This window comes from Cyprinus carpio, chromosome B13 (genome assembly GCF_018340385.1).
Source record: "Cyprinus carpio isolate SPL01 chromosome B13, ASM1834038v1, whole genome shotgun sequence".
NCBI classification, from domain to species: Eukaryota; Metazoa; Chordata; class Actinopteri; order Cypriniformes; family Cyprinidae; genus Cyprinus; species Cyprinus carpio.
The window spans coordinates 27,902,489-28,011,800 of NC_056609.1; the positions used below are offsets into that span (position 1 = coordinate 27,902,489).

The 109,312-nt window shown below is 35.3% G+C and overlaps 1 protein-coding gene and 2 pseudogenes across 1 annotated transcript; 2 read left to right on the forward strand and 1 right to left on the reverse strand.

Annotated features, from left to right (window-relative positions):
- Window positions 1-2,801: 2,801 nt before the first annotated feature.
- LOC109073392 lies at window positions 2,802-53,112 on the reverse strand (annotated as a pseudogene).
- A 2,695-nt stretch (window positions 53,113-55,807) lies between these two features.
- Window positions 55,808-77,402, forward strand: LOC109081464 (annotated as a pseudogene).
- Window positions 77,403-77,626: 224 nt separating this feature from the next.
- Window positions 77,627-107,183, forward strand: LOC109081465 (tyrosine-protein kinase Mer-like). The gene is made up of 19 exons (XM_042737548.1): window positions 77,627-77,883; window positions 79,811-80,165; window positions 80,884-80,984; window positions 81,070-81,240; window positions 87,981-88,067; window positions 89,570-89,685; window positions 89,981-90,161; window positions 91,750-91,895; window positions 98,821-98,956; window positions 100,328-100,469; window positions 102,261-102,349; window positions 102,447-102,539; window positions 102,644-102,724; window positions 103,917-104,009; window positions 104,149-104,267; window positions 104,351-104,460; window positions 104,833-104,992; window positions 105,338-105,474; window positions 106,388-107,183. Exons 1-19 carry the CDS (start codon window positions 77,796-77,798, stop codon window positions 106,827-106,829), a joined length of 2,847 nt encoding a protein of 948 aa, XP_042593482.1. The 5' UTR covers window positions 77,627-77,795; the 3' UTR covers window positions 106,830-107,183.
- The last annotated feature ends 2,129 nt before the right edge of the window (window positions 107,184-109,312 follow it).

The window sequence follows — 109,312 nt, forward strand, 5'->3', positions numbered from 1 at the left end:
ACCCCTTTTCACCAGTGACTGTGTGAAATGTCAACAAGTATGGGGCCACTGATGGGAGGTGGACTCCTCTACTACATCTCAACTTTTGTTGTCTTTGCGACATTGTTTGGCTGGACACTACGTAGTAAGCGAGCAGACAACGCGCATCTGAAGTTTCACTTTTTTTTCCCCCTCACCGCGGCGCGCAACTTTGTTTTTTGCACGTTATGCTTCGCTAGCTTAAAATATCAACACAAAAATAATCCAAGGTGATCTTGACAAATTTCCGATTTTACTAAACAGCTTCATTGCTTTTAAATCACGGCGAGCAAATGTTAAAACGCATAAAAATTATTAACATGCAATCCCTCCTGAAAGACAATGCTGTGCAAAGAATAAAAAATGCAAAAAAAAAAAGTTGTTCTAAATATAAATAAATAAATAAATATATTATATATATATATATATATATATATATATATATATATAATATATATATATATATATATATATATACATATACATATATATATATATATATACATATATATATATATATATATATATATATATATATATATATATATATACATATACACATATATATATAAATATATATATATATATATATATATATATATATATATATATATATATATATATATATACATACATACATACATACATACATACATACATATACAGTGCCACTTGAAAGTTTGTGAACCCCTTGCAGAATCTGTGAAAAAGTAATGTTTATCAAAATAAGAGAGATCATAAAAAATGCATGTTATTTTTTTATTTAGTACTATCCTGTATAAGATATTTTACATAATGTTTACATTTAGTCCAAAAGACAAAAAAAAGCTGAAATTATTAAAATAACCCCACTCAAAAGTTTGTGAACCCTTGGTTCTTCATACTGTGTGTGGTTACCTGATGATCCATGACTGTCTTTCTGTTTTGTGATGGTTTTTCATGAGTCCCTTGTTTGTTCTGAACTGTTAAACTGAGGACTGTTCTTCAGAAAAATCCTCCAGGTCCTGCAGTTTCTTCAGTTTTCCAGCATGTTTTGCATATTTAAACCCTTTTCACCAGTGACTGTGTGATCCATCTTTTCACACTGAGGACAACTGAGTGACTCGAACACAACTATTAAAAAAGGTTCAAACATTCACTGATGCTCCTGAAGGAAATATTATGCATTAAGAGCCGGGGGGTGAGAACTTTTTGAATTTGAAGATCAAGGTAAATTGTACTCAATTTGTTTTCTGGGAAACATGCAAGTATCTTCTGTTGCTTCCGAAGGGCAGTACTAAATGGGGAAAAAAAACTATATTTCTACAAAATAAGAACAATTTGGACATCTTCAGCCTGTTAAAAAAGTTTTCACCCCCGGCTCTTAATGCATCATGTTTCCTTCTGGAGCATCAGTAAATGTTTGAACCTTTTTTAATAGTTGTGTTTGAGTCCCTCAGTTGTACTCAGTGTGAAAAGATGGATATTAAAATCAAACAGTCACTGGTGAAAGGGGTTTAAATATGCAAAACATGCTGGAAAACTGAAGAAACTGCAGGACCTGGAGGATTTTTCTGAAGAACAGAGCTCAGTTTAACAGTTCAGAACAAACAAGGGACTCATGAACAACCATCACAAAACAAAAAACAGTCATGGATCATTAGGTAACCACACACAGTATTAAGAACCAAGGGTTTACAAACTTTTAAATGGGGTTATTTTAATTTCAGTTATTTATTTATTTTTTTGTCTTGTGGAACAAATGTAAACATCTTATGTAAAATATCTTACTCAGGGCAGTACTAAATAAAAATAACATGCATTTTGTATGATCCCTCTTATTTTGTTAAAATTACTCACATTTTCAGAGATTCTGCAAGGGGTTCACAAACTTTCACGCAGCACTGTATATATATATAATATTAAAACAGATAAGGACATTTTTCACGAAAACTTGAATAAGTTAATTGGTAGTTTGGTCCAAACTAAATGTATGACAAAAGCATAAATGGACATCCCTTTGAAGACCCAGACCGAGCAGATTGTACCTAAATTGTTTACCTTTATTTGCCTCAAATTGTAAATAAAGTTAATATATGGCAGTTGATAATGGCATTAAAATCTATAGCAGCAGTAATAAATTATTGTCTGTCCAGCATATTATTGTGGTTATTGTTACTCAATGTATGTGCAACTGCATAAATATTCAATATCGGTGTCATGTGATGACTAATTTTATCTGGGCTATCTCAACACAGTATTCAGGTAAAAAACTGCCTCTTGGCACTTCTTTATGCTGTTACAGCTGTAAGTGCAAGATGTTTAATGTGTATTTGAAATAATTTCACCTAAAATCACTGAAGAATTTAAGGGGGGGGGGGGGATAGAACCTGTATGACAGACATAATGTGCAACTCATATAACTGAAATTCCCTTCTTTACACACTCTTAAAAATAAAAGTTCTTAACTGGCACTGAAGAGCTCTTAACATCCATTGAACTTTTCCATTGGACAATAGTGTAATAAGGTTCTTTAGATGTTTTTCACGCTTAGGAAAAATAGTTCTTTTAAAAAAATGTTCAATGAAAGCTTCTTTATTGGCATCTTTGCTTCCATTAAGAATCTTTAACATCCATGGAACATTATTGGACAAAATGTTCTTTGAATGTTAATAAAGCAATAAGCCCCAAGAAGCTGTGGTTTACAGTGAATTTATAACAGCTAAGGGACGTTGTTAGCCTACATCCCCCTTAGCTGTTATAAATTCACTGTAAACCACGGCTTCAAGGGGCTTATTGCTTTTATAAAACGGTTATTCCATATACGTAGTAAGGTTTCACAAAATAAAACGGAGCAAATAAAGTGTAATGATATTAATAAAAACAGTATTCTTCTGCCAGACAAATGTAGTTCCTCAGAAACCGTTGTGGTTCTAACAAAGTGGTTACCGAGCAACACAAATGTAAACAAAGGTGTATGTTTGTAGAGTAATTTACAACAGCTTCGAACTTGGCTCAACCAATCAGAATCAAGGACCGGAATTATCCGAAAGGTTCTTTGTGGAACTCAAAATGGTTCTTCTGTGGCATTGTTGCAAACCCGTCCTTTTGGAACCTTTATTTTTAAGAGTGAACAAGAAGTAGTGTCATGCCTATAGTATATTTAATTTAAGGTCTCGGTCATTAGCAGCAAGTTCTACCATTCATGTTAGTCCCTCATCACTCCAACCCAATGTGAAAGAACATCCAGCAACCTGACATCACTCCATCGTTCTTCCACATCCTCATAAAGCCATGTTCATTCTCTCTTTCAGAGCTTAGACTGTGGTTGGGTGCTGCTGGGATATTGTGGCTGCAGATAGAAAGCCCATTCGGCCCTGGGTTTGGTGACTCCATCGATAGGAGCCTGGATGCAGCTGGACAGGATGCTGAAGTCATCAACCACCTTCAGCGCATCATCCTTCACCAATCTGCACATCTCCAAAAGCTTCAAAACAAGCAGACCACAGTCACATGAGCATTAATGCAGCGATTACACAACTACATCATTATACAACCTGATGTTTTGAAGAAAATGTGAGTACAGCTTGCCCAATGAGAAACCGCCAACAGTCACTCTTCATAATACGTTTCACAATTTTTCATTCATGTCTATAACCCAAACGCTGAGAGACATGTTGCATGCCAGAACATTTATACATGGGGTTAAGGATTTAACCCTTAAGTGTGATCAGTAGCAAACACCACTAATGATACATGACACTATTGGAAACCGAGACGGATAATTCTGAACTCACCTGAAGAAAGATTTCTCAATTACAACTACACTGGAAAAAAAAAATAGGCAGAAACAAATTTCACTCAGAATTTTCCAGTAAATTTTACAATTACAAAGGCACATAACAAGGAATATTGAAGTAGAAAAGCTGAATTAGGATTTTCTTGTAAAACACACGCCAACAATCTTTTATTTACAACTTTGAAAAATAATTTCTACAAGGTATTAGACAACAGTTTATCACAGTAAATATATAACCATAACCATTCCTCTTCCATAATAGCACCCTCTGGTGGATTTTAACAAAGCAACTTTCAACTTTCATTTCTTAAAGTTCCATTTCCCAATTTGCTCCATCGGATGACCTGTGTGTGCGGAGACATTGATGTGTGAGAATACAGTCAGGCGGTCATGTCAGGGTCAAGACAACAGGAATGAGATGTTACTGCTTTAGCTGAAACCACTGAAGATCACCGTAACGTGATATAAGACAGAAATGACTCACCATAGCCAATGTTTTGAGCAGAACCACAGCATGCTGGATCAGATGACATACTGACTGTATCAAAAGTTTGGCATTACTGTATTTACTGTAACATGATTGAGTTATTCAAATACTTTTTTAAATCTTGTGGTCCCAATGAGGACCGTTGATATAATTGTTTAGCACTGTGTCATCTGAAACATGTTTTATTGTAAAAATTGGCTGTTTAAATTTTTAGCCCTATAATATACTAATTAGACCAAAAATAGTGATAACATAGGGATAAATTCCACAGATATACATTATTGTGTAAGATTAAAAAAAAAAAAGTTTATGAAAAGTCTTTCTACTCACCAAGGCTGCATTTATTTGACGTAAAATACAGTAAAAACATTACATTGTGAAATATTACTAAAAATTAAAATAACTGTTTTCTATTCAATTTTATTTTAAAATGTAATTTATTCCTGTGATGCATAAGCTACATTTTTAGTCTTCAGTGTCACGTGATCCTCCAGAAATCATTCTAATATATGGATTTGCTGCACAAGAAACATTATTATTATTAATGTTGAAAACAGTCATGTTGTTAAATATCTTTTTGTGGAAACTGATTTTTTTTTCAGAATTATTTGATGAATAGAAAGTTCAAAAGAACAGCATTTATTTGGAATAGGATCTTTTGTAATATTATGCATCTTTACTGTTACATATGATCAATTTAATTCATCCTAGCCGAATAAAATTATTCATTTCTTTCTTTGAAAATAATTAAATAATCTTAATGACCTCAAACCTTTGAACAGTATTATCACACAGGCCCGGACTATTTAATGAAAGATCAAAAACGGTGAAAAAAGAAACTGAAAGTTACAACTTGAACACCTAAAAAACTAAACTTTTCCTCAGAGATAAATAAGCATATATACATTTAGATGATGAACAATAAAAAGTTCATGCTCATGTTATTTTCTAACCTGACGGCTACAGAACGCGGGCGTACTTGCTTAGAAATAAGACTAAAACTATTCAAACTGATTAAATGATCATAAAATTGGATTCAAAAAGGGGAAAATCACAATCATACTATTCATATCCCATCATTGCTTCATTCGTGAGGTGTCACACTGATTCCACAGACATCCTGCGTGAGTCACAGAACCTGCTCTTTTCTCCCACATCGCCTGACAAAGAGTTAATTTATCGTCCTGACACTTTGGCTCCTGCTCAAGTCCTCCAGAGCTCAAGATGAAAGACAAATGATCACAGGCTGTCAGTTTTCTGCAAAGCTCTGCTTGTGTATTTTGACTTTTATAACCCTGTACTATGAAACCCCCTCATTGTTCTGTTTGAGAAACACTTGCTTATCTGTGGCACATTAACGGTTGAAATATGTTTGGACACGTCTTGCTCAATAGCCGTCTGTCCAATGAGGAGTCTGAAATACGTCTGACCTTTCTCATTCTCTCTTTCCAGATTGGCTGAAAAGAAAGTAGCTTTATGTAGAGGTTACATGCGCCATGAAGCAACGCAGAGATAAGAAGAGTGGGTAAACAGAGCGAGAAAGAGATGGCATGAAACAAGAAAAAGGGAGACAGAATGGAAAATTTGGCCAGAGTTTGGTTACTCACACACTGTGTAAAGTTAAGTCAAATATACAGTGCCATCTGATCAGTTTTTATCAGTAAGATAAACAAAAAAAAAATATATATATATATATATATATATATATATATATATATATATATATATATAAATATAATATATATATATATATATATATATATTTTTTTTTTATAAGAGGGCAGCTTTACGTAAGGAATACCTGCAAAGTACTGTATGAACTTAATATTTTGAAGATATTAATACATTTGAATTTGGTATCAGATAGACTATCATTCAAAAGTTTGGGGTCGATAAGGTTTTTAAATATTTTTCAAATCTCTTCTAATGCTACATTTATTTGATCAAAAATACAGTAAAGCTGCAAATAATGTGAAATACAATGGAAAAGAAGTGTTTTACATTTGAATATATTGTAAAATGTAATTTATTCCTGTGATGCAAAGCTGAATTTTCAGCATCATTACTCCAGTCTTCAGTGTCACATGATCCTTCAGAAATCATTCTTCTATACAAATTTTTATGTTCAAGAATCATGTATTAATGTCATCAATATTGAGAACAGTTGTGCTGCTTCATATTTTGTTAAATATAAAGTTAAAAAAAAAAGCATTTATTTGAAATAGAAATCTTTTGTAACATTATAAATGTCTTTACAGTCACTTTTAATTAATTAAATGCATCCTTGCTGAACAGAAGTATTAATTTCTTTAAAAAAAAATTTAAGGAAAAGCATCCGAGACAAAATCGATACTTAAAACACAATTGAGAACTCTAGAAGTGAAAGAGCAGATTTATGGTCTTTTCATTGTTTTTTTCCCTCCACATCCACTAAAAATCCCCTCTAAACAGTTATCCATTACTCATAAGTCATCACATAAAGCTCACAATTAAATCTAAAAAACACTCTCCAACACTGCCTCTCTGTTTTGGGGTGAATGTGTGTGTGTTCAGTGAAGCATGTGAGTCTGGCTCTAATGTTGACACATGTAATGATAGGAGTGTGTGTACAATAGGACTCATTCTAAAGAGCTGGAGCCACACACAGAGAAATCACACGTACATGTGAGGATCTCATCCACAGATACTGTCCTCAGCACTCAGACCCCACACACACACTCAGTCTTACTCACTCAATAACATGCTCATGAACATTTCTTCTGCCTCACTCACTGCCACACACACAGTCACTAATAGTGTCAAGTCAAGTCAAGCACTATTGCTACTGCTCATACTTAGGTTAGTGACCTGAACAAACCCTTAACCTGAGTATTAAACTTCAGCATCATTTGCTGGAAATAAATAAACTGCATCAAGTGATCAGGAATCACAGAGATAGGATGTGAACTGGATTTAAGTTGCAAAAAATTTATTCGAGATTCATTTTGGATGAACAGTTGAATCTGGTCTACAAGAAGAAAAATTCCTCTCACTATTGTGTTAGATAAAAGCTCTTCATGCACTCTGTTATGAAAACAAAGATGATTTTCATATTGAGTGGCATTTGCATACACAACGTTCAAAAGTTTGGGGTCGGTAAGCCTTTTGAAAGAGGTGTCTTCTACTCACAAAGACTGCATTTATTTGATCAAAAATGCAGTAATATTATGAAATATTATTACAATTTCAAATAACTGTTTTCTGTTGTCATACATTTTAAAATTTAATTTATTCATATGATACAAAGCCGAATTTTCTGCATCATTACTCCAGTCTTCAGTGTCACGTGATCCGTCAGAAATCATTCTAATATGATGATTTGCTGTTGAAGAAACATTTATTATTATTATCAATGTTGAAAATAGCTGTGCTACTTCATATTTTGTGAAAACTGATTTTTTTTCCCCCAGTATTCTTTGAGGATAGTATGTTCAGATGGTATTTTTCCAGTATCCTTTGAAAGTTCAGAATAACCACATTTATTTATAATATATATATATATATATATATATATATATATATATATATATATATATATATATATATATATATATATATATATATATATATATATATATATATAATAATAATTTTTTTTTTTTACTTGCTTAATTTAATGCATCCTCTCAGAATAAAAGTATTAATTTCTTTTAAAAAAGCAAAAATGTGACCCTGGACCACAAAACCAGTCTTAAGTGTCTATTTTTCGAAATTGAGATTTATACATCATCTGAAATCTGAATAAATAAGCTTTCCATTGATGTATGGTTTATTAGAAGCAGACAATATTTGGCCAGGATGCAACTATTTGAAACTCTGTAATCTGAGGGTGCAAAAAAATCAAAGTACTGAGAAAATCACCTTTAAAAGTTGTCCAAATGAAGTCCTTAGCAATGCATATTACTAATCAAAAATTCAGTTTTGACATATTTACGGTAGGAAATTTAGAAAATATCTTCATGGAACATGATCTTTACTTAATATCCCAATGATTTTTTGCATAAAAGAAAAATCGGTAATTTTGACCCATACTATGGTTTTTTGGCTATTGCTACAAATATACCCCAGAGACTTAAGACTGCTTTTGTGCTCCAGGGTCACAAATCTTATTGACCTTAAACTTGTGAACAGTATCGTAAAGAGAAAAATCTTGCATAAAAGTTTGTTTTTCGCTTGCTAAATTAAAGATAAAATCTTGAATCTTTTGACTCAAGTACAAACCCATGTACAGTCATGTCTTTTAGAGAAGTATAATAAAGAAGAAGGAACTCCATTTAAACGATACGTTCTTAAAAATACATGAAATGAACTGTGCTGAAACTCACAACAAGTGGGAAACCGTTGAAAGTGATTTAGGATGAGAAATCTGTTCACTCAGTATTGTTTCTACAACACAGAGATGTTCTGGTTTGTCTTCAACAGACGCCGACTCTCACATCAATAACAAAACGTAATGCCAATCAAGGCTCTGTGAGCCTGACGTTATTTGCATGGCTTATTCCGTGGCATGGAAAACTAGATGATAGTCAAAGATGCTCACTCTTATCTGTCTAAAACATGTTTTCATCTTGTCCGTGGATGGCTCTTTCTTCAGCAACTCCCACTCAACCGAAAATAAGACAAATATAGTGAGTCCCAACATAAACATAAAAGTCCCAAAGGAAAATGGGTTGCTCTTGTACAACTTTACAAGCCATAATGGAGTTCTTAATTATGAGCATAAAAGTAGACACAAATAAGTCGATAGTTAACAAAAAGTAAGAGCATGAAGCTAAAAAATTAATGTGGGTATCCCACTAACAAAGTTCTGAAAAACGCTATTACAGTAAAGTTACTAGAATATTTATTCAGAGTTATCTGCTTTAATAATGTTTTAGAAAGATTAGCACAAAAATGTTATCCATACATTGTTCACGGAGTGTTTCTTTCTGAAACTATTAGTTGGATGTTCATGTAATGTTTTTTTTTAAACATTACAACTTGTCAAAAATAACATTTCCAAAATGCTTGCATGCTTATTTAACATTTATAAAACTAAGAAAAAAACATTTTTAAAATGTTTAAAAAAACGGGACGTTTTGAACGTTAGAATGTTATTCGAGAAATGTTTTCATAACTTAATGAAATGTTAGCAACAAGTTCTTAGAACATATTTTTGTTGTTATCCGGTTCTTCGTAATGTTCTCTAAACTTTTGCAATTAAAGTTATCTGGTCTTTTGTTATTGTATTGTTTTTTTTGTGTTAAGTTAATATTTTCTTTAATAATGCTGTATTTATTTTAGTTTAATAATGTTTTTTTTGTTTTGTAGATATCTGTACATGCAATATGTCAAAATAAAAAACACAGAGCCTCTACTTTTAAACAAAACAAACAAACAAACAAAAAAATTATTCTAGCTTTTTTATCAACACTTGAATGTGGGTAAGTTTCATGAAATAAGCATTGCACGGTCCTACACCACTTTCTGGAACATCATTTTATTCAGTAACATTAGGCAGTTATGATTTATACGCAGTTTAATGCTTGATGATCATGTTATTTTACATATGCATCTGCATACATACGCGATCGCTTGTTTCTGCTTCTTCACTGTTCTAGACGTTGATCTAGACGTTCAATACTCTTTCAGAAGATGCGTAATAGTGCCTCCTAACGTACACCAGTGAAAACACAGAAAATTTCGTTAATGCGGGAAAAGAGTTAATGGGAGCATTGGCAAAACATTCTCAAAACACAGCTCAGATCATTTGACCTGAGAAAGGTTTATATTGAAACTTTAAACTAATTTAATTGTACACTTTCAGCACGATGTGAGACATTATGATGTTTTGACACATTTGAGATCACGTCCCAAATTGCTCTCCATTTATTCTCAGTGCTGTCTAGAAAGAAGAGTCAAGATATTAGAGATTGCATTTGTGATTCTTATGTGCGTCCTTAAGTGTACAGCAGCTAATTATAAACAAGCGATCGGGTTATTTTCGCCACGTTACGAAGCCTGTCACATGATAAATTATCTTCAATAAGCCATTGAAAACATATAACAATAGCTCATATGAGCCCGCTGAAAGGAACCGTAAGCACATGCCTTCAGTCACGTGCGGCGGCCACTGCAGTCGCTCTGGGAGAACAGAGGGGGTTGTTTGCACAGAGACAGCGGCTGTGTTGGGTTTGTTCGAGTGGTAAACATGCAGTAAAGCACCTGCTGACCGCATACTGACAGACCGGTGTCAACCCCGCTGTCCTCTCAGCTTCTGTGTGGGAGAACCCCAGTGAGGCCACCTGGCTGTTTAATCACAGCTAATTGTGAACAACTGGTCACTTTATGTGTGTGTTCGAGGTGGACAGTGGTAATATTCACATTCTGCCACTCTCTGTCAACGCTGGCTAATGTGCGAAGGGTTAATGAGGAGGTCTAATCTGAAACAGCCTCAGATGGGCAGCAGAAAGGCTTTGCACCTCCTTAACTGCCTAAAGACTGATTGACAGCATGCTGATACCCTCCTGATGTAGCTGCTGGTCACATTCAAAGCATCCTCTCTCCCAAGGTGTGAAAAATTGAAGCATGGTCACTTATTAGGATGCTAAAAGTATTCCTAGGTGTCGACCAACTAGTAACTCCATTACATTCAATTGCTTGCCTAACGCTTTAGCTAAAGATGTATGTACCCAGCCAACAGGGAATGTTTTCACTAACTTTCACTAATGTTAAAATATATTAATGTTAGGACAAAACGTTCTTAAAGTAATTTTTATGGAATGCTCTTATAAATGCATTAATATTTGATATAAATTCTCAGAAATGTTCTTAGAACAACAATCTCAAATCATCCTAATGATGTTATCTGTTACTTTTTAAGAACCTTTAAATAATGTTCTCATCACAACAAGAGACATTCTTAGAATATTTAAAATCAAAGACCAGATAACATTCCATTTTGGGTGAAAAGATAGTAGAAAATTTTAGGAACATTTTTGTAACCTTAAAGTAACATTCTAATCTGGACATTTTAATGTTCTTAGAACATTAAAAATAAACATTCAAATACTGTTAAAAGTAATGTTAGCAAATTGTTGTTAAAAAAAAATTGTTGTAACTTTTAAATAAAATTCTAATCATGCAAGAAAACTGGACATATCAGTGGTTTAGAAACATTTCAAAACAATGTTCCCATAACGTTTTTTACAACTTAATGTGCTACTTGGGTTATTCTCTGAATGAATCTCTTTGTAAAAGTGGAGATGATTTTTGAGTGTTTAAACTTTCATAGATATTTTTAAGCACTTAACCCTACCTCTAGCCTTTATTGCAAAAGTAAACCAGAAAACTGTATAAATGTATTTCAAATGAGTCGTGTTGCATTCAAAGTGTTCTGAATGTGTACAATGTCTTTAATTAGAACAGATTGATGATGCATCATTGTGAATTATTGTGGCTGTTCAAATCATACCACAACATGCCAATGTTTTCTCATTTGAAAGCGAGTTCCTAGTTCATTGATATAGCGACACCTTTGGCGTCATAACAGTGACACTAAAGGTGCTTGACCATGCTTTAGTTTTTGATGTCTTGGGATTGAGAACGGTTGTCAAATGAGTGAATACCTGGCTGTGGATCTGTCGGCAGGTGTTGGGGGTCAGGTAGTGTGCTCCAGGTACCACGCTCTCTCCTGATACACCAGACTAGTGCCATGAAGAAGGCAGAACAGTAAGAGAAACGGGAAAATATGCAACAGAAAAGACACATTAGTAACACAAATTAACATAAAGGCCTGATTTGCACATCTTGCATCTGATTTAATATTAACAGGTTCTAATAGTTGCACTGCAATGCACACTAAATGGTCACACATGATAAAATGCATTGTGTACAGTGCCTACATTGCAGCATGCTACATGGTGAACTCTGTAGAAACTAGGGCTTGGAGTCAATTAAAAAAATTCAGAGACCTTGGGAATCGAGCACTGATTCAGTCAAAGGGAATCAGCTGCTTCATAATTGCCCTTTTTCAGTTCAATAGAGCTAATTATTTATTAATTAATGCCTCTTGGTTGTTTGCTAATAGTGATGTGAAGTCCAATTTGTTTCTCCAAAACAGTGAAAAAAAAAAAAGTTAGTGTTGGACTTGCAATCCAAGGGTTGTGAGTTCGAGTCTCGGGCCGGCAGGAATTGTAGGTGGGGGGAGTGAATGTACAGCGCTCTCTCCACCTTCAATACCATGACTGAGGTGCCCTTGAGCAAGGCACCAAACCCCCAACTGCTCCCCGGGCGCCGCAGCATAAATGGCTGCCCACTGCTCCGGGTGTGTGTTCACAGTGTGTGTGTGTGTTCACTGCTGTGTGAGTGCACTTTGGATGGGATAAAAGCAGAGCATGAATTCCGAGTATGGGTCACCATACTTGGCTGTATGTCACGTCACGTGACGTCACTTTTTTTTCCCCCGGAAAATATGAGTTGTAGTCTAAACGAGTCATTCACTGTAGTTTTTTAAAAGTGATTTCTGTTAAATAAAATATCTCCTTTTGAATTGGACTTTGAGCTTTGTAACTTTGCAGATCTTTTTTATGCTCAAACAGCAACATTACAGACTAACTAAAGTTGAAAAAGTGAAAAAGCATAATTAAGTTAATGCCCTTTAAGTTAATGAGGTTTGTTGCCACTATTTCATTCTGTGATCCTGCTTGTCGAATATAGCATACGACTGACAAATACTGATTAGCCTATGAGGTTTGTTGGTTTTATTTTGTTATTTTGGTATAGGTGTCTAAAGTATATATATTTAAAAAATAAACTCAATGGTTTAGATAAAAGGGTAAAACTACCTTGTTCTGTTGGTTTTGATTGCACTGTGGACTACATGATGAGATAATAGACACTGATTATAATAAAGAAATACTAAGGATGTTTAAAATGAGGTAAGCCTTCATATCATGTAGTCATGCAGATCTTTTAAAATATAGCTTTTATAAGTAAATTAATGGAGAGCACTATCAAACGCTGTCTGAAAAGTCTGCCGGGTCTGTTCCACATGCAAAAACAGACACACAAACAGCACTTTCAATTCAGCAAATCTGACTGGATCCAGACGATTTCAGCGGTTTGCAGCTACAGTTTGAGGTTTGGGTTCAACTGGGTGTAAATGCGACACCCCTCCTCGTGTAGATTTGATTTCATGAGAATCAAGTTGTAAAAGTTTGCAATCCCCCACCAGCAATTATTGTATTATTTATGATCGTTGTCAAAGGAGATATTTGATACAGTAACCCAGAAATGCAGTCAGTTTTATTTAAATGCTGCTTATGCAAAATGATTGAAACAGGCCTTAAGGGGCCAGACACACCAAAAATAATAACTGTAAGATTTAATATATTAGCATCCACACCAAAGCACAATAATGTTTTTTGTTTATTATAAGTGTGCGCTGCAGTTTTGTGTTCTGCGGCTTTAAATGTTTGAGCTATTAAAGTTAGGTAGATTCTGATTGGCTGTTGAGGTCAATGTTATTGTTATCATTAAAGGTGTAGTGTGGATTTCCCTCTCTTCATAAAATTAGAAAGATTATTAAAATTTTATAGATATTGTTACTTCCTGGTTGTAACATTGAAATTTTCTGTAAAGCTGTAAAACGATATGCATTGTGAAAAATGTGATATAAATAAACTTGAATTGAATTGAGTTGTTATCATCTTTGGTGTGAACAGAACAGCCCTTTCGTTTTGGCTAACAGCACTTTCAACTAAATGCGCATATGGACCATATTGCATTAATTTTGACAAAAAAACTACCTGAAATGACAGGAAGAGGCCATTTGAATGACATGAAACTACCATCCAACAATCATCTGATTTATTGGCATAAAAAGATGTGGTCATAGGTTTAATTCCCAAGGAAAGCATGAACTGATAATATGTATAGAAGCATCTTTAATGCATAAAAGTGTCTGCCAAAATGCATAAATGTAAATGCAAAAATTTTCATCTTTAGAGGTGAATATATAAATATATCTATCTATTTATCTATCTATCTGAAGAGTTTGGTTCTAAAACGCAATAAATGCCATTTTTAAAAAAAAATTGAGTTTCCAATCACAGCACACTATTCCACGGACTGTAAACGGTAACAACCAATCACAGCGCATCATTCCACACACTCTAGACAGTAATGGCAGCGCTTTGAATACACTCTGCATCTTAGTTTTACTCCTCTACTTTGTACTTTGTAATCAACAAACATGGGCTGCTAGATCGCATGTGATTGTCATCCGCATCTCGTCAGTAAAGCCGGTTCTGTGATTAATAGTACCGGTAAATCTCCAACACGTGCTTTCAGATGGAGTGACATTTAATACACAAAGCTGTAGATCACTGACAAGCTGCACTATATCGCATTCATTAGATGAATCGCATTAGATTATGAAAGCGGTATTGCGTAGCTTGTCAGTGTTTTTATTAATGCAATTTATGTTTTTGTTAATACAGCACATAGCACTAGTCAACTAAATGAATGTAACATGGCAAAGATGAATGCACTTTTGGAAGTAGAATGTAAGGGAAATATCATTTTGGGATTTCTGTGGTCTAATGTGATATTAATGTTAATGTTCTTGTTCATGATGAAATATTCTTTTATTGCTGTAATTAATTTATAGCATTAACAAGATAACCCGTTGAATAAATTTCGGAAGCAATGACTGATGGATGTATTTTTAGTCCAGTGCTTGTATATAAGTATTGATTATGATAATATATAATTAGTACTGACCAAGTTCAGAGGCTGTCTGTCATATGTGGATCAACTTACTATGTTGTGTATTTTCATCAGTTTCAATATGAAAAATAACTTTCATATTGATTTAATGGATTTATTGCATTTTGAGAAAAAGTATCATGGATTTATTGCATTTTGGGATTTTTTTTTTTACAATTTTATAATAAATCTTTGAAAATCAAAACCTGGATTTTAATTTTTAATGTTATTATAACCTAAAGATGCTATGTGAAAGTTTGAAACAGAAAATTGTGGGTTTCATCTTGCCACTGTAAAAAAAAAAAAACATTTTTACTCAAATTAATCAAAATGGATTTATTGCGGTTTGGAACCAAACTCTTCATACATATATATGAATATATATATATATATATTCTCAGCACAAGAATATACTGCAAATCTGTTCTCAACAAGATATTGTTTACATTCAACTAAAGGCTGTAATTCACCACATGACTACACAGATTTGTAGTCTGGATGAGTTGACTCTTTTAGCCAAAAGTCAGAGCCTGTCTGAAGATTTTGACTGAATTAACAGAAAATGCCTCTGCGTTTATTTGTTGTGTTCGGAAAGACTTGAAAGTTTAGTAGTGTGTGATCCTCAGTCGTGTATGTGTATGATGCCAAGTGTATGATGCCTAGCGTTTTAAAAGATTTTTAAAAGCGACGTAGTGTTTTCCAGCCTTAAGTGTGTCAAACTAAACCTATACACATTTCAAAGATTCAGCGACATGAACTTGACAAACTTTGGCAGATCAAACATACATTATTGCCCCCGGGAAACTCATAAACTTCACTTGTTTCCCAGTGGACTGATTAAAAACGTGCACCCCGACTCCTGTTTAAAAGCAATCAATTACAATTTCTTCCTACCATCTTCGTGTGCAGATCGTCTATGAATGGTGTGTCGCCGTCAAAGGCGGAGAGCATTCAGAATCAGCACAATGCATGGCCAAAAAAGGTAAGTGGAAAATACTTGCTGACCCTTGTGTGTTAAGTTATTTTCCATAACTGAAGGACCCTACACAAGCTGTAGGCCCCTTCGCATGCATCAACTTGAGTGAGTACAGGATGTTATACAGAAGATGAAGGGGATGGAAAAACAGTAGCGGTACGAGCTAATATCTCTTCTCCTCAGAGGTGAGGTAGCAACCAAACCACCTAGATACATCAAAGAGCTGGACAGGAAAAAACAGAGTATGCAAAGCAATCAGTTGTAAAGCATGGACACTAAGAGGAATAATATAACCTTTGACCCGTAGCAAAGCATGCACCGTATCCTCTTGTTTTTTAATTAAAGGGATAGTTCACCCAAAAATGAAAATTTGATGTTTATCTGCTTACCCCCAGAGCATCCAAGATGTAGGTGACTTTGTTTCTTCAGTAGAACACAAACGAAGACTTTTAACTCAAACAGTTGCAGTCTGTCAGTCATATAATGGAAGTGGATGGGAATCACAGCTTTGAGAGTCATAAAACATACACAAACAAAACCAAATTAAACACTGTGGCTTGTGACGATACATTGATGTGTAAAGACATGAAACGACCGGTCTGTGCAAGAAACTGAACAGTATTTATATCGTTTTTTTTACCTCTGATTTTCACCTCAATGGCCAAACTGTCCTGAGCGCATTCTCAACAGCTGGCGTGTGATGCATCTTCTTCTTCTTGCTTTACGGCGGCTCACAGACTTATAAGTGCATTATCGCCACCTATCTCTCAAATGGACCATTGACACTCTATCTACAATCATAATTAGGAGTGTCAATGGTGATTCCCATCCACTTCCATTATATGAGTGATAGACTGCCTACATCTTGGATGCTCTGTGGGTAAGCAGATAAACATCAAATTTTCACTTTTGGGTGAACTATCCCTTTAACACTGGATCAAAGCAATATAAACATATAGAGGCACATGATCTCTCAGGCTCTCATTCTTTGTGTACTGCTCTCTTCCTCATATGCAAAGCAGAGAATTGATGGCTTATCACAGAGCCATTAAGTTTCTTATCAGGCCATACCAAACGAGTGTTCGCCTGAAATGGAAGTCACCTTGTTGGTGTGTCAGCTTTGGGAACTGAAACCATGCGCATTACGCACAAGCATCAGAACAACTGAATAGTAATTATTAAAAGCTTAAAGACCCCAATAAATCTCTTGACAAGAGTAGTTTCCTTTCCTGTTTTGAAACAGGAAGTTTGGAACAATAAACAGCCAGTACACTTTAGTTACGTAAACACCATGATTTGCTACTTACCAGTCAGAAACAGTTGATAACAGAGGGATATTTTCTTCCTAGAATGAAATACTTTGCTTAAAGGTCAACTTAGTATGCATGTGTGTATATATAATACATTATTTATTTAACACACACACATACGTATGTGTGATTTTTTACTTCTGTAAACTGACTTTTGCACTCTATAAATTGAAAACAGTTAGTGTATACGGCACAATACTTATTAAGCAGTGAGTTAGTATTCCATTCCAAACAACCTTTCAAAAGTACTTCTAAAATCTGCACTTTTTACACTGATTCAACGCCAGGACAGATGCTATCGAGAAACATTCTGTTTGAAATGTCAAACTGATGTAACGCAGGTCCTATGACTGTGCGAATCGCAAGCGAGCTCCTCCGTGCCAATAACAACAACAGAATTTTGAAGAAACAGGTGGAAGTGAGGTTTTCCTGTTCCTCACTGGCGCGCCTTGTCTCTCGATCACAGGACTTGTGTGACAGCACACCTCATGACCTGCCAGGAACCAGGTCATTATTCTGTGATTTATTTATGCTAGGTGCTCTCCAGAGGACCTGACAGCTGCTGTCAGTGTGTCTGAGATCAGTCCAGTTCTGCTCCGGTGCTCAGCGGCTAATCTGATACTCATATGACTGCAGCACACATCCTGATACTGCTGCGTCACATCACTGCCAATGACAGTTGATGTGTAAATCCACCCATAAGCCACAAGGAATGACTGCTGAAATCAGTTTATCATAAAACTGAGCCACGAAGAGCTGAAACAAACAGTTCAGCTAAAAGTAACATTTCTGTCACCATCTACTCATCCTCATGTCATTGCAAACACAATTGTATGAGTTTCTTATTTTTCTGTAGCTCATACAGAGATATAGGCTGAATGTTTACTCTGCTTTTTTTTATACAAAGTACTAAGATATTCAGGCTCCTAAAAGTAGTTCAAACAATATATTTTTAATTTCCTTTCGGCTAGTCAGTGTATAAATGTGTGACGTATTTGAACACATTTCACTTCCATAATTTGAAATATTTTCTGCATATTAAGTAATAAAAAGTCCAAGGACCTTTCACCCGTTCGTTGTGCAACTGATCAAACTTTTGCAAGCAAAACCACTAACTTTTTTTTTTTTTTTTTTTTTTGTGGGGTTTCTTTAGAATTTTCTTCACTTGCATCAAAAAGTTAGCTTTTTTTAATTCTGAATGGTTGCACTGCATTTTTTTTTAGGCTTTCTATGGTGTTCTAGGTGGTTGTAAATGCATTGCTTTGTGGTTAACAGATTAAGGTGTTTTAGGTGTTTGCTAGAGTATTTTTAATGGTTGTAAGGGGATTGTTACTTGGTTTTTGAGTGTTGTAGTTGATTGATAGGGCATTGCTTTGTGGTTGCTAAGGTGGTAGTTGCTAGAATATTCTGAATGGATGCAAGGTAAAAAGCTATTTTTTTTTTTTTTTTTGAAGTAGACAATTTAAACTTTCTATAGATACATTTCTCATGTCTATGAGGGAAGTAGCCTATACATTGAGTTTCAGTTCATTTTTTTATGACTCATTCCTGTTCACAAAGACGTCAGAAAGCGCACACTGTTTGTTTTCTTTATTTTACAAAAGCACAATGTTTCGTTGTTATTGAGTGTACAAAAATAAAAGTAGACCCTTTACAGTTTTGAATGATGCATTACTCTCATCTGCATGATCAAAAATGACGGCATATTTTAAACGGTTCCCATATTTTAATCTGCTATCAGGAAAAACATGCTAGTGATCGTGCTGGCGCCTCCATGTCTTGGATGTTTTAATTTTAAATGGTAAGCCATTGTGGTGGGGGAGGCGTGGTTCAGCGATGGGAACGATGTGGTAAGTGGGGGCAAGTGAAAAAATTAAACACCTGGATCTCGTTGCAGTGATTGGCATGGGGAACCATGAGGACCGGCTTGGACTCGTGGGAGTGAGAAGCTGTTTAATAGGAAGACTTAGTGCGAAGTAGAGAAAAACTGTGAAAATGGCATGTGGCGCGATTGTTTATTTTGTTTTGTGTTAAAATAAAGTATCCCACGAGACTCAGCACGCCGACCCCGGTCTCCTTCCTCTTTACTTGAACGAATGTTACACTCATAGGAAAACATCGCTTTGGACTTAACGGGCTGAAACCACGCCTCCCCCCACCTGCCCGTGCTGGTGCCTGCATGTTTAGGATGTTTTTTTTTTTTATTGTATGATATATTTGATATATTTTCGTGCTGGTTTTTTCTGTGACTAACCAACTAATACATTTTTGGTTTACTAACACCATGTCTATGTCGGCTATAGAACTCATTATACTAAGAATTTTAATTGGTGATGCGGTCTATACTGGATGCGGCGCGACGTGACACGTCAAATCTCCGACAGTTATCAATTTTATGTTTTTGTTTGTGTCTTACTGAATGTAAGTTTAATTGGTTTGATAATATGAGTTTGTCTTTTCAAGTGTATGCAGACTTTAACTGTTGCAGCACGACATGACAACTGTCAAAACTGGCACATCAACTAACATTTAGTCAACTATTAGGAGGGCAGTTGCTAGAGTATTTTAAATGGTTGCAAAGTAAAGGCATCATGCACGTGCCCAATCATATTTTTGAGCCAAGTGGATTTTGAATGCAGCTTCCAAAAGACAAAAAATTGCAGAATAATATATTTTATATTTGATACGATCAAACTGGCGTGATTAGAATATTTAGTGCGGCACAACAGCAGCTGCTAAATTCAAATCAGCTTTCGCTGGCTACAGCGGTGCACATTAAAACCAATCACTTACGATTCGGTTGAGCTTGTGGGGTGTTTACATTAATATGAGTCTCTTATGATTCGGTTGTGATTTGTTCAATGCGCGTGTTTGCTGAATGAATTCTGCTCTCTTGCGAATTCTCTCATCAGTAACAGCAAAGTGCAGATGTGCGTACAATGTAAGTAAGATATTAATTTCACAGTGTAAACAACTTAAGTGATTATAAAGGGAGTTTTTGAGAGTGCTTGAACTCTTGCTAGACTGAAGTCAGTGAATATGTTCTTTGATCATGTAAATGTGGTACTTAAGTAAAAAGATGCGTAGTTAATAGATTACACAAACATTAGGTTATCTGCCCATCGCCCATTATTGATCAACTAACATGATCTATAAAGATGCAAAATGCATTTACTTACACATACTTGAGAATCGAGATATTTCATGATATAGGTAACATGTTATTTCAAATAAAAAGGAAAAAAATAAATAAAAAAACATAAGTCTACATATTAGTTATACAGCGCTATTGTGGCTGCAGTGTTTCACATGACAAGAATAATGAGCTCCCCACCCCTTCACTCGTGCCCCCTTTAAAATAATGAGTACCCTGTTGCACAGGTATTTTTTTTTGGTTGCTAAGGTGTTCTAGGTAGTTTCTAGAGTATTATAAATGGTTGAAAAGTATTCTGGGTGGTTGCTTACTGGCCCAAGTCAAAAGAGTCTACCCAAAAGACTTGGGTCTGTTAGCAAAAACCCAGAACCCCAAATTATTGTGGTGATGACTTTTGCATGGAAAGCACCACTTTTTTTTTGTAAAATGTAAAAGTGTAGCTTGCTTTATCATGCTGGCAGTTTTGCAGCCTGCTTTTTCCAAACACGTGGTCAAGAGTGGAATCCTCTGAAATCTCCCTGCGACTCAGAGAAGCTCAGTTTATTGTTTTTTGAGTGGGCACGAGGCTGCTGTTGTTGTTTCTGAGAACTTTCCATTTGAACCGGCTGATGTGTCAAAAGACAAAAAGAGTGTCGTGCAGCGGCAGACAGAGCAGAGAGACAGCACTTCACACGTACCTTGGTGAGCAAGGCACGGTCCTCTTTGATATGGCATTCTCGTACGGCGAGAGCAAACTGCTCCCAGGTCACTGCAGAAACATAATAAGAGCAATTAATGGCATAATGGTGAAATTAGGAGGTGCTGCATTAAACATTTTGCATCAAAAACAGTAAAATATTGGGTTTTTTTATGATTATTTTTCACCTTATCCCCGACCCTTTAAATAAAATGGGACACTTTGTCTTTAAGAAACAGTTCTTCCACATTTGAAATGAAAAGCAGTGCTTTGATGTACCAAAGTCTGCTGCACCCCGGGCAGATGTTTTCTATCTAGGCAATATTTATATCAGCTTGAAAGAGGAAAGACCAAAAACAATATAAAACAGAAATGCATTTATCATTTAAATCAGCATATTTAGGATTCAGCTAGTGAATTAGCATTCTAGAGTAAGAAAACTACCAAAAATGTGATGAATATCCTTTAACTGAAAATATGTTCTTCTAATGTTCCAATTAAGTGACAAAAATATTCTTTCGGAATATTCCAGTTTTTAAAATGATTTAAAAGTTTCAGTATTCCATTTTATCATTTTACTTTTGAATGTTATATTCTGAAACTAGTAACATTAAAAAAAAACACAAAGTTAGACAAACGTCCAACTGAAGTTTTACGATAAAATATAAATCACTTTCTTTGTGCTAACATTTTGAGAATATTATTAAAGAACAGATTATTTTTAACAAATGTTCTATTAATGTTACCAGAAGAGCATTTGTTCATAACTTTGAAAGAATCTTGCCAGTTTTGAGAACGTTTTTACTCTCAAGAACGCATTATTGAGAGTAAAAAAAGATGTATGAAAATGTAATTGCTCATGATTATGAGCATTTTAAAATGGCTTTGTTTGCTATAAAACCTTTTATATGAAAATCACATATTATGACAGATTTTATAACCATGCTTTGAATGAATAACGGTGCTTGAATTTACAGCCTTGGCTCTTTGCATCTCTTTACAGTGCCTGTGACTCTCTCTGTATGACTGATTTGTGAGGCACTGAACAATGTAATAAATATTCTGTGATCTGTGACCGCTACTATGTGTTACAATCATGCGTGTTAAGTCAGTATTAATATCATAAATGAAAGCCCAAAATGGAACACTCGTGCAAGGTGTGAATAAAAGCCCTCATCTCAATGTTATCAGCAGCATCTCAGAGAAAATTAGCGCATGATCTTGGGGTGTGTGTGTAAGTGTGTGGGAGGAGGGTGAGAGAATGGAAATTTGCTATCAGGGGAGGAAAATATTTCTTGACACACAAACCCATGCACATACGCGCACACACACACACACACACACAGAGCATGTGGAAATACTCTAGAACATCAGAGGCTGAGAATGCACAGCACTTTGTGTTGCTTACTGAGTGAATCAGAAAGTCATAGGGTAGTTGAACAGTGTCTAATGATCAAAGACGTGTGGTGAGTTTATAGTCTACACAGGCACATGAATCACCTACTCTAGACCTCACACAAATGCACATGCACTATTAATACACTGTGCTTGTTCACACATTTAAGTGTAAAATAATTCAGCATAAAGGGATCAGTGGTAACAATATCCTCAATACAAGAAAAGTCTTTAAATTAGTCTTTTGACTTATTTTCCTGAACAAATATTTCAAAACCCCAAAATTTTACTTCAAAAACACAGCTTAAGATATTAAGACTCTATGATTAATCAGATTAAAAATGTGGCTTTGTTTATATATATATATATGTGTGTGTGTATGTATGTGTGTGTGTATATATATATGTATGTAATAATAATTGCATAATTATACTTCAGTAATTGATTTTATATTTATTAATCATTTATTTATTTTAAATATATTGTAATTATTTAATAGATGAATATAGTAAAATCACTAAACTGTAATTGTTGTTCAAATTGGCAACTTAAATGTAACTTTTAGTATTTTTTTTTTTTACTATCCGAATTGGAAATTCAGACAAAAATATTCATTAAGAATAGCCACTCTGTCAACCATGAATATAATTACAATTTTAGTTTGAGGTTTTATTTGTCTGCAGTTGGTAAGATCATCTGGAAACTCCTGAGAACTAACTTCCCATTTCCAATGACCAGCTAGTCTTTTTGTGAAATACTTTTCTTGAAAAGTGTCTCACTTTTTTTGTGCTTTGTTATTTTAAGTAATTCAGTGACTTTCAGGGGTTTCTTTTTAAGAGTGGTTTCAGTGTCCAAACACATTTTGGGGTCAGTGTGCATGCGGCATCCCAGCATCCTACAGGGTGATCTTTTGGACCCCTATGTTATAATGTTAAAGTCTTCTGTGAGAATGTGGATGTAAAAAAAGCATCTGCAGACATTCATGCAACACATGGACTATAAATAATGTACATAAACTTCCCTTTTCTCTCACCTCTGTGTATGTGTAAGTGTAAGTGGTCACATGATGTAAACAGGCGTTCCAGGCCATGAAAAACTCATCTTTGTTTTTCTCTACCTGTTCAAAGGAATAAATAGCATTGAAAACAATTTGTTAAAATTTACAGTCTCGGGAAAATGGAGCAAAATTATTGATGAATCATGTTCCATCCCTGGCAGAGTGAAAAAAAAAACATTTTTTTTTCTGTGTACAACATATCTGGACACTGATATTTCCCTAATAAAGAGAAAAGCTTTATTTTCTTTGGAACTTTGGAAACTAGCGCTCACTTTAAATATGAAAGGGTCAAGCAACAGATAAATAAGCTACTTATCGCCGGCAGCCATATCACCCTCGAGCCCAAGACTGGCTGCCCACTGAAGCAAAGCAGGGTTGAGCCTGGTCAGTACCTGGATGGGAGACCTCCTGGGAAAACTAGGTCGCTGCTGGAAGAGGTGCTAGTGAGGCCAGCAGGGGGTGCTCACCCTGTGGTCTGATTGGGTCCTAACACCCCAGTATAGTGACGGGGACACTATACTGTCAACAAGCACCGTCCTTTGGATGAGACGTTAAACCGAGGTCGTGACTCTCTGTGGTCATTAAAAATCCCAGGATGTCTTTCCAAAAGAGTAGAGGTGTGACCTCGGCATCCTGGACAAATTTGCCCATTGGCCTCTGACCATCATGGCCTCCTAACAATCCCCATATCTACTGATTGGCTTCATCACTCTGTCTCCTCTGCACCAGTAAGCTGGTGTGTGGTGGGCGTTCTGGTGCACTATGGCTGCCATCACATCATCCAGGCAAATGCTGCACACTGGTGGTGGATGAGGAGATACCCCCTGACAATGTAGAGCGCTTTGAGTGCCTAGAAAAGCACTATATAAATGTAAGGAATTATCAGTATGGCTGCCATCACATCATTATGTTAATTTTTCTGGCCCCCCCTTCGTTACTTTCCACCTCTGGGAATTATTAATTATTATTATTATTACTTTTGCTTTCCATTTTAAAGATGTTTCCTTTGAGTTGTTTGACTACACAACAGAGAATATATAAAAATATAACAATTCATCTGTGTTTTCTGCTAGCTAAATTTCACATACATAAACAAAAATCTGTCTCTAAACCTTTTTTTTTCTTTATTCAAAGTTAATCCATATGGAAACTATAGCTCTGTTCATCCTAAAACAGTGAAAACTGCATCTCTATATTCATCCTACTGTATGTGTCCTCTTAAAGGGATACTTCACCCCAAGATGAAAATTTTGTCATTAATCACTTACCCCCATGTCATTCCAAACCTGTAAAAGCAAAACATGGTCAGTTTTTGGGTATAATATGTCAAAGTATACTCACTTACATAAATGAACTGTAGTGTCCTGTACCCACTAAAAAATATCAAAAATTATAGCTGGTGTCTGAATAATTTTTGGTTTGACTGTGGATTAATACTTGTTAAATCTACAAAGTAATTCAGTCAAGAGCAGTGAGTGATTTTCTGTCTTTCATTTTCTTGGATTAACATTACGGACAGCAGATAGTAAATTAGGCGCGGTCACTTTAAGAGACAACGCATCCATTATAACAATACACATGTGATTTCTTTATCTACAATTTACTTTCGCGTAAGACATAACCGACGGGATACTCTCCAAGACGGGTATTTTGACATAATTTTGTGTGTAAATTTCGGTGTTCAAGTGCTTTGAGACGCATCTCCTCTGCATGCGACCCTGTGCTGAATTGGGCTCTTTCACATCTTTTTCTGTTGCATGTTTAAACTGCGATTTGTATTTGTTCGTTTAGGTTCAGGAGGACGTGAAGGAGAGCTTGGTTAGGTGTTGCTGTCCGTGAGATGTGGCTCTCTGCGTGCGCACCAAACACGGCCTGCAAGTACTCAGTTGAGTTTTTCTGCATCTTGTTTGAATGCTTTAAACTCTTTTGAATGTTTAAATTGGCAAGGCTTAAAAACATGTGCAAATGATAAGCTTTTGAGACGATGTGCAGCAGTGGCCCGTCAACTGTCCTGAGCATCTTTTTAGGCTGGCCTCAGCAAATTGGCTGGGCTTATTTAATTGTCAAAATGTTTAGCTTTAGTAGCGACTGCACTGAGTATGGTCACAAGTTCCATCATTACCAATAGAGTTCAGTGGGACAACCATAGTTAGCTAACGATGCTTTTGGGAAATGCACCCCAGATCAAGACTTGGGCCCTGTCCCAAATAGCACCTCACGGTCTTCCTCTAAGTCAGCACTTTCATGCCGTTTTGACTGTCAGGTTGAAGTCTGCGTTCCTCAGGGTAAGAACTTTCATGCCGTTTTGACTGTCAGGTTGAAGTCTGCTGTGAAGCTAACCTTCTGGATGTAAAAATGATGAATGGCATGCGCAAAGGATCATGGGAGCCCGAAGTGTCCATCAGCTATTCTGAAGGGCTCTTTGAAGTGGCCAGTTTTGAGCACTTCGGTTTGGAACGACCCTTCAATATGGCAGCCAAGATTGAAGTGCCCTTCAGAGGGCAATATATCCCATTTGGAACACACTGGAAGTGTTCCATTTGGGACAGGGCCTTGGGAGAAAGAACACGAATCATTCAGTTTGCGAAATGATTCGCAAACCCGCTCCAAAGTTCCAATCTGAATCAAAAGATTCAAAAACCTGCTTTAAAGTTCTGATCTAAATCAAATGATTCGTGATATGTGCCCCAAAGTCCTGATCTGAATTAAATGGTTCACTATAAGCAAAGTTCTGATCTAAATAAAATGATTTGCGATCCATTTGGAGCGCTTCGAAACAGTGAATCATTTGTGATGCAATGGTTTAACTGATTCAGAGTTTTGAAAAGGTCCATTTCACCCATCACTAGACGTGTTTTAAAACCATTACAAGCAATGTCAAAATTAGAAAACAAAATGCTCTTTTGATCTGGGTTTTGCTAGTGGACCGCTGGAACTGAATGATCAAAGTCACCATTTTGAATCAATCGGAGCGGTTCCAGCGTAAATGACTCACTCAATTGAATCGTTCTGTTCCTTCACTTTGCACATCTTCAGCCAAGTTTACATGACACTCAGTGCTACTGCTTAGCTCACTAAGTTTATGACATTAACTGAAGGAGAAAAAAATATGATGTTTACAAATAAAATATAAAAATTACCTTTCAACACAACTATGATTCAACACAATCTACGAACATATTCAGGTATCCGGTTTACTGGTAACTATTTAAAAAAAAAAAACTCCATTAATTTGACTAGCTGCACCTTAAAATACAGGTTAGATGGAAACAATGTGAATTGTGATTGAGTTTGTAGCTTAATTCACATTACTTTAAATTGTTTGATGACAGTTCTGGTGACAGTTTAATAGGAAATTAATTGAAAGCATCCAGTCATCTCATACCATTGAAGTGAATGTTCATTTATTTATAAGTATATACTGTAATAAATATTTGAGAAACTATTGCTGTATCTGATAGTAATCGTCTATATTGAGTGATTTTCAATGTAAAAAGAGCAAATGGGAGAAGCAGATGAACACAAAACAGCATAACAGCATGAAAGATTATAAACTTTATCATTCAACTAAACTGTGCTCGTATGTTTTAAACACTTTGGCTACCTGATATGTTCTTACTCTGCTCATGTATTAAATGCACATTCTTGAAAGCGTGCAGTTTTCTAGCGTATTTACTTTAACTTCTCAGGTAATATCAGTGGTATGTCCTATTTCAGATGTGGCCAAAATTACAACAGTAGTGGTTACATACACCTATATTTAATTGTTTGATCAAAATTATTGCTAGAAATTTATTAGTCATTGGATATTGGAAGGGACATGTCATAGCGCCCCTACTAAATTCAACGCACTTGGATCTTGGCAAATGTGTGCATAGTTTGAGACATTGCTGAGATCTCATGTTTAAAAAGTTATATAAATGTATTGTTGAAATGTTTATGGAATGTTATTATTAACTTTATTAATATTTGATATATGTTGAGAGAAACATTCTTGGAACATTCTTATGTTGTTTTACTTGAACATTCTCATAATGCTGAGAAAACGTTATTGGAACAGCATTCTCAGAATGTCCTTATGATGTCATTTCTACTTGAATGTTCTATGAAAAGTATTTTGTAACCTTTAAATAACATTACAATCACAAGGAAACTGAAATTTAATGTTCTTAGAAATAAAAAAATAAAAAAAATGTTTTACTGCCAATAAAGTTTCAATTAAAGCATTTCACAGCTATTCATACTTGCCATAGATCTCTCCCTCGCTCTGCCTTAAAATAAGCAGCAGTAAAATACAGAGGGGAAACTCTTTTTGTTTCCAGTGATTTAGTGAGAGCAACTGACCTTACTGTAAAGTCGACTTGTCAGGCTGTGCTGTAATTCCCTTTCCCTGTAGCTCACCGCTTTCAGCAGGAACATTAGGTCTCCTACTTTGTCCATGCTGAAGCCAAGAAAGCTAGATAAACAAGGAAACAGCCAACAGAAATATAGATTAACTCGGTCAAACAAAGAGATACTGTATAAAATAACTGAACCACTATCAGAATCTAGACAAATGAAAGCTGATTTTTTTTTTTTCAGTCTACAGTCTGACGGACGACTCAAGATCTTAGCTTTGGTTAATATGTTCTGAATAGCAGGCCTGAAAAACAATTACACCTATCAAATTTTCCTCTTAGGCAGAATTGCTAAATTGGTGACCAAATTGTTAATATAAACACAAGTGAGGGTAGACTGGTTTTTCAGGGCTCAAGAGTTTGTGTGCAGCTTTTATGGACTGTGGAGTTTTAGGGGCTGTTTACACGACAACATTTTCAGCCAAAGACAGGAAACTTTTTATGCGTTTTGCCTGTTTGTTTACACGACAACGACGTTTTGGGGTTTGAAAACGCATATTTTTGAAAATTGTTTACAAAGTGCAAGGGTTTGAAAACGCATATTTTTGAAAACGCCAACGTTATTATTTCCGTGTAAACATACAATACGCAAATCTTTGAAAACAGTGACGTCATGTGCGTGCGTAGTACGTGTTAGTTATGTAGACATGTGCAGTACGTTTCGTTTTAAAGGCAAGTGCGAACAAACATACACAACAATGGCGGAGTACATGGTACTGTTGTTGCTGCTCACGAGTTACACTAAAGTGTGGATTTACTTCATCAATATTACAAACAACAGCAGAGACGCATCATATACATCATATGATCATCACTTCCCTACAGGTACTGTTTACTAACAAGGTGACAGCGCCAACTACTGGCCCGACATACATAAAACAGCGTTTTTGTTTTGTTTTTTTTGGTGTGTGTGTGTGTGAGTGGTTTTTTTTGATGTTGTTTTTGTGTGTGAGTGTTTTCTTTTTAAAAAGCAAGGGAAAAAACTGTTCAGTTTTTGACTACATCGTGTAAACATAGCCTTAGAGCCTGGAGAATAGAAGCTGGTCTTGCGCAGTGAAGCCTATACTGACTAACGCACCTCCATGACCCAAAACTACCTGGAGAATAGCTATCTATACTCCCTCCCTACTATACTATACTCTTCCCTCCCTCACTCACTCACTCACTCCTGGTTCTAAGGCTGACACTGAGCTGGTCCAGTTTCTAATTAGACCCATCAAGTTGTTCCCTATCAGTTTGGGGTATTGGGTCGGAAGCTATAGAAGAAGTAGCTGTGCTTAAAGAGAGACACTTTCTTGACTATGTTTCTTAACACACTTAAGTACCCTTTTGAAAAGTGCACTTTGTAATATAATTAAAAAAACCTTCTAAATCATTACATTTTAATAATCTTTTGTTGTGCTTTCAAGAAGTATATTATTTCCATAAGTGCTAAAGTGTACTACTTTTTCAATAGGTGATTTATTGTTTATTAATTTTTAGTAAGTGTATTTTTTAATTATTTTTGTACAATTTAGAGAATTTTTTTCATCCTTAATGGGTTAGAGTAGAGACTATTATTGACTGTAGAAGAAACTTTGCCTTAAGGGACTTTGTTCGAGGACACAAAGCAGAGTCTTATCTCCGGTCTGCATTAGCAGCTTGTATAGGCCACTCCACCCTGTCCTTAGTGTAAAGGTGTGATCCTAATGGTCAGAACTTCCCTTTAGTCATTAGTGTTCCTCAAGGGATCACACAATCAACGCAATATCACACCATAAACAACACAAACTAAACGCATGACTAAAGGTTTTTTTTTTTTTAACCAACCGCTCCCAGAATCTCAGACTAGTACACTTCTTCAATTCTTACCCTGAATACTGGTGTTCCACAGGGATATGTGTTGAGCAAATGGTTCAAAATTCAGCCGCAAGACTACTGACGGGTACTCGCAAGTATGATCACATTACTCCAGTTTTGAGATCATTGCATTGGTTACCAGTATCTTATAGAATTAATTTTAAGATTTTAATCTTTGTTTTTAAATCCCTGCATGGTATAGCCCCTCCATACATTGCTGATCTTATTCATGTTTAAGAGCCAAAGAGATCATTATGATCTAATGGACAAAATCCTACATGTTCCTAGATCAAAATCAAAGTTCAGGGGTGACCGTGCATTTTCGGTAGCTGCCCCAAGGCTTTGGAACAGTTTCTCCTGAATGAATTCAAGAAGCAGTTAAAAACATATATTTTTTTTCATTAGCCTTTGATCAGGAATGAGTGCTGAGGTATTGTCACTGTAGTTACCCTTTGGTCTGTCTTGTATGTTGTGTACTGTCGATTTTATTATTTGCTTTTATATTCTTTTAGTTGAACTTACTGTACAGCACTTTGGTCAGCTTCGTTGTTTTATTAGGTGCTTTATAAAAAAAGTTGGAGTCGGAGTATGCACAAGTACAAAATCAGCCTGGTGCTCCAACAATAATCTCATCCTTTACACCAAGACCACAAAAAAGATAGTGATGAATTTAAGGACCTGTTCTTAAAAATGGAGTGGCTGTGGAATTTTTTTTGTTTTACATTACAGAGGATTTTTCTTGGACTACATACACCTCCACTGTCATTTGAAAAGCACATCAACGTGCTTATTTTCTGAGGAGATAAAAGAAACTATGATTGCCTCAGAAACTTCTTGTGAACTTTTATTGATGTGCAATGAGTGCACGAACATATTGCATCACATCCTGGTAAATATTTGTTAGAGCTGTACAACTATTGAACACTTCCTGATTCAAGTTATCTGCAGGGTTTTAAAAATCTAATTCAAGGCTTTTTAAAACCTGCACATATAAATATAATACTGTATGAGCGGGGTCATGTAATGTAACATTTAAACCATAAAATGGCTCTAAAAACATAATTTACAGTTTAGAAACAGGTTTTCACAAAAACATTATAAACTTCACATTTCAGCCTTTAAACCATTTTTTTTTTAAGAAAAAGGATCAAATGTATCAATTATTGTATTAGTTTAACACATAAATGCATCTTACTGTCATGATTGTTTAGATTTTTAGAAGACACATTAGTTTCTTATCGATTCACCAGTTCATGTTTACAACAGCGTGTTTCCTGCTTAAAATTATGTTGATTATAACATTGGTCTGAACTAGGGGTGAAACGTTTCAACTTCCTCACGGTTCGGTTTGTATCACGGTTTTAGAGTCTCGGTTTCGGTATGGCTGGGTATGTGCTATATTTAGGCAAAAACTATACTGTCAAATAAAAAAAGAAAATAAGAATAATCTAACTATAAGCAACATCACAAATAATTACAATAGAGTAAAGATACAAATAAAAAATAAACACTGATTTTCAGGGTTTTTTTTAGGTAGGTCTAACATTAGTTTTTAGGTACAGAAATTGAATAAAGTAATGAAATGTAAATCAGAATTGCATATTTGACTATATAAATTAAAGTTACAAAAGCTATTCAATCTAGAGCAGCGAGTGATTTCTTTGTTGTTGCAGTTTGATTAATATTAAGAGAGTGCTGTCACTTTAAGAGAATGCACTGATCCAGTGCACTGATACAGTACGATTAACTGGCTATGTATGTCTGCTATAGGATACTTACCATACTTACCACTTGACATAATTTCTGTGTGAATTTGTCCATTTAAACGCAATACTTCAGAGAGAGCTTAACATATTTGCGCGTTCTGAGGCTCGGGTTTGCGCGCTTCGGATAAGAGCACACACAAATCTTCTTACTGCGCGCACGTGTGAGTTTGTGTCCTCTGGATCATAAATGTTTCAACTGGCAAAGATTAAATGAGTTTAGCTTAAACACGGATAGCAACGTGTGCTGTTTAGGTCTCACCTGTGCACGTGCGCTATCAGCACCCGGGTGATGACGGAATAAATGACTGCTCATATTCCGGCATACGGCATTCGCATTGAACGAGAGTGAATGGTTTGTCCACTGTTTTTGTTGTCGTTTTTTTAAATCACTGTTGTTGTAATTTATTGGGAAGCCAGAATGCGCATCCATCAACAGAAACATATATTAGCCCAACCCTGTTTTGTTTCACGTGTTATTTATAGCAAACCATATTACAGATGCATTGTCAAATTCAAGATTTTTTTTCCGCGAACCATTCCACCCCTAGTCTGAACTAAAACAGCAGACAGGCAGATTGAAAATGCAAATTTATTCTCTGCCAACAGGTGGCGCTTTTGGAGCAGCAGAAATATAGCTGATAACAGTTGTACACAAAGCGGGCTGAGCTCATAAATGCTACTGTATCAGGCATTACAGGGAAGGAGAAATTAAAATGCCATTTATATTTTTCTGAAGACAGTCAGTTCCCTTCAGTGAGGTATTGCTGTTAAGAGGTATTTAAACACCCACGTCATTCAATGAAAACGTAGCCTTTTGATGTTTAATCAACACATTAAGCCATTTCATGATTCCGTCTCTAAATTTAAACTCTCTTAACATTATAATTAAGACTTTTGCTGTACCATTAAATTTTATTTTATTAACTTTAATTTAATTTACATCTAAATTTAAGACTTTCTAAGGACCCTCGGAAACCCTGTGATTGGTTAGCATTTATGAATTATTTGTAATTGCACTGCACACGTTAAACAGTCTGTTGCTGTTGCTTTTTAACTACTGTTTTATGTCTTTTTAAACTTTTAATCTACATTGACATTTTTATATTGATATTTGTTGTTTTATGTTAATGTTCAAGAATGTGGGATACCAACAAAAGTTTTGCTCAGTCGTACAATGACAACAAAATTGGTTTACTCTTTACAAACAGTAAATGACTCATTGTGTCATAATCAATGTGTATGTTTCTGCCCTACAAATGCCAAAACCTAAAATAACCTCCTGTTCTGCATACTGTAAAACAATCTTCTCAAACTAACCAAATTGGACACACTCTTTCAGGGAGGGCACAGCAAAACATAACAGTGTGCTGGTCATGTGTATGAAATTTAGAGCTAAATGCTAATTTCCCTCATGACAGGTGACGCTCAAATCTCTTAATAACTTCATTAGACTGATGTCCTACAAAAAAGTCCCCGCAATCTGAGAATGAGAAAGAGAAATAAAGTGGCTGGCAGAGCCTCTCACGGTTCTTGTGACTTGAGTTTAATCTTTGGTCCCACAATCCCAGCACCCTCTATTTTCGCATGACCCAATATGACCTTCAGCGCTGGTTACTCATTGGCCGAAAGCACTTAATCAAATAAGAGCCCTCACAAATATAGCCAAAAACTTGTTGAAGTTTGCTTTGAAACAGCAAAACTGCAGCCTTACAATATTAAAGTAATATTCAAAGGAAAAATTTACGATATATTAAAGTAATAGTTAAAGGTAGAAGGCTACATTTTAAAGAGAATTTTGTTGAGAAGTTTATTTGATTTGTGACATAAAAATAGATTGATGTACTATGAAATACTACTGAAGCGTTCAGAACTCCAGACATGCAGGCCAGAAGGAGTTTATCCAAAATGAAAATCTGCTGAAAATGTACCCTCAGGTCATCTAAGATGTAGAGGAGTTTGTTTCTTCATCAGATATGGAGAAATTTAGCATTACATCACTTGCTCAGCAATGGATCCTCTGCAGTGAATGGGTGCCGTCAGAATGAGAGTCCAAACAGCTGATAAAAACATCACAATAATCCACACCACTCCAGTCAACCAATTAATGTCATAATGCTACAAAATATTGCTATATTAAATAAATGTTGTACTTTTGATCTTTCTATTCATCAAGTAATACAGAAAAAATGTATCATGGTTTCCTTAAAAATATGGAGGAGCACAACTGTTTTCAAAATTGATAATACACTGAACAAAATTATAAACGCAACACTTTTGTTTTTGCCCCCATTTTTCATGAGCTGAACACAAAGATCTAAGACTTTTTCTATGTACACAAAAGGCCTTTTTCTCTAAAATATTGTTCACAAATCTGTCTAAATCTGTGTGAGTGAGCACTTCTCCTTTGCCGAGATAATCCATCCACCTCACAGGTGTGGCATATCAAGATGCTGATTAGACAGCATGATTATTGCACAGGTGTGCCTTAGGCTGGCCACAATAGAAGGTCACTCTAAAATGTGCAGTTTTACTGTATTGGGGGGTTCAGGGAGGGGGTCCGAAAACTAGTCAGTATCTGGTGTGACCACCATTTGCCTCACGCAGTGCAACACATCTCCATCGCATAGAGTTGATCAGGTTGTTGATTGTGGCCTGTGGAATGTCGGTCCACTCCTCTTCAATGGCTGAGCGAAGTTGCTGGATATTGGCAGGAACTGGAAGACGCTGTCTTATACGCCGACCCAGAGCATCCCAAACATGCTCAATGGGTGACATGTCCAGTGGGTATGCTGGCCATGCAAGAACTGGGATGTTTTCAGCTTCCAGGAATTGTGTACAGATCCTTGCAACACGGGGCCGTGCATTATCATGCTGCAGCATGAGGTGATGGTCGAGGATGAATGGCACAACAATGGGCCTCAGGATCTTGTCACGGTATCTCTGTGCATTCAAAATGTCATCAGTAAAATGCACTTGTGTTAATTGTCCATAACATATGCCTGCCCATACCATAACCCCACTGCCACCATGGGCCACTCGATCCACAACGTTGACATCAGCAAACCTCTCACCCCCACGACGCCATACACGCTGTCTGCTATCTGCCCTGTACAATGAAATCCGGGATTCATCCGTGAAGAGAACATATGCCAGACGCCATCGAATTGCGAGCATTTGCCCACTCAAGTCGGTTACGACGACGAACTGCAGTCAGGTCGAGACCCCAATGAGGACATCGAGCATGCAGATGATCCTCCCTGAGACGGTTTCTGACAGTTTGTGCAGAAATTCTTTGGTTATGCACACCGATTGTTGCAGCAGCTGTCCGGGTGGCTGGTCTCAGACGATGTTGGAGGTGAAGATGCTGGATGTGGAGGTCCTGGGCTGGTGTGGTTACACGTGGTCTGCGGTTGTGAGGCCGGTTTGATGTACTGCCAAATTCTCTGAAACACCTTTGGCGATTGCTTATGATAGAGAAATGAACATTCAATTCACGGGGAAACAGCTCTGGTGGACATTCCTGCAGTCAGCATGCCAATTGCACGCTCCCTCAAAACGTGTGACATCTGTGGCATTGTGCTGTGTGATAAAACTGCACATTTTAGAGTGGCCTTTTATTGTGGCCAGCCTAACTCTATGTGAAGGAGATGGGTTGCACTGCGTGAGGCAAATGGTGGTCACACCAGATACTGACTAGGTTTCCACCCAAATCCCCCCCCACGGACCACCAATACAGTAAAACTGCACATTTTAGAGTGGCCTTTTATTGTGGCCAGCCTAAGGCACACCTGTGCAATAATCATGCTGTCTAATCAGCATCTTGATATGCCACACCTGTGAGGTGGATGGATTATCTCGGCAAAGGAGAAAGTGCTCACTAACACAGATTTTAACAGATTTGTGAAACAATATTTGAGAGAAAAAAGCCTTTTGTGTACATAGAAAAAGTCTTAGATCTTTGCGTTCAGCTCATGAAAAATGGGGGCAAAAACAAAAGTGTTGCGTTTATAATTTTGTTCAGTGTATAATAATAAATGTTTTCTAAGCAGCAAATCAGCATATTCAAAATGATTTCTGAAAGATTATGACACTAAAGACTGGAGTAATGATGCTGAAAATTCAGCAAAAACAAAAGTTTTTGCATTACAGGAATAAATTACATTTTACAAAATATTCAAATGGAATAGTGTCATTTTTGCAACCGTATTTCACAATTGTACTGTATTTTTTTGATAAAAAAAATTTTAGTCTTGGTAAGCATAAGAGTCATCTTTCAAAAATAAAAAATCTTAATCGGCCCCAATCTTTTGAACAGTAGTGTATATGCACACAAATATAAACTAAAGCAAAGCAAAAACTCAATTACTTGGCTGAAGAGTTAGAAAAAAAAGAGTTCAAATTCATTAAATGTAACGATACAGAATTCAGACCGATATTTTCTAACTGTTATACTTCATATTCAAAATTCCAAATATACTGTAAACTACACGGACAAATGTACACATTTAAGACATTGTAATTAAAACAAAAGTTCCCAATCACAATTGTGAATATTTTCCTACTCAATGGTTTCTCTAGTGTTAAAATGACAGCACCATCAGCCTGTCTCTACAGATTCAATTGCATGACTTTATTTTGGTACTGAAGGGGATAATCTAATTTCAGCAGAAAATACGGGTCTTTAGCCTTCAGCAAGCTGTGAATGCAGACGTTGTGTTTGAGTCGTTATGTGTGCATGTATGTCATCATCCTATGTGTCGAATCGATGTGTTGCTAATCAGAACCAGCATAAAATGAATCACAAAGCTGACCTAATTACCTCAGCAGTTATCTAATAACCAGCCCAATGCTAAGGACACATTATTGTGATCAAATTGCGTGCGATCGCATCAAAATGACCCCCTTTATTCTAATGCCTTCATAATCCACTTAATTCAATTTAGTTTGTGAGACACAGTTTATATTTTTTAAATAATTGCCACTTGTCTAGTTTCCCCTCCAAGCAGTCATCGTGTAGATATCTCTGTGTTTTCTGTTTACACTGTCTTGTTTGTCTGGGCATTTAAATGTGATATTGGACTATATTAAGGCAACAGCTCTAAAAGAAGTAGGAAAACAAATAACAACCTTAAGGAAAAAGAGGGTAGTAAACATGACCCTTGTGACCAAGCATTTTTTTTTCCTTTTCAGTATTTGTTGTTGATTTTGAGTTTGAGTGTTTTTTTTGTGTTGTGTTATATAGAGTTTCTTATTAATTATTTGATGGCCAGTTTGAGTGCATTTGTTGTGTGGTGTCAAATGTGACAAAGAAGTTGGAGTCTCACTTCAGAGATGGAATGTGGTTTTCCATCATAAAGCCCTGAAGGAATATCAACCACAGTGTCTATCAAAAAAAAGTGGCTACAGGAAATAAAAGAAAACAAAATATACATTTGACATGCAGTATATGGACACAGTTTACCCTAAAATGAAAATTTGGTGAAAATGCACACACCCTCAGGCCATCCAAGATTTTGAGTTTGTTTCATCATCAGATTTGGATATATTTAGCATTACATCACTTGCACAACAGTGGATCCTCTGCAGTGAATGGGTGCCGTCAGAATGAGAGTCCAAACAGCTGATACAAACATCACAATAATCCACAAGTAATCCACACCACTCCAGTCCATCAGTTAACATGGAAATAAACCCACCATTTAAGGCGGTTTTGACTTTAAACTGTCATTTTTGACCAAAATATGAGTCCATAATTCATAATAACGCCTCCTCCAGTGAAAAAGTACATCTTCTGTTGTCCTCAAAATCCACCAAAATATTTGTTTAGAATGGTTTTGGACTGTTTTGTATGTAAATGGTGCTTGATTTGTGTATGTTTTTCAACTGATTCAGAGTAGTTTAATTTTTTGTTGGAGAAAGCAATATTATGGATAGAGAACTCTATGATGAACCATCAAACTCATCCACATCCTGGCTGGCCTGAGGGCGAGTACATTTTCAGCACAATTTCAAGTTTGGGTGAACTACTCCTTTAAAAAAGATCACCCACTTCAAGTCTGACCACTTTAAATGTGCTGAAATAGAAATGAATTGTTTTACTGTGACCAATTAATTAATTTAGCCAATATGTGCCCACTTAAATACATTTTCTGAGTTTGTTTTGAAGCTGTTTCATTGATGAAGTAGAGCAAAAACAGACATTATTGCGTCGAAAATGAAATGTAATATTAAAATATGTGATTATTGCGTCGCAACCAATGGATCCTCTGCTTGTCAAAACAGCTTCCACAAGTTAAACTACTTTCAGTTAACATGGAAATAAACCCACCATAAATTGCTGTATAAAATCACAGTTTAAATGGAAATTAATTTGCCATATATTTTCTCATGTGATGTTATTTGAATATTTATTAATATTATGTGAATATATAATTTTTTATAATAGGATTTTTCCGTATGGTTTTTTTTTGTGGTGTTTTTTTTGGTTGTGCAAAATTCGCCGCAGTGATGATAGAATGTTGTAAATGATTAGCAGGATGCTGATTTATGGTTGAGTGGTTTCTAGCACATTAATATGTGCTTGCTTACAGGTCCAAGTCAATAATCACTTGCAAGGTAAAAATATAATAGGTTTAGAGTTTGAATTACAGTAATAAGGATGCTTGCCTTAGTAAACACAACTAATAATGATGCAAACATTCGTCTGCTAATGCATTAGAGCCTTGTTTATTAAAAAGCCATCTTAAAGTTAACACAAGTGCTGTTTTTTTTTTCCGCGTGTTTTTTGTTGCGTGAGATCAAAAATATTTATTGTCAGACGTGTGAAAATAAAATCGTGCACTATGAATTATACATCAGCCCTGTGGTTTCACACATTTTAAACATATACGTGCTTTTCACACCACAAGCATTGTGAGCCAACAAAAAACACAGGCTATTAATAAGATTACACCACTGATATATACATTCATCTTTTTAAGAAAGCAAAAACCTTTATGAAATCTGTTTTAAATGAATGAGAACTGGTCATCAAGTGGTTGATCACTTTTTGTCTTCACTGGATCATTTTAAATTGCCCTGTAATGGTCCTAGATATTCCACGCAGGCTTTAAATTAATATGAAAAATGCATGTATAATAAGAAAAATAAAAGAATAAGCAAAATCCAATTTCAAATTGTATTAGGATATAATATGTAAAGCATGTCAAAGTCTACCACTTACATATGCCACAAAAACGCCAATGCAAGTTATTCTTTGACAGTTCAGGATGTTGGTATTTGACACCGTTACGTGTCTGTATATATGCGTGTGTGTTAGGTGCAAAGACACACACGTACTCACCATGCCGCCAGTACACTCTCGGCAGTCTTGCAGACACGCAATGTTCTCCCACGTGCTGCAGGCTTTGAGTCCTGCGACGAGAGCTTGAAGAGCGCGATTGCTCTGAAGGTCCTGACTCCCTGACACAAAGCATGATCCATCAAACCTGCAGCGTATCTGAGAGCAAATACAGGAACATACGGACAATGCACATTTAATACAAACACATCTAAGCCTAACATAGTATATTATTGCTTTGAATAAGTATATATGATCCCGGTGGTGCTAGAGACACGCTGCAGTATTTGAGCTACGGAATAAATGAATAAATAAATGTCAAATATTAAATGTTAAAAATAAAAGAAAAAATCTTTTTATTTATTTTAAATATAAATTTTTTTTGTTTTTTTTTTTTTTTTTTTATAAAAGGGAGTGTTTATTTGTGAGTAAGTAAATATATCTCTCTCTCTGAGTTTTTCTGTAGAAATGTTTGACCATTAAACTGACTTTCTAAACGATCTCTTTTATTTCCAATAAAGCGCAGACGTGTTAGATAAATAATGATGAAACCTGCAGTGGTTTCTCAGAAGGAGGCATCTGAGCTCCTCTTTTCCTTTGATTCTCCTCCTGTGGTATTTCTCAGAATGTGCCAGTGACCTGAATTGCACAAACACAGAGACCTCCAGTGGAGGCCAGTAAAACTGCTCTTTGTGCTGCCACTTTTATGTCATTAAAGGACGCATATGATGGAAAAGAGGATTTTCTTGATAGTTTTGATATAGTTTGATGTTCTGTGTAGACACCAAAACCATTTATAGAAAAATAAGCAAATAGTTTCTCGTCTAAGTCTTACTACTTTTAAGATTTTGTGTGTGCTATTTTAATAGGCTTATTTCACCATTAAAAAGTATGTTTGTCATTTAAAATACAACGGACCCTTTTCACATTTCTGGGATTCTCAGAAAAGCAAGTCGCCATAGTTGATGAACTTCTATAGTAGTGACAGCAGAGTAGACAGCAAATAAAATTTCATATTCCCATTTGCTCCAAAAGCAAAAGAAAAAGTCCATGATAGAGCTTCCATGACAAAATAGGGGAAAAATCTAGAGAGACTGGTACAGAAATCACTGTTTTGTAAATTGTTTTGCAGTTTACTGCCAAGGTAATATAACACAAAAGTATATCATTATAAATGTAAATACATTTCATAAAATATTTTTAAAAATATGAAAAACTTTTGCATGGTGAGGACTGGAATTGCGTCATCATTGTGTGTGAAAATTGTATTTTTGCAACACAAAGTTTACAGAAAATAGCAGAACAATGTAAATTTACTTTAGTTTTAGTCAAAAGTGTCTTTTTTTATTTCAAATTTTATTTTAACTTTGCAGTATTCCTGTCGAAACACTACAGCATGATGCTAACATCACCAAGGTCACAGGTTCGATTCCCAGGGAATGCATGGACTGGATGCTTGAATGCAATGTATGTCCCTTTGAAAAAAGCATCTGCCAAATGCATGAATGTAAACTTTATTTTGTTTCGCTACTCATCAAAAGTGACTGTAAAATAAGCAGTTTAAGTAAACATTATGCCAACATTTTGGCTTTTTAAATTGCAATTAAATACCTTGTGTCTTTTATCATATGCAATGTGCTTTGAACAAAATCATCTGCTAAATTAAGGCAAGACACCCCAGGAATATTAATAGTTATCACCATACATCTAATAACTAATAAACCTTACCATACTTCTCCAGTTGATTGATTACATTAAGAACTGCAAATAAAGAATTACAAGTTTTCTGAGATATTTAAATGTGCAAATGAATGCAAATAAAGAATTACAAGTTTTCTGAGATGCATACAATTCACAGAACTAAGAAATATAAATACTGGATATAACAACAGATTCAAAATGGTTTGTTTCTTTTTTTTGACTCGTTGGCATTTACTGGATAAAACAGATTCAAAATGGTTGTTTTTTTGAGTTTTTCATTTTTTATTAATAGATTTTTAATTTTGGATTTTTGATTTTTTAGATTCAAAATGGTTGTTTGATTAAAAAATAAAAATAAATAATAATAATTACCACTAAACAGAATAAATAAGTACTTTTTTTTTTTTTAAGTACTGCTGAACAGCGAAAGAAAAAAAAAAAACAACTTGCGAAATGGCCATTACTGTATGTAAGTACTGCTGAATTGGAAAGAAAAAAAGATTGTATTTTGTTTGTTTTCTTTCCATTTTTGTTGATTGAAATATTAAGACAACCCAAATAGCCCAAAATCTCAAAACTGACCAGTGCATGAAAAACAATGTTTTTGCCTGTAATGTCTTGTCTGTACATATAAAAAGATCACACTCAAAGGGATGTGGCCGTGGACAGGATGTGTGTACCTGGTGGTGAAGGTGAGAGCGAGGGCAGCAGCCAGGTCTCAGATACTGTGTTTGGTGCTCGATGATCTTCACCTCATCCTGGTCCTTCGGGCCAAACTGTCTGCGACTGTGAAAGAGACGATAAGAACATGTGCGTTTCATTCAGATGTTTAATGTATTCGAAATGTCACTGCACACTCAGAAACCTCTGTCACTGTCACATAATCACATGCAAACCAAAGCAGACACACAAAGGGGGTCACAGCAAAGGGTCAGACGTCCCACAACACACCTGGATGTCGACGTACAGAGAAATAAACCGGTAACCTTCCAGGTAACCCACTTTTCTAACCGCAGTGCATGCATTAGTGTGCGGAGGAAGGCATGCTGTGGTGGACGCCTGGTCTTGTGTCTGTATGTGTTTGTGTCTTTCTGCTGTACTGAAGTCGAGCTCTGTACACCTGTGACTCTTGAACTACCACAAACTGTATCTCTACATCTAACATCTGCAGGTGGCTTCCCCACAGAGCAGACGAGATGGGAGTGTGTGAGTGTGTGCGCGTATGTGTGGTTTTAAAGGTGAGAAGCCCACACAGAAATCCTATTGTAACATGCCTCATCTAAACTTGAGTGTCTTCTCTTGAACAGGCCGCTTCAAATTAAACAGATGCTTTATGTGCTAGTCAAATGCCATGTAGAAGCACATTCGCTTACTGATGTTATTGTAGAAGCACCCTATTTATAGACGTATGGTATTTGTTGAGTAAAGTCACATTTATTTATATAGCAGATTCACAGTAAGAAACAAGAAAAGAACTGTTAATGTAGCAAATTTCTTTAATTCAGCTATGAAGAAACTTTAAAAAGGACAATCATGTTACTATTCAGCTTAATTTAGTTCAGTGTTGATTCAATTTAGTTCATCATATTATTAATTACTGGACAATAAGCAGCTATACAGCTCAATGTTGATTCAGTTCAGTTCAATAAGTGTCAATGTTGCAGAGTTTGTCACCTATTAATATTTATTCTGCAACCGAATACCAAAGCTACATGAAATAAAGAAAAAAATAAGTTTTTAAGTTGTAAAAAATATACATAAATTAAATGGACTAAAAAGTAAACTTTTTGTTTAATTAATACTCTATTTAGTGGTGTGTGTATATGACTATATATATATATATATATATAAAATGAAAAATAAAAATGACCAAATTAAAGCTATATATAATAATTAAAAAAAAAAAAACTAATAAAAATGACAAAAGCACATGACAAAATTTATAATATCTCAAATAAATGTCAAAATATTAATAAATATTACAACAATAGTATAGAAACAACACTTCTGTTAGTTAACATGAACAAACAGATGATAGTATTGGGTGACGTAATTCTGTTAGTTAACATGAACAAACAGATGCACAGCTTCGGTGACGTCAGTAGGGTTGTTATGGAGATCAAGTGAGTTAAATGACTGTTTTATCTGAGAGTACATTTGGCATATGTAATGTCATCTTTCTCAATTAATTGGATTTTTTTTTGTGTGTGTAATTTTGTCTTTTTTAATTTATTTTTTTTTAATTAATTTTTTTAGATGTTTTCCTTTTTTACGTAGGTAAACGAAATATTCTGAACTACAATATCCTATAGTGGTTTCAAATGATGCAAGCGCACACCTACATTTCCTGAAGACTGATGAGTGATGTCTGTCATCTGAACAACTGTCCTTCATAACACTAAACAGATGGCAGCGCTGTCTCTCGTGATTTAGTTTGAAAAGTGAAATGCACTGTTAATGTCAACATAATATGGCATTCACAACCCATTAAATCATCATTGACTGTTGGTAAGTTGTTTTGGAATTTTGTGAGTTAGTGTATTTTCTAATTTTATAGTTGGGTAGATTAGTTATATAACTACAACTAAACTATTATTAATCATTATTAATCATTTTTTATTATTCATTATTAATCATAATATAGCTGACAAGCGACGGGATGGAGGGCTCAAGCCATCAGTGATTTACATGTCGTGCACAATATTAGGGCATGTTGATATTCTGATTTTTTTTTCCACGCACATTTTTACCATGCCAATGACATCAATTCTTAATAACTACCATACTTCTGTATATTTAATCATTTGAGCGATATATAATTGTCATGAAGCCTGGAAGAGAAAAGGAGAAAAAACTCCCTTTATTCCGGTTGTTGCAGAATTAGTAGGTTTTTTTACAATGAAATGAGCCAAAAAAAGAGTTTTAACCGGAGACTGACAAATCAAAAATTATTAAATCCCCAGAGAATTATTCAAAACTATTGCAAGAGTATTAGAAATTGCAAAATTTCGACATGATATTGACAAAAAAAATGCTTGACTGGGGACAGTGGAGTTGAAAAAAAAAAAAAAAAAAAAGGGGAAGAAAAGACACCAAGTTAACTGCCAAAAGAATAAGAATTAACACTTTCAGAACAGAAGATGGAATAAAATTGCGCTCCCCAAACCACTGCCCAGCTTCTGGAACAGGGGTCAGGAACCTTTTTTGAACCAAACAGAAAATTTTTATTTTTGGTTAAGAGCATTTTTTCAAAAGGGCATATATATATGTGCTTGGAAAATATCATAGGAATATCAAGTGGCATTCTAATAATGATGCACGCCGTGCAACGAATTTTAACTGATTTTATTATCTATAAGCATTGGAAAATATTTTTCGACGGCATTACAGCTTGGTCTTCATCTGTGAGCTTATCGTTTTAACGGTACATCATGAGTTGTGGTTAAATTCAGATAAATTTCATGTCACAGGATGTCATAGGTCAGGAATTTAATGAGTTTGAAATTTTTATTATTATTATTATTATTATAAAACTATGCAATTATTATATATATAATATATATATATATATTATCAGATATATATATATACTTGCATAGGTTTATAATAATAATACTAAGAATAATAATAATTTAAAAAACTCATTTAATACTGACCTCTGACAGTAGTGAAATGTGTATATATATATATATCTATATATATATATATTTTTTTTTTTTTTTTCTTTGAAAACACAACACACAACAAATAGCCTATATAGGGGTGTATTGATTCATCGATAGGATCGAGTGCAGCGATAGCACCTAAAAAAACCCACTATAAAAACCTTTTGTAACATCCCCCCCAAAAACGATTAATCTATATTTAGTTTTAAACAGTGATGTCTATGCTGTTATTTCGTTTGATATATTAGGGATGTATTGATTCATCGTATGGTCGAGTCACGTAGCAACACGTACAATATAGCATCGTCTAATAATAGGCAGCTTATTGGGCCGTTAACATTTCACCATAAGTCCGTCAAAACGGCTGCATTCTCCGTTCAAACTCACCGATTTAGGACTCGGTAAAGGCACACAAGGTGCGCAGGTATACGCGCTCGGGATTGTTCGGGAACAGTCTGAGCGCTGTGTGTTCACAGCACAATCTGAAGCGCGTGCATGCACACAGACAGCCCGCACACGAGGCGCAGACTAAACTGAGCTATCTTCCCCTTTTTGGTGGCTGGATAAATAAACCCATAATACATCTAAATGCGCGTTTTTTGGGGAATCTCCTAGTAAAAACACAGCGGTAGGAATAGGTCTTAACGTTGAAAACAGTTCAGAAAATAACAGGCAGTGTATATTAAACCCGTGTTGGTTCTTAAAGTGAAAGCATAATAATATGACTAATGCTGTCAAAGAAAAACATACAAGTGTTCATGCTTCTGGAACTAAATAACCTTTGAAACATCAAAAACGATTAAACACAACACTCAGCGCACACCCCTTTTCACCAGGGCAATGGGGAGAGTTCATCAGGAGTGAACTCAGCCCCCTCCTTTGTCTCACACAGAGAGACTGGCCTCAGAGGGGTGAGATCAGAGACTTGACAGTTGTTTTAATTTTCTTGTAGCCCTAGGAGCATTGAAAAGTCGTGAAAACTATGCCCTATTTGCTTCGAATGACTTATCCTCTGATATATAAAAATTTTAAGTGTTTGGAAGCTGCACACTTAGAAAATATAAGACAATTTAGTTTACTTTTTTACTGTTATGTCAATAAATCACTACAGGCAAAAACGTTCAAGCTATCCAAAATCCCGTCGCAATTTAGTGCCTCAATGATTTGGGCATATGATACAAAGTTTGGTACTGTGTGTTACTGTACGTCTCTATCTGACAGTAATGCAATTAAAAATTCACAGCTATAATTTTGTCCAAAAATCCAATCCCGATTCAAACAACATAACGACTTCCTGTTCATGTATAGCTGATGACTGTGAATTAAAATGTTGTCCGTCTTGATCAGAACAATCCATTACTGGAGTTTGGTGTCTGTAGCTAAAACTAACCCCTCACTTTGGAAAAGTTGGCGCTATAGAGTGCGCCTCCACGCCCTTTCATGAGCTGGTTGCATTGTCTAGCTACATTAATTACTGATATGTGTTCTAAGTTTTAGGTAATTCTGAGCATGTTATCTAGCTCAAAAATCAGCCAGAAACAGAATATTCAAGTTGACACGTTGCCATGCACAACACTATATTAGAACTAATCAATATCCCCACAAGAGATTTACATCCGGCGTGGTTTTTGTCATTATTCTCGTTATGATGAAGTTTGAAGCAAATCGAGTAAAAATAAGATGCTGAATTCAAAGAGCATTTTGAAAGGACACATTCCTGCTGCCAGTTGGTGGCGCTGTAACTTTGACTCCTAATAGTCACATAGATGCGATCGGCATCATACATCGAAACAAACGGATGAAGTTTGATCAAACTCAGGTCGTGTATGTTGATGTTATTTATACATGCTTGCCTGTTTCTCGTTTCTCGCCATAATTTAAACGCCTCGCCAAGGACAAACCGTTCGATGATATCAAAAATATCTCGCAATTTAGCATCCCCAATGGTCTTGAGATCATGTTCACGAGTTTTTGTGGCAAACGGGTGGGAGTTTCCTCAGAGGATATATCAAATTCCCAGAGCATGTGTTTTTCATAAAACCCTAAATAGCCAACTTCTGTTTGGGCGGAGCTTATGACATGCAGTGCGAAAGTTGTTTGGTTTGATGAGATCTACATGTGTATCCCGAGTTTCATATGTATACGTGCAAGTATGCATGATCTATGGCCCTCAATATTCCAGGGGGCGCTGTAGAGCCCCTGTGCCACGCCCGTGTATCAGTCTCTGCCCGGCCCTAATGGCCGCAGATTCCAAGGTGTGTGCCAATTTTCAAGAGTTTTGAGCATGTTAAGGGCCCCAAAAGCCCCCGAAACCTTGGAAAAAAATTAGAAGAATAAAGAAAAAAAAAAATAAAAATAAAAATAATCCTAAGGAAAACAATAGGGCTCTTCGCCCTCCAGGCTTGAGCCCTAAATATAAATATTAGATAAAAAAAATGAAATGGAAAAAGTACAACACAGACTGAAACTAAAGCTACAACTGAAAAAATAATAAAATAAAATAAAAAACCTAAAATGACAAAACCTAAAACTGAAATATAAATATAAATAAATCACAGCTTTATAAAAAATATTTAAAATCACTAAAACTGAGAGAAAATCTATTAAAGCAATAAAAAAAACAAATACTGGCTAAACTTACTAAAACACGCGCACACACACACACACACACGCACACACATATATGTGTTGTTTATTATTCATAATTAATATGAATAAAAATGGCAATACAATTACATACCAAAGTTACTAAAATCTTAAAATGAAAACTGAAATTATAAAAACAAAACCACTAAAACCTATAAACTAGAAAAATCACTAAAACTATATTAAAGCTATAAAAAAAAAATAAAAAACTGACTAAACTTACTTAAACTATATACAGTATATACAAATATATATATATATACACACACACACAGTGGTGTGAAAAAGTTTTTGCCCCCTTTCTGTTTTTTAATTTTTTGCATATTTGTCACACTTGAATGATTCAGTGAAAAGTGAAAGTCGTGACATTTGCCAAGTATGGTAACCCTTTACTCGGAATTGGTGCTCTGCATTTAACACTCACGGTGAACACACCGTGAACACCAGCTGTGTGAGACGAGCCTTTGTGCTCTTTTTGGTCAGTAGCGGCTTTTGCCTTGGAACTCTCCCATGGATGTCCTTTTTGCCCAGTCTCTTTCTTATTGTTGAATCATGAACACTGATCTTAATTGAGGCAGGTGAGGCCTGCAGTTCTTCGGATGTTGTTCTGGGTTCTTTTATGACCTCCTGGATGAGTTGTCATTTCGCTCTTGGAGTAATTTTGGTCAGCCGGCCACTCCTGGGAAGGTTCTCCACTGTTCCAAGTTTTCTCCATTTGTGGATGATGGCTCTGACCATGGTTCGCTGGAGTCCCAAAGTCTTAGAAATAGCTTTATAACCCTTTCCAGACTCATACATGTCAACTGTTTTGTTTCTCATCTGTTCTTGAATTTCATTAGATCGCAGCATGATGTGTTGCTCTTAAAGCATGCTTCACTTTGTCAGACAGGTTCTATTTAAGTGATTTCTTGATTCAACAGGTCTGGCAGTTATCAGACCTGGGTGTGGCTAGTGAAATTTAACTCAGCTTTCTTAAATAATGTGGTTAGTCAGTAACAGTTCTTTCATGATTTAACTGGAAGGGGCAATTCATTTTTCACGTAGGGCCAAGTAGGTTGTGACAGCTTTTTTCCTTTAATAAATGAAATCATCATTCAAAAACCGCATTTTGTATTAACTTGCATGATCTTTGTGTAAAATTAAAATTTGTTTGATTTGAATCTTTTAATTGTGACAAATATGCAAAAAAATTCAAACACAGAAAGGGGGCAAAAACCTTGTTACAGCACTGTGTATGTATGTGTATATATATGTTTAAATTAATATTAATAAAAATGACAATACAATTACATACCAAAGTTACTAAAATCATAATGTAAACTGAATTTATAAAAATAAAAGCAAATTAAAAATATATATAAAAAAAAAAATACTACAATAGTATATGAATTCATACAGTGCTATGTGTGAGAAAAATACAAATGGCTGCATGACCTCAGTGATGTCAGTCAAAAATAAAAGTAATTTTACAGACGGCGTGGTAATGTGATCATCAGAAACTGCAAATACAAACACTGTTTTCTTTGTAATGACGTGCACCAATGAATATTTCATGTTGACTTCAAGAGATTGCTTTTAAAGAAGTGTCCGGCTTGTGTATCAATCTCAGCAGTTGACTGTTCCTCGAGTTTTATCCTTACAACTAACGTTCCCACCATTAAAACTAACCAATGGACGACTGAGCAACCTGTTGCTGGTTGAGAGAAAATCTGCAAGCCACATGCTCGCGCACCATGACCGCCGACTGTTTGATGGCAGGTTATTGTTTTTAATCGTAAAGCCTCTCGTTCAGAAAGTCTGTGGTGCGTAATAAGAAGAGGTGTGGTGGGCTGAGAGCGTGGAGCCTGATAACTGCGAGTGTGGTTTTTCTCTCACACCTGAGCGCTCTGAGTGTTTTGGCACCAGAGGGGTGGCTCTTTTTTCTTCTTCTGATATGTGGGGGGGGGGGGGGGGGCGTGCGGAGCTGTTTTGCAAATGGAAAACCTGCAACTATAGAAAGCAAACATTTCCTCTCTTTCTGCATTTTTTTCAGCCTGGGGATGCCATGCTCAGAGACACCCAGCATCGCCCACGCAGACGCACACGCGCCTAAAGCCACATGTGAGGAAGACACGCAGCAGCAGCGGAGGCGCGGACGAGAGTATCCCTCTGAACTGGATGTGCTCTGCGGTGAGGAGAAAATCTCTCATTTTGTTTTCACTCATTTCTAGAACTTGTTGTTTATTTTTCTCTCCCCTGCCACCACATAAATCGCTTTAGAAACTCGTCGACGCAGTTTTGATGCGTTTGAAGGAGCGCGACCGTATAATACTGATAAATAATTACAGGGAATTCTTTTGATCTGTTACCACCGATGCATCATATCTGAATTTCACATGAACTTGCATGACATTCACACAAAGATTTTTTTAACATCTTACCTGTGACTGTAGCGCACTGCAATGACGAGCTCCAGCTGTAGAGAAGACGCAATGTGTAAAGGTGATTTTTACAAAAACAAGTTAATAAGACTGGACATAATTAATAAAAATCTCATCTTTAAGTTGTTAAAAACTTATGACTTATTTTAATCTGTGAATTACAAAATGAAATATTTAGCAGAATGACAAAGCAGCACTTATAACTATATTATCGCCCAGCTCTTTATGTAAAGTTGTATATATATAAGTTCTGTACATTCAACTTTATCCAAATACATACAGTGCAGTTGCATAGGGCAATATACACTCTATAGCAAATCTCAGCTGCAACAAAATGTAAACTATATTATCGCCTAGCTCTAATCTGCTAAATGCAACTATAAGGCATGACGATATTAAAATACTGTAAATATTAATATCAGGATTTTCTGTAAAGCAGCTTTAAACTATGTGTATTGTGAAAATATAAATACATTTTGACTTGATTTGAAGTGACTCCAGTCCCCTTTCACTTTCACTGTATGGAAAAAAGCTGCATTTTTGTGTTTTTCACAAGATAGAAAGTCAGAACCATTATGTGAGAGAATACATTATTTTTCATTTTTAACTGAACTGTCATTTCATTTCAGCATTCATTTAATGTCTGAACTCTTTTCTTATACATGAGAGAATATATAAATAACCTAAACTCCAAAATTATAAATAATGTTGCAACTAACTGAAATATAATAGTTAAATTAAAATATAATAAGAAAAAAATTACAAAGGCACATAATGAAATCCCTAAAGCTTAAAGTAAAATTAAAATGAATACTGAAAATATAAAACTAAAAGTTGATTAAAATATTACTATAACAGTGTATAAATAATACTAAAATAACACAATATTATGCTTGAGAAATAATTGCTTGTCTCCCTCTTGTGGTGAAGCTGAAGCATGACTGATTTAACTGGGTCACACAGAGATGCAAGTTTGTGATGGTGCATGATAATCATTTTTCCAGACTAAAAACACTGGTTACTGTTGTGTTTAATGTGAGTGGAGGTGGGCAGAAACCTTCATGGCAGCCATGGCTTGTACGGTGAGACCCAGGCAGGTGGGCGTCAGAGCAACAAGCATTGCATTAAAGCCACTGCTTTTACTAAATTTAGTCATTTAGCAGACGCTTTTATCCAAAGCGACTTTCAAATGAGGACAATAGGATAGTTGCATCAGTCTTACCCTGAGATTCTCCATTGATAATGAGCGGAGGAAACACAGCAGCATAGTTTCCTTTCATTGCGTTACCGATGTACTCGTTTTCTGAGCATCTTCGGAAGGTGTGTGAATTATAAACTCCTGCAAAACAACCATCAGAAACATTTAAACTCAACTCTGTGTCGGTTTCATAATAATCCAAGTAAGTGTGGATTTGTGTCTGGCTCTAGAGTCAGTTTCAACCTTTTTGAAGCTTGATGGTATGAATCTCAGCTGTATTTTATTCCATAAGTAGGCATGAATATCATATGGGTTTATAACATCAGTAGCTGACGCCAGAATTTACTGTAGATTTTCAGGTCGAGTATTCTTTTCAAATTTGCATTAAAATCAATGTTGACTCCTCCAGATTGTTCTGTAGATGAAAGAGTAGAACAGACTTGGGAATCACCTGTGTGTGGATTGATCGAATCGGGCCTCAGTGATAATGCCCCTCTCAATCATCGCAAACATCTCTGTAAACTGTAACACCTGGAATTAAACACACAAAATCTTATAGGACATGTTGCATTGACATTAAAGGAATAGCTCACCCCAAAATGAACATTTGCTGAATATGTACTCAACCTCAGGCCACCAAGAAGCAGATGAATTTGTTTCTTCATCATATTTGGAGAAATGTAGCATTGCATCACTTGCTCACAAATGGATGCTCTGCAGTGAATGGGTGCCGTCAGAATGAGAGTCCAAACAGCTGATATAAACATCAAAATTATGCAAAATTATGCATCCAGGACTTGTATTTTAGCCGGAAGCAACAGATTGATGTTAAAACATCTTAATGATGGATTTGTTTCTTACAAACGCACCTTTTCACTTTACAAGACATTAACTGATGGACTGGAGTGGTGTGGATTATTGTGATGTTTTTATCAGCTGTTTGGACTCTCATTCTGACGGCACCCATTCACTGCAGAGCATCCATTGGTGAGCAAGTGATGCAATGCTACATTTCTCCAAACTCATCTGCCTCTTATATGGCCTGAGGGTGAGGAAGCTTTCATTCTTGAAATAAACAAACGACACACATGCAAACTCATGGAGACCAAAATGATCAGGACTTTGAATTGCAAACATTTTTGTGCACATCTATTGAGCGTGTTCGAGGAAACTTACTGAAACAGGGAGACGCCACTTCATCTTCTGCTCTGGACTGCCAGCAGCTCCATACAGTCCACACACAGCACCGAGCTGAAGGATACAGAGAACAGTGCAGTGTGACTATTCAAATGTGGAATTAATGCAAATATGTAGTGTCATCCATGCCAACACGACATGCAAATGTCCTGAGAACAGCTCAAAATCCAGTTACAATGTAAACAACAGCAAGCAAAAATAATAGAAAACTTGTTGCAGCTGATTCAGATTAATTACCTGGAATAATGAAATATAAGAATACACTGTACCATGACTTTTTGAAGTTGTAAAGACAACAATTTGTACGTTTTAAAGAAAATACTATTTCAGTTTTTCTACTTCCAAATTTCAAGTATAATTCAATAGGTTACTCGTAGTTTCTTTGTAATTGTTTGTCAAATTTACTAGCAATTCATGAGTGAAAATTGTTCCTGCACCATTATTTTTTTTCAGTGTATAGCACAGAATTGCCAAAGCTTGACTCCTGTGGCCATGTCAGCAGAGCAGATGATCACGGTGATGCCTAAACTCGTTTATAAAGCCTTTTTGCTTCTCTTTTAGCTAAACAAAAGCAAATAACATGTTTTAAATAGGCATTACACTACTTCCTGCATGTTTTTTAATGCTGTGGTTTATGTCATGGCAAAAATACATTTTTGTTCCATGTACCATGGTAAAACCATGTTTTTAGGACTTCTACCATGTTAACTAACAATGTTGAACCTTTGAGGACAATACAAAGTGAATCTAAGTGCAATAAAATATATCAAAGTGCAACTGTTTTTACCAAATGACTACAGAACTTTACCGTGGTATCACCATTACTTTTTGAATGCGTGATAAAGACGTGCAGAAGACTGATTTCGAAGCTGTTCTTTCATGAAAGGCGGTCTTAGCATGTGATCTAGTCTCTCTGCAGTCACTTCATAACTGCGCCGAGAACTCAGCGAACTCTCGCGAATGCAAATGAAGCGCAAAATAGATTCAGAGCTTTTAAATCTTAACAAAATGTGCACAGCCTCCGTCGTTTGTCTGGAAGAGGTGACTGTATATTTACTTTGATTCACTCAAGATAACTCCCGTGAATCAGGAATCTTTAAGGAAACACGGTTTACTTACCTGCTGGACTGAAATCGCGTCACGAAAAGCATCTTTAATCTCCCAGAATTCTCCATCTAGATATCTGGCAAGGCTGCTGAACTCTATTTGATTCTTGGATGGTAACAACATGCCTTGAGTTCCTCGTGTTTTCACTTTCACTGTAACTGTTACTGTAACATTCCACTTCCGCGTTTGGATGATGTCACCGCGTTGCGCGGCAACACGGCCAGTTCACTTTTTCTTTTCTTTTCTTTTCTTTTTTAATTTAATTGCTACTCGTTTATGAGGTGATTTATTATTTGTAATTATAATTGTAATAAAAATAATAACGATAACATTAATAACATTAGAATAGTAACAATAATAATAACATATCTATGTATGACGTAAAGACATTATTTGGATCTTTGTTAAAGTGCATTTATCCTTTTATTTAATCTATTATACAAAAAACAGTCAGATTATAATAAAGCATGAAAGTATATGTTTCGTTATGAATACTGAATTCTAAAGGTTTTTTGTTGTTATAGGACTGTTATAGGACAATAAGCGATGATAAAAAAAACTTGCCTATATATATATATATATATATATATATATACACAGTACAGGTCAAAAGTTTGGAAACATTACTTTTTTAATGTTTTTGAAAGAAGTTTCTTCTGCTCATCAAGCCTGCATTTATTTGATCAAAAATACAGAAAAAAAATGTAATATTGTGAAATATTATTTAAATTTAAAATAATTGTTTTTAAATTTATTATACTTTAAATTATAATTTATTTCTGTGACGCAAAGCTGGATTTTTAGGATCATTATCACATGATCCTTTAGAAATCATTCTAATATGATGATTCATTATCAAAGTTGGAAACAGTTCTGCTGCTTAATATTTTTTCAGAACATGTGATACTTTTTTAGGATACTTTGATGTAAAAAAAAAAAAAAAAAGAAAAAAAAAAGAAGCTATTTTTTTATATTATTATTTTTTTGTAATAATATTATATACTGGTGGTTAGTTTTTTGTGGTTAATTTTTTTTCTTTCATTTTTTTTTAAATAAAATCAATACTTTTATTCAACAAGGATGTGTTAAATTGATAAAAAGTGATAGTAAAGAAAATATATTATTAGAATATATATTTGTATAATTTTTTTTTGAATAAATGAATAAATACAATTTTTTTGTATTTTGAATAAATGCAGTTCTTTTTAACCTTTTATTCATCAAATATATTAGACAGCAGAACTGTTTCCAACACTCATAATAAATCAGAATATTAGAATGATTTCTAAATGATCATGTGATAGACTGGATGTTACATGTGACACTGAAGGCTGGAGTAATGATGCTGAAAATTCAGCTTTGCATCACAGGAATAAATTATTTTTTTTAAAGTATATTAAAATAGAAAGCTATTATTTTAAGTTGTAATAATATTTCACAATATTACATTTTTTTCTGTATTTTTGATCAAATAAATGCAGGCTTGATGAGCAGAAGAAACTTCTTTCAAAAACATTAAAAATAGTAATGTTTCCAAACTTTTGACCTGTACTGTGCATATATAAACACAGTTAAGTTGATTTATATAAAGTAGGTTTAGATTTAAAACTATACATCTTAAAGTATATTTAGTATAATAATATAATAATATAATAAAGTATAGAAATTAATAATAACATAAAAGTGAAGTAAAGACTTTTTTACCCTTGTTGAAGAGTAAATATGGATTTAAGCATTGTGTATCTTGCTCTTTAATATCAAAACAGTCATCAATTACATGAAAGCATATGTTTCTTTCTGTCTTTTGCTGAATTGGACTTTTGTGTGTGTATAAAAGTAAAAAAAGTAAAAAGGTTTTATATATCTATATATATATATATATATATATATATATATATATATATATAGATATATATATATATAGATATATATATATATATATATATTCTTTTCTATTATTAAAGGACTGTAAGATAACATACTGTAACAGTCAAAAATGATGCCATTCCATGAAATGAGAGAAGAGGCCTACAACTCTACTGGATTTCATTATGTCCTATCAAGGTTAGATTGCTCCTCCCATTCTTACCACTGGCACAGCCAGACGCCAGAACAGACACAAACAGACACAAATAAACTACTAGCTGTTTAACACAGGTCAGCATGGCCTAGAAAAACATAACCACTTACTGCCCATACGGGGATGTAATATATGACATATTTTGCACTGTCTCAAGAGTGATCTTGCCATATAATGTGCATGTATACATTCTCTGGGTAGAATAAGATATAACTCTATAACATATAACATTTACATAATAAAATTATGTGCATGTTAATATGTGACCCTGGACCACAAAACCTTAAATCATAAATCGCACAGGTATATTTGTAGCAATAGCCAACAATACATTGTATGGGTTGAAATTATCAATGTTTCTTTTATGCCAAAAATCATTAGGATATTAAGTAAAGATCATGTTCCATGAAGATATTTTGTAAGTTAACTACTGTAAATATATCAAAACTTAATTTTTGATTAGTAATATGCATAGCTAAGGACTTCATTTGGACAACTTTAAAGGAGATTTTCTCAATATTTTGATTTTGATTTTTTTTCTTTCTTTCTTTCTTTCTTTCTTCTTTTTTTTTTTTTTTTTCTTTCTTTATTTCTTTATTTTTTTTTTGTTGTTTTTAGTATATTTATTGTGTTGCTCTTTTTTTCTTGATCTTATAATTTTTTTTTGTTACTAATTGATGACAATGTCATGTTGAGTCAGTCAAAATAAAAACATATATTATCGTTTAATTCTTTATGTGCATGTTTGTCTATACAGTATTTATGCCGTGTGTGAGCGCGCATGTGTGGGTTGTGTCTATTTGGTCAGTTTGACGGGTCACGCTCCGCACATTCCTTGTTATTTCTGATATGACTCAAGAAGACAACCGTAACAGTTTATCTGTGAGCTCTTCTCCCAGACCCGATCCTCAAAGGACTGTGAACAAGTGCTGTATATACTGCACTGTCAGACTAGGAACTTTAAATCATTCGACTAACTCATAAAAAAGTAACCCACTCGAGGAATTGGCTGCTGTAAGCGCATTTAATTCCTGTCAGTCACCAGCCAGAAACCCGACGAAAGGAAAGTGGAGGACTTGACCGTTTTAAAGAAGGCAAAAACATTAGGAGACAATGTGGAGATGTCTCCTGCTCCTCGTTTCTGTTCTGCTGATGTCTTTCTGCGGCGGTGTGTGTTTCGTGTGCCCGGAGATCTGTCGCTGTTCTCAGAAGAGCATCACCTGTAACAGCGTAACGGAAAGCCTGAAGAGCAGAACTCACAGCAGACTGTAAGTCACTGTAAAAGTTATGTTTTTGTATAGTCAAGACTTTAAGGTTTGTGTCTGCATCAGAAACTGACATTTACTCATATCAAGATCACTCTCATGTATATTAAGTTTATCATTGATAAATGTTTGCTGGTTAGAAAAACTAATAAAGACTGTGAAATAAAGCTCTATCTGCAGTGATTCACTCTGATAATAAACATCTAGAATATCATGTGCGTGAACACATAAGCCACATGTAACACACCCAAGTCAGTTCAGCTTAATTGTGTCATAAGAATGCTTGTATTATAGTACAGAATATTAAATATGTAAAAGAGGACTAAAAGAGAGGTACCTGTACAGTATGTCATTTTATTTTAAGGTGTGATTTGGAGGGTCATTCCTATTTCTCAGGAATCGTGTGTCCGCATTGTTTATTTTCTTCTCAATGTATTTCCAAAGGCTCATGTGGATCTAACAACCAACACAAACCAAAAGAGATGGAGAATAAGCTTATCTGTTGCTCTGTTTAATAACTAACCATCCCAAATTCATCTGTAGTCTAAACATGCATGTGGCCCATTCAGTAATCCGATTTATAAATAGCGATCTGTATTTACCCATTTAATATCTACAAGATGTACCAACAATTTTGTCAATGCTGTCAAGACAATATTTATGACACTGTAAAAACATAAATAAATAAATGCCACTAAGTCATTGGTTCGGCTGATAAATGGTATAAAATTACAACATTGGTAATAATATATGCAACATAATATATATGTAATAATATATTACATATATAATATTGTATGCACAAATGTTACAGCAATCCCATATACATCTACAATAAAAAAAAATGGAGTACAAAAATTTTAACTCATAAATTGCTTGTAAATTTCAAGTAATGCATTAAATTAAACATAACATTATGAATAAGACTGAAGTCAAATTTTTATTTTATTTTTTTGTAAAGCTTACTTTTTGCATTCTTTGTTTTATTTACTTGAAAAATCTTTGAAAATTTTTTTTTAGTGTAATTTTTGTCTTCTTAGGACTTAAAAGTAAAATACTTGAAAAAAGTCAGCACACTCACAAAACTCAAAGTCACAAGCGAGATGAAAGAATTGTAAACAAATTTACTAAAAAAAACAACAACAACAAGACAACAAGGCAAAGGTTTCGGTCACATGTTGACCATTTTTAATACCAAACTGGAACTTTTAAAAACACAATTGCAAGAGAAGGAATCTATCTATCTATCTATCTATCTATCTATCTATCTATCTATCTATCTATCTATCTATCTATCTATCTATCTATTAAAAATGTAAATTCTGTCACTAATTACTCACCCTCATGTCGTTCCGTAACCCGTCAGATCTTCGTTCATCTTTGGACACAAATTAAGATATTTCTGATGAAATCCGAGAGCTCTCTGATCCTCCATGGACAACAACAGAACTAAAGGTAGTAAGGACATTGTTAAAGGGATACTCCACCCCAAAATGAAAATTTTGTCATTAATCACTTACCCCCATGTCGTTCCAAACCCGTAAAAGCTTTGTTCGTCTTCGGAACACAATTGAAGATGAAAACCGGGAAGCTTGTGACTGTCCCATAGACTGACAAGTAAATTACACTGTCAAGGTCCAGAAAAGGTATGAAAAGCATCATCAGAATAGTCCATCTGCAATCAGTGATTCAACCGTAACGTTATGAAGTTACGCGAATACTATTTGTACATGAAGAAAACAAAAATAATCACTTTATTCAACAATTTGTCTCCTCTGTGTCTCTCTGCATCACCCTAGCATCATTTTGGAGAATATACACTGAATGCAAGCGGCGTACACTCTTCTTTGTGAGCCGCAACACAAGGATATGTTTTCTACATGTATTTATGTTTTGATTTGAAAGAAAACGGCGCATCTGTGTGTTGTGGCTGACACAGAGGAGCGTACGCTGCTTGCGTTCAGCGGATATTCTCCAAATATGTTAATGTAATAGTATTTTTTCTATTTACTACTAATAAAAATAAAATCATAAAAATTTATTATTATTATAATTATTATTATTTTAAATTTAACTTAGTCAAGTTAAACTTTTATTTTGGCAGGTTGTAGTGAAGGCATTCGATTCTAAATAGTATAACAGTAATTTAATTAGTTGTACAGCTTTACTTTTGATTTATCAATCCAAAATTAAGAAAAATCCATAGAATTCTGCACTCCGTAGTAAATTCCACCTGCAATTCTGTCCATGTTTTCTGCATCACAGAAATATGACCTTACAGAATGTCTATGTTTGTAAGGCAAAGTATTTATTGCTGCTTAATACTTTGTGTAAGGGGTTTCATCAGATCTTACCTTAGAAAATACAGCTGTATATTAATAGAATCTGCATTTAATTATTAGCATGCTTTTCAAGCTAAATTAAAAAAACAAAAAAAAACAAAAGCATACTTACTTTTTTAGCACTTAATCATGTTTTGAGGCTTCTGTATGCATGCACGCCCAGAAGACTAATTCTCTTGCAGTTTACACTACCTCCTGCAGCCCAGCAGAGAGTAGGAAATACTGTATGACAGCCTGCACTCCAACCGAGAGGCTTCACAAACACTAACACGGGCAGCAACATCACACTCACATCATTAAACCTGCACTGTAAGAGATGAATCAAGCAGCACTTCACAATTACAAACTCAGAGAGCACGCTGTCCCTCTCCAAAAAACAACACCAACAGTGATAATTATCCAAGTGCAGTGGTTCCAAACTCGGCGTAGACATGCAAGACATAAAGTGTTGTAATTACTTGAAATTTGCATTGTCATTTTTAGCAGTGCATTGGAAAATTTGATTGGTGTTTGAAAATTAAGGGTTCAATAAATCTTTTTATTGAATATTTACTTTTTAATTATTGCTGCAAATACTATCTGTCAGACAGAGACACAATACTTTCTCAGGCATATCCAAAGGAAACAAAAGGAATGGTTTACCCCAAAATGAAATTGTACTCACCCTTTGTTTTTTTCATCAAAAATGTAGCATTACATCACTTTTTCGCCAATGGATCATCTACAGTGAATGGGTGCCGTCAGAACGATATAGATTTGTTTCTTACAAACACAGTTTTTCGCTTGTCAAGATGTTTATTGATGGACTGGAGTGGTGTGGATTAGTGTGATGTTTTGTTTAGCTGTTTGGACTCTCATTCTGACGGCACCCATTCACTGCAGAGGATCCATTAGTGAGCTAGTGATGTAATAGTATTCAGTATACTAATCTGAATAGTATGATTTTATTTGGTTTTAGGCACTAAAAGAATGAAGGTCAGTTGTCTGTTCCTTTCAGATTTTGGTCCTTGCTGGATAAGTTTTTATCTGCTTTGTTTTAGCGTGGAAGTGCTCTGCTGACGTAAAACGTCCTTGAGGCTTATCAAACCTTGTAAGCTTTAGAAGATACTCATTGCCTTATATTCTACCCCAGTTTTACACCAAATCACCAAGCTTTAAAGTTTATTAATTTTATCTACAATATTGGATGAAAATGTTTTTACTCTTTCTAAAGAAAGTACGATTTGCTAAGGTGTTCTGAATGGTTGTTATATTGTGTTGCAACTGTATGTGGTTGCAATAAGGTTTATTCAAATCACTAGTAACACCTAATGAATGTGAAATTAAAAACTAATTCATCTTAATTTCAGAGTTTTGAACTACATCTCAGTGAAAACCATCAGCACTCATAGTTTCGACGGCCTGAAGGGAGTAAAAAGAATGTGAGTAGTCACTGTTTTTAAAAAAAATAAAAAAATAAAAATGATGACAGATAACCAGATGTCAAGGGTAATGCCATCCGCATCATGTGATCTGTAAGAAACATCTTTGATGCTCACTCCCTTTTTCAGAACACAGAGTAGAATGAGATCTCAATGCCAATTTTTCCTTGCAGCCTTTGAAAAAGCTCAGGACATCCAAGTTAGGAGGAACAGTTTGAATGTTTGCACAGAATAGATTATTTTTGGTGAGAATAGAGAGCATTAAACTGCCAATGACAGTTTTAACATAATATTTAGAATCCAGCAGATTTTGTGAAGTATCATCCTCTCTTTTGGGATTGAATTTCTTCTTCATTTGTCCGAAATGAGGCATCTCTTAAGATAAGATGTGTTTGAATTATATAGGCTACATTGAAAAAATCATATTGGAACTAACCTTTATAAACCATCATAACCCTTTTAAAATTAAAAAGCTGAATTTTATAATGTAACCAGAACTTAAGCAAAATCCTGAATTAGAATTCAGAATACATGTTTATGTAAATGATTATAACAGAGATTATGGTATTATGGTAGAGTAGTTGGTGCAGAAATATTTTGGCCACACGTACTGGTTTTTGTCATTTATGTGAACATTTTATGAAACAGAAATATGTCTAATAAAACCACTGTTTGAAGTAAAGAGTAGACATGGTTACAGACAGATTAGCAGGTATGCTTCAAAGAATTTCTCATTCGCGGAAATGTCAGCTTATTAGTATTCGTAAATATTTGTATGTGAAGTATGATTGTAGCACATGTACCATTCAAAAGTTTAGGGTCAGTAGGATTAAAAAATTTTTAAAATGTATACTTTTCAACACTAGTTATAATAAGATGTTTCTTGAGCAGCAAATCAGCATATTAGAATGATTTCTGAAGGATCATGTGACACTGAAGACTGGAATAATTATGAAAATGTTTTTTTTTTTTTTTTTACAATATTACTGTTTGTACTTGATTTTTGATCAAACAAATATCCAGCCTCAGTGAGTGTAAGAAACTTCTTTAAAAAATATTAAGAAATCTTACCAACCCCAAACCTTTTAACCTTACATTACATATATGTTTGAATTTAATCCTGATATATTGATCGCTTAAAGCCTAAAAAGGGTTGTTTTTTTGGAGTTTATGGGGTATTAAATTCATAGGTTGATTTTTATTGTACTCATAATAAATTACATACAGAAAATGACAATGACATTAAATATCATTAAATATGTTTAACAGCATCACATTTGTTTCATGCATGCATTTACGTAATTCTGCATTACAACAATTATGTTCAGTTCTTTGATTTTTAAAGACTGGGCAGAAATTTTTGGATTATTCACAAATACACATAAAAAAAAATCTCTCAAAGTTTCTCCATCATTTGCTCATAAATGAGTCATAATTTTTAAGAATCAAATTCCAGTTCCAACAGTTTATACTTTAGTTGCTGTCAGCCAGTGCATCAATAGTGTATAAATTACATTAAAATGTACAGAAATGTACATACTGTACACAATTTAAGCTTCATCTATCAAAGTTTATATGCCAAAGTCAATTTTATTATTATTTTATGAAATTTTATTTGTGTAAGTAATTTTATGTTAATATTTCAGATTTTATATGCTTTAAGTACCATAGAGAACTCGCTCAGAGCATATCATGGAAACCATTTTGATGAGCCATTTTTATATGTCTCCGAGATGTAAAAAGAAACCACTCGAACAATGACATGATTCACGGATCATATAATATATTATTTAATTGCTTGTCAGGTTAATTATAAACAGCCTGGAAACAGCAAGTTCTTTTCACAGAAATGTTCGCTTTTTGTGATTTCTCATGCAATAATTTATGTCCACAGCTCAATCCAGAACACACGAAGCCTTTTTCACATCCAGAAACGGGCATTTAACCACCTTCCCAAGCTGAGATTATCTGTGAGCAGTTCTTCCCCAGCTATATATTGAAGAGTTGATTTATATGCCAAAGTCAACATATGTGAAGATTTCAGATGCAAAAGCCTTTAAGTACCATATCTTCACATATATTTTGATGACATTTTTATATTTCTATATATATATATTTTCCATACATTTCCAAATTGATTTTTTTGTCATATATATTTATTATTTATTTTATCATTTATTACCATTTTTATTTTATTTTGTGTTCATTTTAGGAATACTGTGACTTTCATATAGGCGTATGTTACAAATATATGCAGCTGAGATATCAGAAATAAATCAGTCTTCATCTTGTTGATGTTTTTATTTTTCTACTGGTTATTATCCATATTATCAATAGGATGTATTACATGTATGTATACACACACACACACACACACACACACACACACACACACACACACACACACACACACACACTTTTGTCATTTTATATTTTGAATATATATTTTCTATACTTAGAGTTTTATATAGTGTATATACAGTATATATAAAATTGTAATTGCATATAGAATTCTATATATTAAATGATATACAAAATTATATATTAAATATACATTTTTGGGTAACTTTAAAAAAAAACAAATGCACACACACACATACAGTGTGTATATTACAAAATATGAATGTAGAATAACAGGCTAGAATCTCAATGTGACAATGTTTTGTTGGTTACATTTTCTTGTACCGGTAAAAACCGAAGTCCTATTGTTTTGTTACATCTACAGGAGCATTTCCAACACCAGCATAAATGTATTCCCTGACCTGACCTCCATCTTCTCCCTGGAGTCCGATTTCATTCTGTGAGTTTTTCGCCTGTTATTTCACTGGTCTGTGTGCGAGATGTGGTGAGTGAGCTTGAATGATGGAAAGTAATAATGAAGCTGTAATGCGGCCATGCTAACGTCTTTTATTTTTCTCAAGCTGACTGTGTATCTTTATGAAAGATACACAGATATACACACTCTATGAGAGCTTTGAGACCGAACAATGGCTGAGAAGTGCACAAGTATTAGATTAAGAGCTTTATCTAGTCAGCAAAATGACTTATTGTTTCAATTACTAAAGTGGTTTTGTTCTTTTTTAGGTATATTTGTTATAATCTTAACCTGCGTTCAGTCCCACCAAACGCTTTCATCGGAATGACGAGTGAATTTACCACAATGCAAGTATCTCACAATATGGATTCAGGGCTGTAACCTCCATAGATCAAGAATTCCCAGAATTCTTGATTTATATATAAAAAAAGAATTCGAATACTTTCATTCAGTTCTCCAATGTCGGTAACTGGTTACATGACATGCAGGTTTATTACCATTCGCAAGTTTGGGGTCAGAAAGGTTTTTTTTTTAAAAAAAGTAATACTTTTATTCGGCAAATACACATTAAATTGATCAAAAGTGTCAATAATGTAATTTATAATGCTACAAATGTACAAATTAATGCTGTTTACAGTTTGCACAAACAATGTGAATTAGCACAACTGTTTTCAACATTGAGAATAAGAAGAAATGTTTCTTGAGCAGCAAGAATCAGAAGGTTTATGTGACACTAAAGACTGGAGTTGTTACGGAGTGACAGAGACGTGAGGCGTGTGGATTCATTTGCAAAGCTTTATTAGAAGACATGGTCAGAAACAGGCAGGGTTTAATGAGAGGCTTAATAACAGCCAGTGTGAAGGTTTTGGGGACATATCCTAATGACAATGATAATTTAATAATATTCAGAAGAGGATTTATGACTTCTGGAAGCACCACTTTTAGTAGCTTAGATGGAATAGGGTCTGACATGCATGTTGTTGGTTTAGATGATTTAACAAGTTTATACAATTCTTCCTCTCCTGTAGAAGAAAATGAGTGGAATTGTTCCTCAGGGGGACTATAGTGCACTAATGCGATACTGTGGCTGATGGCTGCATGGTTACAATTTTATCTCTAATAGTATCGATCTTGGAAGTAAAGTAGTTCATAAAATCATTACTGCTGTGCTGTTGGGAAATGTCTGCACCTGCTGATGTTTTTTTTTTTTTTTAATTTAGCCACTGTATTGTATAAATACTTGGGTTTGTGTTTGTTTCTTCTAAAAGAGGCGGAAAGTGATCAGATCTAGCAGTTTTTAAAGCTTTTCTGTAAGAGAAAGTACTTTCTCGCCATGCAACACGAAATACCTCTAGTTTTGTTTTCCTTCATATCTCCTTGTTTTCCAACCGTATCTAAAGTGCTAGAAAAGAGAGAGTTCATAGTTTGTTACATCATCAATTTTTTCTGAGCTATTTGATATGCTGAGGAATTGAGATAAATCAGGAAGATTATTTACAAAGCAGTCTTTTGTGGTAGAAGTGACGGTTCTACCATATTTGTGAAAAGGAGTTGAATTTGCAGCTTTAGCTATATGGAGTATACAAGAGACTAGATAATGATAAGAGATATCATCACTCCGCTGCAAAATCAACATCAATTGCATGTGACAGTATTAAATCTAGAGTATGATTTCGACAATGAGTAGGTCCTGACACGTGTTGTCTAACCCCAATAGAGTTCAGAATGTCTATAAATGCTGATTCCAATGCATCTTTTTCATTATCAACATGGATATTAAAATCGCCAACAATTAAGAGCACTAACTCAGATAGAAAATCAGCAAACTCTTTAATAAAGTCTGTATGGTGCCCTGGTGGCCTGTATACAGTAGCCAGTGCAAACATCAAAGGGGATTTATCATTGTATTACTTTGTTTCTCTGGATAATGTTATATGAAGCACCATTACTTCAAACTAATTATACCTGAAACCCGACCTCTGAGAAATATTGAAGATATTGCTATAAACTGTAGTAACACCTCCCCCTTTACCTTTTAGACACGGCTCATGTTTATAATAGTACTCTGCTTCCCGACCTGGGCCCCAGTTAGTCAGTAGTCAAGTTATCAGGAAGTCTCGAGCAATATGTCAGTAAATATGTTATCAGATTTGAACAACTTAGTATGAAAGAAAAGTATATTTCAAATATATCACTTTTTAATAGGGATTATCTGCTAATGAATTTTTTTCCCTTTTTTTGTCTTCTCAGGAATCTCTTTAACAATGGATTGCAAGAAATAGAAAGCCATGCCTTCAATGGAACTAAAATAGATAAACTGTAAATACTGACAAATTATGAATACACTAATCTCCATTCAGTTTTGCTTAGTCATGCTATTTATCTACAGTATCGTGCTTTACACTGTAAAAAAAAAAAGTATATAATACTACTATTATACTATTTTATATATTGTTTGTAAAATGTACTAGCAATTCTTGAATGAACATAGTTTCAAAGTAAATCTGACAACATAGGTGTAAAATCACAGCATAATCTGTTTGTTTTGCAGGGTATTAAAGAACAACAAAGATCTGCGTGTGATTCATGAAGACGCTTTCAAAGAAGCTTTTGGCCCCACCATGCTGTAAGTGGTGATATGCTGAAATAAGACTTTCTTTTTGCTCAGGGAGTAGGGAGCAATGAACACTGTGTAGGGACCATGTTAGTGGGAACACAGTTCATGCATGGAGCTCACTTCTAATGAGCTGATTATCCGAATCAGGTGTGTTAACAAAGAGAGACATGCAAAATATGCAGAGCTGGGGGACGCGAGGACTGGAATTGAGAACCACTGCTCTCGACCACAGTTTTACCTCAGCTGCTTTTAACTTTCAAGAAAACCTGAAGACCTTGCTTGGCTGGTTTGGGTGTGATGGATTACAGTAGGAGCACAAATCAGGACCTAGCACCTCCCAGGGGGTGTCCAAATTCACATGTATACATTGAAAGTATGTCATTCACTGATGATGGGAGGAGTACATGCTCACTGTGCATGTTTAATTTGGCAAATGGCTCAAGTTCATCATCTTGAAAATGATACATTTTTAGCAAAAAGAATTGCCAGAAAATTCAGAATTGCTGGATATAAATTCAGAATTGCGAGATATAAATGGGCAATTCTGAGAAAGAAAAAAAAAGTCAGAATTTTTATGCTAACTCAGAATTGTGAGGAAAAAAATGTCACAATTGTGAGATATAAACTTGCATTTCTGAGACTCTAGTGAAATTCGTACAATTTAGCGAAAATTGCTTTCATATTCTAGGCTATACTGCTTGTCTGTAAATAGTAGCCTATATGTTTATTATTAATAAGGTGTGTCCTCCAGTGTCACTGTTTTAGTAGGATACATTAAGCCACATTTAGCATTTGTGAAACAGTCCGAGGCCACCACCCACGCTAATGGTACAGCCCACGGTGCAAATTTTAAGATAAAAAAAAAATGGAAAAATAGAAAATTTAGATTTTTATTCAAATGATAATTTCTTCAGTCACAATTTAGTAAACTGAAAAAAGGAGAGAAATGGCAATTATTAATTTATGAACTGAAAAAAATGAATGTTTGGTTTCATTTTTGCATTTGCACCATATGGTCTGAAAATTTAATTGCGAAGTGTTACACGGACCATAGACATAACTTGCAAGAATTGTGAGATATAAATTTGCAATTCTGAGAAAAAAGTCAGAACGCGAAAAAATGTCAGAATTGTGAGATGAATTCAGAATTGTGAGAGATAAACTCAAAATCCTGAAAAGAGTCAAAATTGTGAGATGTTAATCCAGAATTGCAAGAAAAATTAAAAATTGCTAGATGTAAACTTGCAATTCTGAGAAAAAAAAAACTGAAATGTGAGAATAAGTAAGAATTGCAAGATATTAGTGTTCTATTCAGAGAAACAAGTCAGAATTGCAAGGAAAATATAAGAACTGGGAGATATGAATTCAGGATTGTGACATAAATTTGCATTTCTGAGAAAAAAAAGGTCAAAACTGCATGATGTTCTAAAGGTCTAAAGTCAAAATCAGTCTTTTTCTTTATTCAGTACTGGAAATAAGCTTTGGGCTACTCTTCCCTCTCTGTTGTTCACCACCAGGGATGTGTCATCCACGGCACTGGAAACGCTGCCCTCTCGTGGTCTGGAGTCGGTGCTGATGCTGGTGACTCGATCTGCGTTCGCTCTCAAGAGTCTTCCTCCTCTGAAGGGACTGAAGAGCCTGAGAGAAGCACAGCTCACGTATCCCAGCCACTGCTGCGTTCTGCTCAGCTGGGACTCCGACAGGTCTACACACAAATCAAAACGCCAATGTTTTATTGAGGAATAAAATATAATTTTATCTTATTGTCATTTTGAATAAGAGCATCACTAGCACGTCTCGCTCAATGAATGTCGTAAAATCATTAATGTAATGAGATTACAAATAGAGCTCCAATAAGAGCACCTAACATTTATTTTTGATATTATGATTAGCCGTTCCAATCCAAAGCAGAGGATCATCAGTATAATTCAATGCCTTCATGTCGTGGCCTTCATTATGTCTGAAATCAATTTTCTCGTTCTCTTATAGGGAGGGATCTGTCATCACTCCATTAGAAAATGGATCATCGCACTGTGGTGACAACTCACCAGCTAAGTAAGACTAATGTTTTGTTTTCTGATTGCACAGCCCTGCATCTTAGGGAAAAATGATGCTGATTTACAATAAAAGGCCTAATAATACTTAATTTGATACTGAGTTTCAAAAAATCAACAAACTTTCCATCATGTACAGGTTTTTTTTTCTTTTTTCAAATTATACATATCCACTATAATGCACTTGCAAAATAACAAAAACAGTCACGTGTTTAAAAACAATTAATGACAAGAGGAAGTATTTAAAAGTATTATGTATAATTTAACTTGCAGTCTGCAAAGGAGTGGAAAAAGCGGAAATCGGGATTAGACCAAATTAACTGACCTATGCAATCCATATGAATTTTATAGCTCCCCTTACGAAAAAGAAGTTTATACATATGTGCTATTAGTATACTTCTTTTAAACTAAAAATAGATAAGTATGCTTTGTTTACTTTTTATGTACTTCTCAGAAATGGGCTTTATGTACTCTCAGAAATATACTTAAAATGACATTTAAGTATACATGAAAATACTTACAAAAAGTCTAAATATATTTGAGCTATACTTGTGCTCCTAGAATCTGTTTTCATTGTTATACAGTAGAGGGCGCTAGTACACATCTTCTGTACAGAATTTCCAAAAAAACACAATTGAAGAAGAAGAAACAACAGATACTAACACATGTAACACGATCATCTGACATGAAATAGCATCAAAACTGTAACGTTACGGAATAAAATGTCGACCGATGAAGAGGTAATAATTACAGTCAAGCTTTGGGGTTTTGATCGACTCCATCTACATTCTGATTATCATTCTGAATCTAATTCATAGTCTTTTTTTCAGCTTTTTGTTCAATGTTATTTCTTTATTTTTTATATTAAACTTACAAAAATATTACCCACATTAAAGTGTTTAAAAAAAGAAAGCATGAAGCTAGAATAAAGTGTTTTTGTTTAAAAAGCAGATACCCCGTTCTTTCTTTGGATGTTTTATATGTTCAGATATTCATATAACAAAAATATATACGAATTGTATGTATGGATGTATATCAAAAATAGACTTAACTTTAATTCTGGATTCCTAGACTATCCTGATTACTGTCAAAATATTTTAGATGAAAAATCTATAACAATGTTTCAGCAGCTTCACATTTCAAGAATTTCAAATAATAAATTCCGTTTTGGAGCTCTTCAGTGGCGTGACGGTGCTTCCGAGCGCCAACTTTGCCTCAAATTCAAGCAAAGCAGGAGTGCTTTCTAATTAGCATGAAATAAACATTGAATGAATGTCCAATCCATGTTGAATGATACACTACAACTTACTGCTATTTAACTTTTAACAACGACAAACCTTGGTTCAGTGCAAAGCTCAAACAGCTTCGCCAGGCCAAAGAGGATGCCTACAGGAGTGGGAACAAAGACTTCTACAAACAGGCCAAATACACACTGAATATGGAGATAAGAGTAGCAAAGTTAAACTACTCTGCAAAGCTAAAACAACAGCTTTCAAGTAATGACTCTACATCAGTGTGCAATGGCCTGAAAGCCATTACCAGCTACAAGACTCCACCCCCCACCACTGAGGCCAGTCAACACCTGGCTGAAGACCTGATCGAGTTCTACTGCAGGTTTGAAAAGCAAAAGCTTGGTCTGACACCCCACACCCGCTCTGACCATCTCACAGCACAGCCATCAACCCAACCCCCCCACCCACTGTTTCTCAACCTGTACTCAAAATCTGTGAAGAGGATGTATGCAAAATCTTCAGGAAACAGAAGATAAGGAAAGCCAAAGGCCCAGACCGTGTCTCTCCAGCCTGCCTCAAAGCCTATGCTGTCCAGCTATCATCCATCTTCACATTGATCTTCAACAGATCCCTGGAGCTGTGTGAAGTCCCCTCCTGCTTCAAACACTCCACCATAATCAATGTACCCAAGAAACCAAAAATCACAGGACTTGATGACATGACCCGTTGCTTTAACATCTGTGGTCATGAAGTCATTCGAGTGACTGGTGCTGGGCTACTTGAAGGACATTACTGGACCCTTGCTGGACCCTCTGCAGTTTGCTTACAGAGCAAACAGGTCTGTGGATGATGCAGTCAATATGGAATTGCACTACATCCTCCAACTTCTGGACAAACCAGGAACTTATGCAAGGATCTTGTTTGTGGACTTCAGTTCCGCTTTCAGCACCATCATCCCGGACACCCTTCAGAATAAACACACACAGCTCTCTGTACCCACCTCCATCTGTCAGTGGATCACCAGCTTCTTGACAGACAGGCAGCAGCTAGTGAGGCTGGGAAAACTCAAATCCAACACCCGCACCATCAGCACTGGAGCTCCTCAGGGCTGTGTTCTCGCTCCACTGCTCTTCTCCCTCTACACAAATGACTGCACTTCTAATGTAAAGTCTTTTATGTTAATGTAGTGAAGTTCACAGAACACAGTCATCAGCCTCATCCAGGACGGCGACGAGTCTGCTTACAGACAGGAGGTTAAAGAGCTGGCTGTATGGTGCAGTCACAACAACCTGGAGCTGAACACTCTCAAAACAGTGGAGCTGATTGTGGACTTCAATGCATATCTGTATATATGTGTGTATGTGTGTGGGTATGTATGTACATTTCTTGTATGTAGGCCTGGAGAGTCGCTACTCCTGGCATCAAATCTAGGTGCCTCAGTCCGCAGGATTGTGATAGCGATACACAGCAAGTTGCCATGGAGACAGCCTTGATCAGGTCTCAGACAGAGTCAACAATCAGCAGGTGTCTGTGGAGTGGGGGGAGGAATGCAAGAGCGTTTCACTGAAGTGCTCTTCTGGGGGAGTTGTTGTTCCAACAGCGGCCTTGGCTGAGGCCAGTGCTGGTTGAGGGGAGCCAAAAGCAGATAAGATTGGGATTGTTTAGTCTTGGGGCGAGTAGCCACATTCCAATTTACACGACTACTCTCTTAGTCCATTCTGATCTCCGAATCAATCCATTTGCCTTTGCAAAGCCGTGAGCTTCTCCGTGATGTTATCCATATTGCGGTTAATAGTCTCAGTCTCAGTGCTGACCGCTCTGGCCACTGCTTTAATCATAACGGGCAGCCTTGTGATGCTTTGGACAGCTGTTACCATTTTCTGAATTCTTCGATAACCCAGGGCAAAGCCTAATCCAATCGGCAGAAGACCTGTTATCATGGTTCCGAATAGGTAGATATCTTCAATGTCCTCCACGGAAAGAGCCGCCAGACACACGACCCGCCACCTCTCCCACGCGTCCATCGTGTAGCCAGCTGCGAACGTTCCGGCAGGGCAGTCAGGTTCCCCGAACCCAAGCTTCTCGTCGAGAAGATGGTGTCAATTGCATTGAGAGACCAGTTGATCAAATCCATGATTTTTCAGTTTGGAGAGCAGTGCAGAGATAGTAAAACTCCAGAGTGAAGAAACGGGCAGGTAACATCATCAAAGACCCCTCTTACCTGTTTGCACTTCTCCCCTCAGGCAGACGCTACAGATCTCTGCGCACTAGAACATCTAGGCATAAAAACTGTTTTTTTCCCCCGTGCCATCTCCAGCTTAAACAGCTAACACATGCATCATTACCTGTGTTCTGTAATTCATTTCCGTAAATCATTCTACATCTTTAATTATTGCCTTTCTCAAGTATTATGTAAATACATCTGCATAGCTCTTTATTTATACAGTTCTATATAGAGTAAAATTGCACAAATCTGTACATAAATCAATCTACTGTTCCAGATTCATACACATTATTTATTGCTTACTAAGTCTTACTAATTTTATTTTATTTTTATTCTGTTCTCATGTCAGATGTGTATGTATGCATGTATGTATGTATGTACCAGGAGCAGCTTAAAAAAAACACACAACAAATTCCTTGTGTGTTTGTGCACACCTGGTGAATAAAGCAAATTCTGATTCTGATTCTGACTAAATGTCTCATGTAATCACTCAATCACTCACCGCGGAAAGACAGCAGCTTGAAAACATAGCAGAAAATCCATTCACTGTCCATAAACTAGAAAAATGTACATGAGAAGAGAATTTTGCAAAAATTACATTTATTATATATCTACTCATAATTGCTATTTTTATAATAATTAATAAAAATGTATACAGCGGTGGCCAAAATTATTAGAACAATAGTATTTTCACCAGGTTAAAAATGGTTTTAAGTCAGTTATTTCTATCTTTTGCTGGAGTGTGTCAGTTGGAAATATCAGTTTACATTTCCAAACATTCATTTTGCCAGGGATACTCCACCCCAAAATGAAAATTTTGTCATTAATCACTTACCCCCATGTCGTTCCAAACCTGTAAACGCTCCGTTCATCTTCAGAACACAATTTAAGATATTTTGGATGAAAACCTGAAGGCTTGAGACTGTCCCATAGACTGCCAAGTAAATAACAGTGTCAAGGTCCATAAAAGGTATGAAAGTCTTCCTCAGAATACTCCATCTGCCATCAGACGTTCAATCTGGGTTATATGAAGCGACGGGAACACATTTTGTAAGCGAAGAAAACAAAAATAATGACTTTGTTCAATAATTTCTTTTTTTCTCTTTATATCACCGTATGCTGTGTATGCTCTTCTGTGTCATCCGCGCCACAAGGATGCGCTGTTTCTACGTGTATTTAGCTTTGATTTTAAACAAAACAGTGCATCCTTGGGGCGCGGATGACAAAGAAGAGCATACACAGCATACAGTGATATGGAGAAACACAGGGGAGACCGTTGACAAAGGAATTATTGAATAAATTAGTTATTTTTGTTTTCTTTGCTTACAAAAAGTTTTCCCGTCACTTCATATAACCCAGATTGCACGTCTGATGGCAGATGGAGTATTCTGACGACGACTTAAATTTTTTTTTTTATTAATAGTTTTAATCTTTTTTTTAAATTTAGTTAAGTTTTAGTGATTTTGTTATTTGTTTCTACTATTTTATTATTATTATATTTTTTTAATATGCCAATATATTTTTGATTTATTTTTATTAAGTTTGTTATTTCAGTAATCAAGTTACTAAACTACAAGCTACGAAAATGAAAATGAGAAATGTTGGCCTTGGCAATGAAACGCCCAGGTATCTTTGTGTTTTTCTTCCCACGTGTGCCCCATGACCCAGTTTCTCCCTTGTTTGATTGTGTACATTTGATTCAGGTGTGTTGTGTCAATTGGCCTTGTTTTCCCATGTATTTAAGCCCTAGTCTGAGCAGTCTATGTTTGTTGGGTCTCAAATGTCATGTTCGTGTGTTACTGCCATTCCTAGTATGAATTACCCCCTTGTTTTGGATTTATTAAAGATCAACATCTCCGTCGTTCTCTCCAACACAGAGTGTGACAGAAGACCTGACTGACAAAAAAGCAATATTGGCGTGTTTTCCCACCATTTTGTTTCCATATTTCGTTCAGTGTTTTTTGTTTCCCATTGTTTCCCCATGGATCCCTTCGCCGCTTTGTTCGACTCCCTAGCCCGTAAGGACCAGCCCCTTGTGGAGTATGGGGTTGAGTTCAGCCAGCTCGCCGTTCTAACAGCATTCGATGATGCTGCGCTGAACTCACTTTTCTGGATTGGGGCAAACTACCACCACTGGACTGGGCTGGAGGGAAGCTATCATCTGGTGTCTGGAGAGTGTCGTGCCCAAGCCCACTGATGACTGAGAGCCCAAGCAGGCTGTGACCGATGTGGCATTGCCGAATGGAGTGACAGTGCTGAGGATTGCCATGGAGCCAGAGCTGCAATTAACATCAGACCAGATGTGAGAGCTGGCTACAACGCCCACCTCGAGGGAAAGAATACCGGAGATTACCTCCGCCCCCTACACCATGGCAGAGGGTGAGCTTATTGTGGATCTGGCACTGTGGTATGCTGAGGGTGGTCCCGAATTAGATTTATGGGCCGACCTGCCCCCTGTCCTTCCTCCTTCGTCAGAGCCCTCTCTCAGTTATTTTCCTGCCCACCGGCCAATTCACTCCCAACCTCTGTGATGACAGCAGAAGTCTCTTTATCCTCAACCCAAAAGAGGAGAATGAGGAGGAAAAGGCTGTTGGCTCTAGCCCCTGACCAGAGTTGAGTGATGGCTCCAGCCCTTGACCAGAGCCCAGAGAGGGCTGAGGTTTCCCGAGCCCGGCCCAGGGAGGGCCTCAGATTCCAAGTCAAGCCCTGAGAGGGCTCGTGTGCCCAAATCCAACACAGAGAGGGCTTCCGTTCCCAAGTTCAGCCCAGGGAGGGCGTTTGCTTCTGATTACAGCCCTGAGAACCAGAACTCAGAAATGACCACCCACCGTCCTGCTCCTGCGTCCTCCACCACTGTCGTCTGGCAGCCCCTCTGCTCACCCTCAGACCAGCATCTGTTTGGTGCAAGCACCCTGGGTCTGCCAGTCTCCATCTCCTCTATCCCTCCGGTTCTGTCAGGCTCCTCCTTCCCTTCAGCTCCACCTTGGTCCTCTGTCACTCTGGCTCGACCCGCGGCCTTCCGGATCCTCCCTGTCTCCCTGGCTCATTAGCTCTATGTCTCCGCCTCGGGCTCCTCCACTACCTGCTCCGCCGCCATCAGTCGGCCCCCTGGAGTCATCAGTCCTTCCTTCACCATAGCTCCTCCCTCCGTCAGCTCCACCGTGAGTCGCCTTTATGGCTGTGGTGGCCTGGGTTCCACCTGGCTCCGCCTGCTCCAAGCCCCTCCTGTCTCCATCTGGATCGCCCTGGCTCTGTGGTGGCCTGCTTGACTCCTCCCCCTTTCAGCTCCACCATGGACCATGGACATGCACCCTCCCGGGTGCATGTCCTCCTCCTGAGCCTGCTCCGAAGTTCCCACCCATCCCTCCCTAAGTTGTTTCTACGGTGCGAGGTTGGCGGGTTCGCACTCGTTCCTCCCTCTGTTGTTTCTATGGGCTCCCAAATTCCCACTCGTTCCTCCCTCTGTTGTTTCTATGGGCACGCGCCTTCCAGGAGGGGGGCGATATGTTCAGGTGTGTCATGTTAACTGGCCTCGTTTTCCCACGTATAGGGTTAAGCCCTATTTTGTGTATTTTATTTTTGTAGTATTATAAGTCGTGTTTTTTTTTTGTTACATTCATTGTTAGGGTTAAGCCCTTGTTTTTGATTTATTAAATGTGCAGTCTATGTTTGTCGAGTCTCAAACGTCATGTTTGTGTGTTACAGCCATTGGCAACTGGCTGAAATATAATAAGCTTAAGTTTAAGTTAAGTTTTTATGTTGTTAATGTTGATTTTTATTTCAGGTAATAAAAAGTTTTTTTGCAATGGTTTTAGTTTAATTTAACATTAATAACCCCATATAAATCAAAAAATTATAGTGCAATATTTTTTCTAAATACTGTTACTGTGACATTTTTTCCATGTGTTCTTCTCAGTCCATCTGATGTCGCATCTGACGACTCTCTAACACTGGATGGTCCTTTTGCATCAGAGATTGCTGGATCCCATCAGCTGAGGACATATTTGGGCAACATGGACTTCTATTACCCAGAGCTGGACCTGTGTCAGCGACGACCGGCTCTCCAGTGCAGACCAGAGGCCGACACTTTCAACCCCTGTGAGGACATCACCGGATTCGGCTTCTTGCGGGTGGCCATTTGGTTCTCAGCATCCTGGCCATCACCGGCAAACCTGACGGTGCTGCTTGTGTTATTCACCAGCCGCTGCAAAACTGACCATCCCCAAATTCCTCATGTGCCACCTGGCCTTCGCTGACCTCTGCATCGGCGTGTATCTGCTTATGATCGCCACTGTGGATCTCAGGACACAAGGGCATTACAGTCAGCATGCTATCGAGTGGCAAACTGGAGTGGGATGTGGGATCGCCGGGTTTCTGTTGGTGTTCGGCGGCGAACTATCCGTCTATACGCTGTCTACCATTACCGTTGAGCGGCTGTGGTGGCCTGGGTTCCACCTGGCTCCGCCTGCTCCAAGCCCCTCCTGTCTCCATCTGGATCGCATGGTTGTCGGATGGGTGGTTTGCTTAGGAATGGCTCTCCTCCCATTAATGGGCGTCAGCAGCTACAAAAAAGTCAGCATGTGCTTGCCGATGGACATCGAGACGCCTTTATCCCAAGCTTACGTTATACTCCTCCTGCTGTTCAATGTTGGAGCTTTCCTTGTGATTTGTGGCTGCTACGTGTGCATTTACACCGCTGTTCGCAACCCAGAGTTCCCCGGACGCACTTCTGATGCCAAGATTGCCAAATGCATGGCTGTGCTGATCTTCACCGACTTTCTGTGCATGACACCGATTTGGTTTTTTGCCATCTCTGCGGCCTTCAAAGTCCCACTAATCACAGTGACCAACTCTAAGATCCTCCTTGTGCTTTTCTACCCCATCAGCTCGTGTGCAAACCCTTTCCTCTACGTCATCTTCACCAGGGCCTTCAGAAAGGATGCATCCTTCTGAGCTCCATGGGCTGCTGTGAGAGCAAAGCCAACCTGTACCGAATGAAGACGTACTGCTCGGAAAACATCAACCAAAGCAAAAGCAGCTCCGGCTCCAATGCGAACTCAAAAACTCTTAACACTTTTGTGTGGATGTCCAGCTTTCCTCATCTGACACATAGACCGCAGCTACAAAGAGTCTAGGGAAACAGACATTCAGACTTGTTTAATTCCATTATTTTCCTGCCGTTCTGCCCTTGAACTCTTATCTGGGAAGCTGATATGCTTTTCAGAGGACACTGCAACCCATTTCCACTGTTATCTCTCAATGCATTGATTCAGAATTCAGAAGACACTTTTGAGAGAGAATTTGGTGCCCAGAAAGGCTATTGTTAGTGATTAAATGCATCTAAAAGCAGCAAGCCACATCATGTGACAATTTCTACATCTAGATCGAGATCTTCTAGGTCTTTCTAGATCTTTTTTTTTTCTTACCATGAATTAAAATAATGGATGTTAATATAAGGCAATTATCTTTTAAATATTATCTCAGATATATTTGTTATAATATACTGTCATTATATTATATTTTATGGAAGCATCAGTCATTTTCAGAAACTCATGTTCAAGAGCATTTTAGCCTTTTTTTGTCTGAATTCAACCTGATTATTGTTTTACATAATTGCTGTAAAAAATGTAATTTGCTAGTTTAAGGTCTTTTAATGTGGAAGAGTTTCCTTAATCTAAGTTATAATTTAACTAGTTGCCATCGCTGATGTTTGAATTTAACAACATATTCCAGTCTGATTGTCTGAGCTGTTGTTTTATACCATGGAATAGCGCCACTTTGTGGACAAATCTATTGTATTGAAAAAAAATGAAGGTCGTTTTTTTAGTTACTATGTAGTAGCAGGCTATTTGAAGTCTAATAAAATTCAAGCAAAATGTTTGTAGTCTTTTATTATGTACTTGAATTACTAACGACGTATTTTTGACTGTATAGTAGGCAAGTCAGATATTTATTTATTTAATGTATTTATATTTTATTTATTCATTAATTTTCGCTTTTATGGTGCATCATTTTTTTCACGTATTGCTTCATAGTACCTTCACAAATATTTTTTAGAATTTTTTTAGGCCTGTTTAATGTCTCAATTTAGGAATTAGAGGAAAAAGTTAAAATGTCAACGACATTGTCCAATAACACATCGAGTGAAGTACTTGTGGACAAAAAATAGTATTTTTTCTATAGCTAGTCATTCAAAACAAACAATAGACTATTAAATATATATATTTTAATTAATAGCTTGGTAAACAAAGACATCATATATCAGATAATATAATTGCGAGATTTTTTTTAAACTTTTTTTTATTGCAGGTATAAACAATAATAACTACAGCAATTAAATACAACATTGGAGAACAGTATGGATAAAAGAAATAATACAGGAAGACAACAAAAGGATATGTATGAAAAAGAAAAACAAATTACGTAACATTCAACAGATCATTATACAGTTTCACAAATTTGACACTTTTTGTTGTTAATGTTTTTAATATCCTAATTATTTAAAGTCATTAAGAAAATTAAGTAATTTGGGTAATGTTGAAGAAAATTTACATTTATGACTAATATTTTGCCTATAAAATAAAAACATTTCCTATATATTCTATGTTATATTAACATTTTACAATGAGAAAAAAATAAATATAATTCCCAGACTGCTGATGTGACGTCATGCGCGTGAGCGCGCGTGCCGTGTAGTGAACTGCGCTCGCATTCCTCAGTGTGTTAAAAGACCCAGAGAATAGAGCAAAGAAGATGTTATTTGATCTGCACATGCTCTGCTTCATGCGTTTACTCATCTGACTCATCTGAAAGGGAAAATAAAAGCGCGTTATGGGGTTTATCTTGGGCAAAAGTTTCTCAGCGATGTTGCGCCTTTTAACTCTGCTGCTCGTCGGATTGTTTTCACAGTCAGTCACTGGTAAGATGTGCGATTTTCTTAAAGTTACTGTGATTTTTTTGTGCATGCTTCGAAAGCAACTGAGTCAAGTCAACAGCCTTAAAAAGTTCATTGTTCACTTAGTGCTGTTAAAAGCGTGTGCATGTGATGAGATTTGTGTCGTTTTTAAAGAGATTTTGCTTTGTTTTTGTCATATGGAATCCATTTGTGCGCAGGATCTTTAAGTGGAATCAAGTAGACAACACAAAACTTCTGTTTTCTACTTAGAAAACCATTTTAATTGTTTGATTTGTTACTTATGTACTTGGCAGAACCCAATTAAATATTTAAGCATGCTCTACTAAATATTAATGATGTGATTATTCTTTAAGGTTAAAAATATGACATTACATTTTCAGACATGCAGTTTAGATCTCAAGTTATAGATAGTGATACGGTTATTAAAAATTGTTGGAGTTTAATTCACTGTAAGATTTAGAGGATTACAGTGCTGTGATAATAATCTTGCCATAGTTTTATAAAGGCTTAGAAACTAAATAGTGCTGGTCTGTGACTATTTATTTCCTGTAGTCGATAGCTATAAATCACGAGACTTCACAGTAAATATTAATAATAGTTTGTTATACAGTACTGTTGTTGACGGATTTGTTGTTAAATATCAAAAATAAAATCTTAATTTTATCAGGCTATATGAATAGACTTGATAAATTGAGTGATTGGGAGTCAAAAAATATTAGTGGAATATTTACATTATTTACACTTATTAAAAATTATTTTAATAATTACTTTATTTTATCTTGTTATATATATATTTATTCAAGGCTTTGTTTTTTTTAATTAAGCAAAGCTTTGAGCTGGTTGTCCTATTATGTGTCTGAAATTTCATCAGTGCTTATTGGCATTTGTGAAAATTGGTTTTTAACACTTGGAATTTTCTATAAAGCCTGGAGTGGTTTATAATATCTTCTAATAAAGAAGTGGAAGTGGTTAAAGTTCAAATTGGATTACCACTGCAGCGAAACATGTGTTAGTCCCATTCTAACTCTTGGCTTGATGACAAATTAGATTTCTATGACTAAAGCATTGATGTACACTACAGCAGCTGATCGTTTAATTGTGCCTAAGACAATACGAGTGATAGATAGTATATATATGAGAGATAGTATAAATGAAAGGCTCTCTCAATAAAAGCTGTATGCTTCCTTTGATAACAGATTGAATCAGAGAAAGAATTTCCTTTAGCTCCTGGAGAACAGGATGCTGGTTTTCCACTGCGTTTCTGAAGCGGTGCCAGACCTGAGTCACTCAGTTAAAAATGTCAAAATAACAAGTATTTCCCTACCACGTACCACGAACAGCATAGCTTGATATAACGTGGGACTCAGTGATTACTGTACATGTATGTATTTACAGGGGAATTCAGAAGATGTTTGGTGTTACCATGGTACATAGTATAAATACTGTATTATTAATATTACTGGTATTATTATGGTGTCATGTCCAATGTCAAAGTTTAAAAGTGAAGAGAAGAATAGAAAAAAACAACATCATGCTAGGTTTTATTTATTTTTTAATTTAGCAAATATATAAATAATAATACATTGCAAAAATATTAATTCTAATGCTTTTATATATATATAATATGTGTGTGTTTAAATAGATGCATATTTTTTTATTATAATAATTATTTAATTCATTGTTTATATATATATTTTATATATATATATATATATATGTGTATAAAATATAAAATATTAAATTTAATCTAAGTTATTATTTTTTTATTATTTTTTTATTTATATATATATATATATATATATATATATATATATATATATTATATTTACATACTATTATTTACGTATTATTTATATTTTATATTATATATATTTTTTTTATATTTAAGTAATGACATGTTTATATTTACAAAAACACTAATTTCCTCAAGCAGCTGCCAGTTGGAAACATCCCCTGGCTGTCGTTCACGAGGGAGGTTCACCTCATTGGGGGAGACAGGGCCGATCTTTCCGGCCGACGCAGGCGACGGACCCACTGATGGTCCCGGCACGAGCTCCCAGCGTACATCTGTCACAGGAGGAGATCCAGAAGCTGCGCTTCAAACCCACTGTGGGCACAATCCAGCGGTCAGAGGGGGCAGAGGTCAGATTTAACTGCTCCATCGACATCAATGACATCAGCCAGGACCTGAATATTCTGTGGTTTAGGAACGGTAAGGAGATCCCTGATGGCATGCAGACGGCGGTCTACACTCAAGGGACGGTCACCCTGCTGTCCACTATAAGGTAATTATGACCAATACTGACTAATATCTCTCTGAATATGTTTGGAGATTATTGAACCTGTGCATTTTACAGATTAACAGATGTTCTTGTGTTAGTTTACAGCCTTTTCAATGGATTTTTTTGTTTGTTTGTTTTTTGTCAATAGAAAGGAAGTCTAAAACCTCTGAAGATTGCGAATAATTAAAATAAATAAAAGTAATAATAAAATAACTTTAATACTAATTTATAATAAATAATTGGAAATACATTAATTAATTAGTTATCCTTTCACTTATGCTCTTCGACACTAATATTACCAGCTCCAATGACAGTTTTTTTTATTATTATTATTTATTTATTTTTATATAAAGGTCCCTCCTAGAACACTATGTGATAAAAATAATTTATTATTTTATAAAATTATTTAAATAAAATTAACAGTAATAAAAAAAATTAATTTGAATAAATGTAATATAAATAAATTATAAATTAATACAAATATTCATTTTTTATGCACTTGCTGCTATGAAAAGTTGCTTGTTTTGTTTGTTTAAAATATAATTTGGTTAGAAGTTTCTGATGGTTTGTTTAATTTCAGCAATGTTATGCGTGATGAATTTGCGATTGCATTAAATTGCATCCGTCTATGAATATTAAATCTGCACTATTTCAATCATTGGCCACCTTTTTCTTCAATGCAACATGTTTTGGATTTATTTCCTTTGACTTCATCTGTCAGCATTAAAAGCGTCCAGAGAGCAGATGCTGGAGAATATCACTGCAGGCTCAGTGTCAGTAACAAGATCATCGAGTCAAACCCCATCATCATAGAGGTGGAAGGTAAGTAAGCCTTCAGCTCGTGACACACACCTTTGGTTATGCATTTTAGACATTTGATGTTTTGCCATATTTGTCTCAAATCCAGGCCTGCCGACCTTCACCATACAGCCGAGTGACGTGAACATCACGAGAAACACTCCCTTCACACTGACCTGTGAGGCGGTCGGTCCTCCCAACCCTGTGACCATTGAGTGGCTTCACAAAGGCAAGAGATTTGCAGAACCCACCGAGTCTTCCAGCACCATCACCATTGAAGGTACGAACATGTGGGCTTGTGTTTCGCTTCTCGGCGCTGTGTTTTTGAACTTTGTTCCTTTGTAAGGCGACTCAGAAATGCTTTAGTTTCTTAAAATCTTGTTGTCAGTATAGCAGAGAATCAAAATGCCTAGAAAAATTAATTGAGAAAGAATTTATTGCCACACAAGTGGTGGAAGATTTTTTTTTTTTTTTTTTTTTTGGTTGATTTGTTGTATTTGTTGTCATTTTTTTGATTTTTTAGAGAATTGGAAGTTCTACCACAAGGTTGTACGTTCCCAAGTGCCTGTTCAGGACACTGTGTTACGGATGACGAGAAACATGATGAACTGTTCCTCTGGTAAATCAGGACATCCTTATTGCAGGAAAACATTAGTTGGCAAAACTCTGAACAACAGCAAACAATAGAAATCAAACTTTGATTACGTTCTGAGTGTTGAGTGTTGAGTAGCATGTGTTTGTGTGTCTTTTCCATTATTAAAGAAAGTCTGTAAGATTTGTAGCATATTTATTAAGTGTAAATGAATTACATTGGGCCACATAAATAATGTGAGATTGTTTTGGACCATTTTTATTTTTTTATATGCTATTATTATATTTATTAATGTTTTCATTTTAATTTCAGTTAAAGTTGTCATAATTTTGGTACATGTTTTTGTAATTGTTTAATATTTATATTTAGCTTTATTTTTATTTTAGTTCTTAAACTTTTCAATTAGTTGTCAGTGCAACAATTCTGATTTTCAGTTAACTATTTTTGCAGTAATATTTATATTTTGCTTGTTTTTTTTATTTCTTATCAGTTTTGTTTTGTAATATTTTTGTTTAGGTCTATTTGAGTTCTAGTTTTAGTAATTTTTAGTAACTTATTTCAGTTAGTTGTCAGTGGAACATGTTTAAGTTTATTTTTTTCCACCTAATATATGTATTTGGCACGTTAATTTTTTTTAATATCTATATTTAGCTTTATTTTATTTTAGTAATTTTTAGTAACTTAACTTGTTTAATTTAGTTATCATGCAACATTTATACTTTTCATTTAACTATTGTAAGTTAGTTTTTTCATCTAATACTTATATAATTTTTTTTTTTTTACTTTATTTCACATTTTTTAATAGTTTTTGTTTTAGTTAACAATAACAGCGTTGCATTGAGCAGCAGGAAGAATCTGAACTCTGCTTCTCTCTTATGCATTTACTTTCCAAACAGAAGATGTCATAAAACCCCTTAAATCTATTTTTATTGCCTAGCCCTCTAAAGTGATTATAATTTCCAATTTTCTGGAAAGTAATCAGTTTGACATTCCAGGCGGGGTCATGTATCCCCTCGCAGTCCCCCGGCTGAGATCATCCAGCACATTTTGTTTTCTGCACTTATGGAAAATGTGCACATAACAGATATTGTGAAACGAAACTGAAGCTGATGAAGCTCGGTTGTGCGTTTAGTGGCGCCTCACAATTCCATGGATTTGGAAACGTTTCCACATTGCACACGCAAACTACCTCTAATTAATCAGCCATGTTAAAGCTTGTGTCTTCAGAGTCACTTCTGTGTGTTTTTACTGCAAGGACAGTGGGATAAAATCAGTTGACCCTGATAACTGAGCAGTCAGATTACACCGATTACAATGAGAATCACATGACTGCAGTGCTTCAGTCAAACTGTGGATTTCCTTTTTTGATCATATCAAGAGGAATAATTAAATCTATTTCAGGTTTGATGAGTCATTTGATTGATGAAAGGGAAATTCACCCAGTGTATGTTATGAATGCATGTTAACAGTCTTACTGTAAACCATTCATGCATGTGTTTAAATGTTACATTTTTGGACCTCATAATTTTTAATCAAAATGTCATGACTTGATCTTTTGGTGAAACAAGTTTTTAATGTTTAGGGTTTTTGTGTGTGTGTTTGTCATTATTCAAAATATGTCTATAGGCTATAATTTTTTATTCATTTAGTTTGTTATTTTAGTACGAAAGTGAAAAATGTTACCTTTTTAAAAACATTTTTATGTTATTTTATTTTATGTTTCAATTAATTAAAACATTTTTTATGGTTTTAGTTTTAGTTAACTATAACAACCCTGCTGGTAATTTATGCTGGACCATGCATTTCCATGTCACAGAAAAAGATTTGTCGCAACTTCTGTTAACTCATTAAACTCCACATTCCATGCTATGCCACATTAAATTGCTTATCTTGTTAAAGAGATGGCTTGTTGTTTTCAGATTGATTTATTATTATTTTAGAATTCCCATTCACTCTTTTGATTCAGCAGATCTGCCTAGCAACCACCCAAAACACCCTAGCAACCGCATTACAATGCCCTGGCCATTACCCAGAATACCCAAGCATGGTAGCAGTGACCACTCGCAGTATCAGCAAGTGCTTAGATGTTTTTTGAGGTTAATCTCCTAGGTATGGTAATCAGTTTCTTGGCAACAGACGTAAAGCCGAGTTCTTGTGAAAGCAGGAGTTTTATGGTTAAAGTTTACTCACCCGGTGCTGATATTACTCACACAAAAGCCTCATTCAGGGGCCCCGGCGTCCCTGCAGAGCCTCGTAAAGAACGGACAGATCAAACTTTAGCTGGCTGGAGCCGAGAGCTCTTTGCAGCACTGTCCCTTCAACAACAATAATCATCTCATCAGGAGCCGCTTTAGTTGTGTACCATAAACTGTTGTTAAAAGTTCTTGATGTTGATTCATAGGTTCTTCAGATCAGCCTGTTGGTTCTGTGATCTTTTAAAGAAACTAAAAGTGAAGCACTTTTGAAATCTTCAAAGCACCAGAACATCATGTAGATAGTTTTCTGAAGAACCAGAATACACTGCAAAAATAATTAGCTTTCGAAGATGTAAAATAAAACAAACATGAAGAATGTTTTACAATAAAATACTAGGGCTAAATATTTCGACTTCAAAATTAGTTTATTTAGTATATTGCGGTTTCTTTGTAAAATGTAGCAGTTTCTGAGTAAAAATAGCTTCAGTTTAAATACTTTTTTCTTTTTTTTTCTGGTGTGCATTGCTTATATCATTGTTTTGGTTGGTTGCTAGGGTCTTCTGAGTGATAACTGTTGCATTGCTAGATGGTTGCTATGATGTTTTTGGTGGTTGCTAAGTTATTGTTAGGCAATTATGTAAAGAAATAGATAGAAATATTTAAATACATATTTTATCTATATTTAATATAGTTAAAACTAATTGGTATATATTAATTGTTAAATAGTCACTCAAATGTGTCCATGGACCACAGAACCAGTCTTAAGTGTCAATTTTTCGAAATTGAGATTTATACATCATCTGAAAGCTGAATAAATAATCTTTCCATTGATGTATGGTTTGTTAGGATTGGACAATATTTGGCTGAGATACAACTATTTGAAAATCTGGAATCTGAGGGTGCAAAAAAATCAAAATACTGAGAAAAGTGCTTTTAAAGTTGTCCAAATTAAGTCAAGTCAAGCACATGTCATTGCTTTACAAAGAAGTACTGTGGTAATACCATGGTACAGGGATATGAAATGGTACAATGGTGTTTTTATGAATTAAATTTCTTCTCGTATGCATTCCTTGTAAAGTTTAGTGGTTTTCCATTTTCAGCTTCTGAATCAGGGTCCACCGTTGGCTTTAGCAAGAACTTCATGTGGTGTGGCAAGTGTGAAGTGAATTTGAGGAACAAAATCATGGCATTTCTTCATGTTTTTTTGTGATCGGTACATTTATACAAATGCTTGTTATTCAAATGCAGTGATAAAGTGGCTATATTTCCATCCAAAGTTCTGAATTTAACTTGTGTTTGAAATTCCCCCTCAACTGAGTGCACAAGTATTTACTGCACATTTTTTGAATTTATGCACATCTTGGCATTTCCATCCGGCAGTTTTTTTTTAATGTGAAATCCCAAAATGCACATTAAAAATAGGCTGATGGAAGCATTGATTAAATACATTTGTTATAGGACAAAAAAAAAGATTTACAATAATGCAAAAACAGTTTAATAACTGAACAAATATGTAAAAAAAAAAAAAGTCATTTTTGTAATACGCCTGAAATTGGCAGTGTAGTTAATTTTGGATGCTGACTACAGAGGTGAGTTATTCACTATCCATCACTGCTCTATATCTAGTTAAAGATCTGTAAATGCACATCCAGAGGGCCATTAACAAAGTTTAAAATGGCTTTTATCAGGCTCTGAATTTGACAGCTCATTTAAAAGCATCAATTCACTGTTTAAAGATTAATTCAGTTTGAAGATCAGATCAAATATGTTCATTTCTGAGTGGAATAAGTGCGTTTTTCACCTTTTGCGTGTACAGTAGGTGCTCTAAGATTCAGATAAATCCACTTTCCACCTCACTTCTCCTTTTAAAGTGCCATTTTCTTACTGAAATTGTTTTGGACAATGTTAACACAGAACGCCTCTGATTTTCCATGTTGAACTCGGACTCACTGTGTCCTGTCAGGCTCACAATGGCTGCATTACGTAATACACACACAAACCTTTTCTTTCTCTCTCTGGATCCTTTTTTAAATAGGAATAACTTTTTTCTGTCAGGCTCACAATGGCTGCAATATTACATAAGATTAATTGTATTTTACAGTGTAATTGTTATTTTATAAAAGTATGTTTCTAAGAATTATTATTATTTTATTAAAAGCTTTTTTTTTTACAGTTCAATTAAAATTACGGTACTAACGTTTATGTCTTTCTTAGTTTCTTTGATTTCAAACATTAAACCATCAAGCTTAGTTTTGCAGAAAACTAAATGGAGTCTTTAAATCTTCTTTCTTCTTGTCAACAGCTAGTTTATGTGACGTTGTCATTATAAGTTTGGCGGGATGGTTGGTGCATGTTGTGTTTTCAAATGCAAGCTATATTGTAAGTAACCCAAACTCAGAACAGATGCGTATATAAGTTTGCATGAAGCAGCATTTACTGCGACCCAAGCTGTTCTGCAATGATAAAAAAAAAAAAGCGTATCATGAGCTGCTCTCGTGTTAAAGTGTACAAAGAAATACACTTCACATACACTTATTTAATTAAATTGCAGCAAGCTGTTTTATTTCAATTAATCGTGCAGCCCTAGCTGCTGGGATGCTGTTTGGCCGTTTATAACTTGCTGTTTTCTTGGTAATCCAGAGTACTTTAACTATTGGAGTTACCATGGTACATGCTTAAAAAACATTGCTTAAAGAGCATTGTTTGTTAGTGCTACAGTGAACACTATACAAGAACGACCTCAGATTCTGTTGGATTCGTATGCCTGGCCTGCTAGCATGGCTGTTCTCCAAACCCGATAATTACAGGCCATCGGAAATGTAGCATACACTTCCTGGCACCCATACAGACTTACAATCTGTACAGGCTGCTTGCATGTTTTTTTGTAACCAAAACTCAGCTTCTTTTTGTAGCTTTTTTGTGAACTTGCTACATTTAGTCAGTTTGATTCATGAAGTGAAGTGTGGAGAGACTCCATTTATGTGGAGTCAGATGATTGGTCAACTAAAAGAAAAATATAAATTTAACTTCGCAAACGTTCCTTTTCAGATCTGAACTTTGGTTGATGATGTTTCTGTGCAGCTTCAGCCTAAAAAAAGTTTCTTTCAAAATTCAGATGGTAACTCTTTGCGATTGAATTACTGTAGTTTCAAATGCATGGTTTATTTGAAATATATTTGAGTCTTGTATATGGCACCTTGCTTTTTAACTAAATCTTCTCTGGTTAAGAGGAAGAAAAGTCGTCTTGTCTTCTTAAGCGAGGTCTTCCTCGAGTAATTAATGCAAAACATCCCTGTGAGCTGGTTTCAGCAAATTAAGTATCATTTAGGAACGTTTATATTCCAGAAACCTTGCTTTTCCATGTCCAGACTGAACCCGCAATCATTCCTGCATTGAATCTATTATTTAAATTTGCATCTTTTTCCAGACGCTGTTTCATTAGCATAGTTGAGTCGCTTGAAGACAGAGGAATGGTCGGGGATAGACACGCTCGATACCAAGAAACATGTCAACAACAAACGAACAAGTAGCTTCCTGTCAGCTCCACTGGGGGAAGCAATGTGTCCTTTGTGACAGCGGCTCTGAAATGCACTCGCACAAAAGGGAGATTATGGCTGGGCTGGTGTCAGAGTGGGACTGGAGTGTTGGTGTGGAGTGGCACTGAAAGACTCGTACTGTGCGACACGCTGGCAGGCCTGCATGTGCTCGACCTTCACCACTGATGCAAAGCCTTGTTATTACAGGGTTTTCAAAACGGTTGTGCTGCTTCGTGTATTTTTTTTTGTGTGTGTGTAAACCATGATACATGTATTTCAGGATCCTTTGATGAATAGAAACTAAAAAAAAAAAAAAAAAAACAGCATTTATTTGAAATGATCATGTTGTGATTATGATCAATTTAATGCTGATTTGAAAATGATTAAATTAATTTCTTAAAAAATTCACACTGTCCTTAAACTTTTGAACAACAGTGAATAATGCTTAAAACTATCAGTAATAATAATAATAATAGTTAGCAAGCATCATGGATTCTTCCCAAACAGGCTTCCATTTTCCAATCAAATGGGAGTTCCTCCCTAAATTTAACTCTATTGGTTGAGCTAGATGAATGTTTTGAAAGTGTGATCTTTCATTCTTGCGGGAGGCCAAAAAAAAAAAAAACCCACAGACAATACTTTTAATATCTGCATATTAAAGTGAGATTGAAAATGTTTTAATTTTTATTCTGTGCAGGTGTTGATGCGCCTACTCAGTACAGCTGTGAAGCTCACAATGAGAAAGGCCTCACAGTATCCAGAGAAGCTCACATCAATATCAAAGGTAAAGCCAATCTGACAACAGGGGAATTTTTTATATTATATGTGACCCTGGACCACAAAACCAACTTTTCGAAGTTATTTATATTTATTTATACATCATCTGAAAGCTGAATAAATAAGCTTTCCACTGATGTATGGTTTGGTTAGGATAGTTGTATTTGGCCGAGTTACAATTATTTGAAAATCTGGAATCTGAGGGTGCAAAAAAATCTAAATATTGAGAAAATCACCTTTAAAGTTGTCTAAATGAAGTTCTTAGCAATGCATATTACTAATCAAAAATTAAGTTTTGATATATTTACGGTAGGAAATTTACAAAATATCTTCATGGAACATGATCTTTACTTAATATAATAATGATTTTTGGCATAAAAGAAAAATCAGTAATACTGACCCATACAATGTATTTTTGGCTATTGCTACAAATATACCCCAGAGACTCAAGACTGCTTTTGTGCTCCAGGGTCACATATTATATTATATCATTAGCATTTATGTTATGTTTTTAATATTTTCATTTGATTTAGTTTGCATGATAGGACTAGGTGTTATGATCCCAATATTCAGCTCCATTAGGGTGAAAGATGCCTTTTGTTGAGGCGATGTTGCCAATGACTTTTGTATGGTGTTTCCACCAATTTAACACATCATCAGTTGTGTACCCCAGCCTCATTGGGTGTTTCGGCCCTTTATCACAAGACACCCTCAGCCGAGGCAGACCCACCACAGGCTGATCAGACCCGGGTGTGTGTCACTCACATGGTCATTTTGCAACCCACACTGTGTCCATCTGCTTCAGCCACAACCAGTGGCTGCTTCTTTCAGCGTCAGTGGTCAGTTCCCTGACTATCCTCCGCTGGACCTGTCCTCTGATGCCCAACTCCTTCAGCAGCCTTGTAGTGGAACTAGCCACAAAGCCCCTGCAGCCCTCTTCCACTGGGTATACTTTCACTGTCCAGCCCCGCTCCTCTGCCTCAGCTGCCAAGTTGGCATATTGCTGCTTCTTCCTTTAAAAGGCCTCGTTAATGGCCTCTTCCCAAGGGACTGTCAGTTCGACCATTATGACGATCCTACTGGAGTTGGACCAGAGAACCAAGTCTGGGAACGCAGACTGGTGACTGCAATCTTGAAAGGGAAAGTGAGTCTGTAAATCAAGTCGACTCACATTTCCCAGTCCCTGGCTATATTCAGCCGGCCTGCGTCAGGGGAAGGCACTTAGCCCGCTTTTTCTCCCTTTCCCTAACAAAGCACTGCCGTTTTGGTAAGGTATTCTTGGCATTTTGGGGGATGATGTTTGTTGGTTGTTCTCTTGGTCTTTATTGCTGCCACCTAGCACTTCAGTACTTGATTGTGGTGCCATGTGTACCTTCCCTGTGTCAATAAATTTCAATCAACAACAACAGAAAACAGTTTTAGTTAACAATAAGAGCACTGTTCGAGAATCTTTTTCTGAAGCCTCATGCAATTCAATTAAAATCCTTGATTATTTTTATTTTTTTTCAGAGCTTCCAGACAAAGTGTCAAAGGTCACAGTAGTAAAACGTGAGGCCAACAAACTCCTCATTAGCTGGACGCCGGGACACGATGGCTTCTCTCCTCTCAGCACATGCTACATCACGGTAAGAAGGACTAAAGAATGAACATTCCTTGTACAAGGCCACTGCATTGTGATGAAGCTCCTCAGGAACATAATGTTAAGCTTGGGATCTTGTTGTTTGGTGCTCCAAGCATGTTTTAAACTCATATTTTCACCATTAAAGAAATGTAAGATTTGAAAGCCATTTTAACGTCCGCCACATGATAAAGTAACAGCATACTTTCCAAACTAGAAGAAACGCTGCTAAAAATCTTTGATTGAATGGTGACTGTCATTTCTGTAACAAATAATAAATGGTTATCCTTCATCTGTTCCAGGTGCGAGAGCTTTTGGAGCCAGGAAGCCCCACTGCTGCACACCCCACATACGTGCCTCCGTTCCAGTATGAAATCAGCAACCTCAAGGCCATGACCTGGTACAACATGAGTGTGTCCTGCACCAATGAGATCGGCCCGTCGCCACCCAGCGCCTGGGTCCAGAGCAACACCACAGAGGGAGGTGAGTCTTTCACATTCCTGGAGCAACTTTCTGCACTTTTGTAAATAAAACTTCCATTCCAAAGGTTTAAATATTATGGAAATGCATTTTTTATGCTCTCCAAGGCTGCATTTATTTGATCAAAAATGTAGTAGAATCAGTTATATTGTGAAATATTATTACGGTTTCAAATAACTTTTTGTTATTGTAATATATTGTTAAAATGTAATTTATTCATGTGATGAAAAGCTGAATTTTCAGCAGTGTCACATTATCTTTCCGTGGTCATTCTAATGTTCTGATTTGGAAACAGGAAACATTTCTGTTTTCAATGTTTAAAAAAACAAGTAAAAAGCTGTTAAAAATCGCTTTGTTAACTCTACAAACTTGAAATGGAAGATGAAGTTGAGTGCATAAGAGTTGATATGAGGAGTACCATTTTGCTAATAATAGAAACTAGAAGACGATTACTGTAGTCTGTAATTATGTATTTCACATCCAGGAGATTTTCCAATGCCAAATGGGAATGGGAGTGACCTGGTTGTTAGAAATGCTTTTCTTATGGCTTGTGTCCGTGAAGGATTTCCTCCATTTTCCCAAAATAACTGTTTTCAGTAACTGATAAGCATTATGGTTTATGTCATACCATACTTACAATTTAATACAATCTGAAATTGAGTTACTACTTAAAAAACATTACCAATATATATTGAATTTAGTTATTATTCTTTACTTATTTTATATTATTATTTTTAGTTTGTTTGTTTCTAGTTTGTTACCATTTTAATGCTTCATCTTAAAATTATTTCAGATAGTTGCCAAGGAAACACTTCTAACTGTCATTTAGTTTGTTTTTCATCTAATATTTATACTTTATTTCATCTTTTTAATTCAATGAAAAAAAATGTTATACATTTTGTTTTCTCGTAATGGCTTTTTCTTTGGGATTTTTGCCTAAGAACCATTATTTCTATGCATTTTATTATATTATATTATGAAGGTCCTTTCATACCTTCATATTCTATTTTTTCTTAATATTCTATTCTTTTAAGTAGTCCTTTGGTGCATATTTTGCATGCTGCTCAAGAGATGATTAATCAGGAATTTAATCATGTAATCATGGCCGTATTAAGTTTCCGTGGTATGAAAATGATTCATTTTGTGGAGTGAACGAGGCTCGAGAGAGTTGCAAGTGATTTGCGTGTTGCCAGATACAACTATTATAAGCATCTTTGGACATGACTTTTCTACTTAATTTGACACTTTACAAAGATAACAACTAGGGAATTCGCAGTTTAGGGTTAGCGATATCTTTATCTTATTAACAAAAGATTTAAACTAATTTCGGTTTATTTTTTATTTATTTTTTTATTTTTTTATTTTTTTATCCACCCCATAGTATTAACAAATTTTGATGCAATAAATATGGTGTAATAGACAAAAACATCATCTTTCACAAACATCTACATGTCTGTCTCTTTGAAAGTGTTTAGTGTATATAATGAGTTATTATCTACATGTCTGTCTTTTTTAGTTTTTTTAGTGTGTTTAATGCCACGGTTGTTATTAATGTCTTTTAATTCAACATTTATTGTTCCAAATTTTACAGTTCCATCAGAAGCTCCCCAAAACTTGACTGTTCATGTGAACAATTCCATGTTGATGATCCGATGGGAAGCTCCGCCCCCTGATAAGTTGAATGGAATCTTGCAAGGATATGATGTCACTATTAAACACGGAACACATACAAACAAGGTTAGTAATTGGTTTGGCAGTTTTTGTTTGTTTACTTAATTGATTTTATTTAAAATCATTAGTTGATGAATAAAATCATCTTTCACTCTTTGCACTATGTCTGTTTTTATTTAGAAATCAGCTGAAAATCCTTAGAATCTCAATGTTGTCACAGCTTGTAGAGCTTGTTGTTTGTCATTTCTCTGATCACAAATGCAGACATGGTTTTATGTTTACGCGGCGCGATGCAACGCAATGCGTAAAAACACAGTATAAGTCATGATAATCCATAATTATGTCCCCACTGGATGCAAGAAATGGCTTGTTTGTAATGGGTTTTATTGTTTTTGTCTCGTTACGCCGGGACACGGCATCACAGTATGTTAAGGGGCGTTCCATCACATGCTTGAAGCATTCGGCCAATCACAAAGCACTGGATAACTGGCCAATCAGAGCACACTTTGCTTTTCAGACCGATGAGCTTTGTAAAAACCGATGTGTTTCAGAATAGCATAGAGGAGAAACAATAATGCACAGTATGTGGAAAATAATGTGTTTTTTGAACCTTAAACCGCATAAACACATCTCATTAGACCAAATACACAAAATAATGTTCTTTTTTAGCAACATCATATGACCCCTTTAAGAGTCTTGTGGCTCTCAAAATAAGAGCAAGACCCCCTAAACAGACTTTATAGTATCTAGATATCCTGTGTGTAACCATTTATTTTTATTGCACAGTTCATCAACTTCTCCGAGGTTGCTCAACAGACATGGTTCTTCATTGGATCTGAGATCACAACAAGTCACTTTCACCAGCTGTGAGGAAATTAGCTAGAGAATTTACAATAAAACAGCTGTTCTTGTTTTTAAGATGAAAGCGACAGTCTGAGATCATTCATTTTTACAGTTTCCTCGGGCATGCCAGCCTGCTTGAGTTCAGCTGTATTAATGAAAGCTCCTGAAGCAGATGTCTTCATTATGATATTATGCTTTTATCGGTTTGCAGTGTTTGTTAAAGCAATAATTTACCCCCAAATTAAAATTTTCTTAAAATGTATTTGCCCCTTCATGCCATCCAAGATGTAGATGAGTTTGTTTCTTCATCAGATTTGGAAAAATGTAGCATTGCATCACTTGCTCACCAATGGATCCTCTGCAGTGAATGGGTGCCGTCAGAATGAGAGTCTAAACATCTGATAAAAACATCACAATAATCCACACCACTCCAGTCCATCAATTAACCTCTTCTGAAGCATAAAGCTGCATGTTTGTTATTAATAAATCCACCATTTAAGGTGTTTTTAATTCAATCAATTAAAGTCTTTTTATTAATGATTATGGATTTTTGTTTTTAGTAGATGTGATGTTTTAGGTTTAAAACGTCTAAATGGTGGATTTGTTTCTTACAAACATGCAGATTTTACCTTCACCATACAGTACATTAATTGTGGATTATTGTGATGTTTTTATCAGCTGTTTGGACTCTCATTCTGACGGCACCCATTCACTGCAGAGGATCCATTGGAAATGAAGAAACAAACACATCTATATTTTGGATGTATGTTTTCAGCAAATGCTCATTTCTGGGTGAACTATTTGTGTAAAGAAGAAGCATGTCACTTCTCCACCACAAGTGCAATTGGAAAAATAATGACATTATATATTTTTAGCCCAGAGTGGGTTGTTTGGGTAACCAGAATAGAAAGTTTTCATGGTCAGGTGTGTAACAACATGTTGAAAAAAGTTTATTACACAGAACATGTGCTACTAGTCACCTATCAATGCCCTGTGTGGCCAGTGACTGTGTGGTTTTATTAAAGCATGGCATTTTAGACAATGTGTACTTCCTGTTTCTGTCCTGGTAGCAGGAAACCAACAGTGTGTGGACAAGTTATTTGTTATTGTGCCTCTGTCATGACTCACCACTGAATAACCTGGAATACATGACGACGCATCAGTGTCAGCGATTAACAATCTGCCGTGACTGACCTGTGTGATCTCACACTGTGAACACAACAGGAACTGGAAATGAGTGTCATGCAGCTGCTAACAGAACAACACCTGTTGCTTTCCCTCGACAAAATGACCAATTAGTTTGTCAAGTAACATCTGCTCATGGAAGAGTGAATGATTTTGACCTACATTTATTTTGGGTTTTTGGCAAACATTTTATCACAGAAACTTACAAGAATATACACATGAAAGTCTGCTAGTTTTAATCTCATAAAACCTTTCAAGAGCATTTGTGCAGTGTTATTTTAGTATTATTTTTATATTATTATAGCTTTGTTAATATTTTGAATTAGCTTTTTTTGTGCTTTTGTCAATTTTCTTTCTTTCTTTCTTTTTTTAAATATTACTTTTTAGGTTATTTTTTTTTTTATTTCAGTTATAGTGTTAGTTTTATTTGTTTCCAGTTGGCAGTTTTAGTGCTTCAATTAAACTTGTTTCAGTTAGTGGCCAAGGAACATTTTCTAATTTTGTTTGTTTAGAAATTATTTAATAATTACAATAATTATATTATTCTTCATTTTACCTTTATTGTAATTAATCTTTTTTTTTTTTTTTTTTTAGCTATTTTTAGTTAATAATAACCCAGGGTAATTTTCACCCCAAAATAAAAATTAATTAATGTTTTTTGTTATTTTTGATTTCTATATATATATATATATATATATATATAGAAGTAAAAAAAAAATAATAATTTATTTTTATTTTGGGATATATATATATATATATATATATATATATATATATATATATATATATATATATATATATATATATATATATATATATATATATATATATTTATTTTTTTTTTTTAATTTTTTTTTTTTTTTTTTTTTTTTTTGGCACATGGCAATTCTTATCCACTTCCTGGAATAGTTCAGTTATGATGAATTAAATAACAAAGTCATTTAGTTTAATTTTGTTTGTTTAGTTTAACTGTTTTGGTTTGCACCTTTAATTTAATTAACAAAGATGTTTTTAATAGCTTTTTATTTAACAATAATAATAAAGATAACTCTGGTTTAATTTTTCAACCCAAAATAAAAATGCATTTTTGTTTTTTGTTTTGTTTTGTTTGCACAGTTCCTGGAATGGTTCAGTTAAGCTGATTTAAATAACTAAGTCATTGTATTAAGGGTTCATTTACATTAAAGGTAGCTGAGAATGTATTTTTGGTTTAGGCCCTAAACACTTGAAGAAATCCAAATAACTATTCATTTTATAAATGCACTGCAGATGATTGAGACAGTAATGCACTGCAGGAGGCGATCAGGTTTATTTTCAGTAAATGAGTGTGTTTCAGTCAATCAGTTTCTTGGTAAGTTTGAAAAGCATGTTGTTTTAGGCTGGTTTTAAATATAACTGCTGAGTTTGCTTTTCTCTAAGTAATCTGGGGTTCCTTCAACAAATGGAGAGCAAGGATTGAAAAATTTAAGGACCTGTAAAAAACAGGAAGCCATTATGTGAGCTAGACGACCAGAAGTGGCTTATCGCAGTGGCTGGGCCAGGATTTAGTTTTTCTTTTTGGTTTGTTTTTCTTTTTTCGCATCCATTTAACCTTAATCTATTGTGTTGCTTCTCATGCATGGCCAACAGTAATATGCATGAATTAAGGTAATCTTTTAAAAAGTTCATCCCGAGACACCTGGAAGACATTCGAGTTTATGATTTAAGGAAGGATTGACTAGGCAAACTAAATTAATTGCAGTGTAAATCTCTGAGCAGAGCCATAGCAGACCGTGTTAGTGTTTGAGTAGGTCTATTTTAGATTTTATAATGTAAACGGCGGCAGATGCAACAGAGCGAGAAACAGAGGATAAGGTGTGTGTCTAACGATAGATTTTTATAATATCTGCATCTGTGCAGTTTTGTTCTTTGTCATAAATACAGTTTACAAAATATCAATCGGTTCCCCTTCTACTGTAGCTTAAGTTTTCGCTGCGTTCAACCAGGTGTTTCCTTCAGTGAAAATGAAGCATTTATGAAGGAATAATTTATAATTTAATCATGTTGCTATTTTCATTTGAAAATGTAACTTTCAGTGTAATACATTTTCCAGTGCATGTGGCTAAGAGGTTTGCATACTTGAACTAAGGAAAGAGGTTTGTACTAGAAATGCAAACAGTAAAATTGTGTGTGTGTGTGTGTGTGTACAGTAGACAGGTGTGTGTGTGAGATCATGAAGACATGTATTTGGCTTATTCAGTTATATGTTATACCTATCTATGCAATACAGTGGAATTGGTATATACATGTGCTCTTGGTATATACATTTTGCACTATATATATATATATATATATATATATATATATATATATATACCATAAAATAGCCCCCCAATTCACACAGACGTGTGTGAGTATATTATATACACACACACACACACGCGCACACACACACACACACTGGCCGCTTTGGTACACCTTGCTAGTACCGGGTTGGGCCCCCTTTTGCCTTCAGAACTGCCTTAATTCTTCGTGGCATAGATTAAACAAGGTGTTGGAAACATTCCTCAGAGATTTCGGTCCATATTGTCATGATAGCATCACGCAGTTGCTGCAGATTTGTCGGCTGCACATCCATGATGTGAATCTCCCGTTCCACCACATCCCAAAGATGCTCTATTGGATTGAGATCTGGTGACTGTGCAGGCCATTTGAGTAAAGTGAACTCATTGTCATGTTCAAGAAACCAGTCTGAGATGATTTGAGCTTTGTGACATGGTGCATTATCCTGCTGGAAGTAGCCATTAGAAGAGGGGTACACTGTAGTCATAAAGGGATGGACATGGTCAGCAACAATACTCAGGTAGACTGTGCTGTTTATACGATGCTCAATTGTTACTAAGGGGCCCAAAGTGTGCCAAGAAAATATCCCCCACACCATTACGCCACCAGCACCAGCCTGAACCGTTGAGACAAGGCAGGATGGATCCATGCTTTCATGTTATTAACTCCAAATTCTGAACCTACTATCTTAATGTCGCAGCAGAAATCAAGACCCATCAGACCAGGCAACGGTTTTCCAATCTTCTGTTGTCCAATTTTGGTGAGCCTGTGCAAATTGTAGCCTCCGTTTCCTGTTCTTATCTGACAGGAGCGGCACCCGGTGTGGTCTTCTGCTGCTGTAGCCCATCTGCATCAGGGCTCGACGCATTGTGCGTTCAGAGATGGCTGTTGTCTTTCTATCATCTCTAACCAGTCTGCCCATTCTCCTCTGACCTCTGACATCAACAAGGCATTTTCAGCCACACAACTGCCACTCTCTGGATATTTTCTCTTTTTTGGACCATTCTCTGTAAACCCTTGAGATGGTTGTGAGTGAAAATCCCAGTAGATCAGCAGTTTTTGAAATACTCAGACCAGCCCATCTGGCACCAACAACCATTCCATGTACAAAGTCACTTAATTCCACTTTCTTCCCCATTCTGATGCTCGGTTTGAACTTCAGCAAGTCCTCTTCACCACATCTAGATGCCTTAATGCATTGAGTTGCTGCCATGTGATTGGCTGATTAGCAACTTGTGTTACCAAGCAATTGAACAGGTGTTCCTAATAAAGTGGCTGCTGAGTGTATGTATGTATTTAGTATACCCTTGTAAAAATGAAAATCCTAGAATCGCCCCTGCATTACATTATTATTATTATTATTATTATTATTATTATTATTTATTTTTTCATGGCACACTCGTTTTACGCGTATTTGGCCTCTAATTGTTGTGGTTGTATTACTGACATGTCAAAGTATAGACCTTGAATATAAGACCACCGCGTTTTTTCAGATGTATTTCCAAGAAAAAAACATCGTCTTATATTCGGGTCAATATGGTTCATGCAGAAATGAGACTAAAATAGACTTATCAGGGCCCCTAGAACAACTCACTTCTTGTTTTTGTAAAAGTTCAGATGCAGTTTTTTTTTTATTTGTGGATGTAAAAGCGGCTGACAGCGTGTGAAGACTCACTGACTCGTGTAAGAGAGGTTTTGGGAACAGGAGTGACAATAACAGCTTTACGCAACCAGCAGCATGGATGTGTCACATGCATCTCTCTCTCTCTCTCTGTGTGTGTGTGTGTGTGTGTGTGTGTTACACTTCCTGCATCCTGCAAGCACATGGCTCACCCAAAACAGTTTCTCTTTTTCTTTCTCTTTTTTCATCCAGCCTTTAAGTTTTGTTTTTACACTGTTTTTGGTGTGGTTTCACACAAAAGGGTTATTTTCCTGTAATACTTAACTGTATTTATTTTTTTTAATTGTGTAATATTGTAAAATCTTGGGAAAAAAAATGAGCGTCATATTTGGTGCATCAAGCTTTTATGGCTCATCTAATATAATATAATATATACATTTTTATTTGTTTTTATTTATTCTGAGTATGGAGTTTGGTGCAGATTCTGATAGCTTGTAATGTAAATCTATGAGATCTTTATAACAGTACAACAGATACTTACATAAAATGCATATAAATACCAGTTTTCAATCTATATCTGCCAGTATTATTTTAATAAGAATATATTCAAATGCTCAGTTTTATGATGCAATGCAGTACAATGATGACTGAGAGATGAACAAATAAACGTTCCTCAAAAGCCTGATGATCATATTCGATGCTCACATTTCAGCATGATTTAAAAAAAATAATTATATATATATAGCCTGATGATCATATTCGATGCTATATATATCTATATATATATATATATATATATATATATATATATATATATATATATACTCAAAAGCCTGATGATCATATTCGATGCTCACATTTCAGCATGATTTAAAAAAAATACTCAGTCTGAATACCAAACTAGTATAAGCCAGCTTGAACCAGCATGGAGATTCACACCAGTCTGTGCTAGACTTTTGACCATACGCTGATTAAAAATAATCTGGTTTTGTTCTGTGTCTGTGTGAAAATGGGTTTTAGATTCACAGCATCAGCACAGAGGCCGCAGTGACGCTGCAGGTGTTCAACAGCACATACAGTGTGGAGGTGGTGGCCTGCACTCAGAGCGGCTGTGGGACCAAAAGATCTCGCTACTGGCTCTTTGTACCAGACGCTGGTGAGTAGATGCAAGAACCTTCCCCTGGGTTTGAGTATCAGATTGATGTAACAAAATATTGCAATGCTGAGTGAGTGAGCGAGCGAACGAACAAGCGAACGAACGAGCGAACGAACAAACAAATAAATCCACAGTGGACATCAGTTACCTGGGACAATAGTTAATTATACAGAAAATGATCAAGAAATACATACAATAAATAAAAATATTTAATCTATTTAATTTTTATTATTTCTTTTTAAATTAATTGTTTTATTTAATTTAATATTTTTATTTATTGTATGTATTTCTTAATCATTTTGTGTATAATTGACTATTGTCCCAGGTAACTGAAACTTTGTTTTTTATTATTTAATTCATATTTTATGTAATTTATATATTTTATATAATTGATATTATTGTATATTAATTTATATAATAATTGTATAGAATTATAATTTTATTTTTATAATATTTTTTATTTATGTGATTTTTTTTTTTTATCTATTTTTTATTTGTGATTATTTTTTTTTTTTTTTTGACTATTGTCCCAGGTAGCTGATATGTGCGGTGGATTTATTTATTTGTTTGTTTAATATATTATTTATATTTTATATTATTTATATTTATAGATTTCTATATAATGTATATTATATTACATTTATTATAATTGTATATAATTATTTCAATTTTATTTTCATTACAGTTTTATTATGTTTATTTATTTATATATTTTTTATTACTTAAGAAGGTCCTTTAAATGCATTCATATTTTTACCAAGTCTAGACCAAAAAAATAACAGCTTTCCTGCAATTACCCTGTTAACAGTCTAGCCCATGGCATTAATGCAGTTCCTGGAATCAGTTTTAATTAAATATATTTTTAATACTCAAAAGCACTGCAGGAAACCTGAATTTCTGCTTTACTCTGGAAGGCATCCTGCTGAACTCGTCTTGATTTGCAAATGAATTGCAGTGCATACGTGCATAGATTCTCCTAAGAAACATTTCCAGTTGATTATAGAGTTTAAAACCCTCTTTAAATATGCAGTCAATTAAATACAAATAGTCTTGCAACAGTCAGGAGGGATTTTTGTTTGGGAAACAACCAAACGCTTATGCAGCTAAACAGCTGAAGTTAAATCACTCTTGTGTGAGCTCAATGTTTTGGACCAAACGAGGGTCATGAACAAAGGACACACGAGTTACCAGTTGAAAAACTCAAGCTGCTGAACTGAGCTTTGGGATAAAAAGCCATTAGTGAGATTCAACAGGAGTACGAAACATAGAGGAAAATAAGGTTTAGTATCATACTGACCTTAGTTAAAAGTACATATGGCAGCCTTATTGTTAATGCAGTTGTTTATTAATGCGTGTGTGTTTTGATTTCAGAATTGCCCGAGTCTCCCTCCTCGACTCCGATTCCCCGTCATCCCGACTCCGTGTACATCGTTCTTGGAGTGGTTTGCAGTTTCTGTCTGTTGATGATAGTGATGTTTGTGGCCATTTGGTTGCACAATCGCTCTTACCTGCAGTAAGTTGTTTGGCATTTCTTTTTTTCTTCGTCAACATGAAATCAAAATTATTTATTTGACCAGTTTCTGGTCTTATTATGCATGATACATCAAAAAATATAAATAAATCAAAGTCATAAATAAATAATATATATTTATTTATATATATTATTTATATTTATTTTCATATTATATATCATTATATTTTTTATAATTTTTTGAGTTAATTCAATAATGTAGAATTATGTGCATATATAATTTTATAAACATAAATTTGTAACTTAATTGATTAAATTATGAAATATAAATATTATATAAATACTACTGAAATAATAATACACACACACACACATGAAATATAATATAGATTATATAATATATATAAATTACGTAAATTAACCAAATAAATCCATTTAATAAATAAAATAATACATAAAACATTTAAATTAAAATACATAATAAATTAAAATAATCCAAACGAATGTGCTTTCATTTAGTTACCATCTTCTGTGTCTGTATGAATTTTTTTCTTGTTATTCAGTTTTTCGGAGGTGTTATGAAAGGCATTTTCCACTCCAGCACTTCATTTTATCACTCGAGATTTGATTGCTGTAATTGTTGTTAAATCTCACTTTGCTGTGTGATTTTCAGATGTCTTTTCATTCCAAGACCAAATCTGAAAAACAAGGGCTATTTCAGAGACCAGAGTATGTTCTTCTTAATGTACTCGGGGCAAGAAATTGAAGGCTTCAGGGAAGAAAAGTAGGGGAGAGTTGGTCTGTAAAAACAGCATGGCTTCTTAGTAAAACTAAATTATGGAGGACGGAGTTGGCCAAAGCAGCGCTGAGCAAAGAGTTTCAAATTACATCTGGTTGTTTGCAAGTGAGACTGTCAACATCTCCTCCTTCATTCTCTGGAACAGCTTCTGGCTGACTGTAACCATAGTTTGCGCTGGGAGTTGTGGTGGTTTTGTGGTTGAAGAACTACTACGTTACTAACCAAATGTTAACTGTTCAAGGTCCTTCAGGCTGTATCTAAAATTGCTGCAAATGTGGTGAAAATAAATCTAATCTGCAAATGTGGTGAAAATAAATCTAATCTGCATTGAAGACAGACGGGAAAATTAGTGCTCATATGTGGACAAACCAGGGTTAATGAAATGTCTGCTTAGAAATCCAGCTTGCACTGCTTTGCATACGCAGGTTTGATGTTACCCCAACAGTGCGTACTGCTGTTGTTTGATTACACTGATACTTGTTGCATCGTACTGATTACACTGCAAAAAAAAAAAAAGTTTGTTAGGGATATCTAAATATTCTTAAATCAAAGATACAAGCATAATGACACTAGACATTAAGTCTTGTTTTGTGAATAGTTTTTAAGTATTGATTGTTTTGAAACATTTATCAAAAGTATTTGTTTTTGTTTAAATATGTAAATTTTCTTAGATTGGGGTTAAGAAATGTTTTATTTTTCTTACACCATTGGCAGAGTTTATTTATTTATTTAGCTTAAACTTACTTAATTGTATATATTTTATTATATTTATTTATTTCTAGAAAAAAAGGCATATCATTTTATTTTTCTTACAGCAATGGCATAGTTTTTTTTTATGAAGTTAATTTATATTTTTTTATGAAAGGTTTAGAGTTTTGTACAGGAAAATAAATAAAATAAAAAGATAATACTAAGTAGGAAAATCATTTAGCTGAAAATCACAGCATGTAACATGTTTGTTTTTGTACTGTGTATTGCTGTGTGTTTGTCATGTTTGTTTATGTATAAATGAACATCACTGGCGCCCTCTACAGGTGTCTGTTTGGACCTGATGATAAACTCACTCCCAGCGTTGAGTACAGACCTCAGAGATCCTACAACCGCTCAGCCATCCAAATCACACGTACGTCATGCATTATAAGTGTGTTTATCAACTGCCTGTATCCAGTTTCCAGAATTATAGAATTTATAGATTATGCAGTATTTCTTCATTCTTTTAGTTGCCAGTCTGGGCATTAGCAGTGAGCTTCAGGCCAAACTCCAGGACGTGATGATCATGAGGGACCTGCTGTCCATCGGTTTGATTTCTGTGGGTAGGTTAGGTGGGAGGTAGTTGTGTGGGTATTTGTTTTGTGTGTATGTGTTGTGATGTGGATGTGTGTGAGATGAGGTTAATGACCTGAGGTCTCTCTTACAGGTGAGTTTGGATCCGTGATGGAGGGGCATCTCAGAAAACCTGATGGAACCTCGGAAAAAGTCGCTGTCAAGACCATGAAATGTGAGTTCATTTTTTGGTTTCAAAAATGAAAAGTATTTTATTTTTCTTTGTTTTTCGTTTATTTTGTTTTTTAAGTTTTTTTTTTTTTTTTTTTATTATTATTATTATTATTATTATTATTATTATTATTATTGTTGTTGTTGTGGTTGTCATTGTTGTTTTAAAAATATTTACATTTTAAGTATTTTAAGTGTTATTTATTTGACATTATTTTGAAAAATGTTTTACATATATTATTATTATTATTATTATTATTATTATTATTATTATTATTACTGTCATTATTATTATTATTATTTTAAATATTTAGGTTTCACATTTTATATCAAATTATGTAGAAAAAATATTATATTTTAAATCATTATTTCTTGTATGTTTTATTTTATGTTTTATTTTTGCACATTGTAATTCATTACAGTTTTAATTATTACCATATTTGCACGCAGAGGTTGATTTTCATTTTTTACTTATGAGAGAATCTTATTAATTTATGTAAAGAAATTCATTTAAATATATTCATGAAAATTACTTCTCACTATTGACCCTGTTGTCCAGCGAAACAAGTGCAACATTTTTAGAATATTGTCTTTGGACTTCTGTTTAGAAGCGGTAGCTCTGTATATTTCTATGGCATCGCTGTCTAAGAGTAATTTAGCTGGTAACGTGGATTCATGTAGTGTAGAGTTAATGAAGCAAATGTCAGTAGACCAGTAAGATTTAAAAAACGAGCAGCTCATTCATAAATCTGTGAGTTCACTGTAAAAATACAACCGGAAGACAGAAGACAACAAACACAGCGCTAAAAAGGGGCGGGGCTACATACGGTCAATAACCAATTGTGAGTGCTCCTTAAAATCAAATCAACATCTAATACAAAAATGGTTGTGAATTGTATTTAATAAATATTACTGTGCATCTTTCATGACTCAATGACTGAACGTTTTTACTCTGGATATTGATACAAACACTGTTTTAGCATGTTGTTGCATTCTTTGTTGTGTGTTTTTAGAGCTGATTTTATTTTAATATATTAGCCACAACGCTTGCCTCAAGTAGCATGAACTAATCTGAGAGCTACCGGATCTTTTCAAGCGTCTGCAAAGGCACTAAACTTATATCTGTATAACTAGATAGGCCAGAAGAGAACATCATAAAAAATATGAAATTAATCATTGATTTCTGCCTCTTCCAGTGGATAACTTCTCCCAGAGAGAGATCGAAGAGTTTCTGAATGAAGCTGCTTGCATGAAGGATTTTCACCATCCGAACGTCATCAGGCTCTTGGGTAAGAAACATGCCTGAATGCTCATTATGATCAAACAGAATAAAAACATCTGAAATAGTGATCAAATCCATAATATGTTGAGAAAAGTGATGTTCCATTATTGTTCATCTTTTGTTATAATGTTGTTTTGTTCACGTAGGTGTCTGTTTAGAGGTTGTTTCAGGCCACTTTCCCAAACCGATGGTTGTGCTTCCCTTCATGAAGTATGGAGACCTGCACAGCTTCCTCCTTCTGTCCCGTCTCAGTGAAGAGCCTGTGGTAAGATGGCAAAAAACAACGATAGTGTTTGGCTACAAAATAGTACTATGGGGGTCTAGTAGGATGTTGTGTTGTATTTCCAGTATCTACCCACACAAATGCTCCTGAAGTTCATGATTGACATCGCTCTGGGAATGGAGTATCTCAGCGGGAGAAACTTCCTCCACCGGGACCTGGCAGCACGCAACTGCATGTACGTGTCCTGAGCTATACACTTTTAGTCATGGAAGCACCAAGAAATACAGATATTTTTAAAATCAGAATGATTTCTGAAGGATCATGTGACGCTGAAGACTGGAGTAATGATGCTGAAAATTCAGCTTTGGATCACAGGAATAAATTACATTTAAAAATATATCAACGTAGAAAACAGTTATTTTAATTTGCAATAATATTTCACATTATTGTTAATTTTATTGTATTTTTAATCAAATAAATGCAGCATTGGTGAGCAGAATGGACTTATTTTAAAAAAACATGAAATGCTTGTATCTTGTAACTGTTTATTTGAAGCTTTGAAGTCTCCGTGTTTGTTTTAAGCAATTTACATTTTTATTTCATGCAGGTTGCGTGATGATATGAGCGTGTGTGTTGCTGATTTTGGCCTGTCTAAGAAAATCTACAGTGGAGACTATTACAGACAGGGCCGGATAGCCAAGATGCCTGTCAAATGGATCGCTTTGGAAAGCCTCGCTGACAGAGTCTTCACGGTGAAAAGTGATGTGGTAGGAACTGTCATCAATGCCATCCTCATTGTTCAGTTTTATCCAAATGTATAAGACATAGTTGGTTTTGTAGGTACTGCCATTGATGTGTTCATTTTTTTTTAGTTTTATATTAATGTGTTTTAAGTCTCTTTATGTTCAACCAAGGATGCATTTATTGAGCATTTTAAAATTGAAATCTTGTTAACATTGCACAAGTTCTTAGTGACACTTTTGATCATTTTAATGAATCTTTTCGGTATAAAAATATTAAAATCATACTGACTTTATACTTTTAAACTGAGTTTTTGCTGGTTTGTTTTGCAGAAGGTTGTTGATGTTTGTTATCTCTTGTTCTCCTTCTAGTGGGCCTTTGGAGTGACCATGTGGGAAATAGCCACTCGAGGAATGACCCCGTACCCTGGCGTACAAAACCATGAGATTTACGATTATCTCCTCGAGGGAAACCGGCTGAAACAACCCAGCGACTGTCTGGATGAACTGTGAGTTTGTGTTGAAAATGACCGTGAACGCCAGCATGTGAATAACTCCTATCCAGTACAAAAATGTTAAAAATTGAAAGCGATTCTATTTACTTTTGTTTAAAAGTATGAAGTAAATTACTCTAAAGACAGGAAAAGCTTGACTATTATCAAATATATAATTACTTGCTCCACCAGAAAGATACATTTTATGAAAATACTATTTTATGCAATTTTGCTTCTTAAATAAATAGATCTTGTTTAATGATATTTAGGTAGCTATACTGGAAAACATGGCAAAGATACGGATTAACCCTGTAAAGCCTGACACATACAATATAAATTTAGTATAGTATAAATAAATAAATATATAGTTTAGACAAAAGGATTGCTTGTGTTTTATGTTGAGCATCATATTGATACATTAGGCCTTTATGGCTCATAAAGTAAAAATATGGATAAAACAGCTCGGTTTTATTCAGAGACCTAAACTGAGCAAAATTTGGTGCAGATGTTGATATTTTATATGATCAAAAAGTGATGAAATTCTGATGCACGTAATGTAAATCGATGAGATCTTAATAATATAACCAAGTAAACCTAAGTTGCTTCAGTCCAGTAAGTCTGCATCTTGAAATATTACTAGCAATATCAAAGTTATTCTTATGTTTCTTAAAAAGACACATGAACCACAACATGATGGTGGACATTTGTACAATTATACTAAAAGATCTTATACTTGCTAAAAAACATCCAAAAGAGGACAGAATGCATGCAGTAAATTGTGCGCAACAGGGTTTTTTTTAGCAAAGTTTTGATCATGTTGATAATTTCGAGGCCTTTGCATGAAAATTATGGTATAGTAGGCTTTATAGGGTTAATGTTTTTCAGTACATCTGAATCTTGTAACACGTCCTGTGCTGTTGTGTTTCAGGTATGACATCATGTTCAGCTGCTGGAGCACTGATCCGGTGGACCGACCCGACTTCACACAGGTTAGGAAGAGGCTGGAGAGTCTGGCGGGGAAGCTTCCCGCGGTTTCCAGCAGAGGAGACATTATCTACATCAACACCAGCTTCCCCGAGGAGGAAGAGGAGTTACCCGGCGAGGCGGCCGAGGGCCCTGTGCTCACATCCTCACCCTCCTGCAGTCGGCAAACCACGGACACTTCAGTAGTGACGGCGGACGTTCACGAGAGCACAGACGCGGAGGACGACCGGTACGTTGTGGTCATTTCCTCCGGGGACCATGCGCCGAGGAGCGCAGTAGATGCGCCACCGTTGAATCACAGACTCTTGCAACAGGACAGCGAAGAAACTGTCAGGGACTTGCCAGCGATGCAGCAAACATCGAGTGAAACCACACGTTTGCTCTGATGGGAAGCTGAAATGCATCAGATACAGTGATTAACTTTATTGTGGTTTCCAACTGAAGTATATTTTGTCAAAAATATGAATTAATAAAGCAATAAGCCCCAAGAAATCATGGTTTACAATGAATTTATAACAGCTAACAATGCCCCTTAGCTGTTATAAATTCATTGTAAACCATAGCTTTACGGGGCTTATTGCTTTTATAAATCGGTTATTCCATACACATAGTAAGGTTTTACAAAATAAAACACAGCAAATAAAGTGCAATGATATTAATAAAAACATTATTCTTCCGCCAAACAATGTACAGTACAGACCAAAAGTTTGGAAACATTACTATTTTCTACTAAGTCTCTTCTGCTCATCAAGCCTGCATTTATTTGATCAAAAATACAGAAAAAACAGTAATATTGTGAAATATTATTACAACTTAAAATAATAGTTTTCTATTTGATTATACTTAAAAAAAATAATTTATTCCTGTGACGCAAAGCTGAATTTTCAGCATCATTACTCCAGCCTTCAGTGTCACATGTAACATCAAGTCTATCAAATGATCATTTAGAAATCATTCTAATATTCTGATTTATTATGAGTGTTGGAAACAGTTCTGCTGTCTAATTATTTGATGAATAAAAGGTAATTTTAAAAAGAACTGCATTTATTCAAAATAAAAAAAAAATTCTAATAATATATATTCTAATAATATAATTTTCTTTATTATCACTTTTTTATCAATTAAACACATCCTTGCTGAATAAAAGTATTGATTTTATTTAAAAAAAGAAAGAAAAAAAAAACAATAATTACTGACCCCCAATTTACTGACCAGTAGTGTATATTGCTTTTTATTGCAAAATATTTATATTTTAAAAAACATTCGCTTCTTTTTTTTTTTACTTTTTATTCATCAAAGTATCCTAAAAAAGTATCACATGTTCTGAAAAAATAGTTAAGCAGCAGAACTGTTTCCAACTTTGATAATGAATCATCATATTAGAATGATTTCTAAAGGTCATCATGTGATAATGATCCTAAAAATTCAGCTTTGCATCACAGAAATAAATGATAATTTAAAGTATAATAAATTTAAAAACAATTATTTTTTTTTCTGTATTTTTGATCAAATAAATGCAGGCTTGATGAGCAGAAGAAACTTCTTTCAAAAAAATTAAAAATAGTAATGTTTCCAAACTTTTGGTCTGTACTGTAGTTCCTCAGAAACTATTGTGGTTCCAACAAAGTGGTTGCCGAGCAACACACAGCTTCAAACTTGGTTCAACCAATCAGAATCAAGGACCGGAACTATCCGTTTTATAATAATTTCAGGTTTTTTGAACACCCATCTGCCATTGTTGACAACAGTGCCAAACTCACACCATTGGTTGAGTTAAAGGAACAGTTCACCCAATAAAAATGAAAGTGTACCCACCCTCATGCCATTCGAGATGTAGATGAGTTTTGTTCTTCATCAGAACAGATTTGGAGAAATTCAGCATTGCATCACTTGCTCACCAATGGCTCCTCTGCAGTGAATGGGTGCTGTCAGAATGAGAGTCCAAACAGCTGATAAAAACATCACAATAATCCACTCCAGTCCATCATAAACATCTTAAGAAACGAAAAGCTGCATGTTTGTAAAAAACAAATCCATCATTAAGGCGTATTTGTTTAGATCAGATTTGGGCTTTTTTTTTAGCTTGTAAACAGTGCTCGATCTGTGCGTATTTCTCTCCTGATTCAGACAAGACATCTTTTTTTACTGGAGAAGGATTATGGATTCGTATTTTAGCCAGAAGCAATGATTGGAAGTTAAAAATGTCTTTATGGATTTGTTTATGACAAGTCATGCCGTTTATGAAATACATTACTTGTGGATTATTGTGATATTTGGACTGTAATTCTGACAGCACCCATTCACTGCAGAGGATGCATTGTTGAGCAAAAAATATATTTATTTAATATCATGCATTAACATTTTACAATATTACTGTTTTAACTGTATTTTGGTCAAATAAATGCAGCCTTGGTGAGCAGAAGAGACATATTTCAAAATAATTCAAAACTCTTACCAACTCCAAACATTTGAATAGTAGTGTATGCGAATTTCTATGGCAGCAAATGTTTTGATTTCATCTCTTGCAAAATGTAAAAAAAACTTGTCTGTTTGCCCTCATACAGCATTTCACAGTTGCACAGAAACATGATGGACCCTAAACCCACCTGGTGGGCCCCGTCTGAGTGATTTACCCTGGTGTTGTTTTTGTCTTAATGAATGCATGTTGAAATACAGACCGCAAAACTGTGATGCTACACGTTAGAAAACAAGTCCTGTTTTTTCTGAAGTGATTAAATATATGATGTGATTGTCTTCAGGAGTTGTAAAATTAAGCTACAGTACATTGTTTTTTGTTTGTTTTTTTTGTGTGTTTTTTTTTTTTTAGTAGATAATTTTTTGTATTATTAGTGAATTTTGTAAATATAAA

Coding starts and splice junctions, on each gene's coding strand:
- LOC109081465 (XM_042737548.1), top strand. CDS start 77,796: ATGGGGTTTATCTTGGGCAAAAGTTTCTCAGCGATGTTGCGCCTTTTA. Junction 77,884..79,810: donor GTTTTCACAGTCAGTCACTG/GTAAGATGTGCG, acceptor AATTTCCTCAAG/CAGCTGCCAGTTGGAAACAT. Junction 102,725..103,916: donor CGCTGTCAAGACCATGAAAT/GTGAGTTCATTT, acceptor TGCCTCTTCCAG/TGGATAACTTCTCCCAGAGA.